Genomic DNA, 140,507 nt, shown 5'->3' on the forward strand with positions numbered 1-140,507 from the left:
TGAAAACAGTGTGAAAGCATGGGAGCAGTGGAGAAGAAGCTTGAGGAAATGGAGATAGAATACGCGCGTGCAACGGTGGAAGAAGGCGGGATCAAAGTGGATCAGTTGTTTTTTCATGACCCAGATGGGTTCATGATTGAGATATGCAACTGTGATATCCTTCCCGTGATTCCCTTAGCAAGTGACATGGTTAGGTCATGCTCTCGAATGAACCTTCAGATGCTTCAACAGAGACAGATACACCAAATTGTGAAACAGGACTCAGCTTTTCCTTCGGGTCACACCAAAATTCAAAATGCTTTTGTTTAGGTCACACATGCATGTATAATTATCAACTCCTCCTTCTTCTTCTTCCTCGTGTTATTATACCTTTTTTCTTGTTCTGTCAATTTTGTTTTCTCTGTAATATTGCTTAGTTTGAAGTGTAAACTGCTCCCTACACTACTTTTTTATTAGGTACTTTTTGTATCATTGGTTTTCTTAATGTGAAAAATGCTTTGTTTTCCATAAGCATTCTGTTATTGGATGTATCTCTTTGTTAATGTGAGTGGCACGTTAGTAAGGGCTATACAAGGGAAGGATTCCACCAAAATAAAATTTAAATTTCTATACTCATATTACTTTACTTTTGTTTTAATTAATATTTTAATTTTCAAACTCCAAAACTAATTTGAAATAATATTTTTAATACGATATCTTACACTTTGACGTATTTCATATTAATATTTAATTTGTTTATTCAGTTTAATATATTTTCACTTCAATATTAATTAAAAAATATATTTAACATATAACTAAATTAAAAGAATTATATTTATTTATTTTTAAATTTTACTAATCAAATTATATAAAGTTTCATACATAAATAAATTTTAATTTTACATTAAAGTTCACCGACTAAAACCATATTTAATTCATTTAAAATTAATATTAATTCAAAACTTATAAATATGACAGCAAACTAGGAAACCATATGGTTAACCAATTAAGCACGTAAAGAAACCAGGTCATACAAATTTTCAGAAGTTTTTTAGGTTTGACCCATTTCATTTTATTAAGAAGTATTCCTGATGAAGTCATGAAGCATGCATGTTGTATATATTACTTTCTTTACACTAGTTTATTACCTTTATCAATCAATTGAATGCTAAATTTAATAAATTTTATAATAGTCATTTTTAAAGTTATATTAAAAATATGTTAAATTTCTTTATATTAAATTAACTATTTTAATTCCATAAATACCATAATCATAACTTGATACGGAAAACTAGAGTTTTTCTTGATCTTTATATGTTTAATTAAGTTTTACTTTCGTAATAAATTTAAATATTTTTAATTAATTTTTTACTTTTAATTTATCCATATTTTCATATTTTTTTAATTGAATTTTTCATTGGATAATATAACAATTATTTTATCTCCTCATATTTGTCTTCCTATATTGAAAATGTGGGATTAGATATGGTTCACAAATTATTTTATATTAATCCAAAATATTTATATTTTAAAAAAATACAAAAAAATTGAAACATATGAATTTTTAAAAAACTTAATATATTGAAAAAAAACTATAAAAAAAACTAAGAATATCAAAATTTATGAGATTTGAAACTTAATTAACCTTTTTTACATATGAAAAGTGAAATATTTTTAATATTTAATTACAAGTTACCCTGATAATTAATTTCAAATTATCTTTATATATACATATTTGATTTTTTTTTAATTCTATATATATTTCCCTCGTTGTATTATATTTTATGCAGTAAAAAGTCCATTCTCTTGTGTATCTACATCAAATAAATTATTCAATAATTTAATAAAAAAATATTATCAATTAAAAAATTATATATGCAAACTAATTATTTATTACAAATCTTATTTATATAAAAAAAATTCATTTACATTGCACACACTTTTCTAAAAAAAAATTCAAATCAATAACTAATAATGTGTATAGGGTAGGTAAAATTAGTGAATCAACAAACTCTCTCTCTCTCTCTCTCTCTCTCTCTCTCTCTCTATATATATATATATATATATATATATATATATATATATATATATATATATATATATATATATATATATTCAGATTAGAGTTGATAGAAAAAATATATTTAAGAGTAAGAAATATAGTATTAATACCTTTTCATATATATATTCATGTACTTTTATTTTAATTCTTTTTATTTCCTTTCACCTAATTTATATTATATTATACCTTGTCCACAAAATTATGTCTGAACATGTACTCTTACTTAAACAAACGTTATCATTGTGCCATAAATGTCAATTCATTTCATTTATTTTTATTTATTTTTATGAAGATAAGTCTAATATGTGTTTTCGGGTTGTGGGTGAACAAATAAATAATATTTTCTAACGCTCTCTTGTTAATTGTTTCATTTTAAAAATAAAATAATTTTTTAATTATGTTGAAGTGAAAAAATAAATTATAAATTTTGATTAAACAATCCAAATATTATTAATAAGTTTGGGGAGAAAATAATAATAAAGAAACATAAAAAAAATAATATAGAAAATAGGGATTGATTGAGAAACAAAAATGAGAGAGATAAGAAATAGAAATAGAAATTGAGATGCAATAAGCATGAGAGTTACTGATTGAAGACATGGTGACTCAGCGCCAGCAATCAAACACAAAAGTTGAATTTGATGTCAATTTTGTTTCGTCACCATTTTTTATGTAAAAAAAATATAAAATGCTTCAATTATGCCAGCCTCATCAAACATTAATATAAATTGGTGAACTTTAATTCATATTATTTGCATTACATATTTTCCTTTTTTTATATATTTTGGCTTTTATACTTCTATAAATCAACTCAATATAATTTTTAGTATAATTATCATAAACTAAACAATAGAATGAATTTTGATGAACTGCAATATATATATATATATATATATATATATATATATGTAATTTCAAAAAGGTTGCTAAATAAAACAAAAGTTGCATGTGTTGGGTTCCAAAGTTAGGTTAGAAAATAGAAATGGTTACTGATAACATGGCAATAATTAAAAAAAACTGTCATACATTTCAATAACTAAATATATAGAAAATATTGAAAAATTCAAAAGTTGGCACATGTTATTCAAAAGTTGCTTCGGAGTCAAATATTTGCTTTGGAAATTCACCAATATATATACAAGTAGAATAATTTTCCATTTTTCTTTTCTCGATGTGGTGTGTGTGTGTTTTATTGTTTGAATTACAATAAAAAACAATAACATTAATTTAATTTATGATTTTTTGGTTAGTAATTGTTAAGAAGACATTCAAACAAATTATTTTTAAAACTCAATATGAATATAGTTTGATTGATCAGTTAATTGTCATATAACAACTAATTTTAATGCTAGAATATAATTATTAATAATTTGACTGTAATTAGATAATTAAAATTTAAGATAAAGAGGATAAGTGATTTATACTTTTTATTTCATTAATATATAATATGTCAGACGTTAAATAAGTTATTTTTTGAATAATTTAGATTAACAACTACAAAAAAAAAAAAGAAAAAAACTTAAATCAGAAACAACTTTTAAACTCTTTAGATGATTATCTAAACATTAAACGTTAACATCGATTTTATACTCGAAATAATTTATGAGAATGAAATTTTAATTTTCTTACATGGAAAGCAAATGCAATAGCTTTTGGTGTCTTCAATCATTTTGGTCAATTTTGTAGAGATTTTGTGCTTATGCTTTAATGGTATAAGTTTGCTTATAGCTAGAACTATAACTCTGCAATGAACATAAACTATGTTAATCAATGACTCTTGTGAATCACATTCACAACTTGCTTCTTTTACTTTTCTTCAAGGATAATGATACTTTGACAATATTTTTTTGATAACATTTATGTGTCATTCTGTGATTGGTTCATGTTGGTATTTATGATTATTATTATTGATTCTGAAGTAATTTTGGACACGTAAATGATGTTAAAATGTTATCAAAAAAATTGTTGTCAAAATATCATTATCTTTTCTTCAATCATGACACCAAACTCCAAACTCCTGTTTTGACCATTGCTACTGAAAAAAGAATGATAACTTCACAAGCAAAATACGAAATAGGAGAAAAATTAAAAAATATCTAATGAGTTTCAACTCACAACAATTAAATTAAAATATACATACTTTATTGAGAAAAAATTACACAAAAAAAAAGTCCTATTAAAAATGGTTTTTATAATCAAATGTTAAAAATGTATTCAGAAAATTATTCATACCCAGCAAATATTTCAGGTCAACGGATGATCTACTCATAGCAGTTGAACATTTTATTTAGTAGAACTAGGCCTTAAATATTTCAGAAGCAAGCTGCTGCAAGCAGTTAATTTTTTTAACTGTATCTTTCCTTTGTTATTTACTGTTTTCTAAACTATGAGAGTTGAATGATAAGTTTAATATATAGATGTTTTAAAAATAAAATGAAAACTCACTTTTATACCTGTAATTTAAATTAATTCAGACAAATTTATTATAACTTGATTTATTATATTACTTTAACTTTTGAATTATTTTTTATAAAGATTAAGTTTTTGTTTTTTAATTGTGTTGATACTTAAAAAATATAATTTTTAATTTTTTTTATCCAATTGATTCAATCCAATCTTACGCTCACTCGACGGTAGATTGAATTGAATTAAGCTTAATATAAGAAAAAAAAATTAAAAACACAACTCAATCCAACTTTGTTCAAATCTGACTCAAGCTATACACACTCTTAACAAAAATAAAAGTAACAAGTGATAACGATTTATGTTTTATTTTTATTTTTTGTTTTCTTTTTGTTTAGAGAGATACGCTTATTATTATTTTTTTGTCATATATTATAATTTTTAATTAAATAATAATACACAATGTATCTTAATTAAATTGTTTTTAATTTTTTTTAATTTTTTTTTTGAAAATCCAGAACTAGTTTTGGGTCAGGTTATGTTTCTTCTTGGGCCTGTATGAAAGGGAGAATGAAACAACAAATGAATAAATTAAAATAAATTTCTTTATTAATCTGCTAAATCATGCATGGTTCTCCAATGAAGAAACAAAAAATGAAGAGAGAGAGAGAGAGAGAGAGAGAGAGAGAGAGAGAGAGAGAGAGAGAGAGAGAGAGAGAGAGAGAGAGAGAGAGAAGAGAGAGAGAGAGAGAGAGAGAGAGAGAGAGAGAGAGAGAGAGAGAGAGAGAGAGAGAGAGAGAGAGAGAGAGAGAGAGAGAGAGAGAGAGAGAGAGAGAGAGAGAGAGAGAGAGAGAGAGAGAGAGAGAGAGAGAGAGAGAGAGAGAGAGAGAGAGAGAGAGAGAGAGAGAGAGAGAGAGAGAGAGAGAGAGAGAGAGAGAGAGAGAGAGAGAGAGAGAGAGAGAGAGAGAGAGAGAGAGAGAGAGAGAGAGAGAGAGAGAGAGAGAGAGAGAGAGAGAGAGAGAGAGAGAGAGAGAGAGAGAGAGAGAGAGAGAGAGAGAGAGAGAGAGAGAGAGAGAGAGAGAGAGAGAGAGAGAGAGAGAGAGAGAGAGAGAGAGAGAGAGAGAGAGAGAGAGAGAGAGAGAGAGAGAGAGAGAGAGAGAGAGAGAGAGAGAGAGAGAGAGAGAGAGAGAGAGAGAGAGAGAGAGAGAGAGAGAGAAGAGAGAGAGAGAGAGAGAGAGAGAGAGAGAGAGAGAGAGAGAGAGAGAGAGAGAGAGAGAGAGAGAGAGAGAGAGAGAGAGAGAGAGAGAGAGAGAGAGAGAGAGAGAGAGAGAGAGAGAGAGAGAGAGAGAGAGAGAGAGAGAGAGAGAGAGAGAGAGAGAGAGAGAGAGAGAGAGAGAGAGAGAGAGAGAGAGAGAGAGAGAGAGAGAGAGAGAGAGAGAGAGAGAGAGAGAGAGAGAGAGAGAGAGAGAGAGAGAGAGAGAGAGAGAGAGAGAGAGAGAGAGAGAGAGAGAGAGAGAGAGAGAGAGAGAGAGAGAGAGAGAATGATAGGTATTTATATTAAAAGGAAATTAATTAAGGATGTGATTAGATTAGAGACCCCTCTTAAGCATTTGCTCGTAATTCTCGATTGATTGGAGCCTCTGGATGAGGAGTTGCTTTCTGAAGTTCTTGATGAAGGCATCAGCACTCACATTAATGTCTTCAACGCCTTTCTTCGTCTTCTCACTCTCCTCTGTCACCTTCTTTTCTGATCTCCTCTTGCTGCTCTCTCCCTCTTCTGATGAACCCTGCAACTCGCTCTTTCTAATTCTTCCTTCCATCTCCAACTTCAGATCTCTCAACTGAAACAAGCTTCGTGATGCTGTTCTTGTTCTGCAATGAAATGCTGTTTCAGGAGCAGCATCGTATTTATAGATATACCATTGGTTCTACCTTGAAACCAAAGTTAACAGAGTGTGGGAAGCAAAAAAGGTGCGTGAAAGGAGAATATCTAGCTGGTTCTATATGCTAAGCTAAGCGTAGTAAGAGCACGTGACGTCAACCCCAAGAATATTTTGTAATTCTTTTATGTTATTTGTATAGCATGATTCTCCGATTATTATAAGATTTGATTGTTTGGTTGACCAATTTACCAAATATTAATATTAATAATAATTATATTAAGTTTAAGAAAAATTATTATAAGATAGATGGTAATTAAGTCAATGTTAATCCAAAATTTACAAATACAAATATAAAGTATTATGATAAATTAATTACATTCATTACACTATTTTTTGACATTAAAATATTTTTTACAAATAACTCTAATTTAATCAAATTATTGTAAACGTAATTATACAAAAAAAGAATATTAACACGTGCTTATAATTAAAATAATGAAAAAGAAGTTGAACTCAATTTCATCAACTGAAACATTATTTAAATTAATTTCTCAAATAATTGGATAAAATGTTTATTTTTTTATTCCATAAATTTCACTGTTTGACCTTTACATACATTAATAAAATGTTAAAATTTTAATAGAAAAATGAATAATTGTCCATACCACACGGAGGTGGCATGTGCAACGCAGCGTTGAACTTGCGGCTAAAGACATGGTAGTATGTCCCATTTGTGCCTACCAGATCTGGTTTCAAGAAGCCGTGTTTGACCAAATTCATTAATAATTATTAAATAATAACATGTATTTGTAAGCCAGAGAGATAATTAAATACTCAGTATTTATTATTTATGTCCTGTAACAGATGAGCTGGAGGATAATAGAATTACCGTATGATTATTTAGCGGGACAGTCATAGAACTGTCCCATGACTAATCTGACCAAATGGTTAAGTACGAATGGTTTAGAGATTATGTAGTTATTTATGTAAAGATTATAGTAAACAGAGATTAAAGATATTAGATTGAAATTAGACTGTGATTAAGATTTTATTAACCTTAAGTTTACGACAAAAATTATAAATACAAATAAAAAATAAGAGGTACGAGATCATATTTATTGTATATTTATTATTTTTACATTGAATTATCAAACTAATCATCTGTTCGAAACACTTTTGACAGATACATAGGAAAGAGCGAAACAGAAAACTAAAAAACGAAACCGAACGATGACAGAAAAAGTGTTTAAAGTCACTCGATCTTCCAACCGAAACATTATATTTACTAAATATATTTATTTAGTTGAAATTGTTCAAGACATAAAGATTGGTGAGCATTGCCGACATTTGTAAAGCATGAATATTAATAGATTAGATGGGTGCATTGTATGGACATGAAATACGAAGGTAGGCATGTGATTCCCATTCGTGGCATTCATTTAAGAGGCATGGCGAATTCATATTAATATTTTTAATTTCCACGTCTCGTTGTTTCTTCTGCACGTGCTTCTATACAAAAAAACATCTTTACGAAAACCCTAACTTCATTGTTACCATTAATTTCCACATTTTATATTATTAGGTTATAGCAGATATTCCGAGGACACACAAAGCAAAAATTAATTATATAGATATCCAAGAATGAGACGAATGTGATGCACAACAAAAAATGCTAAAGTATATACATTCATTATCTTTTATTTTATAAATTCTAAATCTAATTTATCATTATCTTTTGTACGGATATTAATTAACAGCTTAATTTAAAGTGATTTAAATTTGATAATGTATCTATATGGTATCATACCTATGCTAAAGAGCACAATAAGATTTTTTAAGTTTTTTTTTTTCATCATGAAACAATCTCATTTATGTTTATTTGAGTTGTATTTATCTATATGACTAAATCTCGTTAATTTAATAAGTTATTTATTATTTCTTATATAATAAAACTATAAACTTATGACTTATATTAATAATATAAATACAATTAATATTATATAATATTTATTATCGCTTATAGACTTTAACTTTTTTAATTGACTTAAACGTTTGGAAAAAATTTCGTAAGCGAGTCTTCTTTTAACAAAAATATTTTTTTTTTTCAAACTAAAAAACAATTAAATTCTTATCTATCTATAAATTCACATTTAAAATCTGATCAAGAACATATATATAAATACAAAGAGTAAAACTGATAATCTCATTCTCAAACCAAAAATTAGATTGTCTTGCTAAAATTCATGTATATTTCTTTTTATTTGGTGTAAATAAATTCATGTCTATTTCTTTTCATTGGTGTAATGAAAAAAAAAAGGAAAATGTTTTTTCCAAGTCAAATAATAAATTAAAGATTTTGTAGAATTCATAATTCAAGAGCAATACTTTAGGAACTTTTGGGAAAAGAAGATGCTGAGGTGATCCATAGTGAAAGTGCTAAGGTGCTCATATAAAAAAAAATAAAGTGCAAAATTTAATTTTTGGTATCTTTTAACATGTATCATCATGCATGCGAAGGTATAGTGAAATAACATATTTTTTAAATATGGATTTTAAAATAATTATTAATAAAACTAATAATTTTAATGGACATACCAACTTGTAATTAATTGGGTTTTTACTTTCTCTAAAGATAGTAATAAACCTTTTGAATTCATATTTTCTTTCATAGTAAAAGGAAATGACAGAAGAAAAGACCAAAGAAAGCATTGGAAATAAAACATGTAAATTCTGAATAGATAAAAATAATAAAGAGAAAATAATTTATCACGGATTAATTATATAATTTTTTATACTGTTATCTAACTATAAGAATATATCTAGGACAACTTAGAATCTTTTATAATCTTTATCTTAAAAATTAGGCTTATAATAGATTATATTATGAAAAAAAAATTTGTACTGAAATTATAAAGAAATGAAACTCGAATAAAGAAACGAAGCTTATTGCAAGTCCTCTTTTTTCCATCATGGTATTTTTATTACTGTAAATATCGAAGTTTTTTTTTTCTCTCTCTCTATATACGCCTTTTTTTAATAAAAATTATTCAAATAAACCCTTTGCTATTTTACTTGCCTCAATGAACCTCTTTATATAATAAATAAATAATTTCAAATTATATAAACTTAAAAGTAAAGATTTAAAATATTAAAATTTAACTTTTTAATACAAGTTTAAAAAAAATTATTTGAATAATTATATAGTTAATTATAAGGTAAAACATGATTGTTAACTTCAATTATACTTACTAATATATTTTAGCATGCAATTTAAAATATTTTTTAAAATTATTATATAGTGAATTATAAAGTTGAAATAAAAAAAAGGAGAATTGAAATGCTATTTGAATATTAGCAATTTAAATATATGTTAATAAATATTATTTAAATAATCTGTGTATTTGGACACAATATTAATCCGTATAGTGACTAATAGTTTTCAAGCTTTAATTATCCAAATAATTTATTTTTGGATGAGATTGAAATACATATTCCACCTTCTTTATAATTCTATATATGTAATAATTTATTTTTTATTTTTACTTTATCCAAATTTTAAAATAACTATTAAGAACTAACAATTATTATTTTATTTTATAATTTTTTAATAATACTCAAAATTCAAGTTAATCATTAATGACTATTAACCATAAACACTTAATTCTTATTAAAAATATATTTTAATATTAACTAATTACTTTATAAGCCATTTTTAAAATTATATTAAATATATTGATTATTAAACAAATTTATGTAATTCTTTTTCTTAAACTAAAATTAGTAACATATATGATTTAATTAAAAAAAAGAAAATAGTAAATCTCAGCTTCCAAACCATGTTTTCTGAAAGAATAAAGACAACATAACATATTGACATTTATTTAACTTATCTAATAAGAATAAAATAGTCTTATAAAAATGAATTTTTGTAATTAAAAAGAAAAAGTAAAAAGTAAAAAATATAGTGTCAAATCAACATAAAAAAACTATACGTTTAAAAGTATCCTTTTTCTTTTCGAAAAAGAAAATAGAATAAAATGAAATTAATTTTACTGTGGGAGTGAAAGAAGAAAGCATGGAAGCCGTGCAGCTGGTGGCATTGCGGCTGCGCGCAGTTCCGGTGGCGGCATACCTCTTTCGAAACGCCGTCGTAATGGGCGGCGTCTTCCGCAGCAGCAACAGCACCACCAGCACGAGCATGAGCGGAATGGCAGGGAAGAGGATGAGCTCTGGTTCGGGATGGTTGATGGGCGGAGCATTGAAGTTACCGAAAATTGTGAAAGCCGGAGAGCCGGTTCTGCACGAGCGAGCCAAAGAAGTTGATCCGTCGGAGATGAAATCGGAGAGAGTGCAGAAGATCATCGACGACATGATCCGCGTCATGCGAAAGGCACCTGGAGTTGGCCTCGCCGCTCCACAGATTGGAATTCCCCTAAGGGTTTCTATCTTATCTGATGTGCATTATCATATTCTGGATTAATAGTACTTACCTACGCAATCGTATAAAAATATATGATTTCTTTTATGCGTTTGTGTGTAGATAATTGTTTTGGAAGATAAAGAGGAGTATATGGGTTATGACGATGAGGAATCCCTCAAAGAACAAGATAGAAGACCTTTTCATCTTTTGGTATGTCTATGTATGTCTCCATTGCCAATGTTATTCAATGCAAACAGGAGAGAACTATTCGATTCAATTTCACACTTTTTCCCTTCTCGTCGTAATAGGCATATTCATTCTGCTGTCTTGATTTGAGGTAGGTGATATTGAATCCTAAGCTCAAGAAGAAGACCAACAGGACTGCACTCTTTTTTGAAGGATGTTTGAGGTGTCGTTAACAACTCTTTCACCTTTTATTTTCCTCTCATCATACCTTACTTGCTTTTCTAGAAGTTTCAATCATTCAGTGGCATATGCGTTTGTGTTTCTACTTTTAGGAATTCTGCATTGAGAAATGCTGGTTACATACTTTGTTATACTCCTGTTTGAATTCACTCTTTGTTATTGATTGAAAATTTATTTCAAATTACTAAATTTTGAAATTCTTACTTCATATGTAAATGAGTGTCAATCATGATTTTATATTTTCTCAACAAACTTTAATCAATGACAGAGAGCCTGCTGCATATCTTAACTGAATATTTAAGTTGTCTGTCTAGACTCTTGACGCAGTCGGCCATTTCTTGAGTTATGGCTTGAAATTTCACGAGACCAGCATCCTGCCTTTAATTTTCTCAATTACTTTAGCATGACAGAGAAGACATTTTGGAACAATTAAAAAGATGCACTTGTTAAAGCGACTACTAGTATGATATCATATTATCTGAAGTTTTTCTACACATATATCATATGTATATATTTTAAAAATGGTTCAGAGCTAATGTGATTGGAGTTTTTATTCCAGCTAAGGGTTAAAATATAGCAAATTTCTTATTTGCTTTCGTAACGATGAGTCTTCAGTTGGCATGTTACCAATTCATAAAAGCTTTGCTATGTTTATAAATTTGCTATACGATGGTTGCTGAGATGAATTCTAAATATTGAGATCACGAGAAGCTGTGATCCCCATATTCTGATGTAGCTTGAACTTAAGTTTCCACCTTATATGTCTTAATTTTAACATCTGGTGTGAACAGTATCTGTATCCGTATGTTCTTTTCCTTTTTTTTTTGAATGTGACTTCCTATGTTAAATACAATTTGTGGATGTCTAAAGGCGGTTCCACAAGGCCATGTGCAACAAACAGTGGGGTCTCTTAACATTATCCCGCTCTCTTGTAAATATGCCACGTTTTCAGTGAGATTGGCCTCCAATCTGATTGGATCCAACTGAATTTGTTGATAAATTATTGTTGAGGTAACAGCTAGTCCATGTTGTTGCCATAATTCAAAATATAATAATTCTGGATCGCTTTATATTTGTGTTTTATGTGATAACTAGTCAAGCACGTATGTCAGCGGGTACCTTTGACATCTTCATCTGTAACGACATTTTGCAGTGTTGCTGGGTACGCTGTGGTAGAGCGATACCTTGATGTTGAGGTTGAAGGTTTTGATCGTTACGGGGAACCCGTAAAAATAAATGCTACTGGTTGGCAGGCTCGGATTTTACAGCATGAGTGTGATCACTTGGATGGAACACTGTATGTTGATAAGATGGTACCTAGAACATTCAGAGCTCCAGAAAACAGTTCTAAGCCTCTTGCCCGTGGGTGCCCAAAACTTGGTCCTCGCTGACCCAGTTGCGTGTTAGAGCTTGAAGTTGAATGATCAACACAAATTTCTTGTGCATGTCAGTCAAAAAAAGTTGTCACTTATAGATCTTAGCATGTAGTCCAGATGCGCACTAAGTTAGAAATATTTAGAGTTTGGGAGTAACTAAGTTTCACTCACTTTTCAGTGTTATCATGTTGCAATAATTATAATTGAATTCTGCCTTTCTGTTTGATCAGTTCACTTCATACAAGTTTCAATACTCTTGATATTGATTATGCATAGCTTTTTTTACACTGTATACAACGGATCTTCTGGGTATGTACCATAAACACGCTAGGAGTTTTTGTCTTTTTTTTTTCTTTTGAGATATAGAGTGTGTTTATTAATAGGCTATTCTAGTGGTCTCCCTTTACCATTTATGTGCTGCTGAAGAAGTCATCTTCTGCCGTATGAAAATGGTAAAAAAGTTAATGTCAATTAACAAGCAGATGGAGTTTAACATTTTTCTTTTTATGTGTTTGCTTTTTGCCTTATCAGTGAGCATAATTTTGATGCTCAGAGATTACACGAAACTTTTAAAACGTTTGATTGGAATTTGACAAAAAAGACCAGAGAATCATGATATGGATATGTCTTCCCCCTATAGAAAATGGTTTCAAAATAGTTAAACTAAATCATTTTGTTCAATAATATAATATTTTTGGCTATGCTTATTCTATTATTTTAAAATTATGAACCAGTTTTAAAATGTGAATATTGAGTTGGAAATATGTAAAGTGGCATGTGATATGCTTGCTACTAATGATAATTCACTGATTTTATGATGTCTTTCAAAAATCTGAACATATCTACCTTCGTCTGAACATAAATCTGGACTTCAAAACCTTCAAAATGGATCACAAGTATCTACCTTCCCCTTAAACAATAGAGTACAAAATAATCACCGAGGAACTCGCGTACTCATTTTATTGTACAAAGAAATACCTTTAATCTATATACTTTCAATTCAAACGGAATGAATAGTATGGTTTGACTCTACGAAGATATTTTGTCTAATGAAATCATCACTGATTGAGAAACAAGTAGGAGGATACAAGAAACCCCGAGCAGAACCGTGAGCTTGCCAGCAGAAAGAGTTAGTATTTCCTCCGAAGCATGATACAAGAAAAATATTTTCAAGATATAGATCTTCACATGGAGAAATGTCACTGCAAGCAAATTTAATTGCTTCATCAGAGGCTGAAGTTCCTTGAACATCAATGAAGGATATATTCTCCACTCTGACAGCCGAAGTCTGTAATTTGATACATTAAATTACATTCTTGCAGCATATTTGAGCTTCAGTATAGGTTACTACAAATTTGAACTTTTCTATCAATTCTAGAAGCTAAGTCCCTCGGTTGTTTGGAATAAATTTTGAAAGAAAAATCAAGGGTTACTGCAAAGTATATTCTCCAAATAATAATTTTTCTTTATGAAGACTGTTTCTCAAAAATTTGCCCCATACAACTATAATGCATATTTCCACATAAAGGCAAGTTTATAGAATGTGCTTGCAAAAACATCCAAAAATTCCATACCTGGTTTTCACATGGATGTTGCGAATCACAGTAGTATTGATCTATTATTATTGGATTAGACACATTTTCCATCAATATATTCTGGAAGGTGATCTTCGAGGCCAGACCACTACCACCCTGACGAAAATTTGACAGAAGACAAGTTTTGACGAAAATGTGTACATTGCAGGGTGGCTATAAAAAGAAAGTGCTACAGTTGTCAAGAAACTCACCTGCCATGTTTTGATCCTCAACCCATTATCTGTGTTGTAAAGGTAAGCTCCCTCCACAATTACATTTTGCACACTTTCCCATGTCTTTAATTTTCCCAAGCTACCGATGCTGAAAAAATAGGCTCCAGGATCAGTTAAATCAATTATACCACTTAAAATGTTTTGAGAATTGAAAAATGAAAGTTGCTTTCACCTTATCCCATGGCCAGGACCACAATAGATGTTTCTGATCCAGACCCGAGAAGAATTTCTAACTATTGAAATGCAATCATCACCTGAAATTGAAAATAATGAACATAATTATTTTGCTTTTGGTATATCGTTTGACCACCAAAGTTTATTCTGGAACATAATGTAAGTGATGAAAGTAATCATTGCACTTAGACTTAGCTTTCGTCCAAATTCTGCAACATGCATAGTTTTTCACAATTACATTTTGCCTGTTATTTTTCATGTTTTGCATATTTTTTTCTTCTGGTTTTTCTTGTCTCTTAACGACAAATCAAACTTGGTACGATGTTAATGAAAGGCTATACATCCTGAAAGTAACAAGTAAGAATTGACATGCAAACCATTAACTTCAGAAAGCTTTTAGCACCAACGAAGAAAAAAAATCCAGACACCTTCACAATCCATGACAACAAAAAGCTAATCAGATATTTACTTTATTCTTTCATTTCTTTGTTACCATACGGTTTCAAAACCATTTAAACTGGTGTCATTCTGCTTAACTTGATTTTTATTAACATGAGATATATGTGTGTGTTCTGTAATATGGCTAATTATTTAATAATTATATGACAATCGCTATTTCAAGGTAAATAACATATATAAATTACCGTTTAAACCATAATATCATTCAAGCCTAAAATGACAGTTTGTAGAAAATAACTTTACAGCAGTACCTGTTCTAATTACACTATCCCTGACCTGAACTCCCTTTGATGCACTAATATGGATTCCATCAGTATTAGGGCTGAAAGCAGGTGCTAATACTTTGAGATGGGATGCAACAACCCGCATACAGTTAGTGAATGACAAGTGCATTCGTTGGCTATTTATCAGCATGAGATTTCTAACTTTTAGATCCTTGCATCTATGAAAAGTCAGAGCCTGCAGTGTCAATGTTGTTTCATATTCAGCTAATAAGACACATAGGAAATATCAGATGAGGGAAAACGATCTGGTTTGCTCCATATATTTGAAGCGGCACTAACCGTTGGAGCAGGATGACATGGCTGCGAAAGGACATTTTGAAGCCACTTTAGTAACACAGTTTATTAAACTTGAAGAAAATATTAATTTAAGCTTTCCAGGAAGCAATACATTTGTGGAGTTGATCTTGCAAGATCTGGCCCACCATTCCTCTCCCATTCCATTGACACTCCCTCCACCATCAACAGTGAGGTGATTCACCCCATGGAAGTAAAGCCATTTGCGCTGATCTAAACCAAGCCACACAGCAGGATCTTGGGGTGCAACTATAGTACCTGATATCTATAACAAATTTGAAAATCAATTGAGTGCATATTTTCTGTAAAGAACCTCATGACAAGAATTTTCTTCAACATGTGAGAGATTTGACTCTGTGAGCTTACCGTCAAAATAATCTTAGATCGACAAGGTCCACCAATGTCCACTGGATAGATAAGAAAAGTTTCCCCAGATGGAAAAACAAGATTTATAAATCCAGCGAGAGAACATGCGATTCCCCAAGCTTCCAGGAAGGCCTAAAAAGATAAATAAATAGACAAAGTCATGGGGACATTCCTAATCCTACCCAGTCCTTTCAGACAAATTATCATACATTTCATGGGCTGTTATGAAATCTACGATAAACAGTTTCAAGCAAAAGAATAATCTAAATAAACATTATTAAGCAAATCGGTCATTGTGAAGTTACACAAATAGAAGGAAGCAATTACCTCAGTGTCATTGTGAAGACCATCCCCTTTTGCACCATAATCACCGACATAAAGAACCCATTTCGATCTAGTTCGTGTTCTTCTCCACCTGGAACGTGGGTGCTGGATCACAGAATCAAACCCTTCTGCACGAGTGAGATATGGAGTGACAAGTACATTTACATGAATGAAGATAATCACAAATGCCCAACTGAAACAATATCTGAGGTTCTTCATTTTCTTTCAGATTCAGACCATCCACAGGTTTCGTGACAGAATCTTAGGTTGCTGGTTCAGCAGGAACAACTACTAAAAGAGTATCACGTGACAGAAACACCATTTGAAGACACTGCACACTACTACTACAACGTCAGTGGCGATGTTTCTATTCTATTCATCAAACCATAACCGAACCTAATTGCTCTTTACATCTGCATGCAATTCAATTTTTCTCAATAAATGTCACATTCATGGCGCAAAATTAAACTATTTTAGCATAGAATTTATCTCTTGTTAATCTAATACTTGCAAGACCCGAAATTTCCTTTTCTCGTACCCTTCTTTCCTTACTACAAGAACTCCATCCCAATGATAAAGAATTTCGTGCTATGTCGTTTTTTTCACTCTCTTTCTCTTGTTTTTTCTTGCTCTGCCCAGGTTGCTAAATTAGTAAATTTTTTTAATCAAATCTTTTTCATGGCCATTATTATTACAAAAAGAAAATGGTAGAAATTTGAAAGGTTTTCTTTTTAATGACATAGACTGAAAGAGATCTCGAACAAACAGTCATAAATACAAATTAAAAAATAAAAAATAAAAAACAAACCTTTTGGAATATGAAGAACACTCAGAAAGTCTGGATGAAATAGAAATTCCAATCCAATTTCCATTCTTCATCAGCTTCTCATTTTACTTTCCTCACAATTTTAGAATTTTGCAAAGCGATGATTCCACTAAATCCCAAACATGTCGGTGTTTTCCTTTTTACTGTTGTTGGATTTGTCTTGTCATCTGATATATACCAGACTTAAGAACAGACTATGGTTTGGACTTTTTCGTGAAAATATCATATCTGAGAAATTATATAAGTTTCTAAGATGCATGTAATTTTTTCTTTATGTCGAAATAATAATGCCAAGGGTTAATTATCGATTTAAGGTATTATTCGCTTTGTTTCGATATTTCCCATGGTTCCTTATTGTTAGTGATTGAGGTTTCTGAGAGATAAAATTCAAATAATTATTGAATTTGTAAATATGAAAAAAAAGATGATAATTTGTTCCAAATTCAACTTCACCATTTTATTGTATATTTTCTTAACTATTCAGATTTGAAAATTTTATCATTTATATTTCAATTATATCAATTTCTTTTGTTAAAAATAGAAAATACAATTTACTTTATTAGATTTTTTTTAATGATTTGTCAAAAAGATTGAACAATAAAATGAAAAATAAATTTCTTGCACACAATATAATTATTTATATTAAAAAAGAAATTTTATATTTGATTTAATTATTGACTAACTCAATAATTTGAAAATTTAGTATGTGATTTCTTTTATACCAATAATTATACTAAATTACATATTATTATTTTTATATTATTGATAATAATAGGATATATAAATTTTGAGTATATTATTTTGATTCTTTTAAAATTAATGTTCAAAATTTTGTATTTTGTTTAGCTCAGTATACATTCATCTTTCAACTTTTTGAGACGTATGTTGAAAAGTGTAACTTTATGTTATGTCAAATAAACTTTGAATTAAAGCATATTTAGTTACTCTCTTTTGTAGCCATTACTAATTATTAAGTTTTTTTTAGACTTAATTAGTAATTTTGTTTATAGGCATAGGTTTGTTTTTAGGCATACATTGTTATTATGTTTGGGCTGATCCGTCAAATAAAATGGACCACTAGTAGTAGGCTATCCCATAAAGGACAGACTAACGGGTCGGGCCAAGTTAGCCTGTCATTTTTTTTTTAATTTTTAATTTATTTTCAATTTTTTAAATTTTTAATTTTTAAAATTTGTTTATGTATTCATATAAATGAATATTAAAATTATATTTAATCATAAAAAATATTTTCTAAATTTTAATTGATTAGTTATTGTTTTTAATTAGGCAAATTTAAATAATTATTACATGTATAATTTAAATTATTTTATCATAACTAATAATTAGACTTTAATTTGTAAACGTGATTTAAATTATAATATATTATATATTTACATATTTAAAATATATAATATAGAAAAGTTAATTTTTTAAATTATTTTTTATTTGAACTTTTAATTTAAAAAAAAAATTCAAAACTTAGTAAAATTTCAACCCACATATCTCATTTTGGACAGGCTAACGGGCCAATTTCTTATGACCAACCCGTTTTGTCAACACCTTCCTCCACTTTAGTGTTTACAAAGAATTCTCTCATCTCGTTTTATTATTTTAAATATCTAAAAATCTTCTCAAACACATCATGCGCATTCCTTATGAACTCAAATTTAAATAGATAATGACGTATACAATGTCAATAAATATATTTAACTTCAACCAAAATTTGAACAACAATCCATGAATCCTAAGAACTCTAAGAGAGAAAGAAAGAGAAAAGAGTGACCAAGGTAAAAAGAAGAAACCAAGAAGATAATAATTTTGATGTTAATTTAACAAAAGAGTTCACATTAACTCTGTTTGAAATAATAGAAAATTAATGAATAAATGAATTATAGATCTAGATATAAGAACTAAATTATTACTGTTTTTTTATATCATTTTACTCTCTAGTATATGTTATTAAGTTCAGACGAAGAAAAATACGACCACACACACAAAATCTCCATACTGATAAGATATTGTGCGTTTTTGGCCAAACCCTCAAGGATTTGCTTTTGACACCATTTCAAAAAACCTCTTATCAATGGAGGTATCTTATATGTATATAAATTCATGTTATTTTTTATTTTATTCGATATGTGACTTTGTATTCAAGAGAAGTTTAAGTGATTGGCCACCATAAAATTTGGGCTTCAAATCATATCCAAGCAAGTGTTTTTTGGAATGTGTCCCAATAGATACCAAAATCTAATGCATAGATAATAAATGAGTGTCTAGCTCATACTTTCCACTTTTAGTGGACACCTCTTCACGCATAATACGCCAAAAAGGATACAATAAAATAAACTTACATTTTTATGTTATTAAATGATATTTAATTAAATAAAATATTAAAAATTAAAATGAAAATAACACGAGTAGTGTTATTTTCTTAAAACTCTCTAAAAATAATCAGAACACGCAATTATTTAACTCAAATAAGTCAAACCAAACCCACGCATTATTTTAACCTCATTCTAAATGACACCCCACTTCATAAATTGCAGAAAAATTATGCTATTAAAAAATCAATTATTGTATTTATAAGGATAGGTAGAATTAATTTAAAGGAAAAATGAGTAACACAGAATTCAATTCCCTCCATTAAAATTCTTACCAAACTTTATATAACTATTTCTGAAGTTATTTAGTATATAAAACAACATTTTAGATTAAAATAAAAACAAAAATTCCTCGTACGATTTCTCAATTAGATATCATTACTTCACTAGGAAAAAAAACAGAGCAGACAACAACCGCTTAAAAGTTAAAATACTTTAATGAATTGTCAATCTATGATTAACATTAGTTTTGTTTCAAAATATTTAGTAGTTTTATGTTATTTTTGAGATGACGAAAATTCGAATATATAATATTTTTTTCTAATTCTCTGAAAGATAATTGAAGAACAAAATTGTAACATGAGCAGATTTTGAAACTGATAATATTTCATATATTTCTGTGAAAACAAAAAAAAAATGCATTAAACCCATCTTAAATTCATATATTTATCGTATTTATTTCTTCATTTTCTCATAACATTATCCGCGGAAGACAATTTCAATGGTAAAAAAACAAAACAATAATAAATTTGAAGAAAATTATAGATTGAAATTCAGAGAGGAGAAGTAACAGAAAAGTGATGAGTCATGATTATTTTCTTAATTTAAGATCAATTCAACTCAACCGGCCCTACCCTACAAACCTAAAAGTAAAAACATTACATCACAGAAGAAACCTGGCCGGAATATTCTCTCTGTCGCCTGAAACCACCGTCGTCTACCTCGGCCGATGCTTGGCGGGTTTAGTCCGCGGTGGCTTGTTGTGGTCCCGTGGTGGTGCTTTTCCGAACGCGGCGCAGAAGCCGCATGCAGAGAGTCTGGGAGACGGGGGTTCGATCGCCGGCGAGACTTTTCCGGTGCGGTAGGCGCGAGTTCCGCCGTTGGAGCGGGTTCTCTGGAGGGGCGGCGGCGGTTGAAGTTGAAGGTCTTTAATCTGATCGGCGTCGATGTTGTTGGTTTGGTTTTGGTTGTTGAGTTTGTTGAATTCCTCTGATAAGAATCTATCGTCCCAAACAAAGCCAGAAGAACCCTGCCTTCTGAAGGAGACTGCAGATCTTTGAAGACCAGCCATGGCAGTGAGGTAAGCAATTCTGGTCTACACTCACATCAATTTCTCTTTAACTGTTGTTCTGTTTTTCTCTTGTGTTGTGTTCACTTTGTATCACTTTTTCTTCTCTATAAGCATAATAAATAAATGAGAGAGAGAAGGCAGTTGGTGAAGGTGAAGAAAATGGTTAAAAGTGGTTAATAGAGTGTCCTATTAAGCCATATCCAACACAATGTCTCCTCTCCTCCCATTTTTTATTATTTCTTTATTATATTATTTAATGGATAATGATATTTGATAATATTTAATATCATCGTCATTATTATGTGATTTATGTTGGTGTTTATAATTATTATTATTGATTGTATAGTAATTTTGAACCAATCACATAATAACACGTAGATAATGTTAAAATGTTGTCAAAGTTATTTTTATTTAATAGAAACAATATTATTATTGAAATTTGGGTTTTTAATGAACTTTTTGTGTTATTTTCTTGTTGTGTTTTTAAAATATCAAAATCAAGAATGTAGAGATAACATAATAAGATTAATTATGGTATATGAAATATTATTTTCTATACTATTTCACTACATTATAAATGATAAATAATGGATGAGAATAATATATGAAGATTTTAAAGATTGTGCAAGTAAAGACCCTTAAAAAGCCGTAGAAACTAATTAATACAGGAAGTTGAATAATAAATGGTGGAGGCGAAAGCTTGAATGTATATTTGGATAAATTAATTAAAGAATTTTTAATTAATGGATATTTTTGGGTGGTGGTTGTGTAAATTAGAAATATAAAAAGAATAAAAATGATGGGCATTGGGACTTTGTGCGCAACTTGGCATGACACACGGGTTGTTAGGTCCAGCAAGTGAGTGAGTGTGTGTACACTAACTCCACCGGCCTGTCATATCATAATCACTCAATAAATCAAACAAAAAAACGCAATTCACACGTCCTTGTCTCTTAAAAAACATTTTAATAATGTTTGAAATTTAAACAAGAATCTAAATCCTGCCTGGGATAAAAATAAAAAAGTAGAATAATATATAAAGTTGGAAAAATCCATTAATTTATTGTCTTAAAGTTGTGGGTAGAAAATAATGTCAATCTCTTATATGATTGAGTTCTAATGTCATTGGTGTTTGTGTCTCTTCAAAAAAAATATTAACTTAAAAAAACTTGGAATTTATAGATAAAATAGAGAAAAAAAGAAAAATATAATGCATCTTAAAAATATTTGTTAGATGTTATTACATTCATGGATAAAATAGAATAAATTATAAATATTTTGACATTATTTATATGAATTTCACAAAAAGAATAGAAATAACCACGATAAAAAGTGGATAATAACGTAAAATGACCAATATATAACCTAAGAAACTGAGTTCGATAGAGATAGGTATTACATGACAATACAACATACATGCAAATACATTTAACATATTATCTTTACGGATAATGATACTTTGACAACATTTTCTTGACATCATTTTAACATCATCTACATGTCATTCTGTGACTGGTCCAAAATTATTTTACAATCAATAATAATAATCATAAACACCAACATGGACCAATCACAGAATGACACATAACGATGTTAAAATATTATCAAAAAAATGTTTTCAAAACATCATTATCCTATCTTTACAAACAACAATGCCAATGTAAGTTTGTTGCAGAGATAGTTTAATATTGTACTTTTATTCACCCTAAATTAATAGTTACTTTTCCAACAACATATCACAAGAGACTGAACAACCTCATTCACAACCCTTTCATCCTCATGTTGAGCTTTCTTCAAATGTTCAACAATTTCAACAATAATCTTTTGGTCTATCTACTATTATTCAATCAGCTAAAATGTTCGAATTCAGCTAAAATAATCTTTTGAACAATCATCACGTGTCTTCACAATATCCATACCAACAAGTTTTGTACACTTACACAAATTTTCCATTTCAGCCCAAACATACTAAAAAGAAGTTATCTCACAAAGTTTTTTTAAGAATTTGTAGAATTTTTTTTTAAATTAATTTGCAGAAATTCACAAATTTGAAAAAACTTTTAACGTTTTCATCAGATTTATATTGCAGAAGTTTTATGTGGAAATTTAACTTTTTTTTTTATTGATAACTATTATTTTATGAAAGTTTTTATTTTTAATTATTTTATTACAAAGATTACTTCTATTTTCCCATTTTTATTTTAATTCATATTCTATTCAATTTATCAATTATACTATAAAGATTTTAATCTCTTTTATTTGTATTATTTGTATTATTTAATTTGTTAATTTATCATGTTATTTTGCTTGTGTTATTTCTATATATAACAATATATGTCACGATTTGAATTATTTATATTTTTGTCTTAGCAATATTTATTTATAACAAAATTTAAATACTTTAATAAACATAAAATTGTAACAAAATTTAAATATTTTAATAGATACATGAGACATTACAAACTTCTTTATGGTACTTTATGGTACTTGTACTTTTACACTTTATGGTACTTGTACTTTTGCCCTAAATTAAATCTATTGACATGCGGATCAAAGCCTCTGAGCACAACTGTTCTTACAGCTACAACTCCTTGCTCCAGTGAAGCATCAATCTGTCATTTGAAAAAAGAAATCCTACTCAAATTTCAAATTAGACAAAAAGAAATGCACACTATTTGTAATATAAAATAGTGACACAAATATGAAGTTCATCACTCTTCCATTAGTTTTGAAGGTTATACTAACCGTCAAAATATAGCATTACCAGCTCAGTTCCTTTCATGTATTTTCTAGCTATGTAGTTATTGTTGAATTTGTTACAATCCAACTACTAACTAAAATTTGGTTCCCTCCACAACCAAATGGAAATGTAAATTGCTCTTTCACTCTTCATGAAATTTAGTGGCCTATCATAACTTATAAGACAGTATTTGAAAGACTTATCAGTATAATTATAACAGAACTGATTGATCTTCTACAATTAAGTTCCAGTCAAAATAAATAACAAGACACACGCGATTGTAAAGTATTATGCAAATAGCATAAGCACACACAAAAGGTGCATGCTATTATAAAAGAACTGAATTTTTGTAGAAGAAATGCTCTCAAGTCCGAAGTTCCAGGAGGATTTCCAATTCCTACAAACACAAATTTGAAATACAGTACTGTTGGCACAACTGAAGAAACCTTGTCAAGGTAACTGAGGCAAGGAATTAACCTACTGCAAGTCGAGGAAAAGCACTGCAACCATCCAAATGGCCCATCACATTTTTTCAATCTGTAGCAATGCAAAACCAGCTATAGAATTTAATATTTCCCATTACAGTAAAATATATACAAGTTCCCAAGTGCATTTCAACCGAACCAAAACCGAACTAAATCGAACCAAACTTGACATGACCTAACCCTAGCCAAGTCGAACCGAACAAAACCAAGTCGAGTTGAGCGAAACTGAACCAAACCAAACCAAATCGAACAGAATCGAGTCGAGCCGAACCAAGCTAAACTAAGGCAAACCGAGCTAAGATGAGCGAAGCCAAATCGAACCAATCCAAACTGAATAAACTGAGTCAAACCAAACTAAATCGAATCGAACTGAGCTAAGCCGAGCTAAATTAAGCCGAGCTAAATTAAACCGAACCAAATCTAACCGAATGAATGGAACTAAGTCGAGCTAATCCATCCTAAGCTTAATCGAGTCAAACCAAACTGAATCGAATGAGTCGAGACATGTTGAGTCAAATCGAACCAAATCGAATCATACCGAACCAAACAAACTGAAAGGAAATTGAAAGAAATATATGTGACACATTAAAAAAAAATCTACTTGTTAGCTAAAAGTATAGAGTTATTTGTCTTTTTTATAAATTGGAACAGAAGCATATTAGCTATGAAATAAAGGAGCTTAAATTAGCAATTGAAAGTTCTCATGTCACCTGTTAGCTAAAATTAGTTCTTCTAACATGGATAAAAAATCCCTAAATTGGATGAAACGACGTTTTGCAGTTGCGTTGATCTAGGCAAAACTTGTGCGGCGTTAGCTGACAACATAGAAGAAAGTTTGGATTTAGTATTTTAAAGCAGGCAGATCATCGCAGAACGGATCGGAAACGCTTAATAACACTCTTACTGTAGAGAATCATCTGCGCTGCGGGTAGTCTGCTGATGTGTCATGTTAAAAGATGGCCTTCCAATATTACACATTGCTACATTGCTGAAGCTCTAACAAAACTAGAAAATATCGAGGTGTCATCTTTCAGAAGAACCTGTGGGTTACCCTGTTCAGCCTGCGCGAACGAGAGGAAAGCTGAAGAAAATAAACATCTGACAAGTGAAAAGTTACAGAAAATAAAGAATACCAGTTTCCCATGGTCAAGAATCAGAATGTTGTCCATATTTAAAACAGTTGAAATCCGGTGAGCAATTGTGAGAACTGTCATTCCTTTGCATTCACCGGATATGGTAGTTTGCAGCAGTGAAGCAGTTTGAATGTCTACATTGGCTGTGCATTCATCCAAACAGAGAACCTAAAAGGGTAAAAGGAACCTCTCAATTACCTAATGATCACATTTGGAAGTGGTGTGTGATATTTTGTTGACATACCAATATCTAGAAGCTTTTGTTCTGTGTAATATCTATTGAAGATTCCACATTGGTTACATTTATGAATAAATTGCAATATGTAAGTGGACCGACGACTTCTGCTTTACTTACCCGGAGTGAATCATGTAGTTGATTCTTACAACTAGCAAAACTTAATACGATAGACATAATACCATATTAAAACATAAATTTTAAGTCTAATTCAATTTAAACCAGATTTTAAGATAAAATTTACATTCACTTATTTTTTACAATTTGGTTGTATTTTAGTCTATGCAAGATATCCAACAATATACAACAGACTATAATAAAGTTGTCTCTTAAGAAGATACTATCATCAATAAAAAAGACAAATTAAGACAAAAAAATCCTTAAATCATCATTCTTACCTTGGAAGATTTCAAAAGTGCACGGGCGAGGCAAAGAAGTTGCCGCTGGCCAACTGAAAATGACATGCCTCCTTCCTTTACAAGAAGGTCCAACCCTCCAGCTGCTTCTACTTCCTCTTTCACATGGCACTTTTCCAATGCATTCCAAATTTTTAAGTCATCATTCATTTTGAAAGGATCTAGGTTATCCCTACAATATTGAGAATACAGAGCATAAGTAGAGATGAAATGTAGGTGCACTCAGAACAAATGCTAATGCAGTTTATTCTTGAAAAGAATGCAAGAACATTATCATTGAGAAGGAGCTAAATCGGAGTTTGCGTCAGAAGTATTAAGTAAAAAAAATCCAAATAAAGTACCTTAATGATCCTTCGAACAAAAATGGACTCTGAGGAACAATGGCCAAATGTGTACGTAGTTCTCTGACAGAAATATTTTTAATATCCACGCCATCAATTGAGATAGAGCCTGTACATATTGGAGTAAGACGGAAAAGAGCATTTAACACACTGGACTTTCCAGCGCCTGTTCTTCCAATTATTCCAACCTGAATACACGTCGTCTAATTAGTATTAAACATAATGGGTGTTAAACCTAAGAAAACTTCAGTACAAATTCAAAAGTAGTTTACTGACTTGTGTCCCTCCAGCAATTCTAAAACTAAGATTGCAGAGTGCAGCTGGCAAAGATGGTAAATATTTCAAAGTAACACACTGGAATTCGATAAATCCTTGATTTGGCCAATCTTGATTCAAGTATAGGCCTCCCGTTTGTTCTTCTTGAGGAATGTCCATGTACTAGTAAACATTAAACGGATATTAGGCGTCAGCGTATATATTTATAAACATGTTTCAATTAAGGGAAATAAGTCTTATTCATACTTGAAGAGTTCTTTCAATTGAAACCATTTCCTTTTCTGTTTCAGTGAAGCTTGACAAAAAACTCCCCAATAAGGACACAATTGGAGCTGCATATGAGAGGGCCAATCCTACCTGTGAAAAAAAAGTTACATGTTCAATTTTGATATAAATTTGTTGATCAAATCAAAGATTTAATTAAAGGATAGTAAACAAACCAATCCTGGGGTACCAAAGTTGATGGGCAGACTGCCACGAGATCCAACAACAGCCATCACAGCTATGAAAGAGATGATAAATGCACCTAATTGCTGGAAGAAAGTAATTATTAGCAACAACCAATACTCCAGATTTAATACAAATTCAAATTTAAGCTTTGGATGTACTGTATTGTTGCACGTGTAAATCTTATATTGCTGCATTTTCTCATTTTGAAATGTTAATAAATATACTCGACTCAAAAGATATACCTGAAGACGCAAGGAAAGCCACAAACTTGCCACTATCTCTGTGTAGGAAGTCTTCTGATACAAGGTTATATGTTCAGTGAATTTGGTAAAGAAAAAGTCCTGGTAAAAATGGTCATTGTATTATAGTTAATTAGTTGCACCATTTCACATTGCTAGTATAAATTTTCCCAGTACATATGACAAGCAACTAATGCATGCAGAAGACCAAAGAAAAATGTATTTAGGTTTAATTCAACCAGCTTACATCGTGGAGTTTACACCACTTATATATTACAATGTAGTCATATCTCTATTCATTATAAAATTTCCAAATGTAAAGGTATCGGTAAAGGCACCATAACCAGTTAAACAAACCAAACAAATAGCAAGCACTTAAGGAAGTTCAGTTGACAGTGCTGGCTATTTCCAAATAACCTTGAAAATAAATTTGCTTTAAAGAGGTTGTTTAAAAACACTAGTCGATGTCTAGCAATCTTTTCCTCTGACAGTTACAGATCTTGATAGGCGGATAAGTGTGCTGCTTGTTCATCTTTACAATAATATAAAGTTCAAACAATTAGTTTCCAGCCACATCTAAATCTTTACTTAACAGCATACATATTTTTTGGCAAGAAATTTCACATGGTAAACGTGGTTTTTTGGAAACACTGAAAACTACAATAGTCTGCAGCAGTAGGGTCACTCCATAAACAAAAATTCCATATCATCATGAATGGACGTGACAAAAAGTAAAAGGTTTTAAACAAATAGCTATTTTCTCGTCCTCAGATCTTATTGATGTGCATGTTATATCTTAAGTACCCTTGTTCAGTAAAGTTCTTCAACATGATACAATGTTCTATTTATGATCATTACTTTAAAATGACTTATATTTACCTCAGATTTAAACGCTCTAATAGTTGATGATCCATCAAGTGTTTCAGTGAATGATGAGTATATTGGAGAGCGGGAAACACTGTCCAGCCGTCGTAATTCTCTTGATGTTGACCTGTAGAAGAACTGAAGCCACTGCATAGATCAGTTGATTGTTGTCTATCATACCAAGTCAAAGAAGTGATTATGGTTTTAAATGTTTGAAACTCAAGAAATACTGAAATAATTTATTTGTAGTTTTATAAAAGCCTTACTTTGTACTCCATAATTATGAGGGTTTCCAAATTCGTACAGTTTAATAACAAATAATCCTAATAGTTGTAGGAACTTACAGTCTAAAACAAGGAGTGTGGTTAAATATGAAAGTGTCAATAAGAAAAAATAATACCTGAAGTCTGCTGTAGATATACCAAAATGGTAATAGCAAGAGTAAGAAGAAGACCTACAGAAAATCGAAAGATAAAAATAGATCATGGGGAACATTAAGACAAATTTTGGTAGTTCCATAATACATATATGACAATAAGAAAACCATTGTACCTGTACATAACACAAAATTATTGTAATACCCAACAAGCCTACGAAATTCGCTAGGAGAATGTTCAGAATGAATGGAAGGGAATCATCAATGGTATAAAGATCTGAAGATAACCTGCACAAAACATAAGAAATCGTGAAACACAAAATTCATAGTATCACTATCTGCTATTCCCTGAACATCTTATTCTAACCTGTTCAGTATTCTCCCACCAGGGGTCTGATCAAAGAATTGGATAGGTGCATTCATAAGCTTGTTGAGCAATTTATTGTGTACCTTAGTTGCAGCTTGTAATCCCCCAAACGCAAAAGAGAATGCCCTCACCAATGTGAAAAAGGAATTAATAATACAAAAGAGACACAGTATAGCCTGCACCATTAATTATTGTCTCAAACAAATTAGAAAATTACATTCAGTAGTAGCTTACAGTGTAGTAGGTAATCAGGTAATTTTTAACGTACTCCAAATGGTTTTAAAATAGTGAACCAAGAAATTCAAATAATGTTTAACACTGAAATTATCTGAATTACTACAAGCTTCATTTAACCACTACATTCTCCATGAGGTTTATAGGGCGAAAGTGGTAAATTCAATTTCTTTCTTTCTTTTCAATAGATTCAAACTTTATTAACTGAAGTTTCTAATAAAAAATTCCTTTGGATTGCTTTGAACTGTTATAATAAAAAAAAAAATTGAAGTATAAGTATTTTGGTGTGCTTCTTGCACTAGGCACATTTAAATGTCCATGAATGTTTCCTGTGACATAAAGTATTTAAGTTTCCATGAGTCATGTCCAGAAAGAAAAATGTACTATGGAAACTAGCACTGCTGCTCATCCCCTTACCAGATAGAAAGACACAGAATATCTTGTCTGACTGCTTTCTGTTGTTGTATCAACCCAATATGACAGCCATAAATCATTTCCATTACGAGAAGCTTGCATCAGAATAGCTGATAGGCATATAATGACTGTCATGAACCAGCCAATGAAGATAGCATAATTCCTTCAAAAGGCACTAAATTGTTAATCAAATATTGAAGACCACAAAATCCTATATACAAAACTGACAATCTCCATACATGTCCGATAACAGAGAAGTATATGTTTGTACTTACTTATACACTCCAATTTCAACTTTTCCCTCTTTCCTCAACTCAACTTCAACTATCTCCTCTGCTCCCTCCAGAGCAGGCACAATACTTGTACCAAGAAGAGACTGCTCCTCGGATTTGGAATAAAGATTTGGGCTGCAAGATTGTCCATGATTCTGTAAAGCTGAATCAATTTCATTCAGCGAAGAGAATTGTGTACATGAATTAATTGGAAAGTCATCTGAATTTCCTATCCACTTTATGTGTCCCTTGTCCATTACAACAATCTTGTCAGCAAAAGATATTGCCTGCACATAAATTTAGATGGATCAATAAGTTAATCCTTATAAGTACACCTTTTTATAGAAATACAAAATATCACTGAAAATATCATGTTCTTCTCAACTTAATCAGAATGCTTGACAAAAAAACAATGTAGTTATGACAATAAATGGTAGTTTTGAAGAGAGTAATTAACATAGTAAATAATAGTTTTGAAGAGAGTACACAATAACCTGAATATTATGGGTACAGAGCAATCGGGTTTTTCTCTGCATAAGGGGGCCTAGAATGGCATTGTATAAGATACATTGAGCAACTTGTACATCTACTGCACTCAGGACATCATCAAGCATAACAACAGCTGAGTCATGATACAATGCCCTGTTAATTGAGCAGTATTAGAACAGTTTTTTTTATAAAATTAATCAGGGCAAAAATCCCTCAAAATATACTAATAGAATAAAAAGAGAATAGGAAGATAGCACCTTGCCAAAGCAAGACGAGCTCTCTGTCCACCCGATAAGTTAACTCCTTTCTCACCAATATAAGCCATGTCACCTCCAATCATCAATGAGACATCAACATCTAATGCACATGCCTTCAGTGTATCAGTATACCTGTTAAGAGCGTTATTTTGGTTCAAAACATATTTGTAAAGCTCAAGGTCATGTTAAGCAGAAGAAAAAGGTCTAGGTTTCAATAAGATTAAAATTATGGGGTATAAAAAACTCCTAAAGTTGAAGGCATTATACCTTTCAGGATCATAGCTTTTCCCAAATAATATGTTGTCACGCACCGTTCCAGATAAAATCCAAGGGACCTGCTGTGTGAAACTTTGAGGAAACAAAGACACAAGACATTTCTCTCAAGGCTAAGCATATCAATTATCATATACAAACCTGTGGTACATAAGCTATGGATTCATTGGAATAAATAGAGCCATGAACAAGCTGCATTTCTCCAAGGATTGAATATAACAGGGATGATTTACCTGAACCAACCTGAATACACACAATTGGCGAAGTAATTATAGATATAACTAAGTCGTTCTTCAGATATTAGAGGTTCATTTATCAATTTCATTTGTAAATATCAAAACGCTGGTGATGTCGACAAATATAGAGGACTGAGTGAATGAAGTCATGACATACAATATATATTTTGAACTAATGATTTCAAGTATCCATTTTTCATAAGTTGTCATGCCAAAATTTGATGGGTGAGCATATGCAACAAAATTATTTTACTTTATTTGCTAAAGACATCTTGATTAAATTCAAACAAGGATCTGACCTCTCCAATAACTGCAACAAAGGAACCCTGGGCCACACTTAGAGTCACACGATTCAACACCATATTTAATGCTTGTTCCTCACTACTTGACCAAGTACAACATGCATCTTGGATAAATACACCCAAACTTTGTACAGAATTAGGCTGTTCACTTAGGAATGATGGTGGACAGGAACTTTTGTTTCCCACTTTAAATTTATCTTCAGGACAAGCGAGAAACCTACTCAACCGTCTGGAAGATATGATGGCCTGCAGTGACATTAATAGAAACTATTCATCCCAATGCATGTACAAATCAAATCTGTTCATAAAAACTATGGAATATGGGAGACTCACATCAATCAATCCATTAATTACCCAAGGGAATGAATTTAGTGGTGAAATAAGGGTGTTGAACAATGCAAGACACGTGAAAACCTACAATAAAGGTTTTTTACTGCATTAGATTTCTTAACATTGACAGGAAATAATTAAGTGCAAAATAAAGAAGAAAAACTAGTCAGTAAGATTAGGTGAAATAAATTTGAGAATACCATTGCAGCATCAAGTTGATGTCCCATCAGTGCATAGAGTCCAAAAGTGAAAAGAGAGAAGAGAGTCGGTGTTGTAGCCCAAAAGAAAACACACCACGCATCCAAGTACTTTCGTGTCTATAAAAGTGGATGAAACATGATGATAAACATTAGAAAAGAAAGAAAGCAGACAATTTTCTTTTGCCATTCTTTAATACTACTTGAGTGGATTTCTGGAAAAAATTTACAGTTTTATCCGGAAATAAATAAAATCAGAACATAAATTCTTACAGCTAAGTGTTTGACTTCCAAAGATCTTGTATCCATCAACCAACTAGAAAAAAGAAGTTCCCATCCGTACATCTTCAAAGTGCGAATATAAGTTAAAAGTTCTCCTGTCTTACGAATCCTGTAAGAAAACCATAAATTTTAATATTGCAAATATGCACCAATAGATTTGAATCATATCAATCCACCATTGCCCCAAAGAAAAAAGTAAAATGAGAAACTTAGGCAAAGAATAATAAGCTGTTAATATTAAGTGGCAAAAGATGAGAACGGGGAATTCTCAAGATAACCAATAGCTAGAGAAAATGCATCATAATCTTAAGAGTAAAAGTTGCTTCCCAGCCAAGCAACAGTTTACTTTCTAGAAACTCCAATCACTCACTAATAACTAAAAAACTTATACAAACTCCAAAGCAAATGAAATGAATGCACAAATGTTAATATTTATCATAGCAGCTTATGTGCTTCAAATTATATCATTACATGTCCATGAGAGACATGTCACTGTAACTTAAATTGCTTTTTTAACATTGTGTCACAACTTCAAGAGTTAAACAATTTTTAAGCAACATGCAATGCGCTGTGTGTGCCCTCTGTAAACTTTGATGGAAAAATTATATTGACACATGTAATACAATTGGAAAAGAAACACATTGTAATAACACAACTTGCAATATTTGAGGAGGGAACTGACCAAATGAATTAAATGAAATATGAAAGTCAACGTTAATCAATTTACTTCTGGTTACCTTTCATCTTTCTCCTTCATCATCTGCTCAGTAGCACTTGCAATCAATTGTGCTATCCATTTATTCACTGAAGAATAAAATTGAGTAATAAACCAAAACATTAATTTTTGAAATAGATTAATGAACTTTAAGGTCAAGTGAACTTTTCTTAAAAATTGTCCAAAATAAAAAGCATTTGACTTCTAGCGTCCCCAGCAGGCTTGTGTTTTGAATTCTTAGGATGAGAAAACTATTTCTTAAAGAAATCCCCAATTGGAGATGATCTACGTAGCATAACCAATTCCTTCACCATAAAATTTGTTTCTTATAAAAGAAACGGTTTATTTAAATTAAAAAACAACATTTTTATACTTTAAGAAACTCGTATTAGAGATGCCCTAACATACATGTTAAATCAAAACAGATAGCATACAAACATCCCTGAAAGTACAACTTAAATTAAATGTTAATGATACAGTATAAAATAAAAACTTCTCTCTAAATTAAGTTGTTGATAATATTTAAGAAAAAATTACTGTTTGGATTTAAGAAACAATTTTATTTATAGATACAGTTTTAACTTCTATGCAAATTCATTCCAACTGATATTTGCCTTGATGAACTCAAGCAGGTGAAAAAGGATCAAACGCAGGTTGTAAGATAACAAGTGCGGCTTATTGTCGCCAAAAAAAAAAAATTAAGTGATATTTCTACCTGGTATCAATAAAATGGTTATTGCTAATCCAGATACAAATGCAAATTTGACTTGAGTATACAAAAGATAGAGAGCCACTCCAATTTGTAGAGGCAGGCTGAAACAAAAAAAAAAACAAAAACTTAGTCTTTAAGATCTATACAATCTACATAGTTAATAACGGTAATGACTTTAAATCAAATGTAAGCTACAGAAGATGTTTTCCAGTTAGCATAAAACCTATTAAATCTATCTGATGTAAAACCCAATATTATCAGATACAGCTAAACCTCAGCAGGTTCAATGAAACAAAAAAAGTAGCCTATACACATATCATATCTTTAACCCCTAGAACAATCATTCAAGGCAACTTTATTGCTTTATTGAATACCTGTGAATTTCAGTCCTAGTAAGACAAATTAAGGATCTTTTACAATTGATAAGCATGTTGTTGTACAGATATTTAAGGGAAAAGGAAAAAAAAAATTGGTAAAACCTATTGGCATTAAGAAGTTCAAATTAAAAACGGAATACCTCCACATATCATGGAAACTATTACATAAGTTGACAGTTCGGTCAGCATCCACTGACATAAATGTCTGAATTTCTCCATTTGTAAATTTTGAACGCTCTGCTAAGTTCACTCGAAGACACTTCAAACACATAAAACAATGTCTATATTTTAGTACTAAAGCATAATCATGAGTCGCTGTCAAAAGCCATGCATGCATCAGCAACAACAGTAGGGGAGTATATAAAAAGAGCATGTGCATTTTATTATTACAGAAAACTATAATTTCAGCATTCACAGACAGTTCGGTCAGCAACCACTGACAAAAATATCTGAATCTCTCCATTTCTAAATTTTAAACAGCTATGTTCACACATAGGTACTTCAAACACATGAAACAATGTATGTTTTAGTACCAAAGCATAATCATGAGTCACTATCAAAAGCCATACATGTATCAGTAACAACAATAGGGGAGTACATAAATAGAGTATGAGCATTTTATTATTATGAAAAAAACTATAACTTCAGCATTCAAAAACAAATAAAATAAAAGAACTGCGTACCTTCTCATAGATTAGAGTCATGATACTAGATCGCAGCTTCAGCTTCAGTTTGGAAAGATGAAAACTATATTGTGTATCTAAAAAGGATCTAGACCAGAAGGACACTTCTTACTAATTGTTACTGGTAAATAAAACCAAAAAACATCAAAGTTATGTTAACCCATACAACAAAATATACGTTGCTCAGAGTCTAAAGGAACGTAAAAATATTGCCTGATACAAATAAAATGAAATAACGACATGTTTAAAGGTTCACTAAGAGAAACCGTTCTCTTTGCCGTTCTGCACATAGATGCTTTAAGGGGGTTAAAATTTCTGATTTTCAAAGGGATGGGATATTGTTTCAATTTTAGAAACATTAACTTATTGTTTCTTTTTTTATGTTTGAAGGTTAACTTTTCCCCTCACAAGTTGCATCTTGCCTACAGTACCCTAGAAACCTTAAGTTGTTTATCTTGAACACATTGATACAATGCCGTTTTCTGTTGAAAAAGAAGATAATGATTTTCTTATTGGTTTCTCAATTCTCAATTTGTGAATTTAATGCTATTTACACAATTGAATAGTCATTTTATCTAATAAAGAATGACTGAATAATGGTGAGGAGTTATTCTATACAGTTTCTTTTCATGCATTTATTTATTTCGGGATTTGAGTTTAAGACTCTCAACCCCACAAAATCATTGTGTAAGGTGAGGATTGCCCAAGCTTTGTACGTTATATTTAAGTCATAACTTTAGTCAGTATGGACTAAACACCACGTTGAGGCTACAAATAAGAAAACATCCAAAGGGACAGACCAAAAGTCTAATGCAGGTTAGGGATGACTTTCTAACAATAACGCACAAGAGAAGAAAAATGGCTCAAATAGAGCGTATACAGTTTGGACAATCATCACCTGAACCTTAAACTTATTATGCAGGTAAAACATATTAGTGAAATATAATATAATGAACTATATAACAAGAGCTAAACTTACTTAATTATAGAGGTGAGCCCCAAGGATAATGCAAGTAAATACCCATCCCAATTCACTGAACCTGGACGAAATAACAAAAATGGAACCAAATTTTTCTTAAGTTTTCTTGTTCCAATTGTTTGATATGCAAATAGAAGGAAATTATTTAAGAAAAAAATTAGGAATGGCATTACCATCACCATAACCATGTTCATGTTAATATATTTGACAGGCAGATTTTTGCAATGTATCAAGGAATGCAAAATAAAAGTATCGTGTCTAAAGGGAATAAAGTAATGAAGAAGTTCGTCAAATAAGAGAATAAATAAAACATTCAGTACAAGTCAAAACTTTAATGATCACAGTGGAGAAACTTAAACTATAACTGGTTGTAACACCTTGTTGAAGAAACTGGATCAGCTTATTGAGAAGCAATGGCCCCACAAAACCAATACAATCATTAATCACCTGGAAGAATTTCATACACTTAGTAGATGCGTAAATAAATTGAGACAAGATAAAATAAAGCAAAATCAGATTAAATTTTGGTTTATTTATGGCCAAAAGAATTGATATTTTAATATTGACATAGATATACTTCATAAAAGACATCCAAATACAAAAACAAGGACATGATAAGGACTCATTATCATATGGAAACACCTTGTGTTCCTTGTAACTAATAAGTATATGTGTCAATTGTCATGGTGTTGATATCACTAAAATTATGTTTAAAACATGTCAAGGTATCAATACCTTGGGCCATGGGATGCTATATACATCAAAAATTCTCTACTTACTTAGAAATTGAAAAGGATCATATTGTTCTAATAAAGATGTCAAGGTACAAGTAAAACATGTTATGTCATGCAAGATATCATACTATCAATATATTTTCTAGTGGCACAACCGAAATTTCTAGGTACATAAACAATCAGTTATCTATCACATTAGTTGGGAAACTACCACTATTTGATTGATAGCCCTTGAACCATTGTTTGTTACAGAAAACAATGCATAGTTCAAAACAAAAAGCATCTTCTGTACACATAAACTTACTGAGTTACTGGACAGGCATTAAATTTCCTTTCATTTCAAGATAAAAAGGCTAGAACTTGCATCTCCACAGAAAAAGTTAGAATCCCATGTTGGAATTGAAAATTTGAAAGTGTTGAAGAAGGTATTACTTGGACGAATTATATTCCAGCAGTCCATCACAGTCATATGGTATAAATATTGCGTATAAAGACTAAAGCGTGACGCACAAGCTTTTGTTTACATCAACTTAGATTTATCCAGTGTGTGGGAGGAAAACACGATTTCATATTGAAAAATACCTTCAATAAACCCAGGCGGAGGTATGGCCATCCATATGCACTACAGAGTGCTCTAAACAAAGATGGAGTAGAGCCATTGTTACTCAGTTGAGCTTGCCAGCAGGACAAAATCACATCATGACAAGAAGAAGGACTCATATCAGTCGGTAGTGGCAATAGGTCATCTGAGTCTAATTGTTTTACCACACCATGATTCATTACTGGAGTTATGAAGTTGAAAGTCATCAAATCCCAAAAGTTTCCATCATTTTCCTGCATAGGAAGAATATTAAAAAAAAAAGTAAAAGTAAAATCATATCAGTCCTGCAAATTGGAAATAAAAATAACTGAATAAAACATGAAAAGAGTATATTTTCTTTAAAAAATAAACCAAACATATAATTATCTCCAAAAGAATAATGAAATTTTCATAATTATCAAAAGCCCCATACTAATAAAAAAAATTGTACATTTCCCCTTTAACTTTTCCACCAACCAACTATTTAAAAAGCACACAAGAACTAAATTGTATTTAAGTTCAAGTTATACTCTACACTTCATCCCATACAAAATGGAGACTAATTATTTTGAGAGTAAGCAAATGAGTCTATGAAGAGAATTATGTTTGATGACTAATCAGACTTACAAGGTCTTGATAACCACCTTCCTCAAGGTCCACACCATTCGAAAGAAGTGGATCCTCCAAAAAACTAAAATTGTGACAGCAAATTCATTCAGAATTAAAATGTGCTCTAGAAACAAAAATGTAATTTTCATATATATACGAAATCACATATACTATAAAATGAATACACTATGCTTGCTACTACAATCAAAATAACTCATTTTAAATTGCATTAAATGCTTCCTATACAGCATATAACCAAGGGTATTTACGAATCTAGCAAGGCAAACAGTTTAAAGGTCAAGTAAATGGTTTAAACTAATGTGTTCAAAAGAGAGAAAGATTATCAATTTTAATAGCTTCTTTTAAAATTTAATCTAATGCTTATCACTAATTTTATCGATAAAAGAAAGTGACCGTGTAAGAAACACATGCCAGTATATACCTGTTTTTGTAAGATGGTCTCTTTATCCTTATCACATTGATGGCTATGCCAAATGAGATATTCATGAGAACAACTAAGCTTTCCGTGATGCAAATTGAAACCTACTATTAAAAGTACGTCAATCTTTCACGTGTAACTTACTGATTCACAACTTATTTGAAAACAAATAAAATTATTAGTAATGAAGGTAAACTTGTCATGCCCAATTAAGAAAAATCTAAGCCAGGATATAATAGCACCTTAAATGATGAAATATTTGTCATCAAATACAAAACTGCCAATATTGCTTTAGGAATCCACCAGAAACATAACACACGATTGAAGACAATGTGGTGACTGCCGCCACGCTTTGTGAAGAAAATAATGTTTATCTGCATATAAATACAAGTGAATAATTACATTACAAACAATCAAATGCCGTAAACCCTACATAAAACTGTAGCTGAGATCTAAAAATCAGGAAGCTTACCCAAACCATCAATTCAGAACAGCTATAGAACCATTTATGATATCCAACAATGTGACTACTATGCTCTTTCTTCCACAGAAAAAATATGTCTACAATTGAAAGACATGCTCCAACAGCTGGTATAAAATCCAGGACTATTTTTTCTGGAAAGGTCATCTGTTTATTCAATGTAAACCATCAAATATGAATATCATTTATCTCAGGTACATACTACTGTAGATTACCGAAACTATATGTGGAGATAATGATAGCTTTTCTAGGTGAACCAGAGGATTTTAATTCCACAAAGTTTGACAATATTGGACAATCATTTGCTGTAGAGAACACCTTACAGAGAAACACTACAAGATAAGAAGGTTCGCAAGTAAGTGTTGTGCAAACAGAATACAGATACTAGTTTATAGATTTTTTACATCATACCAGAATTTCCTTCAGGATGAAGATAATAGGGTCTATTGGGGTTTTGTGTCACGTCCACGCTACTGTTGGTAGCAGTGGCCATATTTATATGCAAGAAAGAATAAGGTCAAGAACAAACAAGAAAAAGACGGAAGAAGATCAAGAACAAACAAGAAGACGGAGGGTAAAATCAGTGGCAGCAGAGTGTGAATTAACTCCGGATCTGATACCGTAATGGAAATCTTGATTCAAATAAAAAGAGGATAAAACTTGTATTCAGAATGTGTAAGCATGAGATGAAAACACCTCAAAAGGAACCGCATGTATATCAACACATGTCCATAAAAGCCAAGAGGAGTTTAGGATTAAGAAACTGTTTTCTTATTTTTCTCTTGATGTGAATGAAGATAAGCCTATATATAGGCTTTTACAGAATAAACGAAAAATAACAGAAAGGAAAACGGAAAATGGGTTTCTTAACATCCCTTAACAAAAACTTCTAAGATCAGTGAGTACCTGGCCATCTGACCTTCGATCAATCTTCTGACTAAATCCAAGCACAACGACCATAACAACAGTCACTATGTTAACTCCAAAACCTAAAACAGTACGAAATATTAAGGAAAATCAATTCATATGTATTTGTGTGTATAGTGAGTGAGCTGAAACTAAAATCTGAAAAAGAATGAGGATATATGTCTTCAAAGCATTCAGAGAACCTCTCTCCATCCCAAATCTGTAAACCAGGAAAAAAGGTACAAGTCAGGATGAGATTCCAATGAATTTTCATGATCTTTAATGTACAGACATTAAGGCACACTATGATATTCCTTTAATTTTTAGTCATTTCTCAATATCTCAGAAAGAATGTTAATCACTAAGATGCAGTATCACAGTGTAGTTAATTTTGAAGTCAAAAGCTATCAAAAAAGAACTGAAGAAAGCTGAAGCAAAAAGAAACTGATATTATTACTTCTGTGTTCAAAAGAAAGAAAAACCAAGAAACTATACTGCTAACTGTCAAAACAGAGAAATAAACACCCCTAAGCTGATAAAAGAAGAAATATTCATATGATTGTAATCTCAAAACTCCAAAAATGTTTCATACCCATCAAGCAAGCCCCATAGCAAGAATTTAGTAGCAAACAAGATAAATGGCGACTAAGATCTTCATGCAATAAAGAATTACAGTTTCTTTGGACGGAGTCGAAAATGAACACAGGTAGAAAAATACAATAGTAAAACGATAGAATTTAAAGAAAAAATGTCAAGAAAAATGGTGGTAGATAAAAACACAAAATGTATGACAGCGGGTGACAAATGTTGGTTGCTTGTAGAAAATAAAGAAAAGAAGAACATTGGAAAGAGGAAGAGATGCTTACAAATGGAGAATTAGGGCAAATTAGATGCAGGAAATCGTCCATGGAATAGACGAAGAGGAGAGACAGAAGGACTGAGTGACGCATATGGCGGTCTATGTCGTGGTTGCTTTATATTGTGTTCATGCATAAAAAAAAAGGCGCGGCTGGTTCGAGGATTTTTTTCTTCGTGGGCAAATTTGTCTTTTCACTGATAAATGTAAAAGATATTACAAATTTATTTGTCTATGTAAACTTTAATTTTAATATTAACTTAGGGGGTTTTCACTGTGCACTTATACACCATGTAAAAATAGTAGTATTTAAAAAAATATATATTTATTATATCATAAAAATACAAGATTATTTTTTACTCAACTTTTAATTAATATTTTACCTTAATGTATGATAAATAATATTTATAAAAAACATTTCCAATTTTTCTAACGAAGTTTTTTACGGTTGTATATAATAATTTCATTGCTAAAATATCCAAACGTCTTCTGTAATCAAAATTATATAGACGTCATTCTAACTATTAATTAACTTGTTATTACTTACTTTTTATTCAATTTTGAATTTAAACTTAGCTTAATTATAATAAGATTTTATTTGAATTATTATCCTTAAATGTAGTTATTAGAAAGTGAATTTAAGTTTAATATGAAAATCAGATTTATACTTCAATTATATATTATAAATTGATTTTATCTTTAGTTATCGTGGAATTACTAAAAATACTGAAAATCTTATAAAAAAAATTAAAAAAAAATCAGAAAATTAAAATTCAGAAAATCAAAAATTAACTCTCATATGCATGTCACAAAACACTAAATAGCATGTTGGGGACTACGAAAAAGAAAAATGCAGAAAATTATTTAATCAAACTAAAAGTTCTATAATCTGTTTATAAATATAATTTACAATAACAATATATTGGTGTAAACCAAAATTTAATATATATTATTTATTTAATTTTAATATATTTTGTCTCTTTAAAAATTTTGTAGATTTATTTTGACACTTCTAAATTTTGTTAAGACTTGTAACTTATGAAATCCATTTATTGGGTTAGATAATTTACATGATAACTTTACTTATATTTATAATATTCAAAAATATATATTATCAATCCTAAACTTTCAATAAATATGTTTAAGACACTAAAAAAATGTAGGTATTTTCGAAGTGTATTTGTTCGTTGATTTTTATTTTTATTTTCTCCGTTAATACTCATTTCTATCCATTTCTACATTAAACTGGTTTCATTATTTTATATTATTTCAAACTGCTCATAGATTAAACCAAACAAAGTACACTCTTTTCTTTTCTCAATATCTTTTAGATTTCTATGTGAGAAAAAGTAATAAAGTTTTGTAAGTTAATGGGACAGGACCATTTAATAAAAAAGCAGTGTTTCACACATTGGAACTTTGTGCACAAATGATAAAGATGGTCACCAAGATTCAATGTGGAGGACATAAAGGAAAAGGTAAATTAGAAAATGGGATAAAAAGACCGATTAAAGTTTCAGGAATCTCTGCACTATTAAAATCTGAGCTTAATCATGTGCTATACATGTCACACTTCCACTGCACTTAGTAAATATGAAATATTTATTTGTATTATATACTATAATATTATACTTCTATAAGAACTCCAGAGTCTTATATTTTCAGAAATTCACTTATATATTATTGTTATTAATTTTAAGTGAAAATTAAAATTAGTTTTGATAGATGACAATATTTTGAAGAATATGTTGATTTTACACTAATTTAAAGTTATTTAAACAAAAATAAGTTATTTTCATAAAAGATTTAAAAATTTGAAAATGTATAATAAAAAATTTATTACAAATTATAATTTTTTATAATTTATATATTTTTATTTTAGTTTTAGGTTGTTTATTTTTATTTTTTCTCTTAAGTTTAATTTTAATTAGGATATTACTGTTTTTAATTTTAATTGAGATATTGTTGATTTACTTTAAATTAAAGTGTTGTTAATTCGACATCTTCTGTTATTAACGCTGGAGAAAAATTATTTTCATCAAGTTTTTTTTTATATTGGTCAATGTTGTTTCTCAAAAAACTTTATTTAAAATATAATTTAAATGATATTTTTAAAAAAATTTCAAGTAAGATCTCCTTATCAATGTCAACTTGAATTATTTTCAGTTAAAGTTATTTTCCACTCACATCACTGATGTTATGAATTGAGCTATTTTTTAACTAGTATCAATAAGAATTTTCTCTACCAAACATTTGTGTCAATACTTTATATATGTCATGTTTATTATTTCTTACTACTTCTTAAATAGTGTGGTAACATATATTTAATTGTTTCCTTATGAAATGATAGATAAAATTCCTTAAAATGTGTAAGATAATTTATCTCTCACAAATACATAATGGTAAATTGTTCTTTGTATTTGATTTTCTATATTAACCTTTAAATTCTCTCAGCCTTGTTTGTGTGGCTTATATTTAATGATAACTCGCAATTGACAGAAAAAATGAAATAAAATTGTGCTTAGTAAAATGATAAAATCACATCATCAACTTGTGATGGGACAAAGATACATTAACACAAATTTTTTTATAACATTTTGACATAGTATACGTATTTTTTTTAGAATTAAATATGTTTTTAGTTTATAAATTATTGTATAAAATTGAATTTCATTTTTATCATAAAATTTGATAGTGTGATCTCCAAGTTTTAAACATAAATAAATGTAGTTTTATTAATTCAACAATGTTAATTTTTTTAGTGATTAAATAACGTTTTATATTGATATGTAAACTATTTACATAGACATATTTAAATTTAATTGCAAACCTAAAATATTATTTTTTAACTAATATATAACAAAATTAATGATGTTGGATTAAGAGGTCAAATTATTTTTAAAATTTGGACACTAAAATATATAAAAATTAAAAATATAGATGAATTATAATTTTGCATATAAATTTATAAATTTATAAATTATAAATATATTTGTATTTACTGAAAGATTATAGTGAAGTTGTAACATCTCAGATTATATAAAAGCATATAACATAGTAAGTTCACGTTTAAATAAAAAAGAACAGTTAAAGTATACTGTAAATAAAGTTTGTTAAGCGTACAATCATCCGATAAGAAGTCAGAATTTAAAACTTAAGCATACGAGTATTTCAAAAGATAAGGAATGAGTGATAGAATCATAAGGAGACTAAGCAGCAATATCATCTTCCTCCAAAGCTTGCTCCAGAGGCACCTCATTCATCTCTGCTCTCATCCAAGTGGATGATCATTGCAAAAAGAAAGCGTACCCAAGCAAATACAAACACACAAACAAGGGTGAGCTAAATATAAAAATCATGTTATAACAGTCATAGGCAACATGCAAGTAAAGACGAATATACTATACTACACAAACATGACTTGTTGCACTTAAACTTGACTCGTCCGGACATAGAATGATTGTCGAGCTATGGCGGGTTATGCACTCGTGGTGGCTTCTACTGCTTTGCAAAGCCATTGCCAATGGGTTTCACCCTACCACACTCATAAGGTTAGTCCGTTATCACTCACCTTGGGCCATACTGGAAGCACCCAAGACTAGGACCTCCTGCTACTTCTCACCACATGGATCAATCCTCTCTACTTGAGAATGAAAGACCATTGGAGCGTCAGGAAAACCCCCAAGATTGAGCTACCATGCAAATCATTCTAAACACACTGAAAGGGTGCCACCATGTACCCCCCTTGAGGATAATGGAATTACGTCAAATATTAATACTTTCCACTTTAACACCAACATGTTAATGCACACATAAACACTTAAAGCAACTGGAACAATTAAGTAAAATAGCATACTGGAATAAATAGGAATATAGGCTTAACAGAAAACATCAACACATAATGGGCAAGACTGAACACCCTGTGAATGGTGGAGACCGAACGGTATCTCACTTCCCAAAGGACAGGACCGAACGATCCATAAATGGTAAGACTGAAGAAGTGATCGAACATTATTCAGGACCGCTCACTAAGAAAGACCGAACGCTACTTAAGAGGCCGAACTCTCCTTAAGAGACTGAGCGCTACCTAAGAGACCATCCACTAAGACCGAACGCTACCAAGACCACCCACTAAGACCGTATGCTACTTAAGAGACCGAACTCTCTTTAAGAGACTGAACGCTACCTGAGAGACTATCCACTAAGACCGAACGCTACCAAGACCACCCACTAAGATCGTACGCTACTTAAGAGACCATCCACTAAGACCGAACGCTAACAAGACCGAGCATTAAGGCCGAACTCTACTTAAGACCGAGTACTAACAAGACCGAGCACTAAGGCCGAACTCTACTTAAGACCGAGCACTAAGACCGAACGCTCAATAACGCATGGCCGAACGGTTATCAGTTGCGAAACTGCATAATTCTGCAGAATTTCTGCAGAATTATGAACAGCACCTAACATAACCATTCCTAACCATTTTTACTAACTTCTAACACCCTTAATTCTTGTTTTATACTTAATTAAACTCATCTAAATGATTTTGAACATTCCTACTACCATTCTAAAGTGATTAAGACTCAATTTCAACTTTAAAACACCAATTTTCCCAACTTAGGGATCCAAAAACCCAATCATACTGCTTTGCACCTATTTTGATCAATTTAGTGACTCAAACAAGTCACAATCTACTTGCTAAGACTGCCCCAACAGCCGAGTTGCGCTTTAGACCTCAAATGTCCAAAATCACTACCTCACTTCCTCTCAAAGTGACCTAAAACACCATAATTTCATTCACTTTATAGCTTAAACAAGCAAACCAAATAGCACACCCATTAAGGAATTTAACATACATACAAATACTGCAAGCAAATTGAAAACAATATCTAGCTCCCCTTACCTTGAAACTTCTTTGCTTAGCTCAAAGACCCGTAGCTCCAGTACTCCACACGCGAATAATCTAGACAGCACCCTACAACCCGCAATGCGGTGATCAAGAACAACTCTTAGAGCTAGAATGAACAAAGGAAAACATAAAGGATGGTACACTAGGCACATGCAACTTGCTCTAGGTCCCAAACAACGAAGAACAATGAAGAGCTACTTACCCGCTGAAGAATGAAAATCTATTCGAATGGTTGCGAAAGTCTCTATGCCGCGGTCACTTGAGCACCACCTAATCCAACATGCAACCACTAAATGTGAGGGAATGGTAGAGAGAAGGCAGAGAGAAATGGAGGAACAAACTTTTTAGAGAGAGAATGAGAAGTTGAGATAATGAACTCAGATCTGAAAAGTCCTTCCTAAAGTCATAGTGCCCTTAGTGTTATGGGCCTGACTGCTTCGACATAAGGCCCAACTGCCATATATTTTGAGACCCTTACATAAGTAAATATATAAATAAATAAAATTAAAATTAAGAAAGACAAATTGTCAACTAGCAAACACTTTTTAATAATCATTCTGGTCAAGTTACTGGGTGGTAAGAGATGAGGCATGCTAAAATTAAGCCGAATGTAATCCAATTATAAGGAAAATATAATTTTATTCTATTTTTTTTTTCAGCATCTAACTTTTTTTGTTTGTATTATATTAAATTCTGAATTTCTTCTACCAAAGGTCACAACAATGCCAATTAATGAAGTGACGAACTACGAATTGTTTAAGCGCGATTAAAAACGCGAAGAACTACCGAAAAAAAGGCATTGCGGTTATGACTCATTTAATTCAGATTACAAATAATCTTAACAAACTGAAAAACACATTATGATCCTGATTCATTTAATTTACATTACGACTAATCTAAACAAGAAATAATAAAGATAATTACAATGTCAACGCTGTAATAACTTTTTCCCTAAAAGATACATAAAATATAATTTGTATATTATAAAAGGTTGTTTGGATTGAAAGTATGAATTTAAATCTCACGTTAAACAGAAATAAAAAAATAAAGTATTATATAAAAATAAAAAATTATCTATAATCTTAAAATTTTTGAGTTAAAAATGATATTAATTTTTTATATATTTATATTATGGTGGTATTGTTGTTGTGTCATTCGTCTATAAAACTAACCAGACTTATATTTTATTTTGTTTATTTTTCTTTTAAATTTAAAAGTTTTGATCGACTTATACATAAGTCATTCTTATTCACACTCATATTATATTAATTTTAGAATCTTTGATATATTTTCTTACATTAAATAAATCCATATTTAGTTTACACATATAAAACATTATGGAGTTATTTCACAGCATTCATATTAACATAAAGAAATAATACATTATTTGTAGAAATTAAAATATTATAATTTTTATACAAAAATTACATGTTCGAATATCCTATCCAACAATTATTTTAATTGTATATTTATTTTATATAAATATTTATAAAGAAAATTAAAAATAAAATTTTATTTTTTTGGACATAAATATTTTTCATAGTAAATTAAATGTGGAGTTTTCCATTTGAAACCAGCTTTATTTTTATCACTTGTGTATTTTTAATATAATGAGATATCTTACTAATGTAATTATTTCTTACACAATTATTTTCATATTCTTTATGCAATAAAATTATTAATTTTGAAATAATTATTTAAAAATTATATTTATAACAATTTATAACGGAATAATAGTGTGTAACTTTTTTATGGAATATTTATAATAAATATAAACCAGTATGTTTGGTAATTTGAATCCGGTCCGAGAAACCCGTCGGTCTGGGTGCGTCCTTTCTTGGTGCAGAACCGAACCTTACTTTTCAAATTTTAGGGCTTAAGAGCGTTTTCTTGCAAAACTCTTATTCCTCTCCTTGCGCGAAGCTTCAGCGAGAGAGCCATGGCGAACGAAGACTTGAGTAGTTGGACTGATCTTCTACATTCTTCAACGAAGCTTCTAGAACAAGCTGCTCCTTCTGCTCAGTTCCCTCCACTTCAGGTTTCTCTCCAAACTAACGCACTTCACCATTTCATTTTCATCGCTTATTTGTGAATTTCATTGCAATGCCGCCGAATCAATTTGGAGGCCGAGTGTGTATTTCGACTGTGAACCAAGAATAGCTTCAATTTGTTCAAGATAATGGATAAGCATGGCTTGCTGTCAGTTAGATTTGTCACTAGTTACTACTTAAAAGAAAATTAATAACTGATGATTGAATGTAGATTTTTTTTTATCTCTGTTTCTGAATTCACTTTCTTTTGTTGTTCAGAGGAACTTAGATCAACTGGAATCCTTATCCAAGAAGATTAAATCCAAAACCGTAAGGACTGAGGCACCCTCTCAATCTATTGCTGCAACAAGGTACCTTTGGCTATAAAAAATCTTGGATTATGTTATGGCTAGTTGTAGTGCTTTGAGTTGTTAGAAAGATTTTTACTTCTTCGCCAAGCCTTTTTGCCTCCAAATGGTGTTGGCTACTTGGATTCTAGATTTTCATTTTGTCAAAACTATTGGATGAAAAAGAATTCTGATACAGTGAGTGCTGTTACATAGATGACAACGGAAGAAGTTTTTTCTGTTACAATGTACCAACTGATTAACTACTATCCAAGGCAGTTTCAACTACTAACCAAAGACTAACTAGCTAGGAAATGTTGCTGTTAACGCATTTCATTTAAACTCAATCATGTATCATTCTGGAAGCCAATGGTTAACTAAAATACTCCTTAACGGTATACCATTTTCAAGTTTCCACTTGATTTCTTTTGGTCTTCCTCTATCCCTTTTTAAAGGGCCATGCGTTTAACACAATATTTTTCTTCATAGGACATGTGTAGATTGTCTTCTTACATCCATAAAAGATGCGTTTCCATCTTTTCTTAAAGCAGAGTATGTGTGGTAAAAGGATAACACATAGTCAATTATTATTACCACTTTCTTATTTCTTTTGCATGAACAGGCTCCTTGCTCGTGAGGGGATAAATGCAGAGCAACTTGCAAGGGATCTGAAGTCATTTGAACTGAAGGTACTACTTAACCAACCTTGTAATATTTTATACACTGACCATTTTCTCTTTGCTTGACTTATTGAGTATTCTATTTTTTGCCTGTTAGGTAGATAATTTATGCATTCCATTCTAGGTTTCATAAATTTTGTGAGCCATAGTTTTATTCACACACTTGTTTTCCACTTTTCCTGATGTAACTTGTTAGTTAGCAAAATTAATTTCCCTTGAAGGTTCATTTCAAGTTGTTTTGAAGTGGTTTTCTCTTATACTTAAGTTACATGGCTACTATCTTGCTGATGCCATACCTTTTTTCTTTTCCCCTCTATAGACAACTTTTGAGGATGTTTTTCCTGTCGAGGCAACAAGTGTTGAAGAGTATCTGCAGCAGGTAATTTACACTTTCAGATTGGCTGCTAGTAATTTTAGATGTATTAGAGATTACAGTGATTCTATTTGGATGGATCAATTTTATCAGTGCAGATACCATGTACTCCAAAATTTTGCACCAAAAAATATTTATTTCTATTTATTCAAATATAGTGTTAGAACTATGTTTTTTTGAATTCCTTCATTATTTTTAGAAAATGAATTTTAAGCCTAATTCAGTATCACAAAACCGACTTTAATTTGAAATTTATATCCACTTATATACTATAATTTAACAATATCTTTAGTCGATGTTAGATCTCCAAGATACCACCCCTTCATGCTGAGGACTGGACATATTGAACATGAGACTACATTCGAGTGTGGTCTAGTAGTAGGTGATACGATGAGCCCAACAAATCTTGCCATGATAGGTTTTGGAATTATCTTAGAAAATAAACTTTAAAGCTTAACTTAACTTCACAAAACTAGTTTGGAAGGTAAGCTTTGCAACAACATATATACTATAATTTGATTATATCTCTACTTGATATGGGATCTCCAACAATTACATTACATCCTACTAGAGCTAAAGAGTGATCTGTTATTGATGGAAATTATTATTTGCAGTTTTTCGTTTTGCACATGAGCCATATTATGCCATCATTGTTTTATTAAATCTACATGCTGTTTATGTCCACTGCCATATTTGTTCTATAAGCAATAGTATTCAGTATATATGTGGCGTTCTGCTGCTTGTTATGTAAAACCAATAAAATCTTACTTTGTAGTCTGAACATCTACTCCTTTTTCATGGAATTGAGACAATAAGTGTACTATATTTTTCTTTAGGTTCATGAAATGGCAATGGTCTCTGCCGTACAGGAAGCCCAAAAGGATAATCTCAGGAGTTTCAATGATTACATGATGAAAGTTTTAGAGGTTAGTGTAATAATGTCTTTTATGATATAATACTTCATTAAGTTCTCAATTATCTTCCTCTAATTTGGGATTTGGTTTCTCTCTATATTTTACTGCTGATATCTTTGGTATTGTCTAAGTTATATTCATGAAGCTATCAAAATATGAATCTTTGGCATAATGTTGGTAAACCATTTTTTTTTGTGCACTTGGTGTGTTCTTATATAATTGTTACACTGCTGAAAACATTAAATCTGTCCTATATTGTTATATCTGCCTTTTCTTTTATTTGTTAAGTTGTCGCAAGATGTCTTTAGATTTTGTATGACCTTTTAGTACTTGACTGTAAACTTTCTTATAAAGTAGACTTTAAGTCTAAACTTAACTTTGCAAAACTAGCTTAAAAAGTGAGATTTGCACTCTCTTATATATAATAATTTGACTATATTTCTAATTGATGTGAAATCTCCAATACATCTCCCTTTATACTACAAATTGAATCTCAAATGTGAGATTAGATATTTGTGGATGACATGGTATGGTATGCCCAAGAAACCTTGTTAAAATAGATTCTAATACCATCTTAAAAAGTAGACTTTAAGCTTAATTAAACTTCATAAAACCTAATTTCAATATAAGATTTGTATTTACTTATATAGTATACTTTGATTATATTTGTAGTTGATGTGAGATTTTAATCAAATTTATCACAAAGAGACTGAATATATTTATTGTATTAACAGTATTGTTTATTTTCCCATGTTTTATTTTGGTGTCTTTGTTAGTGAGAACATCTCCCTTTTGGGTGGAATTAACTTTCTTATTAGTCCATATTTACGCTGAAATTTTTTCATTTTTTCTGAAAAAATAAATATGAAGAGAAAACAAAAGGACAAGAAAAAAAAATATTTCTGCCCAAGTCATGCAACTTAATAGCTTTTAGCAGTCCTAAGAAAGACAATTAGGTCTCCTGATGTGCTTAACTTTCACAAAAGCATTCCTTTTAGATGATTATTTTTCTAATTGAACATGCTTAGGTTAATCCATGGAACTTCACATATGAAATGAGGTAGCATAGTGAAGCGAATAAATAATTTTATCTCACATTTGCTTGCAATTATTAAATTGGGTCGAGTGATTTTTGGCTCAGCTTCCTTATTGTGCAGTAGAATTTACTTTATGACAGGAGGATTGGCAAAAAGAAAAGCGTGATTTCCTTCAGAGTTTAAGTCGAATTTCAACATTACCTAGGACAAACATTGCTGCTAACAGCACTCTGGGTACCCTCCCAGGTCAAATTGCATCTGTGTCTTCTACTCCACAAGTTTCATCTGGTAGTTCTAGTATGGAGATTGTTCCTCTGACTGGCAGACCTATTGTGGAGAAAAAGGCATCTGTGTATGCGGAGGTAGTGAAGAATCTGAATAAAGCAAGGAAGTCTGGGTTACCATTTAAAGTATGTCCCCAACTTTCTCCATCTCATAAATTTATGACATTTCTGTATTAGATTAAACTGCATTATATTGCCTGTTCAAAACTCATGCTTTGGTGATCAAAATTTTTATTTCCATCAAAATAGTGTTTTGGAATTTTCATCCAATATCATGCCCATTCTTCATTTTGAATATACAATAGCGCATTATATGTTTTTGACATGTTTTCTATACTATCTTCCCAAAAGATCTTGGCTATATACACCTTTTTGTGTTTACATGCCTGTAACTTTGTATGCTAACTTTTGTTAATTTTTATGGTTCTTAGCCTGCAGCAGCTTTCAAGGGTGCATATGAAAATTTGGGCATTGATGCTAGTAGTGGAAAATCAGTAACCATGCGAAAGATATGGCACCTTGTTCAGGTTGTTCTTGTAGTTGAAAACTGTTATAATATTAATAGACAAAATAGAAATAATGTGTGTGCATGCAACTTTATTGCTTCTACCTGTCACAAAGTAAACATTTTATTTATCCTCTATAACTTAATTCATTGAAACAGATGCTGATGGATGAGGACTCAGCCCCACGTGTTTCAAAACGGATGTCATTGATTATTGGTGCAAGACGCCACCTTGAATGGGGACATGAAAAATACATAATGGACACCATACAAAGCCATCCTGCACAAGTAATTTGTTATCAGGATTTCCATACTAGTACTACTAGCGGCTGCTGATAATTTTTCCCGTACTTATTGTTTTTGTTGACCGTTAATTCTGCTTTTCTTTACTGCCTACTGCTTGCCCTCACAGGCTATGCTTTTGAGGGAGATTTTCTTTTTGTTAAGCTTTCAGAATTCCGTTGCTTCCCATTAGTTATTTATTAATATAAATAAAGCCTATGCATTGTTTTTGCCAATGTTTATCTTACAAAAATTGTTTACACTTGTTTATTTATTACTGTTGATAATCTACATTTAGATATGCTTCTAGAAACTGTGAAGTATTTTTCAAGCATCTGTCAATGTGTTTTTTTTAATCTCTGGTATTCTTTATCATATAAGATAAAGAGTATGCATTAATTTGTATTTGTTATCAGAACTAAATTTATGTTGGCTTTTTTATCTAATGGTAGGCTGCTCTTGGTGGCGGTGTTGGGAATTTGCAAAGAATTCGTGCCTTTCTTCGGGTTTGTCTCAATTTGAATAGTGTCATATAAATAATGTCATGCATTGAGTTTTCAATTGGTTGCTTATTTTTGTTATTTATATGTAGATTCGGTTGAGGGATTATGGAGTACTGGATTTTGATGCCAGTGATGCTCGGAGGCAGCCTCCTATTGATACCACATGGCAGCAGGTCTCAGATACTTACTATTAAATTGGCTATACTAAATTGATTTTTTTTTTCTTGAATATATTTTTCCCTGATTTGAGTCAGTTCGTTGATATTTCCTTTTTATTTCTTGAAATTAATACATTGGTGAGCTAAGCTTGTACTATTTCATTTATTTATTTGGTGACAGATATATTTTTGCCTGAGGTCTGGTTATTACGATGAAGCAAGAAATATTGCCCTGTCTTCACGTGCTTCACATCAATTTGTTCCTTTGGTACATACTATGGTCACCACTTCTTACTGATTGTGGCTATAATATATCTTAACAATTTCCTTGTTTTTGACAGCTCACAGAGTGGATTAATACTGGAGGGATGGTCCCAAAAGAGACCGCAAGTACTGCATCAGAGGAATGTGAAAAAATGTTGAGAACTGGTGACCGGGTTGGTCGAACTGCATATGACAAGAAAAAGTTACTTTTGTATGCCATCATATCAGGCTCCCGAAGACATATTGATCGCCTGCTTAGAGATCAGCCAACTCTCTTTAGTACAATAGAAGATTTCTTGTGGTTCAAATTGTCAGCAGTGCGGGATTGTCCTAGTGGACCTTCATCCATTGTTCTAAGCGATGGTCTGATTCCGTACAGCCTGGATGATTTGCAAAGTTACCTGAATAAATTTGAGCCCTCATACTATACAAAAAATGGAAAAGACCCTCTGGTATATCCCTATATCTTGCTTTTAAGCATTCAGTTGCTTCCAGCTGTATTATACTTGTCTAAGGAAGCAGGAGATGAAGGATATAACATTGATGCTGTACACCTATCAATTGTGCTAGCTGATCATGGGGTCCTTTCTGAAGGTGCTGGTTCTGGGCAAAAGTTTGGAATGATGGATGCTTATGCAGAAGTATCCACCATTATCAGGCAATATGGATCTATGTATTTGCGTCTTGGTGATCTCCAAATGGCCCTAGAATTTTATGCACAAGCTGCTGCAGCAGTTGGTGGGGGCCAGTTGTCATGGACTGGTAGAGGTAATGTTGATCAGCAGAGGCAGAGAAATCTGATGCTGAAGCAGCTTCTCACTGAACTATTATTAAGGGATGGAGGCATATATCTTTTACTTGGTGCAAGAGGTTCAGGAGAAGAAGGTGAATTGGGACGTTTTGTGACCGATCCAAAAGCCAGGGAACAATTTTTAATTGAAGCTGCATGCCAGTGTCAGGAGGCTGGGATGTATGACAAAGTAATTTCTTTCTTTCTTATGTTACTGTTTTCGTTTATTAGAGGGAAAATAGGAAAAGGATTGTCTTTGTTCGCCATCACCTTAATGTCTGCCTGCCAATGCCAAATTATAACACTACCTTTCTGATAAAAATTATCGCACACATCATAATCAGGTTCTAGAGGTAGCTGGAATAGAAAAGCATTTCATTATAGATTTAGAGCTCATTTTGATTTGTTTTCTCTTAGACTTCCTTTTTCTGGTGTGGAGCTAAATCATTATTTTAGTGCAGGGATATTGTTCATGAATTCATTTTCAAAGTTTAATAAATGTGATTTCATATAAATTTTAATTAATTTTCACATTTTACTTTGTTGTTTTGTATCTTTACTCCCAGATTTATATTACCAATAATGTTAGCCATACTTCGTTTCCATCATCCATTTATTCATTACCCCTCTCTGTTTTGCTTGTGGAATACTGAGTTTTCATCTAACCTTAATATTGCTTTTGGTTTAGTCTATAGAAATTCAGAAGAGAGTTGGTTCCTTCTCCATGGCTCTAGATACCATCAACAAATGCCTTTCTGAAGCTATTAGTTCCCTTTTCCGTGGAATATTAGATGGTGAAAGCCGGACTGCTGGCCTCATTCATTCTGGCAATGAGATTTTGGAGACATATACTTATTATCCAGATGTCAGGTCATATTTAATCTTGTATATTTAATCCAGACCTTAGTACCTCATTTCATAGCACTCTGCTCTGGGATATTGACATTGTTACATCTCTGCTAATTCTTTGAAATATATGAACCCTAGAGGCACGTGTAGAACTTATTCTGTGATGATTTCACCCTAATTATGTTATGCTCTTTAAACACGTCTATTCTCATGGGGGAAGCAGACCTAATGTCTAGTTTTTGCATAATTGGAGTGAATTCAGGTTTAATACCATCGGGATTGGTCATCTCTTTACTGGTTCCATGGGTGTTATTTCGGTTAGGTGTTTGGTATTCCTAAAGTAGGACTTGGAAATTCCAAGAGGCCTGACTATTTCTTGAGTTGCTGCAACTCAGAAGGATTTTGGAAGTTGAAGATGCACATTTTCATGAATTGGTGATCCTAATAGTTTGCATGTTGGCTCTTCAATCAGAATTATTTAATGAATGCTTTTAACCATACAAAATTATTGTTATTATTTATATGTAACGTGACAGCATTCCATCTTTCAGTAAAATGATTGATTGAATTCTTTTTGCAGTCTTCAAGAGAGAGAACACGTTTTTGAGCAGCAAACTGTGTTACGACAACTTGAGTCAATATTGTCAATTCACAAATTAGCAAGACTGGGGCATTATATCGATGCATTAAGGGAGGTTGCTAAACTTCCATTTCTTCCTCTAGATCCTCGAAGCCCTGATAGTGCTGTTGAAGCGTTTGAAAATTTATCTTCACATGTCCAAGCTTGTATTCCAGATCTTTTGAAAGTTGCCCTCACATGTCTGGACAATGTGACAGACTCTGATGGATCGCTTCGTGCCTTAAGGGCTAAGGTATTATCTTGTGGATACCAATGGTTGGTTGGGCTATTTTCATTCTTTTTTCACTTTTTTTTTGAAATACCATAATTCGGATTAATGTTTTTAATAAGTAATGTGTTGGTAGCAGTCACAGATCTAAAAAATTCCTTCCGTATTGTATGGTCAAATCTACGAACCCATATCTTGAAACTTTCCTAAGAATCAGTATTCATATGTTAATATGAATCTATGTTTGATAATAATTTCCACTCTTCTTCTCTTAATCACTTTTGTTGTAGTTAATATTCATTTGTTCTGTTTTCTGATTGTGTATAAAAATAACGAAAGAAGACGAAGGAAACATTGGGTTGATTTTTTATAAAATCTGTTGTCAATGCTAGAAGGAAAGGAAATATTGACGTGGGAATAAAACTAAAGCATTCCAATTGTTGGTAGATTTTAATTTACATTGTTACGAAGATATTCGCTTACCCTCTGTTTGACGGAGGAGGGTAAATAATGGCTTGGGCATTTGTAGGTTGTAGTAGTATCCAGTTACATTTGTTGCCTGATGGGACGATTGCAGTGCTATTTGATATTTACTTAACAAATATGTGCTCTTGTTTCGTGATGGCTAAATCTTTTTTATTTTTTGCAGATTGCGACTTTTATTGCAAATAATTTAAAGAGGAATTGGCCTCGTGATTTGTATGAGAGAGTTGCCCAGAGGTTGTGAAAGTAGCTTATGCGATGGTAATTGTAGTTACCTTTGAGTTCTTGAAAGGCAACAGAGTATGTTTGTTTAAAGGTCTTCAGTAGTACAACACATGTAAAATAGTCTTAATGACCTGCCTACTGGTCCTCCTGGGGATGCAGTCGGAGGAACTAGAAAAGGAAACACACTCTTTATGAATGTTCACACACCCTTTACTTTTTTGTTTTAGCTAATGGTAATATTATACTGTTGGATTAGTATTAACAAGGACATCAATATCAAATATCATGCTGTTCTTGTTTGCGTCTTTTTCTTTATTTTGGTGGGAGTAACTTAAAAGAAATTACAGTCAAAGTCTTATCGAGTAGAGTTGTTGGAGAAATAGTTAAACAGGTGCTTTTGGTTGCAGATCACTTGTACGAATTGAAATTTCGATATCAATTGATGAACAATGAACAGATTCTTTTGCGATAATTATCTACTGGGACTAGCCTGTTTACATGTAGTGACCCCAAAAAGGATGTTTCTCCTTTAATCTCCACCTATTTCTTCCTTCACTTCTCTTTACAGATTTTAAAATTTATTAATATTTTTAACAAATTTTAAAATCTATCGTCAATTTTAACGGATTTCAAAATCTGTTAACTAATGTAATAAATTTCTACAATTTAAAATATATTTTCTATTCTGAAATGTGTAATTCAAAATGAAATATAATTTGTATTTCAGAATACACAATTTGAAATAAAAGAAATTACGTTCTAAATTATATAATTTAAAATGTGAATACATTTTATATTATTGTTTTTTTATTTTATACTTTAGGTTATATGATTTATTATAAATATTTTTTTATTTCAAATCATACATTCCAAATATAAAAAATTATGAAAGTGCATATTGAAACTATGAAGATGTAAGAAGAAGCTGTCCTATAGGTTTTATAAGAGAGGAAAACTTTTGCTCAAACAGTCAAACTGGGCCACAATGTTGGACATTTGATGGGCCTGCGCCCAAGACATGACAATCGTGGTGTAGTGAGTCCTTTCCCAAAAAAAAAGTGAAAATCCCACAAAGAAGTATTATTTGGATGAAGAAACTTTGTGATTTTGAATAGTTTCATTATTATTTACTAATGAAAATGTGTATTCACATAACAAAAAATAATGAAATTATAGTTGTAAAAATAAATATAAATAATATTTATCATTTAATTATAAATAGATTTATTTATTTTGTAAATGATTTTTATTTATTTAGTAAATAATTTTTACTGATTTAACATGTGATTTTTATCTATTTAATTTAAAAAATAGTTAAATTTAAATAAAATAATAATTTAAAGAATAAAAGTAAAAAAAAGAAAATCTGGGCCCAGAAGAGAATGATAGAAGCAATGCGAAACGTGACAGTAATACTGCACATGGCGAGAACATCCTTCGATGCTTCCCATTCCCATTCCTTGTCTCTTCTCCTTCCTTTCTCAACCATTCTTATCGCTTTCTCATCAAATCGCACAACATGGTAAAATTTTCTTCTTCTTCTATTTCTATTTTTTTCATTAATACTACAAACAGTGAATGATTGATTTATATAGTAACTATTTTAAAATTCTATATGAAATTTACTTAATTTGGGAGCTTCCCTGAAAAAATTTAACAAAGAAAACCTACTGGAATTTTGTATACATCAACCAGATAGTATATTAAGCGCTTTCACATGACTCTTGAAAACTAAATAAATTTCTGACATTTTTAATCCCTAAGCTTAATCTCTTCTTCTTCTTATTTTTAAATGTATGTTAATATTGTCTATTAAGTCACGTGTATAAAATTTTAAATTAATATATTGACTTGCATTTTCAAGTTTTTTTGAAATTAATTTTAAGAACTAATGTTTCCCATACCAAAATGGTCTTGTGCACAATATTTTCTTGGTTGAATTCATTTACATGATATTTTAGTTATTTTCAACAAATGTATAGATGTAAGTGATGGATAACACATCAGTCTCTCTGTTTTTTTTTTTCTGAATAAAAAAGAGTAAACGGAAAGAGTCAGTGAAGAATTGTGGTTGGGTGATGTGTAACAGTGCAAGGGTGGAGAAAGAGAAGCATGGTGTGGTGGGTTTTACTGTGAGGTGAGAATTGAGAAAGGTTGGTGTCAAATTGTGAAGCCACATGTCTGCACAAGGGCTTTTCTACAACATGCTTCTTCTTCATCGAGGTTCTTACTCTGCAACTCAAATGGGGTTGTAGATTTCACACACAACGCAACAGAATAACAAACACAAGGCTAGAGTGAACTCCAGCTCTCAAATTTCGTGGACATTGGAGATGTTGGACGTGATGTCTTTCAGTTATCCGTTCCAAACATTATTACTAGGTTGTGTAGCTGCTCCCACTCGCAGATACTTTTGCAGGACAAGGTGGTGCCATGTTCAAGCCACACCCCCATCTTCAGTTATTTTGAATGCAGATGAAAGTGGGAAGTTTTCTGAGAAGATTCATGCCACAAACCTTGCTTCAGGAAAGGGTGCTCCTTTCGCCACTCAGGGAAGTACTGTGGGTATAATTGGAGGGGTGTCTGTGGATGCCACTCTCAAATTTTTGAGAAAACTTGTGGAGTTGAGTTCAGAAGATGGAGGAAATTCTATTCCTTTTGTACTGTGTTCTGATCCTCTCTTTAGTAAGGAGCTTCTGTCCTTTGAAAGGAGTTATTTTGTTTCTAGCACAAGTAGAGCGGAAAATTTGAAGCTGGATTCTTCTCCGATTGTGGAGAGTCTCAGAAACAAGAGGGTTTTTCTTGAGAATTCTGGGGCAAGTTGCATAGTCATGCCTTGTAATGTGTCACATTCTTGGTATGAACAAGTGTGCGAGGGATGTTCTGTTCCTGTTCTTCACATGGCCGAGTGTGTTGCCAAGGAGCTCAAGGAAGCTAAGCTAAAGCCTCTTGAAGCCGGTAGTCCTTTGCGGATTGGAGTGCTAGCAACAAATGCAACTCTGGCAGCTGGTTTTTATAAAGAGAAGCTTCAAAATGAAGTAATTTCCCTATGCTGTTTTCAATAACCTGATATCTTAATATCAAGCAAATTTTATTACTGCACACTAGGCTTAGAGGAATTAATAACTCAGGTTAATGTTGTTACTCTGAGGAATGTCCATTACAGTGTTGCTTTTCATAGTAGAACTTTCAGAACACACTATATGATCCAGACCTGGAACAAATTCTTTTGAAATTTGTTGTTTTCTTCCTGTGACTTTACGACCACAGAATAACTGCAGCATTTTTTATGGAGTTAATACAGATTTGAGCATATAAAATTTCCTAACCATAATGTAACAGGTGAAGGCCAAAGACATTCATTTTTAGTTGACACAGATTATAGGAACCTGCCAGTTACCATTTATAATGGGAAATGCGACAGATTATAGGTCTTTTGGAATTGGGAGTTAGGAGCTTTCTTTCAATAGTCTGAGCCAGTTTCTATTAGGGGTATTTCATACTTTGTGAAATTTGAGATGCCTAATTTAATGCATTAGCACTTCCTGACCTCTCAATTTCATATCCATGTCCTTTTCTTTTTCTTCGGCAAGCCATATATCTATGTATGTACATTGCTTACAGCTTTGTTTCTGTTCAATAGGATGCAATGGGTAGATAATTTGTTTTGTATTTGTTTACTTGCTTCTTAATTTCATTCAACTAGTGCCGACTACATTGCTTGTATGCAAACCAAAAGCACCGTGACAGTGTTTCTTCTCGATCATTAAATTTCTACATCTTTTAGACCCAGTGTTCTTAGTGAACCCATTATCTATTTTCTGTGTCAAAACCTACATCTAGAACATTAAAAATGAATCAGTAGTTTAGTATTGGATTGATATTATGGCAGTTGGAAGACAAAAACCTAAGAAGGGGGGACTTTTTATCCCATATTTCCTTTGTAATAGAGTATAAGATCTTAATGTTTTCTTTGTAATGCAGAGCATGTGCTGTCAGAAGCTTTTGCTTTATTACACAATACAACAGACACTTCATACATGTATATATGTACACTTTCATATATTTGTAGTTTCTCTTCTGGTTTAGGTTCATTAGCACATTTTCATATATAAAGAATAATCTCTGTGCGTGCGTGCATGCAAAGTATAATTAGATCTCATGATTGATATTATGAACAATGAAAGAATTCTACCTGGCTACGACTGCAGCTCTATTAGACTATTATGTCTGTGCACTGCAGAGTTACCAATTACCACTGCTGCTAAAAACTTGAATGGTATCTGCAATATGTTCATAATGAATTTTGTATTTCTGCGCCTGAACATGCAACTTTTTGTTGGTTTTTGCAATTCTTTTCATTTTCTTATTTATGAACAAGGAGTCGTGCCAAGTATGCACTTACATATAATGCACTACTAGTTGTTTTTCACTTTTTCTGCAATGATTAAAAGACAATGTTGAATTGGGATGACACTTGAGAAGCCATAGAGATTTGGATATTTGTTAATTTCATTTACTTATATTCAGGGTTTTGAGGTTGTACTGCCTGATAGAGCAACAATGGAGCATACAGTGATACCTGCAATTGAAGCTTTGAACAGAAAGGACATGGAAGGAGCATGCAATCTATTGAGAATTGCACTTCAAGTTCTTTTGGTGAGAGCGGCAAATTCTGTTATTCTTGCTTCTGATGATATGCGGGACCTCTTGCCCCCAGATGATCCTCTTCTCAAAAAATGTGTTGACCCAATGGACGCATTAGCCAGGTCAACTGTAAAATGGGTAAAATCCTCTGGGCACATAATACATGAATAACAAAGGAAAGCTACTACTGTATTTTACTGTGTATCAATATTCTTCTGATTTCATTCACATCGTTCATTTCGTTAATGCAAACTCTTGTATTCACCATGCTGAAGATGTATGTCGGTTTTCAGAGCATGTATTGCTTTATATCGATGCGCAAATCACTGTTATTTGAGCTTTGAAAGATTTTTTTTTTCTTATTAATTTTGTTCGAAAGGAGGAGTCGAACTTTAATACTGTGGGGTTTACAACAACTCAGGTATATTATTCAGTCAACAGTGTTGAACTACGTTGTATGATTTTTTTTGTTTGTTTTTTATCTTATGTATAATTTGGTGTTGGAACATGTGGAAAAAATAGAGCCAGAAAGTAAAACACACGCAACAACATAAACCCAGTAATACAAGTTATTAATTAAGCCCAGTAATATAAACCTATAAAAGCCCTTTTTTTTAGTTGTCATTTTAATTTAGCTTTATGAATGAATAGAAAAGTTATTACTAGGAAGATATCACCTTGTACGCTATGTTTTGTTTCTCATTTTCACCATTTCTCAATAGGGAAATTTTAATAATTAAAGGTTAGAGGAGTACGCAAATGCTTTGTGCTTTACTTTGTGTTGGATAGGAACTTCAAGCGTGCATGTATTTTATATCACTCCATGTCCCTTTTGCTTTGGTGTACGAACCTTTGGTCTGATACAAGGAGATAGAAGAAGAGCAGAGAAAGTGTGATAAAAAATGGTAATGCGATGGAATGAAATACAAGAAAATAGTAAATGTGTAGACATTTTTAAATTACGGTATTCATATTTCTATTTTATGAAAACTAAAATTGTCGAAATTGTTTAGTACTAGTTGAATATCATGACAAACTAAAATACACTGGAATGACAAATAATTATAAAGTTTTATTTTACTATTTTTACTTTATAATAAATATGAGTGAAAATTAACTATAGATTATATGAAAATGAAGAGAAATAAAGTAATGTTCTTGTGAAATTTTAAAAAAAGAAAAAAAAAATTAAAAACTCCAACGATTAAAAAGGGAGTTATTAAAAAGTCTTTGCTAAATTACTAGTAGTAATTTAGCAATATACTGTATTAACGTCTTATGAATACTAAACTGGGCAATAGTGAATATGCACTGCATACAATTCTTTGAAATCTTCTCGTATTTTTGACATAAATGTACTAACCCATAATAGTATCATAAATTTGGCAGGTTCAAAAGTTCTATCTATTGTAATACCTGATGCAATACTTAAGCATATTCCTCAAAATCAAACTCGATGGGACTGATTCCTTAGTTTTTACCCATTAATAAAAATTGCTTAGTTTTTAATATAGTTATCCACTTGTCCAGCCAGTTTCTCAGCGAGGTAAATCTGAAATCCAATCAGCATAAATGCGATCGATCTTTTTTAGTTCGTTTTTCTTGAATACGAACTTCACAGCATATGGTTCATTCTTAGGGGAAGGGCTACCTGCTGCCAGAGTGCTAGTTGAGGCATTTGCAGTAGCAGCAGCAGTATCAGTTTGCATTGTCCAACTTTCTGCACAAGTTCTCATTCTCTTGTATTCCGCAGAAGAGGAGCGATCAAGTTGCCCTACTTCTGCTTCACAAAACAGGGGTCAGAATTTATTAACATGGACATAAATCCATGTTCTATTGAATCACAAAATGCCATGCAAATATTTTATAATATAGCGTCAAATCAAAACCCATCAGTTTTGTTCATCAAAATGACAAAAGAGATGTATCTGTCTCAATTCTTTCTAAAAGGAAAACAGAATTTGTTTTTCGTTCGACCAAATTATTCTTCTTCCCACAGATCCATCTATACCTGAGCAAGCATGCTGGCTTGGCTAGCAAAGACTTATTGAATGGATTGACTAATGACTAGCGGTGTTCAAAATTAAATTAAACCGATTATCATCAAATTGATTCAAATATACTTATGTACCAATAAGTACTAATATTTTAAAGCTTCAATAATGACAGTTTGGGATTTCATGTATGATGAACATATTGGTTACATTGAACAATGAATTTATGGTGTCCATAGAATATGATTTCTTTTTTCATGTGTCCTCCTCGTGGGAGGTAATCCTATTCAAGGTAACAACAGCGAATATAAACACTCTATACTGCATTTTTTTCATAAAAGATTATTGCAATTATTATCACATTTAAATGAGGAGTTTCACTTTTACTATTTGGGATTATGTAAATGTCATTTTCGAAAGTTCTTCCATAATCAACAATGTTAACATGATAAAACATTTTTTTAATGCTAACTCAAGTTGAATTTATGTTTGATATAACATCAAAACCTGATCAAACTAAATTGTGTATGTTATTATATTGACCTTAAATAACATTTTGTCACGAATTGAACCAATCTCATACTCAGCACCTTTCAATAAAAAAAAAATACTACATAATTGGATACTATCACGTCTCGTAGTGTCAACACACTTTCAAACGATAGAGATTTTTATTTCAAAGTAAAAGATTAATAAAATAAAATTCAATTACGCGTGTATCATGACGAGAGAAGATGTATCGGTATCATAATTACATTATTCAATCAAATAATAAATCAACTACTTTCACAACAACAAAAAAATACTACCAGTAGAGAGGTAGAGTACTAGAAATACGATTTTGAGGATGGTAAGAAGAAGATCTAGTACATATGACACCTGCATTATTTAATCATGGAATCGTAAGCGTCGCCATGGAATCGCAACGCGTAATTGAACAATTAATAGATCTATTTACGTTAGTGCTGTGATGATAGAATTGAAAGAAGAAAACCTGGTTGAGATGATAGATTTGGAATTTGAAAAGTTGATGGTTGTGGCGGTGGCGGCGTTGGTGTGGCTGAATGCAGGTAGCGACAAGTGCGTCCGTAGGGGCAGTGTTTGTTTTGAAGGAACAATCTGCAAAGTTTGGGTTGGCGTCGGAGCTCCGCAACGCTGTGCGCGTAATCGCATTTGGTTCCATGAACGCAGACGCCTCTCCTGAATCTCCTACACAACTCAGTCTTCACCATCAAGTTACGATTATGGTTAACATTGTTGTGATGATTATTATTACTGTAATTGTTTTCTGATTCTGTTGAGTTTCTGAGCTGTGTCTGTGCTCGTTGTGTCTCCATCTTCACTTCGCTTCACGCCAAATGCACCGCTCTTCATCCAAAACGGTCAAACGCTCACTGTAACGAATGAAACGAAAGAGTGAATACCAAGAGTTGATTTTGGTTTGTACTATATATATATATATATATATATATATATATATATATATATATATATAAATATATGCATGTATTGTATTTATATTATTTATATTGACCTGACACAAAAATCCAGACACGGAATTCGAGCCCAAATGAAACATTGACAAGAAAAGTACCAAAATAGCCTCACCACCCATATGTTATGAGCTTTGGGCTTCATTATTAGTTTTGTATCTGAAATAAAAATAAGGGTTTTGTTATTTACACTCCCTCATTTCCCTTTTATAAATTTACTTAATTAACCTTTTTTCCCATTTCAAAATCCTGTGAATCCTAGCCTAATTGAAAAAAGAAAAAGAAAAATACTTGTTTGAAAGCTTAAGTTACATAACATTCTCTAAATGAATTAGTGAGCCTAATTTTATATGTTAGTCAATTCTTTTAACCTTTTAAATACAAAAATATAATTTCAATTTATTAAGTTTTAAAAAATTTCAATTTAACTTCATTAATTAAATGAATTCTTTAAAAACTTGGAACTTACTATTTAACAAATGAATATGCACGGGTTAAGTCAGACTCTAGGTATGTTATCTTTCTTACGGGTGTGTATTGAATTATACTTTTGAAGAATGAAAAAAGTTATTTATTCAATTAATACGTTCAAACGATATAAATAAGTCATGTAGTATATGATTAAGACATGAATTATTAAAGAAAACAAAAAATAAATATTTTATAGCTTACAAATATTAAAAAATATTATATACATTTAGATGAGTTAATTTTAAGATGAATTGCGAAATATGTTAGCTTTTAGTAAAGTGTATAAATATGTATCCATCAAATAATCTCACCAAACCTTTATTACTTACCTAATATCTCTTTTGACGCTTCATATGCAATACTTGATAATTCTTTTTATAAAAAAAATTATTGGATTTTTGCATTGAATTAATAAAAATTGTTCATAATAAATCTATCAACAGAAACAGGAAAGTATGAGAAGTTTGGTTATTAAAACTAAATCCAAATGCCAATAACGTGAGCGAGAAGATGAGAAATCCACTAACAGAAACAGAAAAGTATGAGAAAACAAGGTTGTTTTAGTTTACCTTTGTCTCTGCTATGGAAAACTAACAGTAAAAATAAACAAGCTATGGACCACAGGAAGTAAAACAGTAATGAAGCATTCGCATTGGTAAATTACAGCATCGTTTGCAAGAATGTCTTTTTTCAAAATTTCAACCTATTGAAGCTTCTTTATTCCTGGAAATGATGGCAATATTGCAACAAGAGCGTCACCATATCCAACAGGATCTGTGAAAGACCAAAAATAAGAGTCACACACAACACAATACCAGTCTGGTCTTTAGAAAAATTAAATTAAATTGATCGGAGAAACTAACCTCCATCCTTTCGCAGTATCTTGATAACCTCTCCTGACACATCAGACTGCAAACATTGAAAGTCATAGCAATGATTAGTACTCATCATATTACAGTCATTTGCCCCTTATCAACATCAAATCATAAACATGAGAAGTCACAGAATGACTTGGAAGAGAGTCACGACACAAACCTCAATTGGCACCTGACCACCCAGTTGTTCAATGTAACAAATCACTTGCCCTTCCTCAACCCTTTGTTTCTGTTAATTGGCACAGTACTTCATGAGAACACCACGCCAAAAAAAAAAACAAAAAAAAAAACAGTTTTTCTGATGTTGCCCTACTAGGAAACTGCTAGCCATGTTTTCAAAATATTGCAATTGTGTTGTGATCATAAATTTTACAAGTTGTATGTTTCTGGGTAGTCTCACATGGTGTATAACGAGATTTCCCGAATAATAGGAAAAGAGAAAAGATGTCAAAAACTCTACCTCTTTACATGATGGTGGAGCACGCTTCCCCTTTATTGTTCGTGATCTCCTAAAGAAACCCACCTGCTTACGGTTTTAGAGAACATTATGTAAGGTTTGTAAAATATGAAGTACGAGTTTCAGATTCTTACCTTTGGGGACTGAATTATTACCAAGCCTTCATCAGCAGCTCTTTCAAGGAATTTCTGGATAGATCCTGGAGAGGATATCGGTTCTACCGGGCTTATAGGCTTTGAGATGGCCAGTGAAGTTGTAGAAACTGATCCGTTTGTTTTAGGCGTTTCTATGACATTATTTACACTTACAGAAGCAGGAATAGGAGGAGGTAGAGTTTTACTTTTTTTAGTCAAATCCCTCACAACACGCAGGTGAAACCCAGCAAGCTGATACCATTTGGAATTTGGGCAGATGACAACGAAGAGAAGAAACAACAATAAGAAGCAAGTCTATATCAAATGCAATTATGAGAGAGAATTGGAGTAATATTGTGCTAATGAAGACATATAAATTCAACTTCATTGTACTTACTTTTAATTCTAACTCCCCAATTGAACTTGTGTCACATAATTTTGTGACTAGGAATTCCACCTGCAAAGAATGTCCATACATATAGAGATACACGACTTCAAATTTTTCATTCATGAAGAATAAACGTAGAAAATAGACTAGTGCATTACGATGTGACAAAATCTCTTTTCAAGTGTCATAAAAGACAAGTTTTTCTAACTGGGAAAACTTCAGAACTAAAAGATTAAAATGATTATTTAACACTTCCAAGTAAAGAAAATCATAGAAGTATCCACACAAATTTCTGTAATAAATGAAAGCTGGGATGTAGGTCAAGCCTCGGGAGCTAGGATGCTAAACATTTGATAGGTTCATAAGCTTGGACACAAACTGTACTTTTATTTTGACCTGTGCTTTGTCAGTTTAATCAGAAAGAGCTTAAGGTCCAGAACCTAATGTAGAGCCACATTTCAAGCTAAGCACTGGCCAATTTTAGACTAAAATATACTGGCCAATTTTAGACTAAAATATACTGGCCAATTTTACACAACATACCAGAGCACATAAAGGGTTAGATACATAAAATGGTTTTATAAATATGGAACAGCTTACTCAAATATTGACTAACAAACAAATAAGGTAATAGATGAAAGCAGCACAATAGAATCATCACAAATTTGGATCTGTTTTATAGATTCTTCTCCCTGCAAAAATGAAAAAACAAATAGATGAATAAACAATGGGATTTTCCAAGTACTAACCTCGTTAAAATTGGGAATAAGCTGACTTGTCAAATCTGAAGATTTAATCTCTTCAGAACCTTCTTCCGACCTTTTAATAACTGTGATGTAATCATTTAATGTATGTCATAGAAGCCAGACAATGGTACAAATATCAAGTTAATAGTGTTTGCCACTGTGAGAAACTTCAAATCAATAGTTTTATAGCTTTTACACAATAAATAAAGTCAGAAAAGTGAATCAGATTACAAAATGTACAATCGTATGTTTAAAAAAATCCTATAAAAGATACATTTATGAAAATTTTACAACAAAGAACAGTACAAGTTCCTCCATAGTGTCCATATTCCTTGTATTCATATGATATGTAAGTACCCAAGCAGTTGGGGAACTCACCCAAAACCTAACTATTTAAGAGGGGGAGAACCAAATACTTAAATACTCCACCGAGTATTTTAAACTACTCCTGTGGAACTTCGACACCCCATAATACCTAAGTTCCTATCAAAGTTGATGCTAATATAGTCTATACGCTGCGAAAAGTGACATCAAAGTTGCCTTCTGTTTGTGCATCACAAAAGTGAAAGACTTTATCAACACTAATTTCTATGATGGAGGGACTAAATTGATATAAACTCTTATGGAAGGTCAATTTGCTTTCACTTTGATCAAGAAAATAAAATGATATCAGGTTTATTTGAAGGATAAATGGATGTCACATGCATCTTTGAGGACTAAAATAGAGTTAACCCTATTCTATATTACAAGCACATTAATATTTTCGGTTGAAAGCAATAATAAATAAAGGAAATTCAACTTCAAGGTTTGTTTGTAATTGTAAAACTGATGTATTTTCATAAAATAAATGTATATGGGAGTAAATTACAATAGAATTTCAAGTATGAACTAAACTCTTGAACATGCATCTTTGAGGACTAAAATAGAGTTAACTCTATTCTATATTACAAGCACATTAATATTTTCGGTTGAAAGCAATAATAAATAAAGGAAACTCAACTTCAAGGTTTGTTTGTAATTGTAAAACTGATGTATTTTCATAAAATAAATGTATATGGGAGTAAATTACCATAGAATTTCAAGTATGAACTAAGCTCTTGAACAGTCACCTATATGATATGAACGTAGTCTACTCATTCTTTAACTACTAAAAAAAATTAAATACTAAACCTAAATTAAATATTTTCCACGCAAAATATTTTAAATTGTCAAGTATATAAATAATTAAGTATGATCTATAGTATCAATTCCAATAATATAACTTTTGAATTTATACAAACATATCCAATATGGTTTAATTACTTCTTTCCTCAAATAAAAAATAAATTAATAAAACACTTATTTGTTATGCAATCTATTTAAATATAAGGTTTTTTCATATAATGAAGTTGTCATCAACCAATTATTCCAAAAGCTTAAGCTTTAGATTGAAGCACAAGAATGGCTTTATATCCATCACATCCTCCCACCCAAGAGTCCTGTGCCCTTTGAACACTGGTCAATGCAAAGACTCATAGTGTGTTAAAATTAAACTTTTTTTAGAAGAACTGGAGGAGCAGCTAATATTGAACTAAACCACTTGCAACATAGGCTTTAATACCATGTCTTGAAACGACTACCCTAAAAGCTTAAGCATCTGGGTTAAAACACATGAATGATTCTTTCTCAAAACAGAAATAACAAGATCTGAATGTGTGTGCTATATCATGCACACATAGTATGACATCAATATGCAAGCCAAAACTCACTAGATTACTAACAGAATCCTAAATTGGACAGAGATAATGCATTGGATCCACTAGAAATCATTGATGGTAAGAAATTTAATAGGCTTAGAAATTGAGAAATAAAGTAATGACCGCTTTTGTATAGCCTATATGACAAAAAGTACGTACAAAATCGAAAAATAGAAGAACTTACTCTGGATCTCTGACGATGGATCATTGGATGATGCTAAAAGCCTATCTGTCTGTCGTGACATAACCAAACCAGTGTACTGCAATGACTGCCTTCTCCAGCTTCTTGTACCAACTTGTTTTGAAAGGCCAACATTTTTTCCACTAAAGTACAAGTTCAATACTTTAATATTTGGGCTACCTAAGCTACCTGTGATAGAACTTATGACATGATAACCACTTTCTGCGGGGGTACATAACCATTTAGTAGTCTTGAAAGAAACACCAAACTCTTTCATAATTTGCATACTAAGTATCCAATATGTCAAGACAACAGAAAATGATTGAAGAATAATGGAAAAGTTTCTTTGAAATGTTAAAAAGTTTGTCAAATGCACATGTAAATGATGCTCCGATTAGTAGGAAAAAAAATCACAATAAAAAATACATTGATGAAATCAAAGAGAAAAATAATAAAGAAGAAACAAAATAATAGAAATTTCAAATAGATTCCTACACTATATAATGGAACTTCGGCAAAGATTACAAAGAACAGAGCACAATAGACATGATCTTGGGCTGAAAAAGTACCATTTTCAACACTCAATCGTGATTATATTTTACACATAAAACTGCTAGAGGGGGAGACATGTATTCTTTTCATTCACACTCGTTGTGACCTATGTTTGTTTCTCAGAAATCATTCATATTTATGTCAATTTATTCCACTAGTAGTCCATCTTTGAGGCTTAGAACAGCAAGCCCATACATAATCCTCACTTGAAGGAACAACAGTTAACCAGTAGGCTCACAAATTAAAGGAAAAGATGAGACTATTTCTAAGATGCCTTCATTTAATTGAGAATAATAACTCTTCTATTCTTGATATCAAGTTTTACAAAGTTTAGATTACGAAAAAAATCACTTTCGTAAATGAAACTATATCAATTAAATACTACTAACACCATTTCTTAATTGATGTGAATTACTTTTTCTTGGCTTATATATTGAAACAGGAGGTAATATATCTTACAATGGACATGAACAAAACAAACTCAAAAGGCAAGAACCCATAAACAGAGTTTCAAAGACAAGTACAATATTTGGTTCAAAAAATCATTACAAAATTACATTGTACAAAATAATTGAAACGACGTCATAGTGAAGACTGCAGCAATTACGAATTTATAAACAATCCGATACCCACAGCATTGAAAAGTCGGTGGGATGAGTAAAGTAGATTACCATACGCTTGACCCATCAGATTAAAAATACAGCAGATTCTCAGTACTCAGTACAAAGCAAATATAACATCACTAAACGAGCATCTACCATGTTACCGAAAACTTCGTCTCAAATATAAAATCACATTCCACTTTCGTTTCAACCCCACTAACGATATTGCAAAACAAATCACAAGAAAAAACATAAAATCATGGAAAAGGCTCCTCTTTGAAGCAGCAATTGTAATCTGTAATGGAATGGATAGAAAATAAAGAGAAGGAAAACTCACATGAAGCCATTGGAAGCGTGGAGCGGAAAGTGTCTGGAAAAAGGGTAAAAGGGTTGGGAAATAAAGAAGGTGAAAAAGAGAAGAGAAAATTGTTGTGTCACTTGAGAGTTGAGAGAGTGAAAGCATATAAGACTACAAAAGAATGAGAAGAGAAGAGAGACACCAACATGAACAACAACACCAATACCAACATGGAATGAATGAGGATTGACGGTTACAGCTGGATTTTTTAAGGATGCTATTTCTATTTCCGTTTCTATTAAACTTAGATTTTCTCCTAAAATATAAAACTATTTATATATTTTTTTACTCAAAAAAACCTATTTATTTATCAAGCTAGACCAATTTATTATTTAAGTTGAGAATTATTAATTTATTATTTGGCTGGCCTGGAGTGAATTTCTGGCCTGATTTTACTGACTTTAAGTCTGATTTTTTCAATGTTTTTGAAAATTAGAAAAAAAAAGGAAGAAAAGAAATTCGAATGATAGTGTTTAACACGTGAGTAATAAATAGGTTTAATTTAAAAATTTAAATTAAAACGAGTTTATTTGGGTTTTTTTTTAGTGAATATACATTTTAAGAAAAAATTCAAAACTTGATCCGTTATTAACTAACGTATCTCCACTTTTAATGTGATATTGATTCATTTATTATTTATTAATTGATTATGAGTTTTAATTTAACCTTTCTTTGTCCACATTAATTCTGGAGAGTTCTGTTTTATGAGACCGACCTCACTTTGGTGGTATTTTTCTTTAATTTGTATGAAAAAATTATTTAAAAAAAACTTTTTTATTCAGCACATTTAATATCTTATTACACTTCAGTTTTAGATTTATAACTTTAGTCATGATATTATAATGAAATAATTTTGAATTAAAAATAAAATGATAATTTTAATTACTTAGTCAAATAATGAATTGTTGGGATGTTTTACCGTTTATGTTGTAAATATAAAAAAATAATTATTTGAGTAGAGTAGAAGTAATATGCACTATAAAATTAGTATAAGAAAATGAAATTCGCTAACATTTGAAATTTAAATTTTCATAACTGAAATAAACATTAAATATTAAAACATATGTTACTATATTATAATTTTCAATACCCGTTTAGGCCATCAGAATGATTTCTCCTCTCTCCCATTTAAATATTTTGCTTAATGGTAATTTCTATCCATATTTTATATATTTTTTAATTTAATTTCCTTAGTTTTAATCATCCATAATTTTAATTTTTGAATTTCTTTTACACAACTTTTACTACAAAAAAATTATGAATGATTAAAATTTATCAATATTTATAAAAAATTATTGGTAAATAAAATTAATAACGATTTATTGATAATTAAAAATTTATTAGTAGAATATTTATCAGTAAATTTTATCAACAGAAAAATATATATTAATTATCATCAAAATATATTTATAATTATCAATAATTAAAATTTATTGAAATATATTTATTAGTAATTATTATCAACAAAATCTATTTACAATTAATTCCAACTTTTAGTAAAAATTTATTGATAAATATCATAATTTAATTTATTCTTTTTTTTTTCTTCCTTAGTCGTTATCATTGTCTTGTCTATATATCTTTGTTTAATTTGTTTCCACCACCTCCAGCTCCTCTTTCTCTCATTCTTCTTCTTTCATCATTCTCCTATTATTTGTTTCATCATTTGTATCTAATTAATTTATAATAAAAATTTTGTTAGATTTAGTAAAAAAAAAACAACATCCATTCCACTAACAAGGCAAAACTATTGAAGAATTTTAAGAAAATACATTTACCTACAAATTTACATATGAACTTTGAAAATATTAAATTATCGATAATTTTTTTAAAAAGTTCAATTATTAAAAATATGACTTGTTTAAATTTTCATTATTAAAATAAATTTATGTATCAATTATTTAAATATTACATAATATGGTAAAAGTATTGAGAACATTATATGTGCGCCCCGCAATGATATTATAATAACAACAAATTAAAATAAATTATGATAACTTACACTATTTTTTTTCTTTATTTTGACCATCAATCGGAGCATATGTTTGCTTGATTGTAATAAGAAAGTGATCATAAATTCTCTAAGCATTAAGAAAATTTAGATTAGGGAATAATTAATAGAGTTATCTTTGAATAGATACTTGAAAACTTTATGAGTGTGTCTTCCATGAAAGAATTTTCCATCATTTGAAGAAGAACCAGTGGCTGATATAGAAACTTGGATTAATAACATTGATTATGATGTTTTAAAATATCTAAAACTTAACTAAATAATTAATTACGCCAAAATTTCGGTAAAGAATTTGTACTCTTTATATAGTTATAAAATAAAAGTCATCAGCACCATACAAGTAATTGTTAGCTTTTTCAATAATTTAAAGAACATATGTATCAATTAATTACAAATTTAATATCATCAAGTAAATTAATTATTAAATTCTTAAATCCTTGTAAGCAGAAAGTGTATTGATAATATAAATGGTGAATAAACCCCAAAAGGATCATACTGCCTTGTAGTTAAAGCATAATATTTTATACTTCAAGATCATAAATACAATATTATTATAGACTCTAAATATAAGTCTAAATTTATATTGATTAAAAAGATTATAAAAAGTTGAACATAATGTAAAGAATAAAACTAATAAATTTATTCTTTTACAGTTTTAAATTAGAGATAATATTATTCTATCATATTATTTCATACATTTTATTTCAGATTACCAGAACATTTCGAGAATCTTCCCTACGTACGTATAGCAAAGTTTATGTAGAAATAAAGCACGAGATTATAAACACCTACCTTTGGCAACAAATATTTTGAATCAAGAATTCAACAATAAATAAGTCTAATGCAATAAATATATGGCCACTTTAATTTTACATGTATCCTTAATAAATATTGATTTTAATGTAGAACTTTTTTGCACTTATATCACCATAATTTAGATCATTCGGAGCTTTTGTATGTTCTTCCAAGATGGTATGGTTATTGTCAGATTTGAACTCTTTTTTTTTTCAAAAACAAAATCTAAATTTTATTTTTCTTATGGCATTGGATTATTTAATTTGTCCTTTTCCTTATTAACTTCGAAAACTTCTTTATTAAAAAGGTAAGAAAATTATATTTTTACTGTTTTTTCAAGGAACAACTCAACTTATTTAGGTAGAGTTATGGTCTATTTTTAAATTGTTTAATTTAAATACAATTCTTGAACATGAGCATTACTCAATGTAATGTTTTATCATATACTAATGAAATTGGCTCATCTGTTACCAAATTAAGAACTATGTTGACAAGTGTTGCAAATCACTAAAACAAACACTATATAGGGCTATTCAAACTGCTTTTAATCCAACCGTGAACGCCATTTGATAATTTCAATGTGTTCTCCAAAATGAAAGAAATCACCAAACCGCCATTTTTACTCTATTACTAGCAGAATACATCATCTAGCATCATTTCAACTGAGGCAATACCATTTCCATGTACATTCTACCTATTAAACATCCCATTTTAGGAAAACCATCGTAAATCATCACCGATTATATTGGTTGAAGCATGACTTCAAAATAGAGTTTTCACTTCAATATCCTTTTCTGCTCCGGCTACCAGGACTTGCTACCTTCCTAGAACCGGATGGTTCAGGTGAACCATGCAAGTTTCTCAGACCAGGAGAGGAACCTCCTCGGCGTGTAGGAGATGCAACTTGACGAGGAGATCCAGTACCTGCTTCGCTCCCTCTATTATATGACTCAGCCTCCAGACTTTTGGCTTCTTCACTCAGAACTGATAGCTGTCATCATATACAACACATATGTGTAAGAAATTATTAGAATGATTAGAGACATGTTGGAATGGTCCTGGTGGACAAACAAGGGCAAGTTAGTTGTCAATCCAAATTAGGGCATTCCGTTAATAAGTTTAAAAAAAGGTTGAATTTCACAGAAAATCCGGCAAAAAGGATTTCAAAAATGTAACTTTTGCAAGATAGTAATACGGTCAGTGAAAAACTATCATGATGCAACTTTAATTTCGATAAATACCCGAATTTGATTATCTCGCAGTCGATCTTGAAGCGTACTTATAGCAGGACTTAAACTGTAAAGTTAGAAAGTAGTAAATTGTTATTGGAGAAGTAGAAGAAAATAAGGAGGAACTAGAAAATGGACATTTTGCTCTTACCAGTATTCAATAAACTTGCACAAGGAAGCCTGATAAGTAGAAGTGTGGTGTATAAAAGTCAGAGGATGAATTTTCCCATCCCTGCAGAGTACAAACAAAGGGTGTATCGGAAATTAAAGACAGTACAAAAAGGATGACATAATTAAAGCAAATAAACAAGAAAATTAAAGACAGTTCGTTGAAGTATCAAGAATGATAATATATTTTATCAAATTATCACCTCGTATTTTGTGAGATGGCTTGAGTATATGCACTTCGCTCCTCTTCAAATAGTACATGTTGCAGATCTGCGTATGATGATAATGGCGACTCAAGGTTGATAATAGACAAGGCTGGCACAACATGAAGGGGAACTTCTTTTCTTACGTTCTGTGCACCTCTGAAACCAATAAAAGCCATTTTAAAACCCAAGACTGGGAAACTATCTTGTCAACCTCAAATGATTAAGCATGGCTGACCTGACCAATAATAATACAAAGAATGCAGAAAACGGTGCTACTGTTTTATGGTAAAGAGTTGCTCTGCAGTTATTTTATACCTTCCTTTTATCACTCAACCAACAACCAAGATTGAGAATCATCCACATAATGGATGCCTATCTCTGCCTCCGGTGTGATTATATTTATTGATAGAAAATTCATGGTGTAACGAGTTATTGAGGCCAATCATACACACTTGGAACAAAGTGTCAAGGAAAGCTTAGATAACCAAATGGGAATTAGCCCTGAGAAGAATTAGAGGAAATTTTTTTATTACAGACTATGATTTATGTGCCCAAGCAAACCAACTATTGTTCATGAAATCAATGGATACTGGGGTCTCCCCTTTTACTTTCTGTTTTTCTTTATTGGCAAATACCTAGCACATATCTTTGATCTTATCAAATCACCTAAGGTTTGATACTTTAGATACACCATCTTCCCTTATGGATCAACAGGACACACAGAATCCAAATACCAAAAGTAGGCCTAAACTGTACGTTGATAAATAATAAAGATATTAGTGGTGCATTACGCACTTATCAATATTATATACCTCGTGTCCAAATTCGAACGATGCATGGCCTCTTGCATACTATCTGACATGTCCATGGGATCAACATCAACTATGTTAGTGTTTGAATTGTTGGGATGGTAGTTGGCATCAGCATTAGCAAAGAAATTCCCCAAGTCTGATCTCCCACCGTCCTAGCAAATATATATAATTATATAAGTCTAAGAAAGGAACACAATGCAGTATTTTAATCCAGTATAGAAGAAAAACTAGTTTTATCAGTAGAACCGCAAGGGACTGAATTCATTTCCCATAATGTGAACATGGAGAGTTTATGTTTTATCTTATACCCTCATCTTGCCATATCAACAAATGGTATACACAAAAATCCAGAGTCGTAATAGGAAACTTCAAGTAAAACCAGTTTCAGAAAAGAAATGCAGATTGGATACAAGCCAAGGGTGGTGCTATGATAAAATACAATATTGAGTGCTTAATCATGCACAAAACAACAGTATTCTTGTAGTCCCAGAGACAAAAGCCTCCAACAGAGAGTGCTCTCTTCTCGCAAGCTGCAAATGATAATACACTTCCTTAATAACACACCCCACTATTACTAGATATAATCCTAAAACGTAACTGACAAATTTTAATTTCTATGAATACCAATCACTCTGCAGTTTCCCATACAGAACTAATGCAGAATAACTAATACAAGATGTTATTTTATATCCCATGCATACATACTCCGAATACCATCTGCCTCCAACCCTTTCATTCACTCTAATATATTCTATGAATAACTGCAATCATGTAATTTCTAATACAGAACCAATGCAGAATTACTGCTACGTATATTCCTAAAAATAACTGACTCCAATCCATCAATGGATCCTACTACCCATTTGGTCCCGGTTCCAAACACTGAATCCAATAGCTTCATTTCATATTCGGAAAAGAAGACGGGATTCTAAAGCTCGTTGGTTCAAGTATCTTGCATTTAAAACTTTGTCATGATATGAATACACCCTAAAAACACTACTAGAGGTGGACACTAGAAAACAATCTATCATGATGGCATTTTAACATTAAAAAAAGAACTATCCAAATCATCTAGCGACTTGTTTGAAATTGGGACTAGAAAGCAGAAAACAAACAGAACTATATTTTAATAAAGAAACACCCCTCTAACAATTTCAGTAAGTTGCATCATGTTTCATTAATTTTACATTCAAGCAAAATAAGCATTCTAAATACCATTGTGTATTCTACGGCCAACCAACAGCACAGCATACCAAACTTTAAATCACCTAGAGATATAAAAAATTATACCTTACTAGGACCACTATTTGTCGAATCACCAGTGTCCTGCAAAGAGCTCTCTGCCTTGAAGTAACCAGGTCTTATTGATAAATTCTCTGAAGAACTTGGCGATGAATCGATATCGATAATAGGGCTTCTATTTACAAGAGACAAAGGTATAGGTCCTGATAACTGATTCTGCCTCCCATCATATGACTGGAAAGCAATTACTTGAATTCTTCCAACCTGAACACAACCCAGAGGTATTTGACGATAAACTTAAAGAAAATTTACAATTGAAGAATCTTTTGGCCATGCATTGAAGACAAACCTTGTTTACATCTTCACTGAAACAGGAAAAAATCAAGCCAATAAATCCAGAGTCAAGAAGCTGGTACGTTGCCTGGGTTTTTACATCAACATGGGAAGGGAGAACTGTAATGTGCGGGTGTGAATGGTACCAACCAATTACCCTTGTCGTAGTTCCAGTGGCTATGGTCATTCGCTCAGCGAGGGCAGTTGCAGCGGCCAAGAGCTCAGGGTCGGTTTCCACTCGATCCTTTCGCCGATCAGACCTCTTCTGAGGAGACGCCCCCCAGATCAATGCAGTCACGTTCCCATTTTTCGAATGCTGAATCAACCCAACCCATAACAATCATTAATCGAACCTGGTACTGTGTCTATGCGTTTCTTCAATTGACTCGATAACATAGAAAGAAATGTTAGGTCAGATTACCTGAATGTCCCCAAAAAGAAGACCCATAATCTCTTCGGTTTCAGTGGACAATGCATGAGTGAGGCAACTTAACCACACTTCTTCCGACATTTTCACGCTCGTTAGCGACATTTTTCGATTCAATCGATTGTTTCTTCTTCTCTTCGATACTCGTAGACCCACCGATTCCAAATTCCTCTCTCTTCTTTCTTTATCTTTCTTCTCCGCCCAACAAAATCTCACCAACCACTCCAAAAACACGAACTTCAGCTTCTCTTTCTCTTCCTCTTCCTCTTCCTCTTCTTATTCTTTCTTCTTCTTTCTTGATTATTAAACAGAAGCTCTTCTCTTTTATTACGCTGCATACCCTAATGTCACTCTCATTCACCAAATGCAAATTTAGTTTCATTTAGGAAAATAAATTATCACAGGAAAACAAATTTTCACACTGATCAATTAAAAATCATAAAATTTAGTTATGTAATTATCTAATACAGATTTAGTCATGTAAAAATATTTCAAATTGACTGTTTTTCTTTTTCTTTCTAATTTTTCTTAAATTATTTACCTTTCAACTTCACCAGAACAAATATTTATTGAAAGAGTAACTCGTTTCATTAAAATAAAGGAATACATGAATAGTTTGTTACTTTTTCGTTTTTAATATAATAAAAACATAATTATATAAATATTTTAGTTTTAATAATTTTATTTAAATTTATTACGATTATTATATACCGTCTTTAATAATTATCACATATATTTATAAAAAAAAAAAGTAGTATTAATATAGTTAATTTAAAAAAGAAAACAAAAATCGTCATGCAATCACTAAATACTCTAAATCATTAACAAGATTTAAATAAAACTAATTTATATTTTCAATCAGTTAAAACTCAATCCTGATATAGTCACAATATCACCGAGTGTCATCCAGTTTCCAGCCTTTAGCAGTTTTGGGAAAATTTGGGTTACTACTTTGTTAAAACTGGATTAAGCTGAAAATTTGATAACTTGTTCTAGATATATGAATCTTTATTGAGATTATTGGATATTTGATTAGATGTATATGGTTATAGAGATGTCTTTTCCCCTTTTATTTAATTACTGGAAATATAGTATTTCAATGTTATAGTAATATAAAAAATAAATGATGAATTATTAATTTGTAATTTGAAATAAACAATGGGTGATTGATATTATGAGTTGAGTTTGGATTGAATTAAATTACATATGTATGACATGGTGTAATGATTTAAGATTTTACGAGAATGTAATGAATAGACTAAGTATGATATATTATATTTGTTAGTTTTTTGTGACTGTGCTTACTATATTGATAATGTTTACTATTAATTAAGATGTGTATGAATGAAATGACAATGTAGTTATTCTTAAGGTGAAAATGCTATAATGAATTGTTTTAGTGTGAGATGTATTCACGACAAAGGCAGGATTGAGATCGTCCTAAGAACTAATTATGCGAATCGAAAGAGATTATTGTCTAAAGTGTCGATAATAGACAAATTCGTTAGATATAAAATTTACTTTGTCATAAGAGAAATTCAAACATGTTATAATTATAACTCTAAACAATTGAGAAATGAAAGATACTTAGTCAAAACACCAATCTTTCAAAAGTTATATTTGTGGTTATTAGTATAGGTTTTATACTATGAGTCTTGATATTTGATGTTGATTATATGACTTAGAAGGCATATAATTACTTTTAAATTGATAGTATATTCTTTTATTCTATTTAAAACTTGTGAATTTAAAATTATATCTAACTTATTTTTTTTGGTGTTATTTATATGTGACGACGGTGAATTTCATGATAATAAAATATAACATATGATATGACAAAGACAAACATTAAATCGTCAAGGGATGTTGAATACTAAGAACAAATTTAGAGTTTCGTAGCTATAATTTAAGATATTATGTATATGTCACACAAAGTAGTTTTCTTTTGAATATTTTTTAAATGTTTAAATTTTAGTTATTAAACGAGAATTGTGTTTAATATTATGAACTATATCTTCTAAATTTTATTTTGATATAATCACGTACATTCATCTATGATATTTTTGTTAGGATGATATTTTTGAGGTGTTACATATAAAACAGAATATTTTAGTAAAAAATGATTGAAAATATAAATTTAAAACTTAACTGATCGTTAGATGGAATTTTAAGATTTACATTTTTCTACAATTGCACAATTAGAGAGAAGTAGGAACTTTATTCATATAATACTGACACTCCGTCTGAATAATTTTTCGTCAAATTTTTCTCCGACCGAATGATAAATATTTATATTTTTACACGTTAATTATTGTTAATAAATAAATAGAAAGTTTCTTTTATATTAATTTTTTGTTTTAAACAGATTTCCAAATATTATCAGTAAAATATAATATAGTTGTTATTACATTTTAACACCAACATTCATACAGGAATTATTTAAAATAAAACATTTTTCTCTTTTTATGTTCATCATCTTTCTTCCTTGAGATTATTCGACACGAAAAAGAAGAAAAATGATGAAAAGTAGATAACGTGGCAGAAATCCACAGGCTCACGGAAAGCTTGTAATAGCACTCGATTTTAAGAGCGGCACGTGCCTTACACGTGTCATGAAGCAGCACACGTGGCTATACTACAAAACGCATGAAACGCTATAAATAGAAAGAAAGCAATTCAAACACAGTCACGAGTGAGTTGAAAAAGAGAAAGTTTGAGATTTGAGGTTTTGAATTTTGAGATTTGAAGAGAATATGGCATCCCAAAACCAAAGCTACGAAGCTGGTGAAACCAAGGGCCGAACTGAGGTAAAAAAAAATTATCAATATTTAATCTTGTGTTTAGGAATTTTTAATTTATAATTAATATTTTAAACTGGGTCTGCATCTTTTTTATGTAATCTGTTATAGGAAAAGACAAAGCAGACTGTGGGCAATATCGGGGATAAGGCCCAAGCTGCAAAGGACAAGGCCCATGATATGGCCCAATCTGCGAAGGACAAGACCCAACAAACAGCCCAAGCTGCGAAGGACAAGACCCAACAAACAGCCCAAGCGGCGAAGGACAAGACTAGCGATACTTCCCAAGCGGCAAAGGAGAAGGCCCAACAGAACAAAGATACTGTTCAAGGTAAGGCCTCAGAGATGGGCCAGTCAACGAAGGAATCGGCCCAATCGGGTAAGGACAACACCCAAGGGTTCCTGCAGCAGACAGGGGAAATGGTGAAGGGTGCGGCCCAAGGTGCTACAGAGGCCGTGAAGAAAACTCTTGGGCTGGACCATAACGATGATTACAATCGCAGAAATTAGTTACTATGTTGTCGTGGTTTTACGCAGCATCACGTTTTAAATAAGCTGCTATTCCCACGTGCCACATTCTTGTTTCATCCATGTTCACTTCAATGCTATATATATATATATAGCCTTGAATTTATAATATCATCTTATATGAAAAAAAAAGTTTAAAACAGAACATGTTATTATCTCAAAATCTCTTAAATAGAATAATTATGAGGATCCTTCAAGCCCCAACTTTGAACTAAGCCAAGTGCAAACTTCATCCATCTCTCTAGGAATTGTGTAATGACCAAGCCTGCACACATCACAAACCAAAAGTTCAAAACCTGATTTAACCAATTCATCACCAATTACAAGGACGATTTCATCTATAAAAATTGCTTACCCATCATAGGATTTGAATGCAACATATCGAAACCCTGCTGAGCATAATGATTGAGCTGATTTTTCACCATATTTGTAAAGGATCACATCATCACCTACAAACAGTACAAAACACATTACAATCTTAAGCAATGACATTAACTTTCAGTTTTATAGATACATACTGATTCCATGGCACAACAAAATGGGCAATGAAGTTGCTCGTCTTCTTGCTTCATGTGATACTTCTATCTTGTTCCTTAAGCTCCTACAAGTACCAGGTTTCAACCACAGTGTCTGTCATGTGAATTTAGTACGTGGACTATTGCAGATTTGTTAACAAAATCTCTAATGATTGTTGGGAATCTAATGAGAAAACAAAGTCTCATGGTTCGGTTAAATGACCAATGTCATCCTTAACATGACTGTAATGATTCAAACAAATAGTTTTACAACATATACCTTGATCCTGGAAGCCAACCACTTAGTCCAACCACTGTTCTTAGATTGACAGGGTAGGGAATGCCATTTCCATACCTTCCTATGGCAAAACAAGTTGCAGAGTATAGGGCTATTGCTGCACCCATGCTGAAGCCTCCAACAGCAACTTTCACTATCACATAATTGATTGTCAAACAAAGTAAATCTTCAAGATATATATCAATTTCATCTATGCAAAAACTGGACATGTATAAAGAAGAAAACGCCTAGTCCAAAGTTAAACATGAATGCAAGTACTAATAGAATAGTGATTATTCAATTTCCTTAACTAATAACAATACTGAAATGTATTTGTGGGACATTGTAAATTTGCAAAAATTGATGTCTGATTAATTTATATACCATCAGCTGGCTCTGTTGACAACAAGTTAGCAATGTGTATTGCTGAGGCATCCAAACCCTCCCAATCATCTGGGCCATCTTCTGAAAGTTCTCCCACATCAAACCCTGATTAAGAAGCCACTGAGCAAGTTAGATTTCCCTTTTATGACTAGAAAAAACTTAGATTACATAGTGCTGGTTTGATTCAGAAGTAGTAGTGACAGAAGTTTAAGTATCTCATACATGCTGTGCAGGGAAAACCACCAAGTATTGCCACAGGACGGGTGGGGGCAGTTGGACAAATCCATTTTATCTGCATAATGTCATATAATATTGTGAGAATACAACACAAAAACAGATTAATTGAAGTTAATCTCAGACTGATTCAATGTATAAGATTCTTACATTTGGAAGAGGAAGGGATTCCAAAAGCTGAGATGAGCTACAAGAAACAAAGCTTAAAATTAGATAAGTGTGTCACTGATAAGTAAATATGACACCTTACTCAGGAACCAATGGTTTGCTTGATGAAATTGTCTAGAATAAAGCACTCAACCATGCATGGAAAAGGAATGTCTAGCACAGGAAGTTTAAAAATTAAAACTTCACCACCGTAAAATGACACTGTTTTGAAATGTTCAAACTCATTAGCATTTTCAGTGGCCATAGAACATTACTAGAATGTACCAATCTTTATTCATGCAATATATGATATATGACAGGAAATAGGAGGTGTTGAAATGTGTGAAAATTCAACATGAAATAATTCATTCCCATGTGCCACAAATACCTTAGCTGTGAAAAGGAAAAGAAAAAGGGGAGGTTGGAGGAAGAAAAAGGTGCAATATTAGAAAGCATTAACGATCATGAAAGGTAAAAAGGAAAAGAGAAGTGAATATAGGACAACTGGTATGAAAGAATGAACAGCTAATAGTTGTGACAATGTCAGAAAGAAAGAGAGATGACATTCATACCTCAAACCATTGTCACCAAGACCATGCAACCAAATTATAGTGGCTTGGTGTTTTCCTTTGGGTCTCACAACATATGTCTTTCCAAACTCAGGAGTGATTCTGCTGCCTGCAATTGTAAGCGAGAAAACATACCAGTTAGTAACAGATTTCAATGATAAGTTTGAAGATAGTGACTACCAGATTTCAAAACTGTTAGTAGTGGGTTTTAAGCCTAACTCAACCCCACAAAACCGGCTTGTAGGGTGAGGTTTGCACCTCACTTATATATTATAATTTGGCCTTATCTCTAGTCGATGTGGGACTTCCAACACACCCCCTTCACGCCGAGGTATAGACATCTCGTGCTTGATAGTAGAAATTGGGTGGTCCGATAACGGCCCGATTGCGGGTGGAATAGAAGAATAGAATGTCCACTTAGAACTCGCTAGGATAGGCTCTAACCTGGCTCTGATACCATGTTAGTAGTGGGTTTTAAGCCTAACTCAACCCCACAAAACCGGCTTGTAGGGTGAGGTTTGCACCTCACTTATATATTATAATTTGGCCTTATCTCTAGTCGATGTGGGACTTCCAACAAAAACAATAGTACAAAGTCATAGAATCCTTTAAGTAATGCAGGTTTACTCAACAAATGAATAGAACGAAAAAGGTCCTATAATTCGGTGATATATAGCAGTCAAAGACTAAAATTCATCAAGGTGCAAAGAAGGACAAGAGGAGCAGAAGAACAAACCAGAGCCTGTATGAGAATGTGCATGACTCATTTTATTGTTTACAGAAATTGATGAAGCACAAGCAACTACAATGAAGAAAATGTAGGATGGTGATGCCCCTTTACACCCAAAAGGGTATGGTAGAGTTGGAATAAAACGAGTGAATATGCATTGCAATGCGTGTATATATATATATATATATATATATATATATATATATATATATATAGATATAGATATAGTGACCAGTGGGTGCACCAACTATAGAGTGATGCTGCAACAGTGTAGAAGGGTATCCATGAAAAGATGAGGTAAAGACAAAGACAAAATAAGGAAACCTTTATGAGCACAGAGAATCAAAGCATAGAATAACACAATCAATCATCTATTATGTTTGTGACAAATGGCCAAAATATTAAGATAACTGCAACCACAAAAAAATATTACTGAAAACAAGAAAGAATAACCTTAGTTTGTAAAAAAAATCTTTTCACACTTATTTGTTTATGATTTTGTGCATGATTGAGGATGGATAACCATTAACCTCAAATTAAAAGTTCTTTGAATTTTCACCCATTCGAAGGAACTCAAGCAAAGAATAGGGAAATCACCAAGAACAGCACTTGTAAAAGGAACTGAAGTTTCTTGGTATTTTCCTCTTCTTTCAAGTACCCGACATATGATAATTAAGCTATGTAACTTAACTGGTGTTTCAAATTAGAATTGACAAGAAAAAGTAAGTAAGCTTTTCGTTCTTTCCTTTTTCTTTCTTTTTTTATTGTTTTCTTGCTTGCCACTAAACATAGTTGCTAACCCCACCTAAAGAAAAGTTTTATTTATCTATACTCATGAAAACAAGTATAAAGATTATAAACCTTGACTTAAGCATATATAATGATAAACAATAATGGTAATGAAGCTTCTCTTTTACACATCTAGGTGAAAAAATAACCTCCTGAAACTTCATTTGTTTAGCAGAAAGATAAATTCTTGAGAAGGAAAAAAACAAACAAGTTTAACTCATGATCTTCGGCAAAAGGAATCTTAAGAAACATATCAGACCTAAGCACACTCTTTATCAAGTTTCAATGTGATGAATTGAATTTTATATATACTTTCTTTTTTCAGCTTAATTCAACCCAACAACCCAACAAAATGGACGATTTTATAAAATCAACCACTTGTAAAACGATGTTTGCATCCATTAATATACTATAAATATGTCTTTTTCTTGATCGATGTTGGATCTCCAACACACTTTTCACGTCGAGACATATACGTCTAGAACGTGTGACTCATTTAATAAGAGTCTGATAACAAGAGATGGTGCGATAAGTCCAATAAACACTAAATCTTTTAGAATAAATTTTGGATGACTTTGATAAATCTAACTCAATTTTACAAATGTCTTATGAAAGAGAGGTTTACATTCATTTATATTGTAAATTTGTCTTTGAAATATATCTCCCTCGTCAACTTATTTTATTGGTATATGATATGACTTTCTCGTTTCTCTATCTCTTTAAGTTGTGCAAATATTTGCAGTTTTGATTCTCAAAACAATATAGTGATGCATAATGAATTGCAAAGTGAAAGGTGGAGCTAACATGCATCACAGGCTAAAGAAGATAAAGTTGAGGTTTACTGAGGTAGATGACCATGCATAGGTTAATGAGTACATTCATTGTGCACCACTATGTGTGTCACCCTATAAAATCCAACTTTCATGCAAGCTTACCTGGAAATCTTAAAATGCTACTTGTCCTTCCTTCTGTCCACTATCTACTTTCGCCATTCATTGCTTTCATTGATGAAGACTTTGAACTGAGATGAAAAATTCAAGTTGGGATGTCATCAAGCTCTAGAAGAACTCGTGAATAATAGACTGAATTCTTTTACCTAATGTCAAACTTTCATGATATGAGATATTCCTTCTTCATACTGTCACTGTAAAAGACCTTCCAAACACTGCTTAACTCAAGTTAGAACTAGTATAGGTGAGTTATCCTTTATAACATAGGCAAGTTTCGACTTGAAAAAGGTGAATGAATATATATTCATTCATGCACTGTTTAAGGAAAAATGAATTATTTGACACACCTAAATATTTTACATTCATTTAATACTATCATTATTTACTTTTTACTCTCTTTTTTCTTGAAAAAATACAAAACTTTACACTTTTATGATCATTTTATCTTTATACTCTGTGTCAAATGAATGTAAAAGTGTGTCGTGGTATCATTTTTCCTATTTAGGTCTAAACATAAATAACATATAAATTTAAATAAGTTGTAAGGTGGCAAATGCTAATTAGTTGACCCTTAATGATTGAGCATCTAATATTCCTCCAAGGTAAAAAAAAAATGGTGAATTTTTCCTCATCTGATCACTTTCCATTTCGTCAACTCTTTACAAGCTTCACAATCAAATACAGAAAGAGAAATAGTTCAAAATTTCATTGAAAATAATAATAATAATAATACTAAGAGGAGCGTTTGTGTTATGAGGAGACAATATATGGTGTTGGCACTACCTTCTTATTGGAGATTAAAGTACTGTGTGGTGTGTGTGATCTTTAAGATTGGGAGGCTCAAAATAAGCAAAGCTTTTCAGTAAAGGGAACATAATTGAGTACCCAATTGAAAAACTCTGTAAACTTCAAAATCATAAATCTTATAGTGCAACTCGTGTATGACCATTTTCAAATATTTTGGAGATCCCATTTGCTACATAAAAGCTGGAATGCACATACACAAACAAAAATCCTTTCCTTCTTCAAGAAAAAACATTTTTTTTTCAAATTCAATCCAAACCACTAAATCAGAACTGTAAAGAGATTCAACACACACATAGATCTACATAGTGGTAAGATGTTGTCCGCTTTGGACTAAGTTCTCACGGATTTACTTTTAGTACTACTTCAGAAAGCCTCTTACCAATATCTTATGTGTATATAAATTCATGTCCATCTCTTGTTTTATGTGATGTGAGACTTTGTTTATACCCAACATAAACAAGAAAATTTAAGGAGAAGTTTTTTCTGGAATCCAAATGTTAATCTTCCACCTCCAAAATACCATAAATAACTTTACTGGCGTTCAAAAACCGATTAAAAAATTTACTTAACCGGGTTTGAATAAGCTAATACCTCAAATTGAAAACTTTCATCTGCCTATTAAATTTTAGGGTTTTAACTTAAACATCACGTTTGTGTTACTAATTAGCTTTACCATCATCATCTAGGCTAAGATTCTAGCACTTATATCTATTGCCTATTGACTAGCCTCTGTGAACCATGGCATGCTTGTTTCTAGCTTCACTTTTTGTCATTCAAAAGTTTGGATGAGGATGAACTAAACAATTTCATGTATCAGAACAATCAATGATCTTATTTTGTGAATTGAAACCATACTTAGTTTGGTGGGAAAAAGCTGCTAATTTTTCCTAGGTTGATTTTAAAATGGAAAATCCATTTATTTATTTAACTTTACTGTAAGATATATACAATCATATGTGAAAAAGAACTTAGCTTTATATATGATTGACTTAATGACTTCAACGTCCTAAAAGATTATAAAATATTTATGGAAAAGCACAACCTGCAGCACGCCTTGCAGCCTTTACTATTGAGATTACTTTGGCATATCTTGGTGCGAAATCTCAAACATGTGCCAAAAGATTGTTTATAAATACAGAAAGCACAGGCAGCACAACAACACCTTTAATTTTCTGCCTTTAAAACTGATATTAATTAGTTTAATATAATGATACATATTATGATATAATTGTTGGTGACACATTCTCCTTAAACTCATTTTAACAAGATTTTTAATACAAAAAAATCTTTATATCTAAATTTTTTCACTTGTATTATACAGGATTAAATCGATCATTAACATAAACTATTAATTCATATACAATTGATTAGTCTTTTGAGAGAGTATAAAAGACACAACAACAATAAGATTTTAATCAAAATTACATAGATGACAACACGTTTAATTCAAAACATTAAAATAATAAATCTACTTTTTTTATCTCAATTAAATACGAACTTACGCTCATATTTAAATTCCCATAATTTTTTTCTCATTTTACTGAATCTAAAATTCTAAATAATATACTGATTATAAAAAGGAAAGAGATGGATATTTTGATAATTAGGATCTGAGAAAAACTTTTGCATTACTTTTATATTGAATTTAAAATAGGAAGGAGTAAGACAAATGGGTGGGAATGAAATCCTTTTCAAAAAAAGTGTAATTGTGTCATTATTACTTTGGCTACAAAAGTAGATTTTGATTGCTATGCAGATTTCAATGTATGGTTTGATGTTAGGGTGGACCAATATAATTAAAAGACAAAACTTGTTTAAAAGGTTAAAAAGAAGTTTGAGCTCATCATTAAAAGTCAAATATAAATGATAAGCCATTTTGATATATTTGCACTTCATGTTTTGTCTTCGGGTAATCATAAATGCCATGCTTTTGGATTATCTTACGACAATAATTTCTAATTTAATTACATTTATCAACTATTTAGTTAGTTTATAGTTTATTTGTACTAATTTGACTAGAGTAGAGAAATATATACTGTATTAAAAATGATGATGTTTGAAGTAAAGTTTTAACTTAATTATAACTTGGATCCAATACTTTTTGAACCAGAATAATTGTCATTGGCCACCCACCACAGCCTCTGGGACTATTAAAGAGGATCTAGCATATTGTCATCGGTTTAATGCTAACTTCATAAAATTATTACTTTTATAGTTATGTTATTCTTTCCGATATTTATTGTATTGTATGATGGTCCGGTAAATAGTTAACTGTAAATAGTTAACTGGACGACTGACTCCTTCATATTTATAGTTAATTTTCAAAAATTAGGTGATTGTTATTGGAGAAACATTAACTGAATGACATGTCAACCAATAAGTAATTAGAATTGTAAATTAAACACATTTGTAGGTAAAGTATGATTATCTATTATTGAATCATAATTAGACCCATGTTAATTATAAGTCCATTCCAAAACTTATAATTATGAGTTTGAAATAGAGTTGTCAAAATGGGTCACAACCCGCGAGTCAACCCGACCCACCACGGGTTTGAGTCGGGTTGGGTTAGAAAAAATTGTACTTTTTTTATCCAGGTCAGATTTCAACCCGGCTCGTTTAAACTCGGCTCATGCGGGTTGAATCCGTAGTGGGTCAGGTTGGCCCACCAACCCACCTACCTAATTTTAATTTTATAAAAAAATATTTATTATTTTGTTTTTGCTTAAAAAAATTATTTAAGTTTCTTATTTTCAAAATTAATTAAACACCCATGTTGGAAGTGAAATTTGGGAGTTTGTAATTTTTTTTTTATTTAAAAAAAAATTGTAATTAAGTGAGCAAATGAGCCAACCTGTTTACCCACCAACCCATGGTGGGTTGAGCCGAGTTGGAATTTTTCTGGCTCACTAATAAATGAGCTGGATTGGGTTGGCTCACTAAGTGACCAACCCGGTGTGCCGAGTCGGGTCGGGTCATAATTAGACGCCTGTTAATTGCAAGCCCATTCCAAAACTTATAATTATGAGTTTAAAGTAAAGTGGTATATAATTACATTTATTGCGTTCTTAAATATTGACTCTGAACATCAAAAGGTCATCTACTGACTTAAGGAGTACCTTTTGCAGGTAACCCCGGTATATAAAGAGTATTAAAAAAGAAATTTTGATTATTAGAATAGTTGAAAGGTTGTCTAGAATTTAATATTAAAGATAATTAAACTCGACTTCAGTGCCCATTATCGAAACATTTATTAATTATATGGATGATTAGTTTTATATTATTAAATATTTTATGTATACATGACATAAGATTAAATTATAACATGTTTTATTAAATTTATTTTTATGTGATTGAATTAAACTTAAATTTTATCTTTTTTTAAATGATACTAGAATTATTAAAAGTTATTTTCAATAAGATTAATTGAATTTATTAAATCACTTATCAAGCTTTCTCTTTATTCTTATACTAAATATTATTGATACGAAGAATATGTTAAAAACTGGATATCTACTAAAAAAAAATTGTAATATACAAGCATATGCAAAACTTATTTTATTAAGTTTATTTCTTAAAGTTGAATTAGAGTTAAAAAGTGAAAAGTAAAATGTAATTTTTAATAGGATTTCATATTTTCTATTTACCAAATTCAAACTGAAAATCATATTTAAGGAGAACGGATACTGCGAATTTCAAAAAGGTTTTAGGTCTTCATTTGAAGAAACAAGTCGCGAAAGGGACACTCTTGAAGATGAAGGTCTCGTAATGCAAATTATCTAAACCAAGAAGATATCATCTTTGGGAGAACTTTTTGTAAATTTTGGACCCATGAACTAGGTTCACTGTCTATGTCCAAGGCCTCAAAAGTGAATTTCAGTAAATCTTTATACTTTTTTGTTACAAAAATATTCAGAGCATGGCTCCTTTAACATTTAAAATTCGAGAGCATCTGTAAATTTTTCACTTTTTATCTATACACTCCAGACTAATAACTTGCTGGATCCTTTAAGCTTACTTCACCAAATAATTATAATTCAAAACCATTTAATTAAAACACTTTCTCATAAAATTAATCATTTTAATCAGAAATAATTAAATTTTCTAATCATACTTATATGGATTAACTTTTCTTTCGAACCTCTGAAAAATAACCATTAAATTACTTCATACCCAAATTTCTTATTTAAAAACTGACCCATGACCAGATTCGCTATTTACTCGCACATATTTAGTTAAAGAAAACGATACATTCTGCAAATGTGATTTTCCTGACTAAAAACCAACAATGAATATACTTTTGTACATACAGACCTAAAATCGAACTCTTAACCCTTCGATTAAGAAACAAAATCACCATTTACAATACTCCATGTTTTTTTATTCAGAAGGGATCTTGGTGATTAAAAAAAAGTCGACATTTAAGAAATCTTATGGAAACTTAAGTTAAAATGTTAACTACAACACGCCAGCACAAAGGGTTATATGCATAATTTAACAAAAAGGAAAATACTTGAGTTGTCTCCATCTGCATTGCTAGTAATTATTCAATTCGATCACATTTGTAGTCCCTTACGCCCTTTCGTGGTTTAGGGGTGCTAAAAATAGTTGAAGGCTCTATATTCAAGAATCGACAAAGAATCAGTGTTGCTATCAATTATTTGGCAGAGCCAAAAAAGACATCCTTGCGGGATTTGATAGCTCAATCGAATGACCAGCTTGTGTCTAATAAATACTGAAAAAATTTCTATTCTAAACTCGCAAAACTGCAAGGTATATAGACCAATCAAAACGAGGCCTCGTAATTTTGAGAGGTGAAATTGTCTCTCTTCTCTTTGCAAATTTTATTTCTGAAAGAAAATTGCGGGATGAAATCAATGATGATCGCCGTGTCCATAAGGATCACCACCAGGTCCGACCACTTTGAGCTGTAAAGAAAAAGAAAATAATTAGTTTTAATGGGCAGTAATGCACCCATCAAAGTAGCAACACATTCGAATCCAACTAGAATTTTAAGTGTGTCGAGAGTGCAATTTAAGATTATTCAGTGTCCACTTTATTGGAATTCTCAAGCTGTAGTTCATAAACAAAAAAGCTCTAAGCATGATGGTTTGCACCAACTTCGTAACCATATCCAGAAGGAGTGGCGATATATTCAACCAGAAGAGGAATTATAGTTGGTGGAGCATCTTTTATGCATGTGTTTATGATGTAGGCAAACACCATACGGTTTCTCCAAATCAAACATAATACCAGCTGAGATATTAAATGAAGCGTTGGTGAGTGGTGACACTAACAGAATACAACAAATCAGTTCCTGTAAAATTCCCTATCCAACATGATTAAAATTTTAATTTTAACCCAAATTAAGTCCACAAAACTTCATTGCTTCTGGGGCAAAAAGGCTCCTTCTGACTTGTCACTTTTTTTGAGGTTAAAACCGGATCGACAATCAAATGTTAATACAAGTAAAATAAATTATGAAATTTTAACGTGTTAGACATCAATTTAGAATGTCGTTTTTTTCTAAAGCAGGAATCACACATACACACAAGACAGTAACAAGCTATAACTGCAAAAACCAATTGTCAGATAATCTTACTTCAATATGTCATGGAAATTCATAATATTGGGTAACAATGAAAAGGGGCCCAAGGCTTGTCACGACACACAGATCTAATAGGATCATCTAAACAATTCGAAAATTTTCAATCTACATAATCACGTATCTTGACATCTAAAGACCAAATATATCATGGTAGGTCACAATAATATCAACAGATTCTAAATGTGATTTCCAACTTACCTCAAAGTACTGTGAGCACACAGGACATTCATGAGGCTTGCCATTCTCCAGCCAAAACCATACAACATCATGCTCATCTTCTGCAGAAAAAGGGGGATTTCACCTCACAATGATACCAAGATCTAGTATTTTTTTCATCAGAATATGACAAGTCTCACACACAGATTCATGGAGAAAGACAACGAACACTTACCACCTTCACCTCCTGGGCATCCAATTATCCTTCTGTCAAAGTAAGATTTAACAATAGCAGGGGCTTCCTATCGACCAAAACAAACAACAAAGTAGACATATATCAGACATACTTCAAAACAGTTATGTATCGGGAAACATGAATGAAAAGAACTTATTAAAAAACAATATTTCCACTTACGAAAGGGAAGAAGGAAGAAGAGAAGAAAAAAAGAAATGCCCGGGACATCAGATCCCTTTATACGAGATAAGGAAGAGGATTTCTTCTGTTCGTATTCAAGTTGCATAGCGACAACTCTAACTGTAGTTTAAGTCTGTGTTTTGTTTAATGTCAGAGTAAATCCTCAAATTGTGGCTGGGTAAAAGCTCAACAAGCTATAGATCCTCTCGATTTTCTAGCCTCATGCTTATTCTTTAATCTTTATCTTACAACCAACTACAGATGATTGATTCAACACTAAACTCAGTACGTGTGTATGCATATGTCGCACTTCACAAATCCTGTCAGAGCAATAGCTCCAGCGAATTTCTTATACATTAAATTCAGTGGGCATTATCGTAATTAGAAATGGTCCCAACATTTTTATCACTTGAGCGTTCTACATATTTTTACAGTTTTATTATTTAATCTAACACTGTTAATGACTTCTTATGTACAGATTATGCCAATCAAAATATTTTATTTTAAACAATAAGGGTATGGTGAAAATATAATTCTGGTATAAAACAACTAATTGAAACAAGAGAACAGTAAGACAGTAACAGGGTACTCATCATACGCTCTTAAGTAATTAGACTGCACAGTACAACATTGGATAGTAATTTTAACAACTCGATGCGAAACATTAAACGCACACATTTAGAAAGGTAATAACACTAACCTTTGTGCCGAAAGGACCTTCAGGATGGTTGATTTCAAGAATATCCCTTCCCTGAACAAAAAAGAAACAGAATAAAAAAAAATTATATGCCTCTGAAGTGTTAAAAAAGCAGCTGAAAAAATTAAGAGCAGACTACAATTGAAAAAAAGAAATCAGGATATTCAACAAAGAAATCTCTTCAAATACGCACAATCAGTCCACCTCCTTTTTTCAGACACGTTATATAAATGGATTTGATTGATATGTTGATTGCAAGGGAAGAGTCTAAGATACCTCGAGACTGGCCTGAATCTCCTCACGCTCGTGGCCGGTAGCAATTGGCACGACATCTTCGACCCTCTTTCTAACGGAAGAAGCGCCTGATTGGAATAAGAACAACTAAAATCAAATTGAATTGAACTAAAATAGAAGCGTGCAATGCAATCGGGGAATCAACGGAGAGAACGAATACCTGATTGAGCAGTGACGTGGCGGGTGAGGAGAGGAGCGGCGAATCGGGGACGAGAAGGTGAGAGCGCCGTGTGTAGAGATTTGAGATTGGAATGAGAGAGGAATCTCCGCAACATGATTAGGGTTATCGATCTGAGGAAATGGCGTTCTTCTCGTTTTCTTCTGTCTCCTTCCAAACACCAACTGCACAAATACTCGCTCACACTATCAATATGAATCGCAACCATGCTCAAGAACAGGCCAACCTTGCCACGTGAGCCACCCCCGTCGCACGTGCCAGTCAAACAAATCACTAATCAAACCTTCTTAATTTTGGCAGGCTCTCACCGACCATTTTTACCAAATTTATTAATAAACCATTTAAAATTAAGGTAATACACTTTTTTGCAAAATATTAAAGAGTATTTACATTAAAAACATGATACACTTAAATTTTTTTTACGCTTGACACTATTTTTCTTTATTTTTTTCTTTTTTAAAAAATACAAAAAATTATATTTTTATGACTTTTTTATTCTTGTATTTTATATTACTTTATATAAAATGAATATATCCTAGTATCATTTTTCATATTACATGTAAGAATTTACCTAAACAGATAATAATCGAATTAGAATAATTTTTATTTAGTTGATCTACAAATTTGATAATTAATTAAATAAATTCAAGTTTAAAATAATAAAAAAATAACTGGCATGTTGGTCGACTACCTTGATTTCTTTTATACCAATAGCAAGTTCAAAAAAATAAGATGTTATTTCATCTTGCCACCCCTGTCTTAAAGTCTTAAAGTTTTGAAATTCAATAACCTTTTTAATGTTCTGTAATAGTTTTTTGTGCTTCTTTTAATAAGCGAATCAGATTGTGACCTAATAATATATATGATGACGATGGATTTGGGAAATAGAAAAATAAATTGTATAAATGTGTTACTTAAAAATTAAGTATACGATTTTCAGCAAATTTTATATGTAGAGATATTGATATCTGTAATTTGGTTGCCATAAATTGAATAAAACATATATGAATAAGTTAAGCATTAAACACATGTCATATTTAGTATGTGTTACTTTAATACAATAAAATCACATTACAAACACCTTATTTATTGTTAGATACACGTTATATAAGTCCAACGAATTTAGATACACCTTATTTATAATATTTCATCAATTTGAAGGAGTAAAAAATCATACATAAATATGAAACTCACATGTTATCACCTTCTTCTAATTGTCGTTTTTTCTATAGTGCAATTATTAAAATTTGTTTTTTCTTAATATTTTTTTTGTAATTAATATTTTAAAAATATTAATATTAGTTTTTATACTTTAAGCCGTGTTAACTCTCTCATAAAAAAATGTAATAGTGGAAGAAATTAATATTTTTTTATAAAATATGCAAAAAGATATTGCAATATTTCTTTTTTGTAAAAAAGAAATATTCCTTTAAACTAGTATGGTACACTGACGTTGAATTTGAGTTCCATTAATGGAAAGAACTCTCTGTCATCAGTGCATATGATTTTGAGGGAAAAATAGATACATGAATATAGGAGACTTGGTAAACTCACACACCCATCAATGCTCACCCTACCATTATTACGAGAATCCTGTAGTATACAAGCTTAACTACAAGAATCAAGCACATGTGTTTTGATCGTATTAGGTGTAGAAATTTGATGATCAAGCATGTGTGGGATAACGAACACTAAGCAACTTTACATCATCTATGACGGGTCCACAGAGCGAGCCAGAGTTATCACTCTTCATGGTGTAAAAGGTGCTTAGGAACCTAAGACGTGTCCGAGTTGACACAGCCTTGAACCGAAGTTTTCCTCTCACAGAACCTCCTTTACCCTTGGACTGATATGGAACTTGGACAGTGTCTGTGCCAGCAAATGCTTCTACCATCATGGAACCTTCACATGCATTGTTGGCATCGCCCACAGCGAAAGTAAGGTCATAGACCTTTCCAACTGTAGTGATCACAACCTGTGCAAGGGCACTCTCTTTCCCTGCAACAAGTTCAATGGCTCTTTTTCCCTCGGGCACAGCAAAGTGATCTGAATCAATGTACTTCACAGCCTTAAGAGACTCCACTATCCATCCTGGCAAAGGACTGTGAGCATCCTCAACATGGGGTGGGATCAATGCCCCCCAAGACGAGTTAGGAAACAGATATGGCCCTTCTTCAAAGTTTCCATTTTTCAGCAAATTAGCTGCACCAAATTGAAAAACATACCAGTTTTTACAGCTTGTTGTATAGTACAGATGCATAGTGAAAGAAACTATGTAAAATGCATATTTTCTGACACTGTCAAACCAGTTTGATTTCTGATACTGTCATATAAAGTTTGGGAGTATTGATATTTACCTCTGGTTCTTTTGGGTGGGTACAAAACCTTGAGGGCAACGGAATCGATGAGTGGACCACAAGCAGGGTCCTCTTCTTTGCCAGGGTTATGGATGACGATTTCACCTTCTGGGAAATCTGCTCTGAACCCACAAGTGAAAGACTCCCAACCATTGCTACCATACATAGTCTGAATGGGAATGATTCCCCAGTCTCTCTTCTCAGTGGTTGGTACCACAGACACATTGAGTTTTTCCTCTTGTGCACAGGTTCTAGCAGCACCGAACGTGATGGAGTAGAACAACCCCTTGATCAGTTTCACCTTCTGCTTGATGGAAGCTTCATTGCCGAGTCTAACTGCATAGTCACCCTCAGGCACAACCAGCAACATGTCACCCTGTTTCTGTCCTGATTTTATGTACTCAACCATCCCCGATATGGTCCAGTTCGGAATCGCATCGTGGCTAGTCACTACGGATCCCTTCAGTTCTGATGCCTTTGGGCCCTGCTCGAAGTTCCCATTTGGCAACAACCCTGAAATTCAACAAACACTTGGTGGGTCACTGTAAAAACCAATGAAACAATTCTTTCTTTTTCAGACCAACTTTTGGTCGTGTTCCATGTGACAACAAACAGTGCAGGCCATGAGCACGTGGAAACATGAGTAAGCCATGTGAAAAGATTTCCAGGTCTTTCCTAGATCCTTACCATTTGTCGGTATATTTTTCTAATGGATCTTTATCGCCACATCAATCATATATATTTTAATTATCTTACTCAGATTATGTAACTTAAAGATGCATAAAATTGTAAAAAAAAAATTATATTTAAACGACTGCATTAAAATATGAGAATTCATCTGGCAGATGAGTCCTGTAGTTGATTGATTCGTTGGTGCGAATGTGAAGTTACTTAAACAAAAAGTAACAAGTTATGACTGTGCCCTGCCAAATTAGATCTACTGTAAGGGATTGTAAAAGGAAAAATGTGTCTACAATATTGAAAACTGTGATAGAATTAATACTTTTTTAATACTATAATAACAGAAAATTGAAGAACGACCAAAAGGTTCCTTAGTAGAACGAAAATTTGAAGGCTAATTCTGCATGTTAATAATATAGTAACAGAAGGCCGTAAGATCTGACAAAAAGGGCAGCTGCGGATTAATTCAGACTGAGCTATAAGCAAAAACTTGTACCATTTCAAACTATTTCAAAATCCTAAGTAATATATTACTGCAAAACTATTTAAGGTTTCTCTCGAAAAACATCTGCAGTATGCGAGGAAAACGATGAAATAACACAACGTACAAATTATGCATGGATAGTCTTAGTGAAGAAAGTAGTGTAATTAAGTTCATAACTCTTGCTTACTTTTCTGTGACTTCAAATCTGAAGGACATGATTCATGAAGTAAAAGAAATGAAAGTAAATTCTAAAGCTTTCTGGCAGTGACCATTGGAGAAAATGACTACACAACTTGGAATTTTCATACTAAGTTATAAATGTAAGAATGGACAAAGAAATTGAAGTGATATTCAAAGAGAGATATGATTGAAGATAGTTAGAACTAACCATCTGTGAAAGAGAAAACAACGTGACAAGATGAAATTGAGAGGAATAAGAGTAGTTGCAGTTTGAGCTTCTGCATTTTCATGAATTATCAGAATAGAGAGAGAAAGAAAGAGAGAAATTGGATTGGTGTTGAGATCCCAGAAGGAGCACTCGGTTTTATTCAAACCATTACATGAAAAAACCACTGATTTGACATGGAACTACGTTAATGCCACTGGAACTATCCTTTTGCTGAACCAAACCTTTTAAGATTTCATTTTTCCGAGAACAGGTAGCTTTGTCTGGAAGAAGACATGCATGCCAATATTGCCAAACAAATCTCACACGTGTCAAGAGTTAAAAAGGCTGCTCATTGGTATTTTTTATATATCAAAGCTCATTTAATGCAATTGTTCACCTCAAACCAGATTGATTATTCACACCAGACATCACTTTTCTATTATACACATCATGATGAAGAAAAAATGAACATTTACATACTATTCAGTAACATTGTGAGTAAGTTTTACTTCTGTTACGTAATTCAGATTCAGCATATGATTTAGTTTCAAGAAACAACAATTAACAGAGAGACAGCTTTCCACATTCTAAAGAAAGGAATATTATGGAAGCAAGTGTAATTATATGAACACGTGTCATTTCGACAGACATGGTTTTACACTTACAAGGAATTGTTATAGAGAATTAGAATATTTATTCATGCTGTTCTGGGCAGAAGGTGAGACAAAGCAATTAAAAACCACATGCTCTTTCAATCCAGAACACACACTGTCGGTGACTATGAATGATTAGCTGTTTTAAAAATATTATACTGATATTGTTTTAATACTTTTTCTATGAGTGAATAAAAATAGTACTGTTATAACTTTGATAAAGTAGAAGGACTCATCTGTAAATTCATTTTTATGCAGAAATTGGAAGAACTTTATATAAGCAATGTAGATAATTTTATGTCACTTAATCTGAGATGTCAATCTCAATTAGTTGAAGAATAAATTGTTGTACTTTCTTCATAACGGTATAAATAAAAAACTTGATAATGTATAATATTATCGTCCAATCAGTCTAACAATCGGACGGATAACTAGTTTATAATCTTGTAGGTAAGATGTTTTAAATGGTGAGATTAAACTTGATTTAATGTTAAAAATAATTATGTTAAATATAAAGATTATTATCATCGTAATTAAATTGATATTAATCAGAAATTTATCTCAAAATTTATAAATATAAATTTGTAACATTGTGATAAATTAGTTACATATATTATATATTTATTGATAATATTATTGGACAATTTTAACAAGTATAAAACCGTGACAAATGTGAAATGAAGGAACAACTTTAATCTGTATTTAAATTTTGAAAACTCGTAAACCGAAACCGATAAAAAAGAGATCGTATATGTAAGAGTTTGTGTTCCTTAAGTTTGTTTGGTCATCTCTCTGTGGATTTTGTTTGTTTGTTTCACCGCCTCATCACAATTCACAGAAGTTTGTCCTTAATGCGAAGTGCAGTGTTCATTAATTTCATTCACGAATATCTTTTTCGAAAAGCAGGAGCTTGAACAATTTGAAGAAATATAGGAGAAAAAAACAAAACAAAAATGGAAGTAAAAGAGCATATAAACATGGTTGCAGCACATGGGTTTGAATTTGATAATGTTTGTGTCGATCTTGTTGGTTCTGGGAAGGTGGATTGGGTCCAAGATCTGTGGATTATAAAGACAGCATTGCCCCTCAATTATTGAGAATTGCAGAGTAATTGCAGTTAGTTTAAAATGGGTATCAGATCCTATCTTGGGCAACCCATGTGAGTGTAACATTTTAAATTTGAATCTGCCCTTCACCTTCCATACAAATGTTATTTTTTGTTTGTTCTTTCAGTAGATTGAGTATTAAGATGATCATGAGAGTGATTAAGGGACAGGTTCGAGAATAATTGCTTCTGTGTTCAAACGTTAACCAACAATTAACATGGTCGCATGTGTTTTAATTTATGATTACACTTTCGGATTTCGATTTGGACTCAACACTGCAACTTAGTTACACTTTCAAAGGGTTTGAAGGAGGTCTGTAATCAAATATTAATTTTCTTTTCTGTCTTCTCTCTAGCTATTATGCCTAAGTGCTAATCTTGTTCATGGTTATATAATGGTGGCAAATAACATAATTTTGTTTCGAGTAATTTATTCATTATGCTTAGTCTCTCTCTCATTTTATAAGTAGATCGATTGAAGAAATAGGAGACTTGGTTGGATTAAGATAGTATTTGTGTACAGATTCTAGATTTTTACATTTTTACATTATCTTGATTAAATATATAACTATGATATATAAGTCTACAATAATTGCTGCCTAATAAAATTCAGATATAACTTCATTTTACAAAACTAGTTTTAAGTTTATATTTAAAAGTCCACTTTATACTATCACAGCAAGCACACAGAGAGAGAGGATATAAGCAACTAGAGGAAAAAGACTAAAAATTAAGTGCTAAAATAGAGAGTTATTGGACTATGAATGCTTAGCCTCCTACTAGAGGCAGCTTCAAAATTTCTAGATTCTAAAACTTCATCTTAATCAATACATTGGTATCACAGTCTGTTTTTCTTGTAGAGTAGACGTGCATGAATGTCAGATGCACTTATCATGTAGGATTCAATTCATCACCTTTCGTCCCTAACAAGTTGGGTCTGGAGATCCTGTTTCATCAGGGTGCACCTGTAAATCCTCAACATTTAAACAAACACAAAAACATTCAAGTGAGAGAAAGAACAAAAAATGCTAAACAAACATCAGTAACAGTGGAGTTGCTGTCACCTGGCGATTTCTTTCCTCACTAAAGCTGACATTTCTAACCTTCAACTCCCCTCTATTTGTAGTTAACTCATCTAATATTTCAGCATTAACTATTTCCACTGATCCAACTCTGGGTGATTCTACCTCCTGTTAAAAGTAAACAAGCTCTTTCGTATCCCACATTGGAGTGCAATTTAAAGAAAAGATGAAATGGTGATAACATATAAAGTATGGCATCGTACCCTGGAAGACCTATTGAAAGTTAGTCCTGGAGCAGCAACTATTTCTTCGTATTCAGCTGCATCCAGTTCCCTAAGATGGTGAGGCTTGAACAGCTTGGGGAGTATATGCTGCCTCAATGTGATCAGGAAAAAGAAAGGCAAAGGGAACAGTATTCCAGCTATGGGAATCCATGTCACTCCAAAACAAACCAAGAAATACACACATTGGAAGAGTGTGAACAATACTATGTATCTGTAAGGTACTGTCTCGACATAGGAAGCATGATCCCCCTTCAACAACCTGCGAAGATTATATAAAGGTTGGTGTTAGAAATAGTAAATATTGACAGTGGAAGTTTCATGCTTTAGTAAAATTGTTGAAAGAATAGTAACTTCTACTTACTTGTGCCACCTACTGGGTGTTACAAAAAGGAGTAAGATCCTTTCCCAAAATTGATTTCCTGGAAGACTATCAATGGCCATGTACGCAAAATATCCCCACAGAACTGAAGTTGGTATCTTTTTTATGACAGCCATGCCAAAGACTGATGCTCCAACAAAGATTGATTGTAAGAGATTGCTCACTCTCTGCTCCTTTACTCTGACAGGCAAATATGCATCAATGTGTTTTTCAGGATCAAAGTTACTCTTGTTGTCATGTCCTTTGTCTTCACCGTTTAAGACAACCTCTTTCAAATCCTCTAGTTCTTTGACCACTAAATGATTCTGCAAGCAACCAAATTCATGACCAAAAGAAAACTTAGTTGTGTATCAATTGTCATAATTGGACAGGGGTAAGAGGATTAAGGACTTATATACTTACATCTGGACAGTTATCCATTTCTATAAACACTGCTTGCATCTTTCCATAAATTTCAGAATTGCTAGCTTTAAGATTTATGCTTTCCTTGGCACTTTTAACCATCTTTCTTCGTATCATCTGTCATTGAAAAAGAAAATCACCATATCAAATATCCAATTCAATTATGATAGTTACTGACACTCAATTATCCTATCCACCTGTTTCTTGAGAACAGCCAGGCTCTTGGTGTGCATTGGAGATTGAGGAAGAACTCCATTTGAAGGAGGTAAGCCAATTAATCCACAAAGCAAAGTCTGAAATTTTTTATTCAAAGAAAATCATCAATTCCCCTCGAATCACTACTATAAATGACCATCAAACAATCAAGTACAAGAGAGAGATATACCGTTAGTCCTAGCAACAATATGTCATAGTGGTATGCAGAAGGTTTCTTGAGATTGAATTCCTTCTGTTGTGACATTTGGGAAGCAACACTATGGTCAAAGAAGTAAAGCCCTGCTATCATTATAGCGGGAATAAAAGCAGCAAAAATATATGACGGAGAAACCTTCCCCATATCCTGCAGAAGATGTTGTATAAGTAATGACCAAAAATACCAAAGACAGAACTGGTTTGACTATATGCATTACGGTTTACTTTGATTACTGTCCAATGATGTAAAGATGTAGACTCCCAAACAAGAGGAGAGGTGAGCCTTCTGGGAACTCCAGAAGGCACTTTACTTGGTACTATGAATGATAGTGCTGTCCACACCACCACCATGAAAGGTACTCCATAGTCTGCAACGAAACTTCTAAACCACCCTGTTCAATAAACAAACTATGTCAGATTCCCGCTCCAACCAATCTATGGTTTAAATCACTTGAAATTCACTTAACAAACCTGTGCCATATAACCATGATCTTGCTCTTCTACTCTTTAAAGACGTATAGAGAAGGCCAAAGGAGAATATAATTCCCATCAACCCATTTGCATACAGCCAATCAAAATGGTACTTTTTCGATGTTGGGTCTCCCTCTTTAGGAACATTAAACTCACTTACAATTCCCTGAATTTGCAAAAGCTTGTGTCAAAGTACTTTTCCCATGTCTTATGCCAAATCATGTTTAATTTGATATTTGATACCTAGACTGATATACACAAACTGACCTTTATAGCCTCTTGAATGAACAAGACTGTGATCAACATGCCAAAAAGCTCACCCGCGATCCTTGTAAATCTGTTGATGATATTTCCAGCATTGAATATTGCTAGAAGAAACAACAAGAGAGCAGTCCATACACAAACCCTGGGACGTTAATTATATCAATTAGACATTGATTTCACAACGAAGTTGGATCATATAGAAAATGTTTTCCTTACCATCCTGCCCAAGCTAAAAAGAGTTCTCGTCCCAAGGAACCCTTATCTTTGGCGAAGTTGTACAAATAGGTGTACATAATGATAGTGGGCTCAGCAACTCCTACAATTAAGAGAGGTTGGCCACCCAAAATTGAGTGTATGATTCCACAAATAGCTGTAGAAGCCAGCGTTTCTACAGTGCTCAAGCTTCCATCTGTATATAAACAACATCTTGTTCAATCTCTTTGTCAAGTTTTTCACTTATAAAGAGAGTATCTAGTGAGACAGAAAAACTAATCTCTAATTTTTCATTCATCCATTTAACTTAAAACCATTTTTTCTCATGCTCATTCTTGTAGTAAAATGCGTGAGGGGTTCAAAAAGCTTGTACTAATGTATGAAACACTTGTTATTTTAACTTTCACATAAACTAAGATGTACCTTGCTAAAATACTTCTAAATAAAATCAAGAGCATCGGTATATAATATCATGAGATTTATTAATGTAGATTCATTGTTTATAGGAACCTTTTAGAAAATTGCAATTTTGATTTTCTTATACTAAAACATTTTTTCTTTAAAAGCAAGTTGATGGAGATTACAAATCCTAAGAGAAGTACTTGACAAGTTAATCCTTCTATAAACTAAGTCTAAGTGTGTTATGTTGGCAAACATCTTTGGTTTACACATATATGTTAAGACAAACAAGACAAAAAGAAGATAAAAAAAAAAACCTGTATCTCTACTTAGCTGCTCGCCAAAAGCAATAACCGGAAGAGCAGAAGCAAAGAAAATATAGGTAGTTGGGGCCAATATTCTGTCAACGAAAAAGAGTGTTCATTATTATTCTTTAAAAGTCTGCTTAATGAAGATCGGATACATAAGAAACTTACCTAGTTCCTGAGTAGAGACCAGTTGTCCAATCATCTTTATAAAACAAAGCTCTTCCTTGAAGATCCTTTATAACACCCTTAAAAGGTGTTTTTAAGCTTTCCATGTCTGCAACCACCACTGTGATGAGTCATATCCATTAAAAAATTCTTAAGAACCCAAGGGCATAGAAAATGAGAAAGTGAAAAACATAACACGTCTATGGTTTCTCTGCATTAGCTTTGGCTTTTTTTCACCAACCAATTTGACTAGAAACAGAGCACATGGACCATTATTTGAACACTCAAAAAAATGAAAAAACAGAGAAAGACGGGAAAGAATAACTTCACGCACGCCGTTTACTTTCAGTTTCTGGAAGTGCTGTTCGATCAACAAGAAACCATAACGAAAGAGATATTAATAACACAAACACTAAAACATCGGAGCTGGTGATGAAGACAAGAAAAAAAAAACTGTTAAACAAGAACAACACACAAAAAAACCAAATTCTTCACGTTTGTAGGTACATGCAGAATTAATATACAAAGGAACCAAAACGATTGAATAACAAAATGATGCAGATTATAAACTAATGTATTAATGTATGATATATGGTTAATAATGAACGCCGATTCAATCAGAAGGAAGAAGAAGAAAAGAGACTATACTCTGTGTAAAGGAGATGTTGAGGTGGCCAAGAGGAGAAGAGCAATACTATTTGAATTGGTTCTTCTGTTGAGTTTTGATGTTTTTATCAGGCAGAGGAGTAATGAAATACTGAGAGAAAAATAACACGTTGTTCAAAGCGAGAAAATCATACCTGGTCCCACTGTCACAAAAATAGTGTTTACAGTTCTGAAAGGATTTTGGAAGAAGAATGAATTATTTTGATAGGGAAAATTTTATATTTATTTGATATTAATTTTTTTTTTAAATTGTAAAACTTTACTTTTTTTGTAATTATTTTATTTTTTAATATAAGTTAAATAAATGTTAACGTATATTATTCTCCTATTTTATAATTACGTAAGAATAGGATCACATACATTTATATTTATTTAATATATATTATAAAAATAAAATAGTTATAAAAAATGAATTTTTATATTTTAAAAAAATTAAAAAATATATTAAATAAATGTAAAAAAAATTATATGTATTCAAAACATTATCATTGTTTACCATTTTGACATTAATGAAGAAGTTTTAAGTTGAAGAAGAGAGAAGAAACTATGAACACACTATTAAAATTTTGTTGGAGGATGTGTTCAATATAAATGTCTTCCTGTTTTTCCTCTGAAAAAGATACAACTATTACATAAAATTACAAACTAAATCATTAATGTTTTGAATAATAATATTGTTACATTTATGTGGGGATAGATTTCTTTTTCTATTCAAGCCCATAACCAAATTTTTGAAAGAATCATCCCTCTTAATTTGTTATTTTCATTAATTAAATCAACTATGAAAATTTTATTAACTTTTTAATAATTAATTGAAATGGTAAAATTTTTATGATCTTTTATTGGTTGACAATATAAGAATTGTAATTTATAGATTATTAAAGAAATATTTAAAAGTGCAAATATATGTTCAGTTAATTATAACAAATAAATTTAAGATTGAAAATAGGAAAAATGAAGGTGTATAGATTACTTTTCATATTTTATTCATTTTATTTTTTTAATTATTTGATCTAGTCGTGGGTTTAAAAAACTTCTGTTGGAAAAAAAGTTCGTTAATAATGGACAAAAGACCATTTTAAACTATTTTAAAAGCTTAAAGAAATAAGTTTATTTTGAAAAAAAAAATAAGAAATCAAATTGGTCATAAAAAGGTTGAAAACACTGCTATTATAATTTATTCTAAGCTATTATGAAATCAGCATAGCAAACAGAATATATATATATATATATATATATATATATATATAGTATAATTATAAAAATATTTTATAAAAAATAATAATTTGACTACTGCATTATACAAAATTTATTTAAGATTTAATGATTTAATTAATTTTTAATTAGAATGCTGACTTTTGATACCCACACCTTAATTACGATAATTAAATATAACATATAATAATATTTTATACTAAATTTAGAAGGAAAAAATCAATTAAATTTAAAACGGTTTTCTTCTATACAAAATTTACATTTCTTTATATGTATAACAATATTTGGAAGATTTTATTTCAGTTCATTTTTTTTAAAAAATATATATTTTAACATATATACATTTTTTAAATTTATTTAATACTATTTTTATTTGATTTTTATTTTAAATTAACACACACACATATATATATATATACACACACTACGTTAAGCTTTACCAATCTCACTTTCTGGAAAAACTCTTCTTTAAATCATATGGAATCTTCTTTGTTTTGTAGTCTTTTAGGATAATTTTTTCATTGGTAGAAATTTTTATCTAATATTTGTGTATGTTCTTTTGGTAAGGGTTGAACAGCTTTCACTCTGCACGTAACTAAAGTAGATTATAAAGTTTTGTGTATTATTTCAAGCTTATTGAAAAGAAGAATTGTTAGTGCTATTTGATGCAGCATGTTGGCTCAACAAGAATTGAAGAATCAGAATCACTGTCACCTTTCCAACTTTTTCTTACTGTTAGGGAAGAAAATAATTATAAATGGTTGCACTCTGTATTTCCATTATCAGTTTTGAAGAAAAGAAATTGATTTTGTATTATATATAGCACAATGATTATTGTGTTCACCTTTCATTATTGTATTATGCTAAGCAACCCTGTTGTCTTTTTTTTTATTATTATTAATTATATGTTTTATTAGCATTAATATAAATGAAGAAATTAACAGAAAAAATAAGAAATTTTAATGTTAAACCTATAAAATAATTTAAGAATAACCATGGTTTTAAAGAGGACATTAAATCATTTTGATCATAAAAAAATTATTGATAAAAAGATAAGTTAAATTATTTTATTTATAAAAAGTTTAATTATTAAAAAGAATTTATTTAAATGAAGTTTCATTTTATAATTTTTTTTAATTCTAATGTTTTGAGTTCGTTCCATCTATTTAACAACTAGAGACCACTAATGAATTCAAAAACGAGAGATCAGTTTTTGATTTTATTTTTTAATCAATTTAACATTTTGAGACACAGGTGGATCTAGATTCATGGATGTGTTTCAAAATAGTTCAAAGTGAATATATGTTTAGTTGTGATAATTATGATATGTTTAGATCTATGTATTGCGCAAAAAATTTATTTACTCCTGCAACATGTATCCATGTACAAATTAGTTACAACAATTTATTAGTTTTTCACTTCTTTTCACAGTGAGAATGAGTTTTATGAAAACAAAGAACATCAATAATATATTTCGTCAAGCGGGTGATGTAGTTGTTAGGCGAGTCTCATTCCAGTGGAGATTCCATAAGCGTCGTTGAGTAAGACATACATTTACTGAGTGATAATATATCATCATGAACTTGTAAATTTAATTTTTAATTTATGTTTTGAGTGGTGTGATTTTGGTAGGAATTGTGTGAAATGACAATATAGTGATTTCTAGGTGATAATACTACTATTGTGATGGGAGAAATGTATTGACGTCATATTATGTAATGAGATTATATTGAATCTACTAGTATCGAACTAATATTAAAAATAATTACTTAGTTGCAAGTCGAATGAGGTTTCTATATTTGGAGTATGGTGTGAAACAAAACCACAAGCTGAATATATAGAGATTTACTTTGTCATATATTTATCAAGGTGTTGGTTGACTTGGATATATAGTTATAGTTCCTGAAAGACATGAGTACATGAATGATGACATGTGTCTGGTCTCAAAATTCTACCCAATGCACTGGTCCTCCAAAGGGAATCGAATGCTTAATTATATGATGATGAGCCTTGAGAGTTATGTGTGGTATGATTTAAACATTCTTATGAATGTGAAGTTTGACTTATAAATAATATAGGATTTAAATTTAATATAGCTTACCTTGTTGTGGTTTGTTCATTTATTATGATCGTATATTATACATGAACAGAAGATAATACAAATGGTAAAAATATGTAGCACTAATACTTCGTATAATCTTTTTATAAAGAAGTTGTTGTTTAAATATATAAATTTTTATATTATGTAGATTTCTTAGCTGAAAAAGTTTTAAATATATATTTGAAATTTAACTATGATTTTCTTATGAGGAATGTATATATATCTACTTATATATTTGTTTGTTTATTATCGATTATATAAGATTAAAATTAGTAGAACAATTCTTCTAATTTGAAATGTTATACATGAATATCAACTAGACAAAAAACAAATCAAATTAAGAGGAAAATGTGAGTTGTATATATAATTAATATTTGAAATTATATGTTTGTGAATTTTTTTTCTGAACGTGTCATTTAACTTTTTCTTTATATTTCATTTAACTTAAAATTTTCAATTCATATTTAAATGTCATTTTCTCTCGATGATGTCTAAAGTACATAGTGATTCTTTGACCATTTGAGAGTACTAAAATTCTATGTGGGTTAGCAATGAATCACAAAAGTCCAACCGAATAGAGTTTTTCAGTTCTGCCACGTCTTGCACAGAAAAAGTGCAGCTATAACCCACAAAATTTGGACATTACGTATATAGGCTATATATGCCTAAAAAATAAATGTACAAAATATAAACAACCCCACACTATCATTTAAATCTATGAATATAATTATATATAGTAGAGATCAAATTAATTAAGTTAATTAGTATCCTAGTATATACGTTTTTTTAAAATAAATGGTACAATTCAAAGTTATCAAATGAAGTTACGTTTCCTTTAATAAAATATATTTTATATTATTAAAGGAATATTATTCTGGTTCTTCCTAGTAATTAGAGATTACAAAAATGTTTATATCTTTTGTTACGTTCAAAACCTTAAAATAATGAATTTTCAATTCTTTATCAAAAATTTTAAAATAATGGATTAATAGATCTTCATTTTTATATAGTTTTTTCGTTTTTCATTTATGTCTAACACGAGACTTAGATTCACACATAAAATTCTTACAATATTTATTGGTATTTGTGAAAAAAATTAATTAGTGTCCCCCGTAAGTAACAAATAATATGTATTTTAATATTCATTTATAAACAAATCGAGTTTCGAGTGTGTATCATACTATTCATATCTATATGTATTTATTACTAGTAAATTATTAAAATTAAATTTATATTTTATTAAGTTAAATTTAATTAAAATTAAAATTAATTTATATTTTATTAGATTAAATTTAATTAAAAATAAATTTTAATTTATATTGAATTTAATTTTTATTATATTTTACATTTTTTATAACTTTATTTAAATTTTATTTTAAAAATTTATAAAATATCTTTAATATCTAATTATATTGCGAATTGTAAGAGTTATCAAGAGTGTTGTACAAATCTCTTTAGAAAAATATGATCTTGACTTTTCTCCCATCATATCTGTATTTATAGTAAATCAATGTTATTGATTAAGATTCACTAAAGTTTGTTGAGTTTATAAAATATACTTATACTGATTTTGATGTTTTATCAAAACTGTTGAATTTTTAAAATAAGATTTTGATGTTTACCGAAAGTCCAACAAAAATTTTAATTGTTTGCTTAATTTATTTAATTAATTATTTGATATGATGAATACATATGTTTATTATCATTTCAGATTTTCAAGATGTGTTCGGATGTGTTTCTTAAACTTTTTCGATTGAAGTCATTCAGCCTTATATAACACAAATATAACAATATATTATTGTTTGATGTGGATTGGATTAAACAACATTATAATTTTATAGTATAGATGTATATGATTATCTAAGTATAGTTGATGGATTACTATTATGATATATATTTGAGAAATTGTGAGTTATAAATGTTAATGTTTTAACGAGTCATTATTGAATTTGATTAATTACTAAATAAATAAATTGATCAATATGAATTAAAAAAACACATTAATTTTAATGTTGATAGATAAAATATGATTATTCGTATTAAACCGTGATTACATCAGTGTTATGATAGAAGAATTTATAAGACAATTGGGAATTATAATTTTTTTCTCGATTATTTACAAGCAATTTACTTTCTTTTATTAAAAAATAAAAAAAATGGATTAGTTTGTATTTTATAGCACAGTTTAGGAATGTCGTCCTCATATATTTAAATTTATTTGATCTAAGCTCGTTTACATTTTGAAACTAACATTTTACTCTTTACATTTCCATTCTCTATCTTTGGTGATTTTTTTGTTGTTTTAATTCACAAATTGTAACATCCCAAATTCTCACATTAATGTAACAACTCAACTTTTTACATTAATGTAACATCCCAAATTTTCAGATAATTAACATTACATTTACGGTAACATTCCGTAATCTCACCCTTTAAAATTTCCTAGTTAATATAAGTCTATACATGTAAAAAGATTCTAATTATAGTTCTTCTACTCCTCCCTTTCCTTGGCACTTATGTGAGGCGACATTCCTTCATCTGCTCCCGTATAACGAATTATACGATCATCGCACATACCCAAACACAAAACACAAACAAGTAGGGTGAGCTAACATGCAACAAATCATTTATAAGACATGCATAATTACTTCGATACAAACATCATAATAATTATGTCAGACACCCTCATACCATCGTACCACAATTCCTATTGAACACTCGTCCCACAATACCCAATAAACACCAAAATACCCAATAAACACCAAAATACCCAATGGACACTCATTCCATAATACCCAATAAACACTCATTGAACACTCGTCCCACAATACCCAATAAACACCAAAATACCCAATAAACACCAAAATACCCAATAGACACTCATTCCATAATACCCAATAAACACTCATTGAACACTCGTCCCACAATACCCAATAAACACCAAAATACCCAATAAACACCACTATACCCAATAGACACTCATTCCACAATACCCAATAGGCACTTATCCCAACGATATTCAATAGGCACTTATCCCAACGATATTCCATAGGCACTTATCCCAACGATATGTTGATGAGCGATACAACGGAAGGTTTTTCACTTGTGATGTCATTCTTAGTCCCCTCACTATGTCCAAAACCGGCACATAGACCAGGACATTCTGCCCTCCATACCATTCATAATGTTAGTCCCCTCACTATGTCCTAAACCGGCACATAGACCAGGACATTCTGCCCTCCATACCATTCACAAGGTTAGTCCCCTCACTATGTCCTAAACCGGCACATAGACCAGGACCTCCTGCCCCTCTCACCACATAATTCATCATTCTCTACTTGAGACTGATTGATTATTAGAGTATCAGGATAACCTCCAACTTCATGACCCTCAACATCAACATATACGCACATACCATGTCATTACAGAATCTCTCCACGAAACTCATACAATGCTCACATTCCTTAACTCATATTATACCATTACGAAATCTACCCATAATCCTCATACACATACCATGACATTACAGAATCTCTCCGCGAGACTCATACCATACTCACATTCCTCGACTCATATTATACCCTTACGACATTTCCCCATAATACTCATACATGTTCAGATGCATAAATTCAAATCAAATAAACTTCAATCATTTCAGAAATCATACAAACTGAATATATTCCAACAAGATATATTACATGATAATTTAACAGTACATAATCTGTACACAAGATTTAAGTTAAAAACTTGTCGAGGAGACTTCCAGGAAAGAGAGGTGCGTCACAATGGACAACTTAAGTACCAAGTCTTTCCTTAGCCAAAGTGTTCCTCAACTAGTTTTTAACAAATTTCTTATTAACAGATTCAAAACAACAGCATATAATATTTACACCGAATATCAATATAGATAAACATACAGTAAGCATTAACAATATTCATACATAATTTCAAGACATGAATAGTAATAAAACAGTATTAAATCATAATATAAAAGCTTAGAAAGATTAGCTCCCCTACCTCTATTCCAGATTCCTCTTGATCTGAATTTATTTCCCCGAAACCCTTCAGAACCTCTACTCTTCTTGCAACTAAAAATTTCTCCCTAGCTCTTTCTTCTCTATTTCTCAAGCTCTCACTTGATTCCTCTTTTCTTGGTGCAAAATACCCTTCCCTCCCATGGCTATTTATAGTTAAAAAAATTTACTATTCATTAATATTTTAATATTATTTATTATTTTAATATTATTTAAAAATAATATTTCAATCATTTTCTCACCAAATCTGATCCTAATTTCTACCTACTACTTTCTTCCATGCTAAGGAATCTTAATGCTGAAAATTTATTTTTACTATTTACTTTTTACTATTTACTATTTACTATTCACTTTTTACTATTTACTATTCACTTTTTACTATTCACTATTCATTTTTTACTATTCGATTTTCTTAAAAAAAAAATACTAAATAAGTTATCAAAAATTTTAACCTCTCCTTCTAAAATTACTATAATTTTATATTCAAAATATATATTTTTCTATCCATTAAAATTATTATTACTAATAAAATGCTAAAATTTACTATTATAAATATTTTTTTTTTCATGGGTCTTACACAAATTATTTAGAATATTTACCATTGTATTAAAAAATTACATAAGTTAGTTTGGATATTTATATTGCTTTTCAAATTGATGTAAGCTTTATATATAACAATGTAAAACATGGGTTTAGATGTTGATTACTTCTGATTATTGAAGTTGTGATGTTTTGTTTAAGGTTTCATTTTGTAAATAATATTTATTGTTTTTAATACTTTTCCACGTCCAGGAACCAAGACAAGAGCATTGTAGAATTTCAAATTATATTATTGAGTATATTAATGCACACTAATTACGTATTACTTGTTCAATTAGATATTTAGTATATGTGTATTATTATACATAACTTAAATGCAAACTATTAAGAAAAAATCTAGACATGAAAAAGGTAAAAAGGTTTATATGTTACTAGATATTTCCTGACATTTAGATGTAAAATTATATGTTCCCTTATTAAAAACATAATCATAGTGAGATCACAAACATAACTACAAACATGAGTTAATTATTTAAATAAACATATAAGAGTATAAGTAATTACATATACAATTTAATTTACTAATTTTTATTAATCTGATGAACAAAACTAATGATGTTTAGACTTCAAACTAATACATGTGATAATATCTAGTTTGTACGTATTCTTAGTGTTGAATTTAATTATTTTTTTAAAATAATAATTATAGTGTTTTTATCCGGATTCTAAGTACAGACTTTTAAATAAATGATAAGATTTGAGTGGATTAAAATATGTTAATGTATACTTCTAAAAACTGCAACATAAAAAAATATTTATTTGCAAAATACTATTTTACATTTAAATTAGTAAGATTTTGGATATTTTGAATAATAATGAATATGAGTTATAGTTCTCGTTAAATCTTATAAATTTACATAGTATTTCACCAAATAATACACACTCATTTATATTCATTATCTTTTACTAAAAAAATATTCAAACACTCTTACCGATTTGAACGCTGAAAATTCATTTACAAATGAATTTTCTTTTAAATTTCTATCTTTAGAAATATACATCAAAACTCTTTAATCTATTTAAATTTTTTTCACTTATTTGAATATTCACATCAAAATTTCGATAAAAACAACAATTATAAAATATTTAATGAGAAGAAATGGATAATTAATTGCTATTATTATATATTAGAGCTACGTTATAAACAAGATAAAGAAAAGGTAATCCGAAGATATTTTTTTTAGATACCTTACGCAAATAAATTACTATTTAATAACTTACCAGCACATAACAAAATTTACTCAGGACCATCTTATACTTAGAAAATTAAGTATCATTTAAACCTATTATACGGCTTCTTAATATTAGGAATATAGATGGAAGAATGCACGGTAAAAAAATCTCTTCACGGATAAAATATATCATGATACTAAATTTATATTTTTAATGGATACTTACAAATAATAAATACATGTATTTAATTATTCGTTTCCTAATGAGACGGGTTAAGTATAATGTATATGATTCATGGATCACTGTTATCTAAGTATTGGTATTTTTTCTTGAATATTTTTTTTTAAATTTAAGTAACTAAAATAAAAATATTAGTGAAAGAAATACTAATCATAAAAAGGGTTTAAATTTTAACTTCATATATTTTTATTTAGACTTATGAAATTGAATTTAATTTTGTAAAAAGATTAATTTTTTTAGAATTTCTATTTTTGCACAACTCAATATTAAATTCGCTTTTTATAATATCAAATTTATTTGTATTAATATTTTATTGAGTAATTTAAGTTTAATTGTATTTAAAAAATTAATTTTTATCTAAGTTTATATTTAAAAAAATTATTTTTATATAATTTAATTCAAAATTTTATATATATATATATATATATATATATATATATATATATATATATATATATATAGGTATCATGGTACTTATGACTATAAAAAAAATTTGCAAGTATTTTTCACAAATATCTTATGGGTAATGGAACGAATAACAGAGTATGATTTTTAGATATGACAGGTAGTAGGTTGACACTATCCTATGTGGTTCTTTTTATTGTCATTTTTATATAAAAGTCTCACGTATAAATAAGAAAGTTGAGTAGTATATAAAAAAAAAATCTATAAATTTAAAAATGATTTAATGTTTTAAATTAGAATTGACATTAAACTTAATACATGTTTTATTAATATTATTTTTATACCTTAATCTCTAAAAAAAATAATCTATCAAATATCACAATGACTTAAACTCAAAGTCAAACTATTACAACAATTCCCACTGAAAGTCTTTTTAGACAGAGGGTCTTTTAAATATACCTTCTCATATAGAATACGATAACAACAAAGTAGAACTATCATTTAAGTTTCTAACCCATAGATTATCCTGACTCCCTCTAAAATCAAGCCCTATTTTTCTAACCCACATAATAGGAGTTTCTCTAAAATCTCCATACCCCAATGCTTGACATAAAGTGGATTGGGACAAGGTTAAGATGTGGCTACCCAAAACTAAATTATCTTCCTTTTTATGTATTTTTAATTATTTCTATTAGAAAGTGAGTTTATGCCTAACTCATCCCCACAAAACCGGCTTGCAAGGTGAGGTTTGCAGGGACTTCCAACACACCCCCTTCACGCCGAGGTATAGACATCTCGTGCGTGATAGTAGAAATTGGGTGGTCCGATAGCGTCCCGATTGTGGGTGGAAGAGAAGAATAGAATGCCCACTTAGAACTCGCTAGGATAGGTTCTAACCATAGCTCTGATATGATATTAGAAAGTGAGTTTATGCCTAACTCATCCCCACAAAACCGGCTTGTAAAGTGAGGTTTGCACCTCACTTATATATTATCATTTGGCCTTATCTCTAGTCGATGTGAGACTTCCAACAATTTCTTTAATTTACTTTGCAATATTTGTCCAACAGTTTTCACATGATATTTTACTAATATCTTTTTTTTCTTCTTTTTGCAATGTTTGTCCAAAAAAATTATAGCATAAAAACTTTATCAAACAAGGGTAATTTTTTATTATCTAATAAAAAAGAGTTAGTTTTGATAAAGTTAGTGCAATGATTATTTTGTACGATTTTAAAATATGAAAGTTAATTTATTTTTTCTTCTAATATATTATTCCTAAAGAATATATAAATATTGGTTTTATAAAAATAAATTCCAAATAATCTTCTAATTATAATCATATTTCATATACATAATTTTAATATTTTAAAAAGTTAAAAATATAATATATGTTGAGTTTGTTTTGTTAGAATTACCTACCAATTAAGTGACTCATGTGAAAATAAATTAAGGGTCAAAATGTGATTTAATTTAATTGAGGGACTTAATGGCAAAATTACAATTTGATGGAAGTTGTATAAGTATGTGAGAAGGGTTCTGTCCCTGATAAATTAAGAAGCTCTCTCCATTGAAACCACCATCAAGAAAGTTTGAGAGAATTATAGCTTGCATCAAGGGATAGATTGGGTAAGGAGTTGAAGATTAAGAGCAAGGAAAGCATGGATCAAGGTTAGTGATTTTTTATCTTGATTATGTAATTATGTTTGTTGTAGTGAGAATCATAAATTCTTAAGATCCTAATGTCATGTAATTAAGATCATTGAAAACTTACATGTGGTATCAGAGCTGAGGTTGTTAGATTTATGATTCTCCTAAAATGAAGAAATTTGATTCAAGTTTTTTTTTCTAATATGAAAATGAATCTTAATTATAATATTTATGAATATTATGTTTCTGTAAGTTGCTTATGATGATATTGTAGTGCTGGAATAAATGCTTTAAATTGTATGTTATGTTGGAGGAAGAAGATGATGAATAGTAAGTTTTAGGAAGAAGATGATGAATAGTTGTTGGTTGATAATGCTTACGGGAATGGAATGCAATGCCAAAATGTTATTATTAAACATTACCTTTATGAATGTTGACAAATTGCCGTGAATGGTGAATGGTGAAGGTGCATTGAAAACTTTTCCAAAGTTGTGTTTTTTATGTGAATAATGTATATTGTTAAATTAAATTCAACAAGGATGTTATGTATGGTGAATAACAAATTAAGGTTATTATTATCATTATTATTTGAAATTAATTATGGTCAATTTTGTTAGTCACCAAAGTGACCAAAATTTTAAAGTTATTTTAATTTCAAATTATTAATGATTTTATTTCAATTACTCATTGTATGGATGCTAAATTATGAATAATTAATTTATGGGTTAATTGAAAATTCATTATTATAAGATATTTTGTATCATCCAAAGATGATTATTTGATCTTATAATTAATGAGTATGATTATAGATAATTTTGTATGCTCGCTAGATTTATTTATATACCCAAAGGTAGTAGATGATTCTAGTTGATGCATATTTTAATTATCAATAAAGATTTATAATTATTAGCATCATTATGCTTATGTTTGTGTATTAATGGATCTCCCAAAGGAGAACACTGATATACATAGAATGATGATTAAAGTATGAATCTGTATTTATGACTCAAAGCACTAATGACTAGCATGTATTAATTACAGTCCCCGTTCCGGTATCTTTACACTCGCTCGCTACGTCTGTTCCGGTCTTTAATGGTTTAAATTTCCCTGATTGGAGTGAACAAGTCCAATTTCACTTAGGTGTATTGGATCTTGACTTGGCTCTTCAAGTTGAGAAACCGGCTGCTACCACTGATATTAGTAGCACTGAAGAGAAAGCTCATTACAAAGCTTGGGAAAGATCAAACAGACTTAGTCTAATGTTTATGAGAATGAGCATTGCAAGTAACATCAAATCTGCTATTCCGAAAACTGAAAATGCGAAAGAATTTATGAAATTAGTGGAAGAGCGCTCCCAAACTGCTGATAAGTCCCTTGCTGGGACATTGATGAGTACGTTGACCACCATGAAGTTTGACGGTTCACGTACTATGCATGAACACGTGATCGAGATGACAAATATTGCAGCAAGACTTAAGTCTTTGGGAATGAAAGTGGATGAAACTTTTCTCGTGCAGTTCATTTTGAACTCGCTACCGTCTGAGTATGGTCCATTTCAGATGAACTATAACACCTTAAAAGACAAATGGAATGTGCATGAATTGCACAGTATGTTAGTTCAAGAAGAGACCAGACTTAAGAACTTAAGAAGCCACTCTGTTCATTATCTAAAGAATCAAGGAGCTGGAAAGAAATTCAAGAAACATGTAAAGGGTAAAGGACCATTAAAGATTGACGAGTCCTCAACCAAAATCCAGAAGAAAAATGATAAATGTCATTTCTGCAAAAAGCCTGGACATTTTCAGAAAGACTGCTTAAAGCGTAAGGCTTGGTTCGAAAAGAAAGGTAAGCATAATGCTTACGTATGTTTTGAATCAAACTTAACTGAAGTTCCCCATAATACTTGGTGGATTGATTCTGGATGTACGACTCATGTTTCTAATGTGATGCAGGGATTCCTTACAATCCGAACCATAAACCCAACTGAGAAGTTCGTCTTCATGGGAAATAGAGTGAAAGTTCCAGTGGAAGCTGTTGGGACTTATCGATTAATTCTTGACACTGGATATCACTTAGACCTGATGGATACTTTTTATGTACCTAGTATCACTAGAAATTTGATTTCTTTGTCTAAGCTTGATGTTGCTGGATACTCTTTTAAATTTGGGAATGATTGTTTCAGTTTGTTTAAGCGTGCCTGTATGATTGGATCTGGTACACTTTATGATGGTTTATATAAATTGAATTTGGATAATTTATATGCTGAAACTCTTATGACCTTGCATCACAATGTTAGCACTAAACGCAGTTTAGTGGATGAACGATCTGCTTATTTGTGGCATAAACGTTTGGGACACATTTCCAAAGAAAGAATCCAAAGATTAATAAAGAATGAAATCCTTCCGGATTTAGATTTTACTGATCTGAATGTATGTGTGGATTGTATTAAAGGCAAACAAACAAAACACACAAAGAAAGGAGCCACAAGAAGTACACAGCTTCTTGAAATTATACACACTGATATATGTGGTCCGTTTGATGTGAATACCTTCAATAAAGAGAAATACTTCATCACCTTCATTGATGATTTTTCGCGTTATGGATATGTCTATCTACTGCATGAGAAATCTCAAGCAGTGAATGTCTTGGAAGTTTACATAAATGAAGTAGAAAGACAATTAGACAGAAAGGTGAAAATTGTCAGGTCTGATAGAGGTGGTGAGTATTATGGAAGATATGATGAAAGTGGACAACACCCTGGTCCATTTGCTAAATTTCTTGAGAAACGTGGTATTTGTGCTCAATACACAATGCCAGGCACACCACAACAAAATGGTGTATCAGAAAGGCGTAATCGAACCTTAATGGATATGGTTAGGAGTATGTTAAGTAATTCATGTTTACCTGTATCATTGTGGATGTATTCATTAAAGACTGCCATGTATTTGTTAAACAGGGTTCCCAGTAAAGCTGTTCAAAAGACTCCTTTTGAGTTATGGACAAATAGGAAACCCAGTTTGAGACACCTGCATGTTTGGGGTTGTCAGGCAGAAATAAGAATTTATAATCCGCAAGAAAAGAAACTGGATGCAAGAACAATCAGTGGATATTTCATTGGTTATCCAGAAAAATCAAAAGGGTATATATTTTACTGTCCTAACCATAGTACAAGAATTGTTGAAACTGGAAATGCTCGGTTCATTGAAAATGGTGAAACTAGTGGGAGTGTAGATTCACGAAAGGTTGAAATTACAGAAATTAAAGTACAAGTTCCTGTAATTGGTACCTCTTCTTCAAGAGTTGTTGTTCCTCATGTTGTAGAAACACACAACAATCAAGAAGAACAACACATTAATACTCCCATGATTAACAATGAACCAGTAGTAGAACAATCACAAGAAATAGTATTAAGAAGATCTCAAAGAGAAAGAAAGTCTGCTATTTCGAATGATTATGTGGTTTACTTACAAGAGTCAGAAAATGACTTAAGTATTGATAATGATCCAGTTTCATTTTCAGAAGCCATTAATGGTGATAATTCTGATAAGTGGTTAAATGCTATGAAAGATGAGCTTAAATCGATGGTACAAAATGATGTATGGGATCTTGTGGAATTACTAGAAGGATGCAAGAGAGTTGGGTATAAATGGGTCTTTAAGACTAAGCATGACTCTCATGGTAATATCGAACGCTACAAGGCCCGACTTGTTGCCAAAGGTTTTACTCAGAAAGATGGCATTGACTATAAGGAAACATTTTCACCTGTTTCTAAGAAAGATTCTTTCCGAATTATCATGGCATTAGTAGCTCATTATGATCTTGAGTTGCATCAAATGGATGTTAAAACTGCTTTTCTGAATGGAGATTTAGAAGAGGATGTCTATATGGATCAACCGGTGGGGTTCACTGAAAAAGGAAAGGAACACATGGTGTATAAACTAAAGAAATCAATATATGGACTTAAACAAGCTTCCCGACAATGGTATCTCAAGTTCAATGATACTATTATATCCTTTGGATTTAAGGAAAACACTGTTGATCGGTGTATATATCTAAAGGTCAGTCAGAGCAAGTTTATATTTTTGATTCTATATGTTGATGATATCTTGCTTGTAACTAATGATCTTGGTCTATTAAGTGAGACTAAGAAATTTCTCTCTAACAACTTTGAAATGAAAGATATGAATGAGGCATATTATGTGATAGGAATAGAAATATTCCGTGATAGATCACAAGGATTGTTAGGTTTGTCTCAGAAAGCATATATTAATAAAGTTTTAGAGAGATTTAAGATGGATAAATGTTCAGCATCTCCCGTTCCAATACATAAAGGAGACAAGTTTAGTCTCATGCAATGTCCAAAGAATGATTTGGAACGGAAACAGATGGAAAATATCCCTTATGCATCTGTTGTTGGGAGTTTGATGTATGCTCAAACATGTACAAGACCAGATATTAGTTTTGCAGTTGGTATGCTTGGTAGATATCAAAGTAATCCAGGAATGGATCATTGGAAAGCTGCAAAGAAAGTTTTAAGATACCTACAAGGAACAAAGAATCATATGCTGACTTACAAGAGATCTAATCATCTTGAGGTGATTGGATATACAGATTCAGACTTTGCTGGCTGTATAGATACAAGAAAATCTACTTATGGTTATGTGTATCTTTTAGCCGGAGGAGCGATCTCATGGAAAAGTGCGAAGCAGTCTGTCATTGCTACATCCACTATGGAAGCTGAATTTGTGGCATGCTTTGAGGCCGCTATTCAGGCTAATTGGTTGCAGAACTTTATTTCAGGACTTGGAATAGTTGACAGTATTGCCAAGCCGCTGAAAATTTATTGTGACAATTCCGCAGCAGTCTTCTTTTCTAAGAACGACAAATATTCGAAAGGTGCTAAACATATGGAATTGAAATACTTTGTCGTTAAAGAAGAAATTCAGAAACATAAAGTGTCAATAGAACATATTAGCACTGATTTTATGATTTCTGACCCTTTAACAAAAGGGTTACCGCCCAAATTATTTGTTGATCATGTAAAGAATATGGGCATTATGTCTACCACTGAAAGTTGAATGTTAATGTTATTAATGCTTATGTGACACTTGAGTTCTTTAATGTATAAGTTTCTGAAATTTGTATTTGTATTTTCTTCTATATGGTTATGTATACAAATTATGATGAAGAAAAACAAACAAATTATATTATTGTTATTAAAATGACATTATGTTTGAACCCATTATGTATTTAAGTTTTCTAACGTCATATTAAAGAGAAAGAGATAATACAGTAGTACATGGAAGGAGACATATCGATTGAATGATGTGTGACCGCCATGACTCTTATTATTTCTATATCTTTAATTATGAATAATGATGAAGCCAATTATGTAAAGTCCTCAAATGAGCATTATGATTATTTATTAAATCACATAATGTTATGACATCACAAGAGTCAAGTGGGAGAATGTTAGAATTACCTACCAATTAAGTGACTCATGTGAAAATAAATTAAGGGTCAAAATGTGATTTAATTTAATTGAGGGACTTAATGGCAAAATTACAATTTGATGGAAGTTGTATAAGTATGTGAGAAGGGTTCTGTCCCTGATAAATTAAGAAGCTCTCTCCATTGAAACCACCATCAAGAAAGTTTGAGAGAATTATAGCTTGCATCAAGGGATAGATTGGGTAAGGAGTTGAAGATTAAGAGCAAGGAAAGCATGGATCAAGGTTAGTGATTTTTTATCTTGATTATGTAATTATGTTTGTTGTAGTGAGAATCATAAATTCTTAAGATCCTAATGTCATGTAATTAAGATCATTGAAAACTTACATGTTTAAGTTTAAAAAATAAGGTAATTTTGAAAGAAAAATAATATTCAGTAATTTTTTATAAGTCCAGGTATTACTTGTGTATGAATACAATTGAAAAACACATTTTCTTGAAATTGTTTTTGAAATTTTTTGTAAATTTATTTTGATAAATATTTTAAAAATTATATATAAATAAATTTTTAACTTATTTTTAGATTTAACATCTAAAATATAATAAATGTTTTTCTGTTTAAAAAAGAAATGTTTTTTTCTCAAAAAGAATCATTCATAGAAAAATCGTTGTTATTTTCATAAAACAATGTTAATATAACATAAACATTTTCGTGTATATTAAAATTGAATAAAAATACACACAATTTTATAAAATAAATAAAAAATTATATATTAATATAATTGCATACTTTGATTACCGATGAATATATTAGTTAAACCAATATATTGATTTAATCGTAAAACTTTCTAATGTTATTAGAAATAAAATAGTCAACCTGTTAAAAGATGACTTAGATATTTAACTTATAAACTTTTTTAATAAAAATTATTTTTATCCTATGAATTTTTTTTAATCCCAACCTATATAAGTTAGGACCACGAAATGGAATAATTTAAAAGTCTACATGAATATAATTTTTTAAAATAAAAATACCCTTCCTCACATTGTGACTCCATGATGAATCCTCAAAAGATTAATGATCTTTACCTGGATTTACATGTGTTCTTTGTTTATGTTTACGGAATTTGTTCAAATAAATTTGACATATAATTAACTTATTCTGTCTCGATATAAAGTTTAACAAACATATTATAGAGCTGTAGTGATTATAAAATATTTTTATAATATTGATTTTTTAAACTGCTTAAATTATCTTGTTTTCTACTTTTATATATATATATATATATATATATAATATTAATAATATAAGAAAATATATTTAATTTGCGGGTACTGTAAATTATAACCTAAGAAAATTAAGATTTGATCAATATTATGCTTCTAATAAAATATACATTATTGAGTAATAATTTATATAGTATAACGATGTTTAGTATTGTACCTTTAGCTAAATGAATTCAAAAGGTAAATTACGTTTCTAAACAAACTATAATAAATATTTATTTATAAATTTCATAAATATTTTTATATTACAAAAAATAAAATTTAGATAAATTTAACGTTATGAGAAAGAAAAATTTAACATAATTTTTGAGTGAAAAAAAAAACTAAAAAATAATTTAAAAATGCATTATTATTTTTATACTATTACTAAACTATTCAATCACATAATAACTATATGTGGCCCAATTTCATCTTCCTTCCGAAAAATTCCAAAGAGTTTACATCTAAAAAAATACAAATCAATTTTGAAGAATAATATTGTTTAGAAATTTGTAAGTGAATTATTATAAATGAGTTGAGTGTAAGAATATTTTTGAAAAAATTAACAGGACTAATTCATAAACTAGGAAAAGTTGATTCTAACAACTTCAATAACACATGCTTCTGAAACTGGAAATGACATTTTTAACATTTTAATATTATTTATGTGTCATTCTGTGATTGATCCATGTTGGTATTTAAGATTATTATTATTAATTGTAAAGTAATTCTGAACTAAATAACAGAATGATACAGTGTTAAAATGTTGTCAAAAAGATGTTGTGAAAATATTATTATTATTTTTAACTAACACAAACATTATTGGCAAAGAAAGAAAGTTTAAAACTGTAAGAAGACAAGTTAAATACAATTTTGCAAAAAGTGAAAAAAGAAAGAAAAGAAAAGTTGTTTTGAATTGGTATGAACCTAACATTACGCTGGTGTGACCCACTTTATGGCATTATACCGTCGTTTGGTAAATAACGTATCATCCTTTAATTGGTATAAGTTAGCGTAAGACAAAGTGGTGTACAAATGGTGTGTCTTCACTTTATTACATCACCAATTTAAGCGTATGAAAATCTCACATTCCATAAAAATAAATAACATAAATAATCATAATAATAATAGTTATATTTTTAAGGATTTTGATTGATAGTTATGTTTTTAAGGATTTTGATTGAAGAGATTGAGGAAACCATAGAACAGTTTTCATTGACTGAGACGTCTGCATGTATCAAAATCAAACTTAAGGTTTTGATTTCTCCAAAAGGGTTGAATTTTGTAAACTAATTTGGAAATATGAAGAAACATAATATATATATATATATATATATATATATATATATATATATATATATATATATAATATTATGGTACTCACGAGTATGATAAAAAGAATTTAAATAATTTTCACGAATGGCCGATGAATAATAGAACAGACTAAATTTTTTAGATGGAGTGAGTAGTGAATTTGTATTATCTATCTGATTGTTTTACTGTTATCTATACAAAAAAGTTTAAATCTCACGTAAATAAGAAAGTTGAATGCTATATCAAATTTGTTTTATATGATTTAATGTGTTTAATTAAAAGTGACATCAGACTTAATATATATCTTATTATATTATTTTTATATCTAATTTTTTTTAAAAATCTATTAATAATATCATTATAACTTGAACTCAAAGTGAAACTATTATAATAATTCATATTAAAAGTCCTTTTAGATATTTCTTAAACATATTCTTAATAGGAGTTTTTTTTAAATCTCCAACCTATAATGTCCCATATAAAATGGATTGGGACAAGGTTAAGGTGAGTGAGATCTGGCACTAAATTAGTTATAAATATATTTTCAATTATTATTTTTATTTGCTTTGTAATAATTATTTCGTACAGATTTTTAAAATGAAAGTTAATTTATATTTTCGTCTAATATATTATTTCTAAAGAATATACAATTATAAAAATCTGTTCAACTTATTTAATTGTAATAATATTTTATACACATAATTTTATTATTTTGAAAATTTGAAAATAACGTATGAACTAAGAATGAAAAACTGAGTGTAAGATTATTATTGATTTTTGTGAGAATTTTTTAATTGAAAATTGAGGGAAAATTTGAAAATAACGTATTGAAAAATAAAATAAAAAAATAATTGATTTTTTTTGTAAATTATTATAAATGACTTGAGTGTAAGAATATTTTTGAAAAAATTAACACGACTAATTCATAAACTAGGAAAAGTTGGTTCTAATAACTTCAATAACACATTTCTCTGAAACTATAAATGACATTTTTAACAACAAGAACATTATTGGCAAAAAAAGAAAGTTTAAAAATGTGAGAACACAAGTTAAATACAATTTTGTTTAAAAAAGTGAAAAAAGAAAGAAAAGAAAAAGTTGTTTTGAATGCATATAAGGAACTAGGAATGAACCTAACATTAGGCCGCTGTGATCAACTTCATGTCATCATACTGTCGTTTGGTAAATAACGTATCATCCCTTAATTAGTATAAGCTAGCGTAAGACAAAGTGGTGTGTCTTCACTTTATTATATCACGAATTTAAGCATATGATAGAATTTATATCACGGAAATTTTACACCAAATTTATCGAGAAAAAAATTTACTAGAAAAATACATGTTGTGTCTATCAAGTACCATTTGTTAAGAAGATTTTCGGTATAGGAACCGTTATACTTGTCTGAACCAGTCACTAAGACCATCAACTTTAAGGTTTACCGGAGAATTACAAACACCAATAATATCTGAGCCCAACCATATAAGGATTAACACCCTTTTCTACCAAAAATCTTAAAGTAATGGATTAATGGTTATTTCACCTTTGTATGCTGTTTTACTTTCTCATTTATATTCAATGTGAGATGTAAGGACCGAATGTCCTTTTTATTTTAAAAAGAGGAAAGTGGTGGAGGAAGGGAGGAAAGTTCCTGGAAGTGGAAGGGAGCGGTTGTAAGGACCGAGTTTCATTTTAAAAGAAGAAGGGAGGCACGTTCCTGGAAAGGGGGAAAGAGGTGGCTGCACGTTGAGAAAATGGAGGGGCTCCCTGTCTGCAGAGTGGTGCAGCTGATGGTTTGGTAGGTCTTCCCACTTTGAAGTGCTCCAACCACTAAGGAACACCATCATCTCCATCATCAATAGGCACAACACTAAGGAAGGAAGGGAGAAGCTGGGAGTGCACGGGTTCTACTTCTTAAAGAGAAGAGTTGGTAGATTCAAGGAGTTGGAAGGAGATCCGCACACTACATTTCTAGATTCAAGAAAGTCTTCAAGAGGTAAGGGGAGTTGGATTTTCTGGATGTTGATAGTGGTTGCATGAGTAGGATGCTGGGAAATTGTGGTTGTATGTATGGTTGGACTGAAATTGATGTGTTGATTCATGTATGTAATCTTGTATGTTTTAGAATTGAAGGAAATTGGAATTTCATAGTTTTTTTGTCATTTGGAGAGGAAGTGAGATAGTGATTTTGAGTATTTGGGGTCTAGAGTGTTATTGAGCCTTGGGAACAGTTTCACCCACTGTATTGTGACTTGTTAGAACCATCAAATTGATCAAAATAGGTGTAAAGTGGTAGAATTGGATTTTGGATATCTAAGTTGTGAAAATTGGTATTTTATAGTTGAATTTGAGTATGAATCCCTTAAGAATTGAATATGGAACGTTTGTAATCAATTAGATAAGTTCAATCTAGTATAAAACATGAATTTAGGGTGTTAGAAGTTAATAAAAAGGGTTGAAAATGGTAAAACGAGGTTCTGGCCTCAAATCTGCAGAATTCTGCATTCTGCAGAATTCTCGCCCGGGCGCCCCTGTCGCGCCCAGGCGCCCCAGCCTCTGGAAATTCCGCGCCCAGCATCTCGCGCCCGAGCGCGAGATGCAGCGGAGCGCGTTCGTTCGAGCTGAATTGGACGTTCGTCCAATTTGCTCGACCAAGAGTTCGGCCTTTATTCTAAGTCGAGCGTTCGGTCTTTTCTTCTGTTGAGCGTTCGTCCTTAAGTTGTATGTTGAGCGTTCGTCCTTAAGTTGTATGTTGAGTGTTCGTCCTTAAGTTGTATGTTGAGCGTTCGTCCTTAAGTTGTATGTTGAGCGTTCGTCCTTAAGTTGTATGTTGAGCGTTCGTCCTTAAGTTGTATGTTGAGCGTTCGTCCTTAAGTTTTATGTTGAGCGTTCGTCCTTAGTTTTCGTTGAGCGTTCGTGCTTGGCTTTGGTGAGCGTTCGTTCTTGGCTTTGTGAGCGTTCGTCCTTGGTTTGGTGAGCGTTCGTCATTAGCTTTGTGATCGTTCGTCCTTAAGTAGTTATGTGAGCGTTCGTCCTTGGTTTGGTGAGCGTTCGTCATTAGCTTTGTGATCGTTCGTCCTTAAGTAGTTATGTGAGCGTTCGTCCTTGGTTTGGTGAGCGTTCGTCCTTGGCTTTGTGATCGTTCGTCCTTGTATTTGTGAGCGTTCGTCCAAACAGTGATATAGTGACCGTTCGACCAAACAGTGATATAGTTGAGCGTTCGTCCAAATAGTTGGCGTTCGTCCAAATAGTTGAGCGTTCGTCCAAATTGTTGAGCGTTCGTTCTGGTGAGTGTAGCGTTCGGTTTTAATCTTTGAGCGTTCGTCCTGGATATAGAAGTGTAGCGTTCGTCCTTCAGTTTGAGTGAGCGTTCGTCCAATAGTGTCCAGTGAATAGTGATCGTTCATTCCAACAGTATTCATTTTGAGTGAGGTGTTCGGTTTAAGCGTTCGACCTTTATTTGATATTATAAGTTATGAATCTTGAGCGTTCGGTCCTAATTGGATAAATCTTAAGTTTGAAATCTCTGAACGTTCGGTCTTATTAGCGATTAATGACGTTCGTCCAAAGAGTGTTAGCGTTCGTTCAGATAGCGTCCGTCCAGAAGTATTGTCAAAATGGTTTAGATGACGTTCGTCCAATGAATTATGGTGACGTTCGGCCAAGTGGTGTTCGGCCTAGTGTTTGAAAAGGGCGCTCGTCCAGTGACATTCATTCCACAAGTGTTTGGATGAATAGTGTTCGGATGAATAGTGTTTGGATGAATAGTGTTTTGATGAATAGTGTTCGGATGAATAGTATTAGGTTCGAAGTTGATTTTTTTACTAGAATTGAATTATGTGAATAAATGTTTGCAATGTATATTGTAATATGAATCATGTGAAAGTATGTGAATGCATGGTAGATGCTAATTTTCTGAGATAATATGATAGATTATTGTGATCATCTGATGTAAATGTTGAAATCTGAGAATTTTGTGTGGAATATATGTAGTGATGTGAGCTATGAGAAAATATGAGAATGTATGAAATATGATAAATTACTGTGATTATATGATGGGAATGATGAATTTGAGTATGATTCGGAAATCTCAAGGAGAGATGGATGAAAGTGGTTATGGGGAATATCGTGGTTGTTTCTGTATAATTGTAGGGGCTTCGAAATGGTATGTCTATCCCTACACTCAAAACATTATTCACACTCAAGTAGAGAAGAATAATGTCAGTGGTGAGAGTAGAGGGAGATCCTCGTCTATAGTCTTTGAATTTAGACATAGGCAGCTTGGGGGATTTATATTAGAGAAAGACCAGCAGAGCTAGCAAGTGTAGAGATGACCAATAGTTCGACAATTATACAAAAATCCGGATGAGTCGTGTGAGTATGTAGATTGTGGTTTAATAAGCATGCCTAAGTATTTCTGTATTTAAATCTATGTATGATGACGTGAATTAACTGTACTAGGAGATAACATGTTTTTTTTATATCTAGCTCACCCTTGCATTGTTTTGTTATGTGCTGTTTGGGTATGTTTCTTTGGCGATGATCATCCACTTGGATGGGAGCAGACGTTGTTGAAGAGGTTTCCCTTGAAGCAAGAGCTGGAGGTTGCTGATGTTGCGGAGTAGTCTTCGTAGAGCTTCCTGATTAAACACTTATAGTGTTTAATCCTTTCAACTGTTCAAGTTTAAATTTTCAGTTTCTGTTGGTCCTGAATGACTGTAATTTCATACACGTCGTATTCTGACTGTTCTCTATATTTGAATGATGACGTCTTTATTATGTAATATTTGTTATTATATAATCGGGATGTTACATTAATGGTATCAGAGCAGTTCATCCTTAGGATGACCTTTGTGTTGTGGGTTTGCCGTGTCTTCTCTGTGTAGACTTGAGTGTAGATGGTATGATTTACCATTTCTTTCAAGTCTATATTGTGAGATGTGTATCTGACTAGAAGTTTTAAGAACAGAAAACGTTTTGATAAGAGTAATGGGGGTGCACACTCATGACTTTTATCGTAGATGATTTTCCTTTCTTAATTCTGAAGGTTTGAGGTGAGAAAGAGTTAGAGTTTCAGTGTTGTTTCCCTTAGAAATTCCTGTCTTGTTTTTGTTTTGTGGTAGTGTTATGTGCTCTATAGTAGTATTGGAATGCATATTCGAGGACGACTTGAGTTGTATACCTTTATTGGAATTGGGTTAAGCCTTTGAGACAAGTTCTTGCCTTGAAGATAGGAGATTGAAGACTAAAAAGTTAAGCTTCGGAGGGCTAGTGAAGATATTAGAGTTTGGAAGTAATGTTATGGATGAAGAAAATTTCAAGAAAACAAAGTCAGAAGGTCAGATACCGTGTATTCCACAAGAAGAGTTGGGTTTGAAGGTTAGAATAAGATGAACTTTGGGTAAGCATGGGCGTGACAAAGTTTGAGAGATCAGTTTAGTTCAGTGTATCAGTAACGTCAGAGGTTAGAAGAAAGGAAAGTGTTGGTGAGCGACAGAGTAACATTGGGTGAGATTTGTAACATGGACCAATGTATCGGCAGTTATTGGAAATCTGAATAAGAGAAGTGATAGATGGTTTGAAGTTTAAATTAAGAAAGAAATAAGTGGGCCACGGGAAATCGTTATCTTGATAGGGAGTAGAAGAAGAAGGGTTTGAGGAGCAGTGTGTAAAGCATAGAACGGATTTAAGGAGGGTGTAATAGAAGCCGGATCTCCAAGTTGAGGGAACATGAAGTGTATGAGGAGAATTGGAGTATTATAGGACTGTGAGTTGAATAATCAAATGGAGTGGTTAAGCATGAATCGCAATTGGATAATGCATAGTCAAGTTTAGAAGAATGTTTCAAGATTAGTGCTCCGTATAGAATAAGTGTTTGATTATTGGCTGAGATTAGAGATTTCAAATGTTGAAGGAAAGAGTACATTAGAATGTCAGTTTGGTAAGAAAGTATAAGGTCAGAGAATTAAGGGCACAGTGGATGAAGAAAGGAGAAAATGGGTTTTAGAACAGATGATAAAGGGTGGTTGTAGTATAAGTTGCTAAAGAGGGTATCGAGAATGATCAGAGGAGTTTGGGTTGGTTGAGATGTTTAGAGTTATGAAGTTGCATGCTGTGTTAAAGTTAATTTTCTTTGGGTATAGTTTTATGGTGATGTTCAGTGTTCGGTTGAATTTGATCAAGAGAGAAGGGGATGTTGAATGATAGATTGCAGAAGGCAGTAAGTTAGTAAGTTCAGTTAAGGTCGGAGGATTGGTGTTGTTGGTTAAGAGTATCTTGAGGTTAGAGGATTAAAGATAGGGTTTGTATTTTGATGACTCCGAGTTGAAGAGGACAATTCTTGAAGAAGAAGGTTTTAAGTTAATCTGGGTGGGATGAGTGCAAGAAGAATTATGAGTGTTGTGGCGTTTGTGGAGTTAATCTAAGGGCTCAAGTTTGAAGTTTATTTGGAGTGGTTTCTTGACAGGGAAGGAGAACGAAGGTGGTGCATCAAGTATAGTTGAGCGAAAGGTGGAAGCAAGTGTTATGAGAATTCTAGATGTCTGTAAATTGCAAAGGAAGAAGAGATGACGTTGTTCTTTCGTAAGTTTGAGGTATGATTCAAGAGGGGTTTGTTGTTTCAAACTAGTTCTCTAGTGCTTTATAGTCTTTAAAAGAAGCTTCGTATTTCAAGAAGAAAAGGCACCGGTTATATATCAATTGCGGATCAAATTAGAAAGTGAAAAAAAAAAAAAAAAAGGGGTGTGAGAATCAAAAGAGGTTAGCACGAATATGTGAAAAAGAGAAGATAAATCGTTATGAGGTAAGGGTTTTGATTGGTTTTCTGCAACAAGTATGGCATTTTATAACTTGGAAAAAAGTGGAATTCACTTTGGAGTGGGGTCTTAGGCGACACCAGTGTTCGAAATTTTTGAGTGGTTCCTGTTTAAGTCGTGCAGTGCAAGAGGAAGATGAAGATTGAGTTAGAGCAATAATATTTTGGACTCAGTATAACTATAGGGAGAACTACAAGGTTGAAGAATCGCAGAAGAGAAATAGAGGGCATGTTAGTATAGTCAAGTATAAGTTTTAAATCAGAAGTGATTTTGGGCATGGTCGCTTTATGGAGAAGAAAACAGTGTTGAGGAAATGGAATGACAAGGCTATTATGCAAGGGAAGAGTTTTCAGAGTTTTGGTAAGGTCATAGAAGTTCTGAGACAGGTTCTTCGAGGGTGGTCATTTGCTGATCACAGTTGTCAGGAAGGAAGTGTTCTTTTAAATAAATTGGTGAGTAAGGAAGTATAAGGATCAGAGTAGCGCAGCAGATGATGGTGAGCATGTTATTGTCAGTAATAGGTATGCATGAAGAGCTTTCAAAATTGTGGATTAGTGGTTTGTGAGGGACGAGTTCTTTGAAAGAATATTGGTATTGTTAGGATCTTAAGTGAAAATTCGAAGGAGATGATCAAGTTTTATCAACAAGTGGATGATTCAGAGTCAAGTTTAGTTGGATGTTTCAAGATTAATAGTTCACGCAGAAGAAAGGTTTGAGCATAGGCTAAGATGAAAGGTTTCAAATGATGAAGACAAGGTATGTCTCTGTCGATCAGTGTCTGGAGGCAAGACCTCCTGGAAGATGATAGTGCTTCTTAGTGTTATTACCTATGGAACCGATTCAAGTTTCAGATCTTGCGGCGCAGGAGAATCGGAGTGTGAAGCTTGTGATTGTGAATGACTTCTTAAGATGTTTTTCCTGAAGAAGTTTCTGGTTTACCTCCTTCACGTGAGCATGAAGATCACCTAAGGTCAGTGTTTGAGGTTGAGAGTGTGCAAGTGAGAAAGGAATTGTCAGTTGAAGTGCAACAAGTAAGGATTGAGGAGAGTCAGACCAAACAACATAAAGGGAAGACTATTAGACTAGTCAAAGTTATCTCGGACAGTAGAATAGGCAACTCTATCTAATAGTTAGAGGACAATATGAGATAGACGTATCTCAACTTATGTTGGTAAGCTTAATTTTCGAGGACGAAAATTTTGTTGTTGGGGAGAATGTAAGGACCGAATGTCCTTTTTATTTTAAAAAGAGGAAAGTGGTGGAGGAAGGGAGGAAAGTTCCTGGAAGTGGAAGGGAGCGGCTGTAAGGACCGAGTTTCATTTTAAAAGAAGAAGGGAGGCACGTTCCTGGAAAGGGGGAAAGAGGTGGCTGCACGTTGAGAAAATGGAGGGGCTCCCTGTCTGCAGAGTGGTGCAGCTGATGGTTTGGTAGGTCTTCCCACTTTGAAGTGCTCCAACCACTAAGGAACACCATCATCTCCATCATCAATAGGCACAGCACTAAGGAAGGAAGGGAGAAGCTGGGAGTGCACGGGTTCTACTTCTTAAAGAGAAGAGTTGGTAGATTCAAGGAGTTGGAAGGAGATCCGCACACTACATTTCTAGATTCAAGAAAGTCTTCAAGAGGTAAGGGGAGTTGGATTTTCTGGATGTTGATAGTGGTTGCATGAGTAGGATGCTGGGAAATTGTGGTTGTATGTATGGTTGGACTGAAATTGATGTGTTGATTCATGTATGTAATCTTGTATGTTTTAGAATTGAAGGAAATTGGAATTTCATAGTTTTTTTGTCATTTGGAGAGGAAGTGAGATAGTGATTTTGAGTATTTGGGGTCTAGAGTGTTATTGAGCCTTGGGAACAGTTTCACCCACTGTATTGTGACTTGTTAGAACCATCAAATTGATCAAAATAGGTGTAAAGTGGTAGAATTGGATTTTGGATATCTAAGTTGTGAAAATTGGTATTTTATGGTTGAATTTGAGTATGAATCCCTTAAGAATTGAATATGGAACGTTTGTAATCAATTAGATAAGTTCAATCTAGTATAAAACATGAATTTAGGGTGTTAGAAGTTAATAAAAAGGGTTGAAAATGGTAAAACGAGGTTCTGGCCTCAAATCTGCAGAATTCTGCATTCTGCAGAATTCTCGCCCGGGCGCCCCTGTCGCGCCCAGGCGCCCCAGCCTCTGGAAATGCCGCGCCCAGCATCTCGCGCCCGAGCGCGAGATGCAGCGGAGCGCGTTCGTTCGAGCTGAATTGGACGTTCGTCCAATTTGCTCGACCAAGAGTTCGGCCTTTATTCTAAGTCGAGCGTTCGGTCTTTTCTTCTGTTGAGCGTTCGTCCTTAAGTTGTATGTTGAGCGTTCGTCCTTAAGTTGTATGTTGAGTGTTCGTCCTTAAGTTGTATGTTGAGCGTTCGTCCTTAAGTTGTATGTTGAGCGTTCGTCCTTAAGTTGTATGTTGAGCGTTCGTCCTTAAGTTGTATGTTGAGCGTTCGTCCTTAAGTTTTATGTTGAGCGTTCGTCCTTAGTTTTCGTTGAGCGTTCGTGCTTGGCTTTGGTGAGCGTTCGTTCTTGGCTTTGTGAGCGTTCGTCCTTGGTTTGGTGAGCGTTCGTCATTAGCTTTGTGATCGTTCGTCCTTAAGTAGTTATGTGAGCGTTCGTCCTTGGTTTGGTGAGCGTTCGTCATTAGCTTTGTGATCGTTCGTCCTTAAGTAGTTATGTGAGCGTTCGTCCTTGGTTTGGTGAGCGTTCGTCCTTGGCTTTGTGAGCGTTCGTCCTTGTATTTGTGAGCGTTCGTCCAAACAGTGATATAGTGACCGTTCGACCAAACAGTGATATAGTTGAGCGTTCGTCCAAATAGTTGGCGTTCGTCCAAATAGTTGAGCGTTCGTCCAAATTGTTGAGCGTTCGTTCTGGTGAGTGTAGCGTTCGGTTTTAATCTTTGAGCGTTCGTCCTGGATATAGAAGTGTAGCGTTCGTCCTTCAGTTTGAGTGAGCGTTCGTCCAATAGTGTCCAGTGAATAGTGATCGTTCATTCCAACAGTATTCATTTTGAGTGAGGTGTTCGGTTTAAGCGTTCGACCTTTATTTGATATTATAAGTTATGAATCTTGAGCGTTCGGTCCTAATTGGATAAATCTTAAGTTTGAAATCTCTGAACGTTCGGTCTTATTAGCGATTAATGACGTTCGTCCAAAGAGTGTTAGCGTTCGTTCAGATAGCGTCCGTCCAGAAGTATTGTCAAAATGGTTTAGATGACGTTCGTCCAATGAATTATGGTGACGTTCGGCCAAGTGGTGTTCGGCCTAGTGTTTGAAAAGGGCGCTCGTCCAGTGACATTCATTCCACAAGTGTTTGGATGAATAGTGTTCGGATGAATAGTGTTTGGATGAATAGTGTTTTGATGAATAGTGTTCGGATGAATAGTATTAGGTTCGAAGTTGATTTTTTTACTAGAATTGAATTATGTGAATAAATGTTTGCAATGTATATTGTAATATGAATCATGTGAAAGTATGTGAATGCATGGTAGATGCTAATTTTCTGAGATAATATGATAGATTATTGTGATCATCTGATGTAAATGTTGAAATCTGAGAATTTTGTGTGGAATATATGTAGTGATGTGAGCTATGAGAAAATATGAGAATGTATGAAATATGATAAATTACTGTGATTATATGATGGGAATGATGAATTTGAGTATGATTCGGAAATCTCAAGGAGAGATGGATGAAAGTGGTTATGGGGAATATCGTGGTTGTTTCTGTATAATTGTAGGGGCTTCGAAATGGTATGTCTATCCCTACACTCAAAACATTATTCACACTCAAGTAGAGAAGAATAATGTCAGTGGTGAGAGTAGAGGGAGATCCTCGTCTATAGTCTTTGAATTTAGACATAGGCAGCTTGGGGGATTTATATTGCTAGCGTTAGAGAAAGACCAGCAGAGCTAGCAAGTGTAGAGACGACCAATAGTTCGACAATTATACAAAAATCCGGATGAGTCGTGTGAGTATGTAGATTGTGGTTTAATAAGCATGCCTAAGTATTTCTGTATTTAAATCTATGTATGATGACGTGAATTAACTGTACTAGGAGATAACATGTTTTTTTTATATCTAGCTCACCCTTGCATTGTTTTGTTATGTGCTGTTTGGGTATGTTTCTTTGGCGATGATCATCCACTTGGATGGGAGCAGACGTTGTTGAAGAGGTTTCCCTTAAAGCAAGAGCTGGAGGTTGCTGATGTTGCGGAGTAGTCTTCGTAGAGCTTCCTGATTAAACACTTATAGTGTTTAATCCTTTCAACTGTTCAAGTTTAAATTTTCAGTTTCTGTTGGTCCTGAATGACTGTAATTTCATACACGTCGTATTCTGACTGTTCTCTATATTTGAATGATGACGTCTTTATTATGTAATATTTGTTATTATATAATCGGGATGTTACATGAGACTTAGACTCACATGACACAATATTAATAAAATATGAGTCCAATCGCATAAGAGACTGACAATACTTTTTATTTAAAACCTTAAAACAAAAATAAATATGTTATATGTTGTTCTATCTTTTATTTTTATCTAAATTTAAATTCATACTCGAAATTCAAACAAATAATAATTATATTTTTAAAGATTTTGATTGACCATAGACGAATTTTCATTGGCTGAGACGTGAACATGTATCAAAATCAAACTTGCAAGGTTTTGATTTCTCCGAAAGGGTTGAATTTTGTACACTTGGAAATATGAACAAACAGAAAATGGTTGTAGTCAGAGGTTTACTACCACTCGCCAACTTTTGTCACTTTCCGACAGTCCAAATTAACAAAAAACGAGGTTGACTAAGAATATTCCGAACGTTCAAATTTCTTTTGTTGAACATGAAAAGTGAATTAAAAACATTGGAATTAAATTAGAGAATGCATTGGACCTCTTGATTCTGTGATGAAGATGGTTGTGAGAATGTGTGATGTGGAGGAACCAACGTGGCATGATAAAACCTGAAATTGATGAAAGGGTCTTATTGACTGTGTCATGCAAGTTGGTAGCAAGAAATAGTGACAGAAGATGCTACTGCATCTGTGTAATAATCACCTCTAATGGATGATCGAGAAAGACTGGTTGGGATAAAAAAAACAATCTGCGATTCTTTCTAAAACTTTAGGACCATAATAATAATAATAATAGGACAGTGACCTTAAATATTTAATGGTTATGTATGTTTTCTTAAAGAAGACAAAATAAAATTATTTTTTCCTAAAAATGATTATTTAATACGTTCTATTGTATTTTTTAATCTTACAATATGGTTTTTCATGAAAAGAGATGATTAATAATTTTTAACAAGCTTCTGAAAATTCATAACAAAAACAGAGTTGGGGAACTGAAGGAATAGACTTATTTGCCCTTGTCGAAAGGCTGAAACCTTTTCAATCGGGTATTATTGTTTGCAACTCATTTTAGTTTTTTCTTCCACAAAATATATATTTTTTATGAAGTAAATATCTTTTTAATTCCTTAATTTTTAGTAAAAATTAAAATTAGTTTTTTTTTTCAAAAATTTGAACTAATTTAGACCTTGAATTTTAAAAACGTGTAGATTTAATTTTTTTAATCAAATTTTATTAAATTTATCTAATGTTTAAAATATATTTCAAGATAATATTTGAAGTATTTACACTCTTTACATATTTTTTCTATACGTTTTAAACTTCATAAAATTTGATTAAAAGAATTAAATTCACATGTTTCTACTATTGAGAGACTAATCTAGATTAAAGTTTTAAAGAATAACTAATTTTAATTTTCATTAAATTAAGGGATAAATTTTTTTTTATCAGTTTAGGAAAATTAATTTCCATTACGTATCAAATAATGAAAACTAGTTTGTGTCGTGTATCATTGCATCATTTATAACGTGAAAACCAGCTTGCAAGGCTATTTCTTTTTGAAACTCAACAATCTCAGTTTACACTTGTTTTAAATTCTAAACCTAATCATTTATAATATGTAACCCTTTTCTGGAAATGAAAGGAAATAAAATTCTAAGTTGGGTAATCCAAAATGAAGATTTGATATTTTGGATTAGCTTTTCCAAAAAGGTAGAGTGATATTAGGATAGAGTGCCCATTTTGTCAAAGTTTATAAACTTTCAGGCTCTGCACTCCATCAATTGGTGTAGTATGTTCCCGAAAACAAGATCTAGAAATTCACATACTTAATGGGGTGCGAGAAGAAATTTATGGAGTGTAGAAAGAAACAGCCCAACGTGTAACTAAGCTTATATCGAGGGCCCAAATAAATTCGAATGTGAAAGGGTTGAATGTACCTTGCATTTTAGGAAGGAAAGTGGTACGAGTGGAAGGCGAGGACGGCGTCTGCATCAATATTCAGTATTTAGCTGTTCAAAAGATGAGATTGAAGAGGTTAAAGTAACTACAAACAAGGTAAAAACCTCACACTCAATATCCTCTTATGTACACTGATTTCCGTGTGTTATTAATAATATATACTTAGTAATTTGTACAGATAATCATGTTTCTAACAGTATCTGCATTCCCTCCTGATCCTTTCTTGTGTACTGATTCAACCGATTGACTTTAGTAATAGAGAAATGTGAAGAAAATAAACCATGATTTAACTAATTCGATTGCATGAAAAAGATTGAATTGTAAATCTTTTGGTAAAAAGAAATTGGGTTAGATAACAGGGAATATATTTGAGCAGAAATAGGAAATGTAAAATACTGTATTGAAGGCGAAAATTTCAATATTGAAATAGTTGCATATTTACATTTCTTCCATTCTCTTTCCCAGACAAGAACAAGAAAGCCTTGATTGAAAGGATAATTTCTACTACTGTATTAAGAAAATTCTGCATGTATTCACACAAAGTTGTTCAAAATACAATGTATACAGTGAGCACAAAACTTGACACCAGTTGAGACATTGGAGTGGAAGCCACAAAGGTTGGTCCCTGGTGCGAACAAAACAGGTGGAGAAGTCGAGAAGATGCATCCATCCTAACTACAATTCTCCTTGTATATGAGGAAACAGAACCTAAACAGGCCCCTAAAAATTGGGTTAGATTGCTATTGATTAACAAAAAAGTTGGAAAGCAAAATTCTTTCGGAGTACGATTTGAGAATGACTAGTCAGAAAAATTCCTGTCCATTTTAAGCTTGCTCTTCACTTCTTGTATCTCCTTCATTTGTCGCTGCAAGGCAAAGAAAATATGTGAAAGCAGCCACAGGAATAGGCGTATAAGATAGTATGCGATGCATTGGCGATACGCAGGAAATAATTCTTCACAATGCTGCACCTGATATAGTGCATTCCAACATGCATTAAACTTAGCATAATGCAGTAACCATTCAATAGACATCGGGTACTCTATTGTATTGGGCTGAGAGCAATGAGATGTTGATACTGCATTTCTCTGTAAAGGCAGGAAACACGCAATTTAAAACTTCTTTTCTTGTATAGGTAAATGAATGAATTATGTGAGTAAGGTTACCATCTCCTGGTTTTGCCTTTGAAGCGCAGGTCTGTCAATGACCAAATGGCCAGGGAATTTTTTCTTCTTGTCAGGCTCACGGAGAATTCCCTTCATGGCAGCGATAATCCTGTAGAAAATCTATGAACAGTACATACTATGCACTATAAAATGACTTGGAAGATCGACTTTGAGGAAACAAGGGGGGTTTTGCTTAAGAGCAAGACGATAAATGCATTATTGCAATTTTAGCAAGAAATGGGTGATATGAACATAAGTAAAATTGGTCAAAGATGGAGTTTAAATATCTGGAATCAATTACACAAAAATGATAGAGAAATTAAAGAAGATAGTTAGTATGGAGAGAGGCATGAAGAGTTATTTGAAGTTCCAAAGTAACAGACTCTAATGCAATTTTTATCATCCAACTATTCTATAAGGTAGTAAATGTTGGACTTGTTAACATGGGAGAAATTTGAGAGGAGTACTTATGAAAGTGCTAAGAGAAATGTGTGGTCACACAAGACTTGGATCTCATGGTAAATAATATTCTTGAAACTCTGATTTTTAAAGCAAACCAAATGGCATTTTGTGATTCATAAAGTTGTCCTCACGTAGTAGTGAGATAAGGGCTTTGTTGTTATTATTGTGTGTCTGTATATGTTTGTGTGTAGATAGATAGATATAGATAAATAATGGAAAGTTTAAAAAGTTATAAAAAATCAAAGCCATCCAGTAACATATGGTACACGTATGGTTTTCCATAATTTAATACTTACCCCAAGATCAATTATAAAATGTTGTAAGGTAAACCTTTGGTTCAAAATCCCTGCTTTTGTTTTTTATTTCTTTGTGAAGAAATATAAACTTAGCCGCTATTCTGTGGAGATTTACCATTAGGATATCAACGAAGTAGAACCTATTACGTGGTGTACAACTATCAACATAACTGCCCGTGACCTGGAAATAATGATTATTGCATAAATTGGATATTAAATCCATTCAGCTGCAAGCTTAAGGATCTAGCATGACATATCAATATCGATTTGTGTATCTTTACCATGAATAATTTGAATACACATTCAAGTACATCAGGAAGCATATGCAGCACCTTCCGGGATTGCTCAACAATAATGCAGCTAGTGGGCAGAGTTTCCTATTTGCTAAATATTCAACCTCATAATATAATTTTTCATGAGGTTGAAGGTGTTAGCTTACCTAGATGAAAGTTCTTAAACAGGCAAAATTATCACTGAAAGGATACATGAAACTTAGGAGAGTAATTCAGCATCAAAAATAAAAATAAGAGATGCAATACCTCCCTTCTCCAAGACTAAGGAATCTTCTGTTTAACTCGGATATTGCAGATTCAGCTTCACCTTTTGTTTTAAAAATAACAAATGCTCTACCTGTCAGTAGATGAGAGAACACAATAAATGGAGGATCTAAAAAGTCACAACATTCACTATGCCCCACTGAATTTATAGGTTTCATCATAGGAATAAAAGAGCCACAAAAAAATTAAAACGGGACTATTTGGCGATTTTAAAGGTATATTTGTAAATACCATAGTATGTACTGGAACTCGGGATCCATTCTATCATCCTTGCCTGAACCTTTGCTTTGAGAGCACACCAAACAAGATCCTGAACAAGAGTTGAGGAAAAAGAAATTAAAAAACTAGACCACTAGGCACAGGCCAGATTAATTTATAATCTAAACCTAAAGTTCCTCTTACGAAGAAAAATAGTTCATCTGACAACCGATTGTCCCAACACGTCAATTTAACTTTCAATTTCTTGATAATTGTCTAGTCATGCATAGCACATCCACACACAACATATGGGTCATTTTAAATAGGACAATAATCAGAGAACCTGATGGCAAAGGTGTAAGGAAATTGATCTAAGTTTTGTCATTTAAATTTTTATATCAGCACATACATTATTTCAGTTTCAACTAATAGAAGAATTTCCCTCTTCATTTGCCACATTGCATACAAAACCACAACTGTTCCTGTGTCTACTGATGTTGAAATTTCCATACAGCTGGATCACAATCTTATAGGCTTGTAATCTTTAAAAGTTCAATGCACAAATAAAGTAGGCAAGTAAAAATATAAAAAAGCTCTCTTCAGTCGAAATTAAAAAACAACTAAAGAATTTGAAAAGTTGGATCCTGTAAACCTCTACTTCATATGATGTGTAGGTTGGATCCAGATTATTCAGTAAAACCAAGGTATCCAATTCTTGAGCTCTCCGCAGTCTTTCATCCCAAGGCTACAAATGCAATTAACAACAAGTCAAGCATACCTATAGTATATCTGTACTATATATATGGTTCGACACAGATAAGAACAGGAATCTTTACAATGATTAATAAGCAGGAACTTCACTTCATTCATTTTGTTCCATTATAAAATAAACTTCTTTTGTAACAGTTCAAAAATAGAATTGTTTGATTTGATTAAAGTGATAATACTAACATACTTAGAAAGTAAAATGACACTAAGTAGCTAATAGACTTATCTAACAATTGCTTAATTTCAGAAACTAAAGCGACAGCACCTACCACGTTTAGGGGGCCGCAGTGGCTGTTACTCCCAAGAAAAGCAACATTTATAACTTATTAACTCTAAGTAGGATT

The 140,507-nt window shown here is 31.6% G+C and overlaps 16 protein-coding genes and 1 long non-coding RNA gene across 57 annotated transcripts in view; 6 read left to right on the plus strand and 11 right to left on the minus strand.

Moving 5' to 3' along the window:
- Nucleotides 1-573, plus strand: part of LOC108332377 (glyoxylase I 4) — a 1,204-nt gene extending 631 nt beyond the window's left edge. Inside the window, exon 3 of the mRNA XM_017567613.2 lies at nt 10-573. Coding sequence (XP_017423102.2) covers nt 10-309 — 300 coding nt within the window. The 3' untranslated portion in view covers nt 310-573. The remainder of the gene's footprint in view (nt 1-9) is intronic.
- A 9,778-nt stretch (nt 574-10,351) lies between these two features.
- Nucleotides 10,352-12,783, plus strand: LOC108333281 (peptide deformylase 1A, chloroplastic/mitochondrial). The gene is made up of 4 exons (XM_017568681.2): nt 10,352-10,765; nt 10,868-10,957; nt 11,089-11,156; nt 12,327-12,783. The coding sequence occupies exons 1-4, from the start codon at nt 10,403-10,405 to the stop codon at nt 12,562-12,564; spliced, it is 759 nt and encodes a 252-aa protein (XP_017424170.1). The 5' UTR covers nt 10,352-10,402; the 3' UTR covers nt 12,565-12,783.
- A 552-nt stretch (nt 12,784-13,335) lies between these two features.
- On the minus strand, nt 13,336-17,286 carry LOC108332973 (probable polygalacturonase At1g80170). 6 transcript variants are annotated; one of them, XM_052871140.1, is made up of 10 exons: nt 17,066-17,286; nt 16,261-16,385; nt 15,934-16,065; nt 15,662-15,832; nt 15,553-15,573; nt 15,241-15,448; nt 14,529-14,610; nt 14,336-14,444; nt 14,124-14,240; nt 13,336-13,837 (listed from the first exon to the last, which is right to left on the minus strand). In XM_052871140.1, the coding sequence occupies exons 1-10, from the start codon at nt 17,127-17,129 to the stop codon at nt 13,550-13,552; spliced, it is 1,317 nt and encodes a 438-aa protein (XP_052727100.1). In that variant the 5' UTR covers nt 17,130-17,286; the 3' UTR covers nt 13,336-13,549. The 6 variants fall into 6 exon arrangements, with proteins under 6 accessions (XP_052727100.1, XP_052727097.1, XP_052727099.1 ...); XM_052871137.1 differs by having other exon boundaries at nt 16,261-16,588; XM_052871139.1 differs by having other exon boundaries at nt 16,261-16,595.
- Nucleotides 17,287-20,208: 2,922 nt separating this feature from the next.
- LOC108333603 (uncharacterized protein At1g15400) lies at nt 20,209-20,916 on the minus strand. Its single transcript, XM_017569073.2, has one exon. It carries the CDS (start codon nt 20,753-20,755, stop codon nt 20,402-20,404), a length of 354 nt encoding a protein of 117 aa, XP_017424562.1. The 5' UTR covers nt 20,756-20,916; the 3' UTR covers nt 20,209-20,401.
- Nucleotides 20,917-23,171: 2,255 nt separating this feature from the next.
- Nucleotides 23,172-40,128, minus strand: LOC108333988 (ABC transporter C family member 13). 28 transcript variants are annotated; one of them, XM_052870532.1, is made up of 39 exons: nt 40,045-40,128; nt 39,358-39,398; nt 39,179-39,269; nt 38,264-38,419; nt 38,034-38,165; nt 37,795-37,895; nt 37,371-37,434; nt 36,746-36,997; nt 35,807-35,876; nt 35,430-35,490; nt 34,451-34,538; nt 33,908-34,026; nt 33,394-33,491; nt 32,701-32,767; nt 31,955-32,072; nt 31,685-31,801; nt 31,488-31,568; nt 31,152-31,400; nt 30,758-30,859; nt 30,611-30,681; nt 30,344-30,475; nt 30,092-30,239; nt 29,601-29,884; nt 29,329-29,488; nt 28,678-28,853; nt 28,487-28,598; nt 28,335-28,388; nt 27,950-28,072; nt 26,822-27,172; nt 26,628-26,738; nt 26,382-26,543; nt 26,106-26,293; nt 25,747-25,936; nt 25,114-25,281; nt 24,885-25,041; nt 24,691-24,795; nt 24,161-24,531; nt 23,977-24,032; nt 23,172-23,892 (listed from the first exon to the last, which is right to left on the minus strand). In XM_052870532.1, exons 1-35 carry the CDS (start codon nt 40,126-40,128, stop codon nt 24,961-24,963), a joined length of 4,602 nt encoding a protein of 1,533 aa, XP_052726492.1. In that variant the 3' UTR covers nt 23,172-23,892; nt 23,977-24,032; nt 24,161-24,531; nt 24,691-24,795; nt 24,885-24,960. The 28 variants fall into 28 exon arrangements, with proteins under 28 accessions (XP_052726492.1, XP_052726495.1, XP_052726491.1 ...); XM_052870535.1 differs by having other exon boundaries at nt 23,172-23,367; nt 23,973-24,032; XM_052870531.1 differs by having other exon boundaries at nt 23,973-24,032.
- A 6,625-nt stretch (nt 40,129-46,753) lies between these two features.
- LOC108334213 (nuclear pore complex protein NUP93A) lies at nt 46,754-55,816 on the plus strand. Its single transcript, XM_017569922.2, has 15 exons — nt 46,754-46,981; nt 47,253-47,344; nt 47,943-48,009; nt 48,320-48,379; nt 49,210-49,299; nt 50,465-50,734; nt 51,040-51,135; nt 51,273-51,401; nt 51,848-51,901; nt 51,988-52,071; nt 52,238-52,324; nt 52,398-53,300; nt 53,799-53,980; nt 54,540-54,831; nt 55,457-55,816. Exons 1-15 carry the CDS (start codon nt 46,883-46,885, stop codon nt 55,532-55,534), a joined length of 2,583 nt encoding a protein of 860 aa, XP_017425411.1. The 5' UTR covers nt 46,754-46,882; the 3' UTR covers nt 55,535-55,816.
- A 1,083-nt stretch (nt 55,817-56,899) lies between these two features.
- LOC108333050 (uncharacterized) lies at nt 56,900-60,522 on the plus strand. Of its 2 annotated transcripts, none has more exons than XM_017568375.2 (3): nt 56,900-57,037; nt 57,555-58,553; nt 60,046-60,522. In XM_017568375.2, exons 2-3 carry the CDS (start codon nt 57,849-57,851, stop codon nt 60,331-60,333), a joined length of 993 nt encoding a protein of 330 aa, XP_017423864.1. In that variant the 5' UTR covers nt 56,900-57,037; nt 57,555-57,848; the 3' UTR covers nt 60,334-60,522. The 2 variants fall into 2 exon arrangements, with proteins under 2 accessions (XP_017423864.1, XP_017423863.1); XM_017568374.2 differs by having other exon boundaries at nt 56,926-57,037; nt 57,605-58,553.
- Nucleotides 60,523-61,378: 856 nt separating this feature from the next.
- LOC108333642 (uncharacterized) lies at nt 61,379-63,572 on the minus strand. 2 transcript variants are annotated; one of them, XM_017569114.2, is made up of 2 exons: nt 63,151-63,572; nt 61,379-61,942 (listed from the first exon to the last, which is right to left on the minus strand). In XM_017569114.2, exons 1-2 carry the CDS (start codon nt 63,491-63,493, stop codon nt 61,701-61,703), a joined length of 585 nt encoding a protein of 194 aa, XP_017424603.1. In that variant the 5' UTR covers nt 63,494-63,572; the 3' UTR covers nt 61,379-61,700. The 2 variants fall into 2 exon arrangements, with proteins under 2 accessions (XP_017424603.1, XP_017424602.1); XM_017569113.2 differs by having other exon boundaries at nt 61,379-61,945.
- A 1,047-nt stretch (nt 63,573-64,619) lies between these two features.
- LOC108332295 (uncharacterized) lies at nt 64,620-70,348 on the minus strand. Its single transcript, XM_017567471.2, has 9 exons — nt 70,129-70,348; nt 68,641-68,826; nt 66,724-66,803; nt 65,984-66,043; nt 65,587-65,838; nt 65,456-65,518; nt 65,156-65,224; nt 64,984-65,029; nt 64,620-64,894 (listed from the first exon to the last, which is right to left on the minus strand). Exons 1-9 carry the CDS (start codon nt 70,136-70,138, stop codon nt 64,824-64,826), a joined length of 837 nt encoding a protein of 278 aa, XP_017422960.1. The 5' UTR covers nt 70,139-70,348; the 3' UTR covers nt 64,620-64,823.
- A 2,810-nt stretch (nt 70,349-73,158) lies between these two features.
- On the minus strand, nt 73,159-77,679 carry LOC108332321 (uncharacterized). Its single transcript, XM_017567521.2, has 8 exons — nt 77,367-77,679; nt 76,962-77,261; nt 76,661-76,876; nt 75,371-75,522; nt 74,556-74,714; nt 74,336-74,416; nt 74,197-74,251; nt 73,159-73,946 (listed from the first exon to the last, which is right to left on the minus strand). Exons 1-8 carry the CDS (start codon nt 77,475-77,477, stop codon nt 73,737-73,739), a joined length of 1,284 nt encoding a protein of 427 aa, XP_017423010.2. The 5' UTR covers nt 77,478-77,679; the 3' UTR covers nt 73,159-73,736.
- A 2,363-nt stretch (nt 77,680-80,042) lies between these two features.
- Nucleotides 80,043-80,934, plus strand: LOC108333192 (late embryogenesis abundant protein 2). The gene is made up of 2 exons (XM_017568564.2): nt 80,043-80,179; nt 80,282-80,934. The coding sequence occupies exons 1-2, from the start codon at nt 80,126-80,128 to the stop codon at nt 80,678-80,680; spliced, it is 453 nt and encodes a 150-aa protein (XP_017424053.1). The 5' UTR covers nt 80,043-80,125; the 3' UTR covers nt 80,681-80,934.
- Nucleotides 80,280-83,710, minus strand: LOC108333191 (uncharacterized). Its single transcript, XM_017568563.2, has 9 exons — nt 83,561-83,710; nt 82,828-82,933; nt 82,259-82,295; nt 82,097-82,166; nt 81,875-81,979; nt 81,494-81,644; nt 81,217-81,299; nt 81,054-81,147; nt 80,280-80,963 (listed from the first exon to the last, which is right to left on the minus strand). Exons 1-9 carry the CDS (start codon nt 83,589-83,591, stop codon nt 80,879-80,881), a joined length of 762 nt encoding a protein of 253 aa, XP_017424052.1. The 5' UTR covers nt 83,592-83,710; the 3' UTR covers nt 80,280-80,878.
- A 6,883-nt stretch (nt 83,711-90,593) lies between these two features.
- LOC108333075 (cytochrome c oxidase subunit 5b-2, mitochondrial-like) lies at nt 90,594-93,693 on the minus strand. Its single transcript, XM_017568406.2, has 6 exons — nt 93,431-93,693; nt 93,253-93,338; nt 92,980-93,030; nt 92,100-92,166; nt 91,907-91,986; nt 90,594-91,028 (listed from the first exon to the last, which is right to left on the minus strand). Exons 1-6 carry the CDS (start codon nt 93,654-93,656, stop codon nt 90,975-90,977), a joined length of 564 nt encoding a protein of 187 aa, XP_017423895.1. The 5' UTR covers nt 93,657-93,693; the 3' UTR covers nt 90,594-90,974.
- A 1,208-nt stretch (nt 93,694-94,901) lies between these two features.
- On the minus strand, nt 94,902-97,517 carry LOC108333177 (protein DUF642 L-GALACTONO-1,4-LACTONE-RESPONSIVE GENE 2-like). Its single transcript, XM_017568543.2, has 3 exons — nt 97,359-97,517; nt 95,806-96,318; nt 94,902-95,650 (listed from the first exon to the last, which is right to left on the minus strand). The coding sequence occupies exons 1-3, from the start codon at nt 97,438-97,440 to the stop codon at nt 95,115-95,117; spliced, it is 1,131 nt and encodes a 376-aa protein (XP_017424032.2). The 5' UTR covers nt 97,441-97,517; the 3' UTR covers nt 94,902-95,114.
- Nucleotides 97,518-99,818: 2,301 nt separating this feature from the next.
- Nucleotides 99,819-104,258, minus strand: LOC108333188 (boron transporter 4-like). Of its 6 annotated transcripts, none has more exons than XM_017568558.2 (15): nt 104,235-104,258; nt 104,083-104,146; nt 103,438-103,543; nt 103,279-103,361; nt 102,566-102,758; nt 102,353-102,491; nt 102,086-102,251; nt 101,840-102,006; nt 101,589-101,762; nt 101,401-101,496; nt 101,204-101,320; nt 100,784-101,106; nt 100,402-100,681; nt 100,181-100,306; nt 99,819-100,090 (listed from the first exon to the last, which is right to left on the minus strand). In XM_017568558.2, exons 3-15 carry the CDS (start codon nt 103,539-103,541, stop codon nt 100,040-100,042), a joined length of 2,019 nt encoding a protein of 672 aa, XP_017424047.1. In that variant the 5' UTR covers nt 103,542-103,543; nt 104,083-104,146; nt 104,235-104,258; the 3' UTR covers nt 99,819-100,039. The 6 variants fall into 6 exon arrangements, with proteins under 6 accessions (XP_017424047.1, XP_017424043.1, XP_017424046.1 ...); XM_017568554.2 differs by having other exon boundaries at nt 103,438-103,555; nt 104,235-104,256; XM_017568557.2 differs by lacking the exon at nt 104,235-104,258 and having other exon boundaries at nt 104,083-104,220.
- A 32,088-nt stretch (nt 104,259-136,346) lies between these two features.
- LOC108333542 (uncharacterized) lies at nt 136,347-137,876 on the plus strand. Its single transcript, XR_001832565.2, has 2 exons — nt 136,347-136,813; nt 137,285-137,876. It is a non-coding gene; the product is annotated as an uncharacterized LOC108333542 (long non-coding RNA).
- LOC108333541 (protein ANTI-SILENCING 1-like) lies at nt 137,230-138,459 on the minus strand. 2 transcript variants are annotated; one of them, XM_017569006.2, is made up of 3 exons: nt 137,883-138,459; nt 137,688-137,804; nt 137,230-137,582 (listed from the first exon to the last, which is right to left on the minus strand). In XM_017569006.2, exons 1-3 carry the CDS (start codon nt 137,976-137,978, stop codon nt 137,517-137,519), a joined length of 279 nt encoding a protein of 92 aa, XP_017424495.2. In that variant the 5' UTR covers nt 137,979-138,459; the 3' UTR covers nt 137,230-137,516. The 2 variants fall into 2 exon arrangements, with proteins under 2 accessions (XP_017424495.2, XP_017424494.2); XM_017569005.2 differs by having other exon boundaries at nt 137,230-137,804; nt 137,883-138,457.
- Between the last annotated feature and the right edge of the window lie 2,048 nt (nt 138,460-140,507).

Source organism: Vigna angularis, chromosome 11, assembly GCF_016808095.1.
Source record: "Vigna angularis cultivar LongXiaoDou No.4 chromosome 11, ASM1680809v1, whole genome shotgun sequence".
Lineage (NCBI taxonomy): Eukaryota > Viridiplantae > Streptophyta > Magnoliopsida > Fabales > Fabaceae > Vigna > Vigna angularis.

What these genes read in the sequence shown, in the direction of transcription:
- LOC108333281 (XM_017568681.2), top strand. Translation starts at nt 10,403, where the DNA reads ATGGAAGCCGTGCAGCTGGTGGCATTGCGGCTGCGCGCAGTTCCGGTG. An exon ending in GAAGACCTTTTCATCTTTTG is followed by an intron (nt 10,958 to 11,088) that starts GTATGTCTATGT and finishes GATTTGAGGTAG; the next exon opens with GTGATATTGAATCCTAAGCT. An exon ending in TTTTTTGAAGGATGTTTGAG is followed by an intron (nt 11,157 to 12,326) that starts GTGTCGTTAACA and finishes GACATTTTGCAG; the next exon opens with TGTTGCTGGGTACGCTGTGG.
- LOC108332973 (XM_052871137.1), bottom strand. Translation starts at nt 16,476, where the DNA reads ATGAAGAACCTCAGATATTGTTTCAGTTGGGCATTTGTGATTATCTTC. An exon ending in GGATAGTGTAATTAGAACAG is followed by an intron (nt 14,611 to 15,240) that starts GTACTGCTGTAA and finishes TTTCAATTTCAG; the next exon opens with GTGATGATTGCATTTCAATA. An exon ending in AACATCCATGTGAAAACCAG is followed by an intron (nt 13,838 to 14,123) that starts GTATGGAATTTT and finishes ATCAAATTACAG; the next exon opens with ACTTCGGCTGTCAGAGTGGA.
- LOC108333603 (XM_017569073.2), bottom strand. Translation starts at nt 20,755, where the DNA reads ATGGCTGGTCTTCAAAGATCTGCAGTCTCCTTCAGAAGGCAGGGTTCT.
- LOC108333988 (XM_052870534.1), bottom strand. Translation starts at nt 40,128, where the DNA reads ATGCGTCACTCAGTCCTTCTGTCTCTCCTCTTCGTCTATTCCATGGAC. An exon ending in ACTTTGGTACCCCAGGATTG is followed by an intron (nt 26,739 to 26,821) that starts GTTTGTTTACTA and finishes TTTTTTTCACAG; the next exon opens with GTAGGATTGGCCCTCTCATA. An exon ending in CACTTTTGAAATCTTCCAAG is followed by an intron (nt 25,282 to 25,746) that starts GTAAGAATGATG and finishes TTACCCTTTTAG; the next exon opens with GTTCTCTGTTTGGATGAATG.
- LOC108334213 (XM_017569922.2), top strand. Translation starts at nt 46,883, where the DNA reads ATGGCGAACGAAGACTTGAGTAGTTGGACTGATCTTCTACATTCTTCA. An exon ending in CACATCAATTTGTTCCTTTG is followed by an intron (nt 52,325 to 52,397) that starts GTACATACTATG and finishes TGTTTTTGACAG; the next exon opens with CTCACAGAGTGGATTAATAC. An exon ending in ACTTATTATCCAGATGTCAG is followed by an intron (nt 53,981 to 54,539) that starts GTCATATTTAAT and finishes TTCTTTTTGCAG; the next exon opens with TCTTCAAGAGAGAGAACACG.
- LOC108333050 (XM_017568375.2), top strand. Translation starts at nt 57,849, where the DNA reads ATGTTGGACGTGATGTCTTTCAGTTATCCGTTCCAAACATTATTACTA. An exon ending in AAGAGAAGCTTCAAAATGAA is followed by an intron (nt 58,554 to 60,045) that starts GTAATTTCCCTA and finishes ACTTATATTCAG; the next exon opens with GGTTTTGAGGTTGTACTGCC.
- LOC108333642 (XM_017569113.2), bottom strand. Translation starts at nt 63,493, where the DNA reads ATGGAGACACAACGAGCACAGACACAGCTCAGAAACTCAACAGAATCA. An exon ending in AAATCTATCATCTCAACCAG is followed by an intron (nt 61,946 to 63,150) that starts GTTTTCTTCTTT and finishes TGTTTTGTGAAG; the next exon opens with CAGAAGTAGGGCAACTTGAT.
- LOC108332295 (XM_017567471.2), bottom strand. An exon ending in TCCATCGTCAGAGATCCAGA is followed by an intron (nt 66,804 to 68,640) that starts GTAAGTTCTTCT and finishes ATTACATCACAG; the next exon opens with TTATTAAAAGGTCGGAAGAA. An exon ending in TAATAATTCAGTCCCCAAAG is followed by an intron (nt 65,519 to 65,586) that starts GTAAGAATCTGA and finishes AACCGTAAGCAG; the next exon opens with GTGGGTTTCTTTAGGAGATC.
- LOC108332321 (XM_017567521.2), bottom strand. Translation starts at nt 77,477, where the DNA reads ATGTCGCTAACGAGCGTGAAAATGTCGGAAGAAGTGTGGTTAAGTTGC. An exon ending in TTCTTTTTGGGGACATTCAG is followed by an intron (nt 77,262 to 77,366) that starts GTAATCTGACCT and finishes GGGTTGATTCAG; the next exon opens with CATTCGAAAAATGGGAACGT. An exon ending in TCAGTGAAGATGTAAACAAG is followed by an intron (nt 76,877 to 76,961) that starts GTTTGTCTTCAA and finishes GGTTGTGTTCAG; the next exon opens with GTTGGAAGAATTCAAGTAAT.
- LOC108333192 (XM_017568564.2), top strand. Translation starts at nt 80,126, where the DNA reads ATGGCATCCCAAAACCAAAGCTACGAAGCTGGTGAAACCAAGGGCCGA. An exon ending in AAACCAAGGGCCGAACTGAG is followed by an intron (nt 80,180 to 80,281) that starts GTAAAAAAAAAT and finishes AATCTGTTATAG; the next exon opens with GAAAAGACAAAGCAGACTGT.
- LOC108333191 (XM_017568563.2), bottom strand. Translation starts at nt 83,591, where the DNA reads ATGAGTCATGCACATTCTCATACAGGCTCTG. An exon ending in GTCAACAGAGCCAGCTGATG is followed by an intron (nt 81,645 to 81,874) that starts GTATATAAATTA and finishes ATTATGTGATAG; the next exon opens with TGAAAGTTGCTGTTGGAGGC. An exon ending in GCATTCAAATCCTATGATGG is followed by an intron (nt 80,964 to 81,053) that starts GTAAGCAATTTT and finishes TGATGTGTGCAG; the next exon opens with GCTTGGTCATTACACAATTC.
- LOC108333075 (XM_017568406.2), bottom strand. Translation starts at nt 93,656, where the DNA reads ATGGTTGCGATTCATATTGATAGTGTGAGCGAGTATTTGTGCAGTTGG. An exon ending in AGATTCAGGCCAGTCTCGAG is followed by an intron (nt 93,031 to 93,252) that starts GTATCTTAGACT and finishes TTTTTTGTTCAG; the next exon opens with GGAAGGGATATTCTTGAAAT. An exon ending in TGTGCTCACAGTACTTTGAG is followed by an intron (nt 91,029 to 91,906) that starts GTAAGTTGGAAA and finishes TTTTCTTTACAG; the next exon opens with CTCAAAGTGGTCGGACCTGG.
- LOC108333177 (XM_017568543.2), bottom strand. Translation starts at nt 97,440, where the DNA reads ATGAAAATGCAGAAGCTCAAACTGCAACTACTCTTATTCCTCTCAATT. An exon ending in TGTTTTCTCTTTCACAGATG is followed by an intron (nt 96,319 to 97,358) that starts GTTAGTTCTAAC and finishes GTTGAATTTCAG; the next exon opens with GGTTGTTGCCAAATGGGAAC. An exon ending in CCCACCCAAAAGAACCAGAG is followed by an intron (nt 95,651 to 95,805) that starts GTAAATATCAAT and finishes AATTTGGTGCAG; the next exon opens with CTAATTTGCTGAAAAATGGA.
- LOC108333188 (XM_017568554.2), bottom strand. An exon ending in ATCATTGGACAGTAATCAAA is followed by an intron (nt 101,763 to 101,839) that starts GTAAACCGTAAT and finishes CATCTTCTGCAG; the next exon opens with GATATGGGGAAGGTTTCTCC. An exon ending in GTGAGGAAAGAAATCGCCAG is followed by an intron (nt 100,091 to 100,180) that starts GTGACAGCAACT and finishes TTAAATGTTGAG; the next exon opens with GATTTACAGGTGCACCCTGA.
- LOC108333541 (XM_017569005.2), bottom strand. Translation starts at nt 137,978, where the DNA reads ATGAAGGGAATTCTCCGTGAGCCTGACAAGAAGAAAAAATTCCCTGGC. An exon ending in AAAGGCAAAACCAGGAGATG is followed by an intron (nt 137,805 to 137,882) that starts GTAACCTTACTC and finishes CTGCCTTTACAG; the next exon opens with AGAAATGCAGTATCAACATC.